The sequence below is a fragment of the Odontesthes bonariensis genome, chromosome 8 (genome assembly GCF_027942865.1).
Source record: "Odontesthes bonariensis isolate fOdoBon6 chromosome 8, fOdoBon6.hap1, whole genome shotgun sequence".
Classification (NCBI taxonomy): domain Eukaryota; kingdom Metazoa; phylum Chordata; class Actinopteri; order Atheriniformes; family Atherinopsidae; genus Odontesthes; species Odontesthes bonariensis.
This window is the reverse complement of record NC_134513.1, coordinates 24,887,182-24,997,624: the sequence shown is the minus strand read 5'-3', so window position 1 is coordinate 24,997,624 and position 110,443 is coordinate 24,887,182. Positions and strand designations below refer to the sequence as shown.

The 110,443-nt window shown below is 43.5% G+C and overlaps 1 protein-coding gene and 5 non-coding genes across 10 annotated transcripts; 1 reads left to right on the top strand and 5 right to left on the bottom strand.

Annotated features, from left to right (window-relative positions):
- The first annotated feature begins 27,725 nt into the window (after positions 1-27,725).
- On the top strand, positions 27,726-68,490 carry LOC142385509 (NACHT, LRR and PYD domains-containing protein 3-like). Of its 5 annotated transcripts, none has more exons than XM_075472116.1 (17): positions 27,726-27,877; positions 34,460-34,579; positions 36,560-36,679; positions 37,878-37,997; positions 39,799-39,918; positions 41,229-41,665; positions 42,389-44,174; positions 47,780-47,953; positions 55,955-56,125; positions 59,245-59,418; positions 59,681-59,857; positions 60,065-60,238; positions 63,341-63,514; positions 65,338-65,511; positions 67,321-67,494; positions 67,638-67,811; positions 67,964-68,490. In XM_075472116.1, the coding sequence occupies exons 2-17, from the start codon at positions 34,479-34,481 to the stop codon at positions 67,983-67,985; spliced, it is 4,272 nt and encodes a 1,423-aa protein (XP_075328231.1). In that variant the 5' UTR covers positions 27,726-27,877; positions 34,460-34,478; the 3' UTR covers positions 67,986-68,490. The 5 variants fall into 5 exon arrangements, with proteins under 5 accessions (XP_075328231.1, XP_075328234.1, XP_075328233.1 ...); XM_075472118.1 differs by having other exon boundaries at positions 27,728-27,877; positions 42,392-44,174; XM_075472117.1 differs by lacking the exon at positions 27,726-27,877 and adding an exon at positions 31,304-31,390.
- A 13,056-nt stretch (positions 68,491-81,546) lies between these two features.
- trnal-uag (transfer RNA leucine (anticodon UAG)) lies at positions 81,547-81,628 on the bottom strand. Its single transcript has one exon. It is a non-coding gene; the product is annotated as a tRNA-Leu (tRNA).
- Positions 81,629-81,896: 268 nt separating this feature from the next.
- On the bottom strand, positions 81,897-81,968 carry trnam-cau (transfer RNA methionine (anticodon CAU)). Its single transcript has one exon. It is a non-coding gene; the product is annotated as a tRNA-Met (tRNA).
- A 1,019-nt stretch (positions 81,969-82,987) lies between these two features.
- On the bottom strand, positions 82,988-83,069 carry trnal-uag (transfer RNA leucine (anticodon UAG)). The gene has a single exon. It is a non-coding gene; the product is annotated as a tRNA-Leu (tRNA).
- A 268-nt stretch (positions 83,070-83,337) lies between these two features.
- Positions 83,338-83,409, bottom strand: trnam-cau (transfer RNA methionine (anticodon CAU)). The gene has a single exon. It is a non-coding gene; the product is annotated as a tRNA-Met (tRNA).
- A 10,900-nt stretch (positions 83,410-94,309) lies between these two features.
- On the bottom strand, positions 94,310-94,398 carry trnay-gua (transfer RNA tyrosine (anticodon GUA)). The gene is given in 2 exon segments: positions 94,310-94,345; positions 94,362-94,398. It is a non-coding gene; the product is annotated as a tRNA-Tyr (tRNA).
- Between the last annotated feature and the right edge of the window lie 16,045 nt (positions 94,399-110,443).

Here is a 110,443-nt window from a genome sequence, read left to right as displayed (position 1 = left end):
GCCCCAAATGCCAGCATCCAATTGCGAGCAGCAGCTGATTACCCATTGAGCGCAGCTGGTTGCGGACAGCCATAAGGGTTGGGTCGGCGTCAGCCATAGGCAAAGGGCGCGTTGACTAACGTGGTCTGCCAGAACTAACGCGGTGCTCCATTTCTGTCAGAACCACTCTCGTCAAAACGAGACGAGAAACAGAGATGAATTTCAGAAGCTTATTCTGAATGCATACAATTGTGTTTGGCGGCATGGCTCTGTTCGGAGGAAGTTCCCGACTTTTCCATGAGCTCCATGGAAGCCAAGACAGGGAACAGCAGCATCCTCAGGTGGAGTGCCTTCCATTTGCTGTAAAGGCAACAAACCCCCCAACACACCATACCGGAACGCAGCCAGCCAATTGATTAGCGAATTGTTAGCTACCAATTTTTATTGGGGCAAGCATTGACCTCAACCACTTAGGTACACCATAAAAAATATGGTCAGTCTCCACAGCAGCGACAGCGCTTTGCGGCAGGGCAAAGCAGAGCAAGATCCAAGCAAAGCAGAGCAACATCCAAGCCAAGCAGAGCAACATCCAAGCAAAGCAAAGCAACATCCAAGCAAGCAGAGCCTTTAACACACTTCACCTGACCCACCTAGGAAGTTAAAATCACCGTGAGCTTGCATATTTAGCTATCCACACAATTAAACAAGCCATAAAGCATAACACAAATGACCTCTGTCATTGCTGTTCATGCCATCAATTCCGGGAGCGGTTTTAATGATTTGACTTCATCCCAAATTATTTTCGATCTTAATCAGCATCTTTCATGCAAGTTAAAGGGACCATCCGGGATTTTGGACACAGGACCTCATTTCCAAGTCAGCCGGGGTGTAAGAAATGTGTCCAGGTGATTTTTTTGCATTCCATGCAGTCCTTGTGAAATCCCATATCTCTGTTGCTAAGGTAGCGCAAGTGAACGGCTATGCTCTAGCCTGCCCCGAAAACACTCTATAACCTATTTATTTCACACTGAAAGAAACTCAATTATCATGGCACCGCAGACACTTTTAGAGTTATGTTTGCGAACTTCGAGAAGGACTTTGTGAAGTCGTCAGGACTGAAATGATCACTGCAGATCACCCGGGTACGTAGCGTCTCCATCGGCGTGTTGATGTCTAGTCCTGCAGCCAAGAGCCAGAGTTTGGTTCTTTCCACATCTTTTACCGGAAAATAGTGAAAACTTGCCGGTACCCATCTGTGGGCTTTATTGTTGCAGTTTATATATGCACATTGATGTACCATGTTGCTATGTCGCTGTTTTTTAATATACTATTCGATCCGAAAGCAAGTGGTACAACTAGCCTTGCTAAGCGACGTCTCTTGCGCCTCACCTGTTGTTGACAGTGTGGTTACATCACAACTGAAGACAGCGAGGTAAAATTCCGCTCACCCCGAGAAAATACTCCCTCAACATTCTAAAATCCAGGCAGTGCTAGGTCGGTTTTATTTCAAACCTCATTATATGAAGACAAACATTTACATTCGGAGCCTGGCATAATTACGGTTTTGTTTTGAATGTTGTTTAAACTGGATAAGACTGTTTTTGGGACAGGCTAGAGCATAGCCGTTCACTTGCGCTAGCTTAGCAACAGGGATATGGGATTTCACAAGGACTGCATGGAATGCAAAAAAATCACCTGGACACATTTCTTACACCCCGGCTGACTTGGAAATGAGGTCCTGTGTCCAAAATCCCGGATGGTCACTTTAAGCCCTACCAGTGGCTCTTGTTTTATTTAAACAGAGGCACAGCTGCACAATGTTTTTTTTTATTTTATTTTATTTTATTTTTTTATTAAAACTGAGCCACCTAAAAATGTATCCACTGTTTAAAAATTTATAATTTCCAGAGCTCATTTACCAGTTGAATAAATATTCAAAGGTAGTTCAGTCAGCCAAGTACACTTAGGCTCCATTACCAATAACAATACAAAACATGTATATCAATTGATTGCTATACAGAATCAAATTACATAAGCTGTATGCAACGATTGCTGTGCAGCAAATCTCCTAACAACTCATCCAAATCTAAATTTTTGCACGTTTAGACTCAATACTGAGAATTGCTAAACCTATGAGTCTGTTCTCTGACATAGTTGAACGCAGGTGATTTTGATGAGTTTAAGAGCTGAAACTCCTATGTTTGGTTCCAAACACAGTTCTGCTAGCCTTAGCCACCACTAGCATACTAGCCAACGCCAACTAGCAGACTTTTTAAGAACGGTTCATAGAACAACAATGATATGAAATGCCACACTTCAATTGGTTCAGTTCAAGATGTCAAAGGCTAGCCAGTAGCTAGCTAGTTCAACGTTTCCAGTTAGGTAGTGCCAGCTATCTAGTTACCGAACTGGCTTGAAAAGCTATCTTGTGGCTACCGTGACATGAGGTACCCCATAGGCACAAAGCACTCCACACCCCGACACGACAGGTGCGCCGCACCCATCAGACTGTAATGCATACATACCAATCAGCCGTTTGTAGCACCTGTTGCACCTTAGAAGCATCACCACGAGGATCCAACGAACCAATCAGGAGGATGGTTTGTAATCCAAATTTGCCAGCATAAGACCCGCGCCACACAGCTACAGTCACGCAAAGTCATGTGAAATTGGTGTATGATAGCCGCGTGTCTTACCGCGGCTGCCCTGCTACGTACAGGAGCCCGCCGCGGCCTACCTCGACTCTGTCCGCGCGAGCTGTGGGCAGCCCGCCCGGTGCCGCGTCCCGGCTCGGCCGGACTTGGGAAGGTCGAAATCCTCCGAGTCCCCCGGCAGGCGGGGATCCACGCTGGACGACAGGGCAAGCGGCAGCAGCAACACAATACTAGCATCGGCGCGTATGCTAATCGGAGCTACGTCTTGCAAGCAGAGAGCAAAAAAAAAAGCAGTGACAGCAAACCAAGTTTAAATGAAGTGCCCCAAATGCCAGCATCCAATTGCGAGCAGCAGCTGATTACCCATTGAGCGCAGCTGGTTGCGGACAGCCATAAGGGTTGGGTCAGCGTCAGCCATAGGCAAAGGGCGCGTTGACTACGTGGTCTGCCAGAACTAACGCGGTGCTCCATTTAATGAAAGGTGATTTCTGCCTAAATAGGACTTGATCTCATTCAAAAGCTTCATAATATAAACACTAGAGCTCACAGCACAACTTGGAATTCTTTTAAAGGACCATTACAACACAAAATGGGCATTTTCACCAGCCAAAAATTGATTCCTGCATTTAATTTGATACTGAAAAGGGTTTTCTTGCTCAAAATGACCTTGGTTCACTCACAAGAGTAATATTTACCAGATTACACCTTAACCAGTACTCAATACCTTCTGGAAATGGTGTAAAGGGCCACTCAACACATAAAAAGCAGTTTTTTACAAAAAAGTGATTCCAGCTCCTAACGTTGGACTGAAAGAGGTTTTCTTCCTCAAAATGACTTCATATACGAATTGCAAGGTTCCAAATGAACCATTAATGGCATGAAATCATCTACATTTTTGACAAAATCCTACCATATGACCATAGTAATACCATTGTACAAGAAATAAATCAATTCACAACTTTTGGTGCAAAATACATTTATTTTATACATTCATACGGACAGACAGACATAAACACCGAAACATGACATTTGTGAACAACACAGTAACAAGATATAACTGTATACATATCAGATACAGGGCCAATAGCTAGACATGCTACTGGCATGCTGCACAAACATATTTCTTTCGGCCTTTGTACTTGACACAGCTCTTGTGGAACCACCGCGGGCAGAGTTCACGTCCAATCTGAATTCGGCAACGGGAAATCAAAAAATGGTGATTAAATTGTAGGCAATTTATTTTTTATGTTTCCCTTACACATAGAATTTTATTTAGTCTTTTTCTTTTTATGAATATATGACAGACTTAAGAAGGACAAGTAAAACATAAATAGTTACCCAATGAGTGTCCCCATCCTGCTCCCCACACAGATGGCACAAGTTTGTCAAGTCATCTGCCAAGTTAACACCGGATGATAAATTGTCGAAGTCCAGAGGTAATCCACCCAAGACGCACTCTGCAAACTGTGAATAAGAATCAGAATCAGAATCAGAATCAGAATCAGAATCAGCTTTATTGGCCAGGTTTGACTAAACAAACAAGGAATTTGACTCCGGTAACTTCACTCACAAAGTACAACACTCAACAATAACATGAAATAATAAAAATTAAAATGCAGAACAGTAAGAGTTGAATTGATTATAAATATAAATAAATAGAAACTATGGGTGGGAATGCTATTCCTGGGTGTTCAACAGAGTGACTGCTTGGGGGAAGAAGCTGTCTTTGTGTCGTCTGGTTTTGGCAAGCAGTGCCCTGTATCGTCTGCCAGAGGGGAGGAGATTGAACAGTTTGTGACCAGGATGTGAGGGGTCTGCAGAGATTTTTACTGCCCTTTTCCTGGCCCTGGACCGGTACAGGTCCTGTATGGAAGGGAGGTCAGTTCCAATAATCCTCTCTGCAGCCCTAATTGTCCGTTGCAGTTTGGCCCTGTCACGTTTGGTGGCTGACCCAAACCAGACAGTGATGGAGGTGCAGATGACAGACTGGATGATCGCCGAGTAGAAAGTGGTCAGCTGCTCCTTAGGCAGATTAAACTTCCTCAGCTGTCTCAGGAAGTATAACCTTTGCTGGGCCTTTTTCTGGATGGTGACAATGTGGGGAGACCATTTTAGGTCCTGTGAGATGGTTGATCCCAGGAACCTAAAGGAATCCACATTGGACACTGTTTCGTTCTGAATGGTGAGTGGGTCGAGTTGGGGGGGGGGCTTCTCCTAAAGTCCATTTTCATCTCCACAGTCTTCTTGGGGTTAAGCTCCAGGTGGTTCTGACTGCACCACTGGACCAGCTGCTCCACCTCCTGTCTGTAGTCAGACTCATCCCCATCCTGGATCAGACCAATGACAGTGGTGTCATCCGCAAACTTCAGGAGTTTTACAGATGGGCTCTTTGAGGTGCAGTCATTTGTGTAGAGGGAGAAGAGCAGTGGGGAGAGGACACACCCCTGTGGGGCGCCTGTACTGATAGACCGGGTCTTTGATGAGGTACTCCCCAGTCTGACATGCTGCTGCCTGTCTGACAGGAAGCTGATGATCCACTGACAGGTAGAGGCAGGCACTGATAACTGAATGAGCTTCTGGTGTAGGAGTTCAGGCATGATGGTGTTGAACGCCGAGCTGAAGTCCACAAACAGGATCCTGGCGTACGTCCCTGGGGAGTCAAGATGTTGCAGGATGAATTGCAGTCCCATGTTGACGGCATCATCCGCCGACCTGTTTGCCCTGTAGGCAAACTGCAGAGGGTCCAGCATGGGTCCTGTTATGTCCTTCAGATGGCACAGCATCAGTCTTTCAAAGGATTTCATGACCACAGACATTAGGGCGACAGGCCTGTAGTCATTCAAACCTGAGATGGAAGATTTTTTGGGGACTGGGATGATGGTGGAGCTTTTGAAGCAAGAGGGCACTTCACATAGTTTCAGGGACCAGTTGAAGATCTGCGTGAAGATTGGTGCCAGCTGTTCAGCACAGACGCGCAGACAAGAGGGTGATACGCCATCAGGTCCTGGAGCCTTCTTGATCTTTTGTTTCTGAAAGAGACTGCGCACATCCTTCTCACAAATCGTCAATGCAGGTGGGGGGAGGGGGTTGGGTGTTGAGGGGAAACCCATTGTACGTGATGGGTGTGATAGTGGGTGCTTTTCAAACCTGCAGTAAAAGTTGTTCAGGTCATTAGCCAGTCTGGGATTATCATCAGGGTGGGGGGATGGTTTCTTGTAGTTGGTGACCTGTTGCAGACCTTTCCAAACTGATGCAGGATCATTTGAAGCTAAATTATTTTTTAGCTTCTCACTGTAGGATCTTTTGGCCACATTTATTTCCTTAGACAGTTTGTTCCTGGCCTGCTTATACAGATCCCGGTCCCCACTCCTGTAGGCCTCCTCTTTGGCTTGGCGTAGCTTCCTAAGATTAGGAGTGAACCAAGGTTTGCTGTTATTGTAAGTGCAGAAGGTCTTGGTTTGCTACCAGATGTACTCGCAAAAACTGTTTTTCAGTTTCTGCTTATAGGTTGGGATGAGGTGAAGCTGACAGTGGTCTGAGAGTCCTAGAGCTGCCCGTGAAACAGCGCGGTAGGCATCTTTTAAAACGGTGTAACAGTGGTCCAAAGTGTTTTTGTCCCTGGTGGGAATCTTGATATGCTGTCTGTATTTAGGGAGTTCCTTACTGAGATTGGCGCTGTTAAAATCCCCAACAATAATGGCGAGAGAGTCCGGATGGTTTTTCTCAATGTCTGTTATCCGATCAGCCAGTTGTTGTAACGCGTCTACTACGCAAGCTTGTGGCGGGATGTAAACACCGACCATAACAAACGACAAGAATTCTCGCGGAGAATAGAAGGGCTTGCAGTTTATGAAGAGAGTCTCTAAGTGTGGGCTGCATGTTTTTCCCAGCACTGTGATATCTGTGCACCAACCTTCGTTTAAATAGAAGCATATTCCTCCACCTTTCGTTTTCCCTGCTAATCCTGTATTCCGATCTGAACGGATGAGTTGAAATCCAGGCAGTTGGAGTGCGTTGTCTGGGATTCTATCGCTGAGCAATGTCTCGGTGAAACACAGGGCAGCAGATCTCCGTAAGTCTGAGTTGGTTTGGTTTAGAAGCAGCAGCTCATCCATCTTATTTGCTAGAGACCGCACGTTTGCGAGATGAATTGCTGGGAGCGAGGTGCGTAGTCCCCGCTTCCTTAATTTCACTAGCACGCCAGCTCTCTTCCCCCGCTTGCGTCTCCGACAGATTCGGTGGAGAAGTGCAGCTCCTCCAATCAGTATTTCGGAAAAAGTTGTTGGGTCGGAAAAAAAAGGAGAAAAAGTTCCAAAAGAGCTTGGCCTGATGCTTAGCAGTTCTTCCCTTGTAAAAGTTACTGATAAATTATCGCAGAAAACGTGATAAACACACAAAAACAGACAAAGTACAAGAGAGCGAAGTCCCGAGGCTGCCATTTGCGGCGCCATGGCAACTAGAACATAAAACATGTTCACATAAGAGGTGGAATAATATATTTATTATGAGAAATGGTAATCTTACAAGAAGTGTTTGAAATTTATTGAACCACCCAATGACAGTAAAAACAGTAGCATGAGTTTTGTTTAATTTTAATTGATAAAAGTAACCCAATGTATGTAAAAGTGTAATGCCAGAACATTCTTAAACATGCTTGTGTGTAACATAAAACATTTAAGGCAATGTTCAGAGTTAGTTTTTGACTATTTAATCAATAAGGGAGTCAACGTGATTGACACTATTGTCTATCAATTCACATTAAAATTTCAGATGTCTCATAAGAATCTAAATTACTGTCATTCTAATCCTTACACTAAGCTTAATCATGCAGTGATATGTACCTTCAATGCATAGGCTCCACAAGATGTGGCATCATGTTGCACTGGGTGAGGCATTGTTTCACAAGCCCATCGGGATACATTTAGCCCCCTGTTTCTCATGAATGATCTAAAAACACAAATACATGTAATCTATATATGCAATAAAAATCTGTCAGACCTTACTTTAAATAATTAAATAGTTAAAATGTCCACAATGTAACTGCAATTTTAACAAAGTTCCTTACTGGTTGCAATCGCATTTAATATTGGAACAAAGCACAACAATGGAGAATGAGGAAGTAAAAACTGGATTTCAAAGGAAAGGAGATAACTTGTAAGTAAAGAGAGTTTTGTAAAATCTGAATGAATTTTTATCACAGTACAGGGAAACGATATCAGTACAACCAACAATTATTAGCTTTATTTTTTTCTAATTTGCTTTAAAATTGTGATAGGAAAACAAAACATCAGGATATAATGAAGTAAGACTTTGAGAAAGGGACTTATCACAGCTGGAAGGGACGATTAAAAATGATGGGATAATTATATATAGCCTAGGAAAGGACTCTAATAACTTATGTAGCAGTAGGTGGATCACGTATATTTAAACCTGCTGACAGGCCTATCATTTTTTTCAAAATGTATCATCTTTTTCTTTGAGTTTCTCACCTCCACATCTAAGACTTTCCCCATAGTAAATATATTAACCTGTCTATTTAAGTTTTATGTTGTGAAAAAAATGTTATACTGTACTGACTTGTTCTGCTATATTGGCACATTTAACATCTTTTTATCTAAAAATTACTTAAATTTCACAGCGCTGTGCCCTAAGTCTGGCCAGTAATTATAGTAATTTTTTTTTTTATCAATGTCTACTTCACTCTAATACACAGATTTTACTTTGTTGTCCATGATTTTTAACCTATTGTACTTAAAGTGTCAAATAAGAATTCATACAAAATTACCTTGTAACATCCTTGCAGTGACTTACAGATGTTTTTCTTTCACCCAGTGGATCCAGAAAAACAGTTTTTTTCCTCTGCTGGCAAGATCACCTAAATATAGAGTTAAAAATGAATGAATATACTGTAAGTGTAGCATTACAGTTCTTCAGCAATACTATGCAAACTGCATCAGCATGTGTACACACACACACACCCACTATGTTTAAATGTACACAATACCATCAAGTTTAAAAATAAAATTACCACCAGCATCCAGTGATGACCCGCGTTGACAATGCCCACGATTAATTTGTACAGCTGTGGGACAATCTGTAAGATAACATAACAAATCAAACATGTCTAGTGATTATTGCATATTGTGCTGTATTAATTTGTACAATAACATGAGATAATATTGTTTAATACCTTAATTTTGGGTTTCTGTCCTTCCCAAATGCGGGTAATTTCGAATGAGTCCAATGCACATGCCCTGTCTGTGTTCTCATCATTATATTTATTGACAAGCAGGGTCAGATATGCATTGATAACCTTTAATTTAAAAAAAAAAAAAAAGGTTAAAAACATATTCAGCATGTCCAAAAAAATAATTACAATTTTGTGTGCCTAACTTAAAAGTATGGTCAATACAGAAACCATTTTAAAAGAAAAGAATATTAAAGGGATAGTTCGCCTCTTTTGAAATTAAGCTGTATGACATCCCATATTAGCAATATCATTTATGAACATTGACTTACCCCCCGCTGCGTCCTGTGAGCGGAGTTCCAGCTGAGCAGTGGCAATTATTAAGGGATATTAAGGGACATAAAAAACACACCAAGTCACAACATGATCAAATGTTCTGTAATGTTTATTCTGACAAACATTCACAATATGTCAAAAAATCTGGGATTTTGTCGACCACCTGTTCACAAAATATCCACATGTCGTTTATTTTGTGAAATATAATTTTGAAAGGCTCCAGGATCGCTTCCCTTTCATCCTCGTCCAGTTCTTCCTTCTACAACCTCCCATATTGCAGAGCAGCCTCTGCCTGTTCCTCTTCCCCCATGCCCAGAACGTCAGGCAGGTCCACTCTGGCAGACAACAGTTGTTTGTTGGCCTCAACCCACTCTGCTGCTTGTCTGCAATTTTGAAGTATGCCATCTTCAACCGAGTCCTATGGAAAAGACAGAAAGAAAGATGTCTGTACTATAGCTGCCACACCAACAGTATCTGACCAATAGATACTGTGCAAAAGCTTACGCCTTCCACTGGTGTGTCCACATCAGCAAGTCTGGCTCTCTTGGAGACCTCTGCCTGCTGCTCTTCTTCCTGAAAATATAGATAAGCAAAATGATAAGTTTTAATATTAAAAACACAAGCTATATAAAATTAAAAAAAATAAAAACAGTGAAGATCCCATCATTGTCCTCCTCTAATAGGTCGACCTAGAACCATTGGAGAGCTCAACAAATGTCAAATCCAATCATGAATTATCTAAACACTTTATTTAAAAATCGCAGACAGCAGGTCTGACCTCATCTTGTGAATGGCATTTTCTTTAAAGTGACCCCACAATTTCAGTACAAAAAAATATTGTTTCTGACCAGAAACAAAAGAAAAATTCAGACAGAACTCAACCAAAATAAAAAAAAATATGACCTCAGTAATGTCACCAATCTTCCTTTTTAGCCGAAACACTGGTGACACCTCACCTCGCAGAAGGGCTTTTGATCCATCTGTCCAGTGGGCAAACAGCTTTCATTCAAAAAATGATTAAACAATATAAATAAATAAAAACGTCTTGTCAACTTCAAGTCAAATAACAAAATCTTTGCAGTCTCACCTTCCAAGGTCAAAATTTTCCATGAGGACGATACACCACCACTGTCGTAACAGTGGCATGTCCACCTGGAAAATGATCAACAACAACAACAAAAAAACAAAAACAACCTTACACTATGTCATAATAAATGTTTTGTTGTTGTAATGTTGAGCTTACTTTGATTGCATGAATCAACTTACAACAGAAAAGTTGTATGGAGCATCCAATGTGGTGTAAAGGGCATACTAGGAATAAAGCATAATCATTTTAATTTAATGCTGAAATCTTTAATGCACACAGAATTACACAAATAATTGATATATAACAAATGTCTACTAGCCTGACTACGTCATACTCACGATTCTAGTCAGAATGTGAGTCTCAATAGAGATTGGGTATTGGGTATGGGGCGTGTTTCAACCGAACCAGGAGAAAAAATGCCTCTTCGCTCAATTGGATAGACCTACAACCAATCAGAGCAACGTAGTATGTGACGTAGATTAAGCAACACACACTTGTTGTAGGAAGGACGGCAAAAACATCTTTTCTATCGATAAAAGCCTTTATCGCGTTCCTCTGTTCGTCTTTCAAAATGAATGCAATGTGGAGATCCTGTAGAACAGACTCGATGCCAGAATCTACACACCCTAGCTCTCCAGCGGCAGCCGTGTTCAGCTCTTTAGTGACGTAGTCGATAATGTCCCTGTTGATCATCTGTCCATCATCGTATAAAGCCCGCCCTGGCAATCTGATTGGTCCGACCAATTCTTGGTCGGGCATAATGATTTCCCAACTGAGCAGAGCCAGACCGAACTTCCCGACCAAATCTTTTATGGGCGGGGCTAAGTTCGGCTGGCACCCAGGCTAGATGTCTACTACCATCAGCATGAAGATGCCACAGTCAATACCAAATGGTTGTCGTGGAAAACCCTAGATATCAGAAAGAAGTCAGTTATGTAATTATTATTTCACAGTATTAAAGTACTCAACTATTAATATAACTACATGCATTATACATACTTTATACTCTTACCTGAATTTGTAGTCCACTTTTCTCTGTCCAGTTGCCAGGATTTAGTGACTGGGATAGGTTTCTAAAAGACAGTTGCATTAAAGATAAATATTTATTCATTTAAAATTTCCATGCAGTCACACTCCACACATCATTTAGACAGGCTTGTTATGGTGCCAGTTTCTTGACTCAGTTGTATGAAACAGTGGCGGTTGGTCAATAGAGGGCGCTAGAGCGCCGCCCCTCCCGTGAATCAACCATAACAAATATGAAATTAATTATACATTTGTACATTGCGTTTTTACTCGTGCAGTGGTGTGATAGACTCTGCTGTAGGCTACATGCCACTGCCAGCAACCATTAAATGCTTTCGACTTTAAGATAGGCTTGCTATTGGATATAAAGCCCTCCTCCAGGTGGTCGCCGGTAACACTGGAGTCTATGAGAGCTAGCAAACTTTTTTACCGCGAACAAGCAGAGGCAGCTTTTCATTGGCGCATGAAAAATTTATTCTTGTTCGCAGTTCTGTGCGCCCAGACCAATGGCAGAGTTTTCCTTATTTTTAATCTTAACGTGATTGGACAATTCATCGAATCAATCACGTCCATCAAGCAAGCATCCGAGGAAGCGCCGGGCTCTCGGGGAAATAGACCACAGACAGTAGGATTGCTGCAGAGGTGAGTCTCTGTTGTAGAAATTAGTTGTTGTCCATTTTTCAGTGCAGTCAAGTCAAGTCAACTTTATTTATATAGCACATTTAAAAACATCAGAATTGATCCAGTCTTCTATATTAGTCCTCAAAACATTAGACACACCTACCTTTTAATGTGGTCTTTGTTTTTCCTGAATATTTGTACATTTTGCAATAGAATAGGAAATTCAGAACCATCATCCCTCCCTACTATTATGTTGTGGTTATGGTATAACATATGGTCTATTTTCATTAAAGTAGCCTACTTTCTGAATCTATTCTGCCCCAAAACTCTTCATTTTTGATCAACCCAATGTCTGTCTCTAACTGTATTGATAGTTTAACAATTATCTAGTTGACTGGTGTTTAGATGGTGTAACATGTGGTCTATTCTAATTACAGTAGCCTATATTTCTTTATCTATTCTGTCCCAAAACTCTTTATTTAAGGTCAACAATATCCAAAGTATCTCTCTAATTGTATTAATACTTGAACAATGGTCTAGTTTAGGTGGTTTTTAGAATTTGTGTGTTGTGTTCTGATTGTGAGGTGCTATTTGACCCATCACGCGCAAGTGCGCCCCCCCAACAAATTGAATCACCAGCCGCCACTGGTATCTGCTACAGCTTACATGTACATGTAAATGAACTGTTCAGTTTTCCAAGAATCTTTGAAATGTACCTACATGGCTGTAGTAATAAATTTGTATTTTTATATTTATAAAAAATGTTGTCAGTGTTATTTTTGGTGCATTATACAATAGGATGACTTTTCATGGTGTTTGAGATGACACTGAAGCCAAAATAATTATGATCGAAGACATTTTCTGCTTGAAATGTTGCTTGTCACAAAAAGCCGATTTTCTCAGCTTTTTGTCAGAAATCAGCATTTTTAGTGATGCCCACCCATGTTCTGGAGACAATTACTAAAGAATGGAAATAGGTAGAAAACAAACATTTTTTTCTGATGATAAAGGAAAGTCTGAAGTTTCTTTTGGTATGTTTGTTTTTGACATGGACGTAGAACTCAATTTTCTATGGATCTTGAAAAAACCCTCAAATGCTGAAAAAATCCTGGCACTGGGATGTTCTGAATTTGAAAATGGCTGGCACTCAATGAGTTAATAAAGACAACAACTGTTGCCTGGGCGTAGTCAACTCAAAAAACAAGTCTTCATCTGAACATGGCAATACAATTATAAGAACAACTATAGCCTATAAGAACAGCCTATACGTCCAATTTAACAACAGTGAGCCGCTTAACATGGCAAAAGTCCTCCGTTGTTTTAACACCACAAGAGGAACAGTCTATTTGGCATCATGCAGAAAAAGAATAGCATCCACCGTTTCAGGGGCAAGTCCAGTCCTCCTTTCTTCTATCACTCTTCCAGCTGCGCTAAAAGCGCGCTCGCTACTGCTACTGCTGGCCGGGACACTGAAGACAACGCGGGCCAGTTACGGCAATGTGGTCTCGTGTTGCTTCCACCAGCTCAGTAGATCCCTTCCATCAGCTTCCATGGTGGGGTTGAGGCTGAGGTAGACCTGGATTTCATCAGTATCCTGGTTCTCCTCTCTGACATTTTCCCATGCGTCCTCAAACTCTGCCAGTGCTCTCCTCTTTGGTGCGGGACCAGCAGCTGCCACTCGCACTGCGCCAGACCCTGCGTAAATCAGAACACAATTAGGCTGTTTATGAGGCCAAGGCCTATAGCTACATTAATAGGCTACAGGGAAAGTAGTTTGTTGGTTACGCCGGAGCGTAAAGTAAAAAGACAAATAGGCCAAATGTAATGGGCAATAATAGGCTAATAAAACAAAAATACCTGATTGTGTAGACTGCTCCTGCCGACGCGCATCCTCTCCCTCCCTGAAGCGGTTTATCTGGATTCTCACCTGTTGCTGGATGTCGGTCCTCTCAGCGAGAGAAAACATTCGTAGTTGGTTGAACTTTGGCCATAAAAAGATGGCAATTTAATGAAGTGATTTTTTTCATTAACCAGTCAAGGTGTCGTTGGCGGATGAAAGCCTGGGAAGGAGTATCAATCACGTCTGGTTGGCAGTGGCTTTTCAGCTTGTTGGCCCAGAGAACGACAAGGTGCAGTGTTGGGTATTTGTCCCCTTCGAGCTCCTTTTGCGCGTCGCTAAATGGGCGCAGAAATTCCACCAGGAAGGCTAGAACATCTGGGGAGACATCACGCAATCGTGCGCTCTCACCACGGCTCTGAAGAAGCTCCTGCAGCTCTGCATGGACTGACTGAATTGACTCCAGTGTGAGGAAGACTGTGCTATACCTGGTCTCTGCCATTTGTTTAACAGTTCTTGGCAGCTGACTGACCAGGCCTGACTGTTTTAGGTAGCGGACTAAAGCCTTGGCCGCCAACAGGGTCTCTGCTACTTCTGGGACTACTTCAGCCAGCTCATCTGTGTTTAAGGCATGTCGGAGGACTGTGTTATACAGGTGATCTTGACAAGCCAGGTGCCTGTATGGACGGAGAGCGGCCAACACGTTTGCGCCCTGGTCGGTTACCCAGACAACATTGTTCATAACTGATGCATCAAAGCCGAGGACTGTGACTAACTGCTGTTGAAGCTCTTTTCGGATATTATCTCCTGTTTTAGCATGGTTTGGGAAGCTTGTTGTGGTGAGTAGCTTGCTCCTGAGTTCAAATGTCGGTGTTACATAGTGACATGTGATAGCCATGTAGCTAATCTTACGGAAATCATCCGTCCACATATCTGTAGTCATGCCAATATTTATGAGTGACATCACCTCCTTTATCTCCTCAACTGTCCCTCCTCTCCTTTCACTCGCCATAATTTTGCACCTTCGGGAGATTGTAGTGGGGTCGGGGAGAACTTCACTCGTAATTTGCACGGGGGTTACGGGGGTCATGACCCCCTCAAAAATCAGATCCAGCTAATATAACCTCCCCAATATCATCAAATCAAATCATCAAAAAATATCATAAAATTCTGAATGAATAACTTTTGTTTGTTTTCTTTATTCATTCATTTCATTTCAAGATAGTATCATGTTTTAAATAATCTGTAATGTAACCCCCCCCCCCCAAACCGACTACTTGGTATTAACCAACCCAATTTCTCTACCGAAAGTTTGTTTATGCGCGGCCGCTGGACCTGGTGAGTGGTGCCAGAGGGTGCCAGAGGGTGCCAGGGATCCAGGGATCCAGGGATCACTGTGTGGAACCAATGTCACTGAACTGTATCTTAAGTTGCTGTTTGCTCCAAAACAGTCACACTTTTTTGGGGTTTGTTGTGCTAAGAGGTGGATTAACGAGAGTTAAATTGATGGAAAAGGGCTGTGACGGCTGCTCAGAAAGTTCACAAAGCTAGCGCGAAAATCTTGAATGTTGTCTTGCACATACCAAGACGTTCACCTCATGTGTTCCTTATATGTGATCCTGCAAGGCGAAACCAGTCGCTTTGGTAAAATTTACAAAACTAAGTTATTGTGCTCACATGAACGGCCATAAACTAAGTTTCCAACGATGTATATTGAGGCTATTGCTATCGCTAAGATAACTGCATCCAAAGTTGGCATGGTTCTCCTGTCAGGATAACGCTAGAAGAGAAGAAAATCACCTTTTTAAGCGGCGTTGACAACTGGAATGACTGCTAATGTGTTGAATCTTCACCGGGCTTAACAGTCAAAACATATGTTTTTCCGTGAAATTTGTTCAACCCGCCCAGTTTTCCAGTCGTTTCAGTAATATATTGTGGTCAACTGTATCAAATGCAGCACTGAGATCTAGTAGAACTAAGACTGACGTTTTTCCACCGTCTGTATTCAGACATGTTGTTAAACTTTGTCAGAGCAGTCTCAGTGCTGTGGTTCTGTCTAAAAGTTGACTGGAAGGTGTCATAGCAGTTGTTTTGTTTTAAAAAGTAATTAAGTGGTTGAAAAACCGCTTTTTCAATGATCTTCCTTAAAAATGGGAGATTTGAGATAGGCTTGTAGTTTTTCATTTGTGTCTTGTCAAGATTGTCCTTTTTCAGCAGGGGTTTGATTACAGCTGTTATTTTAGTGGCTCTGGAAACACACCCGACATTAAAGACAAGTACACCATCAGTAACAGGTCTGACTCCTTTAATAATATTATTATTAATTTATAGCAATCTTAATGTGATAGTAAGTGGGCAATATGTGAAATCAGTTCCGAATAAAGGTGTGCCACCCTGTATTGTGTGATGTATCGAGAGTTGCATTGTGCATAATACATTTGCTGTATGTAGGTGCCAATACAGTGATGAAATTGATTAATCTTTAAGTTCTTGTCATCTGCCAATGTTGGCTAGTGCTTAAACACTGAATTTAACTACTGTGTCGTTATGGCATAAATAGTGAAGTGAACAGCTGCATTTACGTTAAGTAGCCTATATCAGTAAAAGTATCACAATGTATTTCTAACACAGGAATGGCAAATTAGCAAGCAAGAAAATGTTTAAATAAATAAATAAATATGCTGCGAGTTTAACCCCCCCAATGGTAGACCCAAAGTTACGCCCTTGACTTCACTGGCTGAAATACGGCCATATGTTGCACCGACATTTATAAATTCCTGTGCTAAGTCTCTGAAACCTACTCCCGCAATTGTTTCAAATGGCCGAATGTCCATGCAACAGAAGTTCACACATTTTCTTGTGACCTCTGCTATGGTAAATTCGATGTCTGCTAACCACTTGTCTTTTAAATGACACCTTGATGTAGACCCAATAGCCCCTTTCACACTGCCGAATAACCCGCGTTTAATTCGCGAATTTAGCGTGTCCGCTGTTGTGTTCACACTGCCGACCCGGGCTGCCGCGTCAACTCGACTCGCCTTTCGACCCGCGTCGGACCCTAGTCTTTTTGCCGAGCCGAGTTTGGTGTGAACACAATCGACGCGGGTCGGACGTGGGCGTGACGTGAGGAGTTTAAAAGACAGAATGGACAGCTGATTCAGAACAACAGCGACAGGTGAGAACAAGTTTTACTCTGTTTTAGCCTACATCAAGTTCGAGACATTTTTTAATATGGCCAACTGGGGAGACAAGGAGGTCCGCGAGCTCCTCAGCCCCCGAGCAGAGGACGTTATTTACCGCCACATGTCGGGGACGGTGAAGGATGGACATCTGCTGGAAGGGCTGGCGAGAAAGATGGGAGAGCTCGGTTTCCCACGCAGCAAGACGCACCGTAAAGTAACATCTCCATGAACTGCATTGCAAAAACGAGTTTTCAAGGTGTCCCGCCATTGTTTGTTTGAAAAATTTGATGCAGACAGGTGTATTTAACCCTACCTCCGGCGCATGGCTTGTGACTACGTCATTGTACACGCCCAGCATTTTCTGTGTTTCGTGTGACGCTCTGCCACTAGGCCACGCCCCCTGAACTCGGCTTCAGGCGACACGGGTCACCCTGACACGCCAAGCGTTCACATTGCTCGACGCGGGTCGAAGGTGCAATTTGGACCCGCTAAGGTAGCGGGTCGCAGTGTGAAAGGGGCTAATGTCTGCAGACCATGGGTCTGTTGATTAACACAGAGACAATAATCATTTGAATGACCATTGTTACCTGATTCTGCATCTCCCCAAAGTGCGAGACCGTCCCCGGGGGGGGGTGGTAAGGTGACGGTTGAAGAATACATATCTGAAAATACAGAAACCCCTCCTCCTGTATAAATGCTTTTGATTGTCTCTGCCGGACGTCTTTCTTCACCATGAACGCTGACTGGTGCTGACTGACCCTTCTGCAGAAGAAAATAAACACGTGGCCGACCGGCAAAAACGACAGAGATCTCTATTTTTCATTTCTCATCAGAGGTATTAGGAAACAAGGGAAGATTTTTCCACGACAAGATTCAAAGTCCCTGTTACTGAGTGGCATCAGAGTGCAGTTACCCAAACGTTTGCTCCATGTGCTCCATCCATCCATCCAAACAGCTGCAGACTGACAAACAGAGTGAAAACAGAGATTATATACACACACCAATAAATACAGAGTAAAAGAACTGAAGCAAAACAACCAGCTGACTGTTTTAACTGCTGTTTATTTCTATAATGAATATTTTTTATTGAAAAAAACAAAATAACCAAAATCATGACTCAGCATATGGGAACAGGGAATATTTTTAAATAAAAAAAATATCACATTTCTGAAGAAAAATACATTATTATACCCATAAATATAGGATGAAATTTACCTCCATTAATAGAAATGTAGAGTATTATGGTAATATATTATGTTCCAGCACTTCCACTGGAGGAGTTTACTCATATTAAAATAAAACTAACAAACAGAAATCATTAGAAATGTATCTGATACTTTGGGAGTCTTTGCTTGTTTGTCTCTGACGATTAATTCTTTGGGAAGCTTTTATTTTCTGTCCTCACCGGAAGTGATATCTAATAGCGTCTCTGCTAACTTAACAACCTCTTTGCATCTGTCTCTATGCTTCCCTCTGGTGGCCATGAGCTGTAACTACACCCTCAGTCAGGATGAACATTGAAATGTGGGAAATCTTTCTAAAATGAGGTTTTATGATGGAAGAGAGCAGTCATATTAATACTTTAACAACACTGTCATATTTAGTTAATGCTGGAGTTTTACCACAGCTCACATTTCTCATCATTACTCAGTGAAGATGGAAAGTAGGAGCAGTTTCAAACCTGCACAGTAGCTGGTAAAAACCTTTAAGGATGAAACTTCTCCTAAAGATTGTTGTACTTTGTCAGTTTGAATTTTTTACTGACAGCATTGTTGTCCCGTTGTGTCTGAAATGGAGGGAAATCTGTTCCAAAGTCATTTTGTTCATATGATGAAGGCAGCCAGCTGCAGTCTGCAGATTCAGTCTTTATGCTGTGAGCAGGGCGTTTCTGCCCTCTAGTGGCCACAGATGGTATCTACAGAAAAGGTCAAGCTGGAGATGTTACAAATGACTGACTACAAAGAGACTTAACGCTATTCGGTAGAACCATGTTAACCAAGGTTGATTCATTACCCAGATTAATTTATCCAGCATACTATTATAAAAGAAATTAATAGAATAAACTTTAATTTCATATGGAAAAATAAGCATCACTACATAAAAAATGGAGATTTGATAAAGGATTATGAGGATGCTGGTTTAAAAGCAATTGATTTTGAAATTATGAATGGTATATTGAAGATCAAATGGCTTCGTTCTTTCTTAAGAAATGATGATGAGATATGGTTCTCGCTACCTTCTCTTGTTTTTAACAAAGTTGGAGGTATTGATTTTCTATTAATATCCATCCATCCATTATCTATACCGCTGAATCCGTCGATCGGGTCGCGGGCGGGCTGGAGCCTATCCCAGCAGTCAATGGGCGAGAGGCGGGGTACACCCTGGACAGGCCGCCAGTCCATCGCAGGGCCACATAGAGACAAACGAGACAAACAACCATGCACGCTCACACTCACTCCTAAGGACAATTTAGAGATGCCAATCAACCTAACATGCATGATTTTTTGGACAGTGGGAGGAAGCCGGAGTACCCGGAGAGAACCCACGCATACACGAGGAGAACATGCAAACTCCACACAGAAAGGCCCCAGCTGGGTGTTGAACCTGGAACCTTCTTGCTGTGAGGCGACGGTGCTAACCACCACACCACCGTGCAGCCCCTTCTATTAATATGTGATTTTGAAATTTCAAAACTGCCCATAAAACTATCCAAATTTCATCAACAGCTTTTGTTAAATTGGAAATTGATGTTCAGGCATAGTTTCAGCCCTCATGATGTACCATTGTGGAATAATCGGGTAATATTCAATTCAATTAATTTTTATTTATATAGCGCCAAATACAACAAATGTCATCTCAAGGCACTTAGATAGTAAGTCCAATTCAAGCCAATTGGAATTCAATTAATTAATATTGAATGGAAGGAAGTCTATGTTTATGGAAGACTGGATGACTAACCTGGAGACTAACCACCTGGAGCAGCAGCAGAGCTATGTCCGGATGCTCTTTGTGGATTACAGTTCTGCCTTTAACACCATAATCCCGGACAGACACACCACAAAACTGGAAACCCTTGGTCTCCCCCCTTTCACATGTGCCTGGATCAATAACTTTCTGTCTGACCGACCCCAGACTGTGCGACTGGGGCCCCACCTCTCATCCACCCGCAGGCTGAGCATCGGTTCCCCACAGGGCTGTGTGCTGAGCCCCCTCCTCTACTGCCTCTACACCCACGACTGCAGACCGGCCCACAAGGGCAACCTCATCGTTAAGTTTGCTGACGACACTACGGTGGTCGGTCTCATCTCCAGGGGTGATGAGGCTGCTTACAGGGAGGAGGTCCTGAAGCTGGCAGAGTGGTGCTCAGAGAACAACCTTTCTCTGAACACCAAGAAAACCAGAGAGGTCATCATCGACTTCAGGAGGCACAGCACGGATACAGCCCCCCTCCACATCAATGGCGAGCGCGTGCAACAGGTCCACACGTTCAAGTACCTCGGCGTCCTCATCTCTGACAACATTTCCTGGTCAGAGAACATCACAGCCATCATCAAGAGGGCTCGGCAGTGGCTACACTTCCTGAGAGTTCTCAGGAAGCACAACCTCAACTCCAACCTGCTGCTGACCTTCTACCGCTCGTCCATCGAGAGCCTGCTGACATACTGTATCACAGTATGGTTCGGCAGCTCCACCGCCGCTGACTGGGAGAGGCTGCAGAGAGTCGTCAAGGCAGCACAGAAGATCATCGGCTGCCCTCTCCCCCCCCTGACGGACATTTACACCTCCCGCTGCCTCAGCAGGGCCAAGGCAATCTCCAAAGACAGCTCCCACCCTGGCTCTGCCCTGTTTGACCTGTTGCCCTCAGGGCGGCGCTACAGGTGCACCAGGACGAGGACAAGCAGACTTAAAAACAGCTTTTTCCCCAAAGCCATAACCAGTCTAAACTCTGACACTCACTGATCATCCCTTGGACAATCCCAATTCTTGTGCAATATTCAAATTATGACCAGACTCTGTTGTGTGCAATATATCCACATTCACATACTTGAACCTACTAACACCTTATTTTATTTTATTTTATTTTATATGTTACCACTAACACCATATTTGATTCTATTTATTTTAGTACCGTAAAAAACTGTGCACCTTACATCCTCCCTTTTTTTTACATGACTTATATATTTTTATATTTTATATTTTTTATATTTGCACTCTTTGCACTGTTTTTGGTGGCTTTGAATTTCGTTATACCACGTATGATGACAATAAAGGCATTCTGATTCTGATTCTGATTCTAAACAAATCTGGTCTGTTAGACACATAATGGATGATAATGGAAACATACTTGAATTGAATGATTTTAATGCTAAATATAGCACGAGTTGCTCCAGTGAGACTTATAGGAATGTCATACAGAATATCCCACAAGTCCTTATCCAATCAATAAAGAACAATATCTTGACCATTCCAACTCCAAATTTACATAAAATAAAGTTAGATGATTTGGACCTAGTAAGTGAAAACTGTAACAATACATTTTTAAGACAGTATTCAGTAAACACCTTATATCCAGGTATAGCAAGAAGCTCATTCATTCTTAGAGATTATAACAAATCTGAAAAATCAACTATTCGGACAAAATACTTAAAATTCCCCCAAAATGTAAAGAAGTTCATTTCAAAAATATAAACAACATCTATCCCTCAAATGAATTTTTAAAAAGAAGATTTAAATTTGTTGTAGAAAACTGTTATAATTGCAAAACAAATCTGGAAACAACAGAACACCTATTTTATGAATGTGAGACTGTCCAAAATCTGTGGAAATCTCTCTGTGATTTATTATTGTCCAGTTCCATAAACACGGATTTCTGGTCTTTTCAAAACATCCAAGTAGGTGTAATCCTCAAAGATAAAATGACAGAGTTCTTGGTAAATAACCTCATCATCATCACTAAATATTATATTCACAAGTGTCGATATGCCAAATCCCCAGCTTCATGGCTTGCATTAAAAAATGATAAATTCTCCTTCCAAAAATGTCTGAAACATGTAAATAATCCCCATGCAGATAAATGATACACACTCATAGCAAATCGTAACCTGTCCTAACCCCCCTGTAACTGTTTAGAATGGACTGACCTTTTCTTTACTCCTTGTTTTTTTATTATTTATTATCCCCTTTTTTATCTTGTGCATTTAAGATCTTTCAATACTTATTTTTCTATAAGAGATAGCCCACACTACAATAATTTATTTTCTTTCAATTTTTACTATATGTGGAGGTGTGAACATGTGAAGTTAAAATAACACAAACTGTTTACTTTTGAGTATGTCATTGTTCTGTCTATGTGACATGTTTAAATAAATAAATACAATTTAAAAATTAAATAAAAAAACTTTGTCAGTTTGAATGTTTTACTGACAGCATTGTTGTCCCGTTGTGTCTGAAATGGAGGAAAATCTGTTCCAAAGTCATTTTGTTCATATGATGAAGGCAGCCAGCTGCAGTCTGCAGATTCAGTCTTTATGCTGTGAGCAGGGCGTTTCTGCCCTCTAGTGGCCACAGGTGGTATCTACAGAAAAGGTAAAGCTAGAGATGTTACAAATGACCGATACTTCCGGTGAGACCTCTCACAATAAAACGCTATTAACGCTGTGCTGCACCTCACAGACGTAATATAAAGCTGTTTGATCTGATAACAGCGGAAACTTGTTTTACTCAGGAGTGACTGAATGTAAATAAGTTGGTGGCCTCTTTGTGTGAAAGGCACAGGTTTTTTCTTCAAGTGTATACAAAGCTACAGTTAACGCTAGCTAGTTAGCAGCAGTTAGCTAGCATCTTTGTTAGCTCCGGTTATATTTAGTTTGAAGGTTAAGTAGAGAATGAGTGAATGTGGTGCTAAAACGTGGCTACTTCATGTGACAGTAAATTTAAACGGAGTAGACTTTATAGTTCTCGCTGTACCGTGGTACTGGTGATCTGACTTCCGGTTAAATCATGAAGCATTGATTGATGTAACTGTGCGGTTTAACCGCTAGAGGGCAGTAATAACGGCCGTTTAATTTCCCAGCGCTTCTTCGTGGCAGATATGAATGAATAAACACACACAATAAGGTCTGTGGAACACAAACATGATGCATGATGAACTTCTCCACTGTAACGTGTGTTTAGGTAGAATTAAGACACTTCTGAGGCTCCAACAACTTTCTGCTTTCAGCCTTTCTGCTGCACAGGATGCAGAAGCTGCAAACTCTCCTGAAAAACCTTGTTTTTAAAATGGAATTATTATTTTTCAGTGCTTTTGACAGTTCTGACTCTTTGAATATAAGGTGACTCAGACATATTGCATCATAATCAGACCTCTACGTGATGAAGGACACTGCTTGGCCACAGAGTTGGAAACATGGCTGCTGATGGAAACTGAAGTCTCAGCTTTTAACTCAACATGACACTTTTCTTTGGACACACTTCCCCTCCTGTGGGCTCATTCACTCCTTCAGGCATTAAGCTGCTGCGCTGCCAACATTTGGACACAATATAGATGCAGATGACTCTGAGAGCGTGTCCGATGGCTCAAATGAAAAGTTGATCTGTATGGATGGGGAATATTTTGCTCAGTTTAACTGAACGCTCACATGTAAAGTAGAAACACACAGTCTCATGTGAGGGAAAGTCAATAAGTGTCCCAGTTAGAATTCATTTGGACAAATAAAAATCATGGTATGAATGAATAAGCACTAAAGGCGTTGATCTGATACGTGATTGATAACAGCCGAGACTGATGGACAATCCCTGCACTTACACACATCTCAAGTAGTTTGTAAAAGGGGGAATAAAAGGAACTTTAATCCTTTTCAATTCTCATATTGTTATGTTTTCATGTTGTTGTAGTGGCTCAGGTTTCTAGCATCTAATAATTACGCTTTTAACTTTATTTCTCCCTGTCTCCAGCCTGTGAGCTTGTATTTGGGCCCTTCATTTCTCTTCCTTCACTCCTGAGTAAAACAAGTTTCCGCTGTCATCAGATCAAACAGCTTTATATTACATCTGTGAGGTGCAGCACCATACATTCCTCCAGAACCACTTCCGCTACACCGGCTTCAGGAGCCAGTAGGAACTTTGTCCGTCTCTGGCGTCACATATAATTACCAATGGGAGAGCAGCTAGTCTGGAACAAGCCCCGCCCCCTCAGTGGCTTCATCTGCCGGGGCGAAGCACAGAGATCGTTCACTCCGTTAAAGACACCGTTATTATGCCCACTAAATACAGTCTGAGGAACTGAGGAGGACTCTGAAATGTTTCAGCTCACAGGAAAGTTGTCCACGAGAACAAACACAAGAGGCTCCATGTTTTTAAGTGTTAGCTACAGCAGAAAGTTTTCAGCCGTTTGGAGGAGCAGACAGGAGTCCAGCAGCTGAGGAGTGAACCCCAAAAACTGATTCAACACGCCTAAAAAGACAACATATAGAAACTAGTGTCTGCGACATTTGGGATGTTTTCTCTGCTGTACTTGGCTTCAGCAGCCGTTTAAAGCAGCAACTGACGCCTTCGCTCTCACAGCCAGCAGACAAAAAAGCAGCCGGCGCAGAGGCGAGGGCCAAGGGACCGTCTACAAAGTGCAACACCTGCTACAGAAATATTCAATAACTCCGCTCTAACGAGTCTTAATGTCACTAAAATCACTGCAGACATCAACAGCCTCCTGTTGGTTCCACAAACACAGCTTGTGCTTAATTTGGTGCGTGTGTGTGTGAGTATGTTGTTCTGAACAATTTACCAACATCTGTATTACAGACTGCGGTGTCACCTCAGGAGACTCTGATATCCTGCTGGTTATCCTACAACAGGTGTGTGCAGCAGGAACAGGAAAAGGATGGATGAGATCTTTATGATATGATGGAGGTTGGAGCTTCAACAAAAAGATGAGAAAAGTTTATATATTTCCACATTTATTTTCTTCACGGAGTTTCTGCATCATGAAACTGACATCATGCAGTTTATCTTTACACCACAAGAGGGCAGAAAAGTCCCCTTCCGTCACAGTTCCAGCAGATATTAGTTACATTAGAGCTGAACTGAACATGGATCAGTAACATTTATTCAGTCCTGATCATCAGTGTTTGTCCAGTTATGGTAACAAAGACAAACTGGTCACATGTGGCACCATTAAAGATGATTGACAGCCCTTAAATGCTGTAAACTGCTTTCAGTCTCCTCTGTAACTGATGACTTCAACATGTTGAAGAGCTGTTTGATCCAACCCTGAACTCATTCATTCATTCATATATATCGTCTCACACTGATTCTCCACACTTTGATGAAAATGTGTCCCACAAAGAAAAGTGATCATTCATTTCTTTAGATCTAAAATAGAGGCAGCTGGGAACAGAGGGACAACAAGACGCGCCAAGATACAACTCATGCATGTTATGGAAACAAGAAAATGATAAGAATGCTCAGTGAGAGCAGCCAGACGACATTTTTTCACAGAGAAGAGATGAAGGATAAGAAGCTGCTTCACTGAAATCCTCCTGATGAAGATGAAGCTGGAACTAAAGTCTCTCTTTACTCATTAGAAAGATGCAGAAAGAAGAATGTTGAAGAAAAAGTTGTTAGAGGAGATGTTGATAGATCTTCTTCATTAAGGGACATCTTTTTCATCTTTGTTTCTGATCAAACCTTTACTCTGAATGTTTTATACTTTGGAGGGGTTGATAGATTTCTTCATGAGCTGGTTGAAAACAGCCGTTTCAAACAGGAATCTCAGCTTGTAAACTCAGACATGCAAAGATGGCCGATGCTCATCACATTCACAGCTCAGACGCTCCTGCTTTAATGTGTGAGAGCAGGAAAAGAAAGCCTGAAGTGTCAGATTACTGAAGATGTCAGAGTCCAGAAGAAGCTCTGTGACTGACATGAACGTTCGGAGTCAGGAACCATCAGCCATTCATCCAGAACCGCTTCCACCACACCGCCTCCTGGATTCAGGAGCCAGTAGAAATGTGTCCCCTGCTGACATCATAGATGGTAACCAATGGGAGAGCAGCTGAGAGTTTGGAATAAACCCCGCCCCTTCACTGTCTGCTTCTGCTCTTTCATGGCAGCTGCTCAGATACTTCCACTTTATTCATTTCACTTAGTTTGGAACCTTCCTGAATAAGAAAGACTGTTGGACCCTTAGCAAAAAGTAGTACTTGAAGTTCATTTTATTAAGCATGCTTGAGTATAAGTATAGCAAGTTTACTACGTACCATGTACTTGTAGTGTACTAGAAAGTATACTAATTTAATACTTCTTCAGACTAAATATGAACATTTTTCAGTTTATAAAAGTATACTTTAAGTATACATTATAAGGTCATTTTAAGTTTACAAAAGTACACTCATCTATATACTACTGATGTACTAGGTATATACTTCCAGTCCACATTTTAGTTTTTTTCAAGTATACTTTAACTCTACATTTCTAAAACTAAAAAAATAATAGTACTAAAAATAATACTTGTTGTATAACTTAAGTGTACTTGTAAGTTTGCTTAGCATATTAGTTGTAGCATACTGGTTATGTTTATGTATTTGTCAGACACTTTTATCCAAAGTGACTTACACTGGTAGGAGGGTACGGTGAGGGGGTCTCGCCTAAGGACCCCTACTGCAGGTAGTGCCTTTCATGCAGGGGATTTAAACCCAGGGCACCCACATTAGATGGGACAGTCACTATCCATTCAAATATTTATACCTGAAATATACTTCTTAAAGTTAACTCATACTGTCTGTATACTAGACTGTAATGTATTTACAAAATCACAAGACAGAATTTTGAGAACGAGTTTGATATATATATATATATATATATATATAACATTTTAAAATATACCATACAGTGTATTTACAGATACCTGCTGTTTAAATCATTAAAGATGTGCATTTAAAAAACAAAGAGCCTCAATGAAATAAAGTCTTTCTTCGCTGAGTCAATGACTTGACCTTTTTCTGTACTTGGATCAAGATAAACAGTAACAAAGTATTAGTACTTTGTGGCAGAAAGAAGTCAAAAGTATACTAAAGTACAAGTATAAGCTTTAATACTAAAGTCTTAGTATAAATGTTCTTAGTCTTAGACTTTTCTTTATACTTTTCAGTATAAGCCAAGTATACTTCACTATACTATTCTTAAGTATACAAAATATAGTATATAACAAGTAAACTTCAAGTATACTGCCTCAGTTTTGGTATAAAATAAGTATATTCATGGTACACTTGAATAAAGTAGTTTTTGCTAAGGGGGGCAGAGTGTGAGGTGGGTGGATGCAGCGTGACAGAAGGCAGAGGGAAGGGCGGCTTCAGACCAGAACCTACAGTGGTTCTGACAAAGTGAGGATGAGTATTATCCATAAGCACTGATCAGCTGACTTCCTTTACCTAAAGCCAAGCAGCTCCCTCATGACGGGTCACATGACATGTCAACAGGAATGAGAGGAAGCTGAGCTGTGAGCCTCTGCTGGCAGATGAGGTGGTGACAGAAATCTGACAACATTCCAGCTGACAGCAGCAGTTCACCTGCAACAATGTCAGGAAGCCTCAGTGTTCAGGTGGGAGTCGCACAGACTCACACACACACTGATGTGTTTGTTCAAAGCTTCCACCTGGTGAAGTGACCCACAGTTAAAGTTCTGACAGGACTGCTGCAGAACAGATGTTCACACATCTGTCAGAGTCTGTCTGTCTGTCTGTTTCTGTGTGTGACTTCTGCTGTTTTATCTTTCCTCCATCAGGAAACTCAGCGTTCCAGAGAACTGAACCTTCAGGTTTTACAGGTAAGCTGCAACAGAGGCATTTTATAGGAGGGCCGGGTGTGAGTCCGTCAGTGTTTCCAGCTCAGCTCGGATGAAGTCCTCCGTCTGTCAGCGCTCTGCAGCTCCAACCACCCAACGCCTCCATCTGTGAGGAAAAGCAGGAGTCTGCGGTGAGTCTCTTTCATGTTTCAGCTTCTTTAGTCTGTCAAAGTGTTGCTGCTTCAGCAGGAAACAGCTGATCAGACTGACTGCAGAAACCTTATTGATCCTGCAGGGAAACAGCTCTGTTACAACACTCAGTTAAGAAAGGAGGAAACAGGGGAGTGGAAATAGATCAGAATGTGAAGAAGGCAGAAAGTGTGAAAACATGATGAGACGTGTTTAGATGTTGGCTTGTGGGCTGGATATTTGTTTTTAAATGTGGGAATATGGAGCGTCCTGGCCTTCACAGGAGTGAACGTCAGACTTCAGCTCAGAGTCACTGACCCATCCCACCTGTTTACTGCCTCTGAGTCTGTTCAGGAGCAGCTGGAGACAAATGGAGGAAGTTTTTAGACCAACAGCTGACAGTATGCAGCCAGTTGTTCTGTCTGCATCGGTGTGCCAGCAGCAGCTGTTTGCACATGCTCAGATGTGTTGTTGTGGCTGCTCAGACAGGGTGTGTAGTGGAGGAGGAGGAGGGCACTGTTCATAACGCCCAGTTCATTAAACACCTGCTGGCTTTATCAATGATCTCTGTGGACTGCAGTTTCAATCAATTTAGAGAAAGAAATACTTTCAGAATAATGTCAGTAAGAGAAATAAAATAAACCTCTGAAAATAAATCCTGAAATAAATACATCACATAAATATAAAGAAAGGATGAAGTTAAAGAAATAAAAGATTTATCGATTTACATCTCTGAATGTACATCACTGATTGACTAATATCATCAATATTTCAAAGCTGTTTCTGTCTCCATGTTTTAATTCCTTATGAGGATTTGAAAGAAGAAATCCACTTAGGGGCGTAAGTAGGGGCGTAAGTAGGGGCGTGGACAGGGAGGAGTCGGGTGCTCCGACATGTGCGCTCAATTCCACTTGATTGGGATGTACAAACGAAATGTGCTTGGATTGATGCGTGCACACAGATTCATACATCCGACGTTGGAGGGCATTTGGGTTTGAGCGTATGCCATGTTTCAGTAGGAAATCCATGCAAGTCTTTGTACATGAGGCCCCAGCTCTCTGCTGCTTCCAACACACCCAACACAGAAAATCTGCTGTTGTTAGAGGAGCAGTCAGAGGTCTCTGCTGCTGCTGGGACTCCTCACTCAGAGGATGTCCAGCTTGTGTAGAATCATCCCCAGGCCTCTGCAGCTCAACACGGCAAGAGGAAGGTTACAGATTCAGAAAGCTATCCCACTCCCTCTGTGGGCAGCACTCAGAGGGAGTTTTGTTGTCGGCTCAGAGAGCTGGGCTGGACAGAAACAGTCTAAATACAGATAAGGTTTCTACACATACTTCTGCAGCTGTCACTGAGCACTGATGTTGAAGATGATCGTCCTGTGGTGACCAGTTGTGGGTCAGACTAAATACAGAGCACCTTGAACTAATACAGATCATCCCTTTCTTCAGTAAAGCATAAAGTATGTGCTTTTATAAAGTCCTCTAAAAGTGGTCAAAAGTCTTAAAACACAACTCATTCCTTTATGTTTTGCCAGGAAAAATGGGAAAAAAGATGGAGCAATTTATTTTAACACATGCAAGCATGAATGGAAATACAGGATAGAAGACAATCTATTTTTATAATTCCAACAAGACTGAATGTGGATGTTTGCTCTGAGCTCCTTTATTCTCCAACACAGCCTGAACCCTCTCAGACGAGCTTTCTGTCATTTCTTTAAGGAGTCTTCAGGAATAGTTCTCCAGGCTTCTTGAAGGACATCCCAAAGCTCTTCTTTGGATGTGGGCTGCCTTTTGTTCCGTTCTCTGCTAACATGATCCCACACTGCTTCAGTAATGTTGAGGTCCGGGCTCTGGGGAGGATTCATCCCTCCATCAGACCTGTTGCCACTGATTTTCAGCCCACTTCTTGTGTCATTTGGCATAGCTCAGCCTTTTCTCCCTGTTTCCCTTCCTTAAGAACGGCTTCTTGACAGCCACCCTTCCATGGAGCCCATTTCTGATGAGGCTTGGGCCAACAGCAGATGGATCAGCTGAAGGTCCAGGTGCATCTCTCAGGTCCTGTGTCAGGTCTTTGCTGGATTTTTTCCTCTTTCTTAATACCAACACTTTAGAGACGGATGACAGGTAAGAAGCAAACCTACCGGGAACAATTCAGAAGAGAACAGGAGGAAGCCCCATCGCGAGCTGATCTGAGGGTGATTAAATGCTCACAATAAGCAAATATTACAGAGTCACTACAATAACTAAACATCAGGGACACTCATACCTGCAGGAGCAGCGGAGCTCAGATAAGGCAAGGCAAGGCAATTTTATTTATAGAGCACAATTCATACACAGGGCAATTCAAAGTGCTTCACAGCTACATAAAATCACAAGAAGGCAATAAAATCATTAAAAAGAAATAAAATAATAAAATTAAAAAATTAAAAATTAAAAAAATAATAATTAAAAACCCATTAAAATAATCATTAATTAATTAAAAAGGGAAGAGTGCAGATAAAATACTTTCAGGTGTCATATGCACAGCTAAATAGAACTGTTTTCAGCCTGGATTTAAACATTGTCAAAGTTGAGGCATGTCTCACATCTTCTGGAAGACTGTTCCAGATTTTAGGGGCATAAAACTGAAACGCAGCCTCACCTTGTTTAGTCCTGACTCTGGGCACCCGCAGGAGACCCCTCCCTGAGGTTCTCAGAGCCCGAGTTGGTTCATATGGCTTTAACATGTCAGAGATGTACTTTGGCGCTTGACCATGAAGAGACTTGTACACAAGCAAAGCTGTTTAAAAGTCTATTCTCTGAGCGACAGGAAGCCAGTGCAGAGACCTGAGCACTGGACTAATATGGTCTTAAGATAACAGGGCATGCACTCAACACCGGAGGAGAGCTCAAAGCGTGACAGGTACACAAACTGCCATCGAGCAGTTTATAAACTGCAAGAAGACCCGATTGGTCAGTGATTGCAGCAATCAGGAAACTCAATAAAGTTCCTGCCACATACTGTTTGGCTTTTCAAAGATCTGCAGGTTTCTACTTGTCAGAAAGTCAGAGCCGTCTCTCTTTGACATGAATGTGATGATCATACAGGGTGTAGAGTCTGCTGTCAGAGCAGACTGTCAGAGAGGAAGTGGAGACACTTTGAATAAGGACTGGAGGAAGCTGCAGCAGCAGCTGTTGTTTCTCTCTGAGCTGGTGAGAAAGAAAAGTCTCTGCTGGACTTTTTTGTTGCTGCAGCTCAAACTCTGAGTGTGATGTTGCTGTGTGTGTGAGGACACTTAGATTAATGTGTGAGATATGAATGGGAGTGTCAGCGTTGGGTTGGGCCCTCAAAAGGTATTTGTGAGTATCACAAACACACTGATATGAACTCACCTGATTTCCTGTAAAGGAAAAGGGGCGGAGCCTCAGACCAGGTGAACCAGTTTTATCAGATTATGAAGCAACACAGACACATTCAGACGGTTCAGGCTCCATTGAGTCGACAGCCGCAGGATGAAACCTGAAGTCAGAGTCAGGGTGAGTGTTAACAACATTCTTCTTATTTCTGTCAGAGTCTCTGAGTGGGTTTCCTCTCTGTGGACTGCAGAGAAAGAAGAAGCAGAACTCAGCAGTGTGTGTCCGGTGTTAAAACAAAGCTGATCAGACTGCTCTGAGACAAAGAACTGATCCAACTCAGGTGTAAAATCATCAAGTTCAGATTGTTTCAACTTTCTGATTCACTGCTTAGTTCAGATTGTTTCAGCTTTCTGATTCACTGCTTAGTTCAGATTGTTTCAGCTTTCTGATTCACTCTTTAGTTCAGATTGTTTCAACTTTCTGATTCACTGCTTAGTTCAGATTGTTTCAGCTTTCTGATTCACTGCTTAGTTCAGATTGTTTCAGCTTTCTGATTCCCTGTTTAGTTCAGATTGTTTCAGCTTTCTGATTCACTCTTTAGTTCAGATTGTTTCAACTTTCTGATTCACTGCTTAGTTCAGATTGTTTCAGCTTTCTGGTTCACTGCTTAGTTCAGATTGTTTCAGCTTTCTGATTCACTCTTTAGTTCAGATTGTTTCAGCTTTCTGATTCACTCTTTAGTTCAGAATGTTTCAGCTTTCTGATTCACTGTTTAGTTCAGATTGTTTCAGCTTTCTGATTCACTCTTTAGTTCAGATTGTTTCAGCTTTCTGATTCACTGCTTAGTTCAGATTGTTTCAGCTTTCTGATTCACTGCTTAGTTCAGAATGTTTCAGCTTTCTGATTCACTGCTTAGTTCAGATTGTTTCAGCTTTCTGATTCACTGTTTAGTTCAGATTGTTTCAGCTTTCTGATTCACTGTTTAGTTCAGATTGTTTCAGCTTTCTGATTCACTGCTTAATTAAGATTGTTTCAGCTTTCTGATTCACTGTTTAGTTCAGATTGTTTCAGCTTTCTGATTCACTGTTTAGTTCAGATTGTTTCAGCTTTCTGATTCACTGTTTAGTTCAGATTGTTTCAGCTTTCTGATTCACTGCTTAGTTCAGATTGTTTCAGCTTTCTGATCCACTGTTTAGTTCAGATTGTTTCAGCTTTCTGATTCACTGCTTAGTTCAGATTGTTTCAGCTTTCTGATTCACTCTTTAATTCAGATTGTTTCAGCTTTCTGATTCACTGCTTAGTTCAGATTGTTTCAGCTTTCTGATTCACTGTTTAGTTCAGATTGTTTCAGCTTTCTAAATCACTGTTTAGTTCAGATTGTTTCAGCTTTCTGATTCACTGCTTAGTTCAGATTGTTTCAACTTTCTGATTCACTGTTTAGTTCAGATTGTTTCAGCTTTCTGATTCACTCTTTAGTTCAGATTTTTTCAGCTTTCTGATTCACTCTTTAGTTCAGATTGTTTCAGCTTTCAGATTCACTCTTTAATTCAGATTGTTTCAGCTTTCTGATTCACTGCTTAGTTCAGATTGTTTCAGCTTTCTGATTCACTGTTTAGTTCAGATTGTTTCAGCTTTCTGATTCACTGTTTAGTTCAGATTGTTTCGGCTTTCTGATTCGCTGCTTAGTTCAGATTGTTTCGGCTTTCTGATTCACTGTTTAGTTCAGATTATTTCAGCTTTCTGATTCACTCTTTAGTTCAGATTGTTTCAGCTTTCTGATTCACTGCTTAGTTCAGATTGTTTCAGCTTTCTTATTCACTGCTTAGTTCAGATTGTTTCAGCTTTCTGATTCACTGTTTAGTTCAGATTTTTTCAGCTTTCTGATTCACTCTTTAGTTCAGATTGTTTCAGCTTTCTGATTCCCTGTTTAGTTCAGATTGTTTCAGCTTTCAGATTCACTCTTTAATTCAGATTGTTTCAGCTTTCTGATTCACTGTTTAGTTCAGATTATTTCAGCTTTCTGATTCACTCTTTAGTTCAGATTGTTTCAGCTTTCTGATTCACTGCTTAGTTCAGATTGTTTCAGCTTTCTTATTCACTGCTTAGTTCAGATTGTTTCAGCTTTCTGATTCACTGTTTAGTTCAGATTGTTTCAGCTTTCTGATTCACTGTTTAGTTCAGATTGTTTCAGCTTTCTGATTCACTGCTTAGTTCAGATTGTTTCAACTTTCTGATTCACTGCTTAGTTCAGATTGTTTCAGCTTTCTGATTCCCTGTTTAGTTCAGATTGTTTCAGCTTTCTGATTCACTCTTTAATTCAGATTGTTTCAGCTTTCTGATTCACTGCTTAGTTCAGATTGTTTCAGCTTTCTGATTCACTGTTTAGTTCAGATTGTTTCAGCTTTCTGATTCACTGTTTAGTTTAGATTGTTTCAGCTTTCTGATTCACTGTTTAGTTCAGATTGTTTCAGCTTTCTGATTCACTGTTTAGTTCAGATTGTTTCAGCTTTCTGATTCACTGCTTAGTTCAGATTGTTTCGGCTTTCTGATTCACTGTTTAGTTCAGATTATTTCAGCTTTCTGATTCACTCTTTAGTTCAGATTGTTTCAGCTTTCTGATTCACTCTTTAGTTCAGATTGTTTCAGCTTTCTGATTCACTCTTTAGTTCAGATTGTTTCAGCTTTCTGATTCACTGCTTAGTTCAGATTGTTGGGTGTGAGGCAGCTGTTGGTATGACTGATGAAGAAGGCAACAACTTTCATCCTCCAGCAAAGATTTTCTTTCCTTTGGCGGCCATTTTCTCTGCTGAAGCTGCGTCACTGCTGGGGGACGCGTTGCTATGATCACCACTTTGAGAACATTTCTGTTCCTGAATCATTTCTACAGATTGTGAGACGTCTCATCAGAAGCTGGATCATTACTGAAGGAGTTTACTGACAGAATGAGTGTATGAACATGTAAATAACACACAGATAAACACAGTGAAGCTAATGTGTTTAATCAGGACTTCAGAGCAGCTTTGGCAGCAGTAACTCATCTGTAAATCCAAACTCCACAAAGCTGCATCAGCTGATCAGCTGGGTCAGCACAAACTGAGTCTGACGGCTCGGAGGAAAGAAATTATGTCTCCTTTCTCTAAAAGTTCCTTCTGACGTGGAACAGAAAGAAAAGCAGGAGGTTAAAGCTTGTTTCAGTTTGGCTGTGAGACTTAAACAGACGTGTTTGTCTTCATTCTTTTCTTCTCTCAGACTGACTGAAGTCCAGAAGATGGACAGAGCAGAGTCTGCAGCATGCAGCGGTCGCTCTATGAACAGGAACCCATCCAGACCTCCAGAACTCAGTGATGGACCTGGACCATCAGACACAAAGTAAGAGAACTGCTCCTGAAGGGGGGGTCAGCTTATTATCTGGATATATCACCATGGCAACATATACAGGCAACACAAACAGGGTGTGAATCATGTTGAACATATTCAGGGTATATTTTGGTTATTTAGATTAACTACCAATCAGATCAGTGTGAGCAGCGTCAGGATGCAGGTCATCAACTCCGTTATTCTGAGACATGCTTCATGGTTCAGACTCCTGATCAGGTGGCAACAGTCAACAAAACACACAGAGGTGGAGGTCAGAGGCTGTAACACTCACTGCTGCAGACTGCTGTTTTAATCTTGTCTGAGTTTGGTGACCCAGGCTAAAAGTGTGTTAAAATGTTTTTAAAAACGGATTCTTCTGAGCTACATACACAGCAACAATCTCCTGCAGGTACAGAACATGATGTTAAACAGGAAGTAACAAACCGTCATTTAAAAAGGAAATCCTTTCTCTCCTTTAAAATGTCTTGACCAAGATAGGCAGCAGCTCAGGGTTCTATGAAGCAGGATCAATATATCCAGTTTATCTGTCTAAGTAATCTGGTTAACTAACCCAAACCATGGATATCTGACCAATGTCACACCGCGGTGAGGTCAAGTGGGTTTTTGTCTCGTCTAATGTCATGTTTCGTCATTTCCTGTTTTATTTTGAAAGGTTAACTCTCCTCTCGTTTCAGGTCACTCGCCCTTCCTCTCGTGCTCCGTCTGATTGTTGTATGAATGATTCCACCTGTTCCCTGTCATCCCTGTGTGCATAAGAGTCTGCATCTCCCCCCGTCTTGTGCCAGTGTGTCGTATCTGTCCGATTGATGTGCATCACTCTCGCCTTTGTTCCAAGCCTGACCATAGCCATATTTTCAAGTATTGCCTTTTGGTATTATTACTCTTCAAGAGAGGTTTTTTTGTTTTTTGATAATGTTTGATAAATTAGTCCTGTTAAAGTAACAGTGTAAGTTTATTTTTTTTTCTTGTTTTTCCTCCCAGTTGGAGTGATTTCTGTTTTGTAAATTTTCATAGTGTAGCTCCTGTACGTGATTTGTTTTTTTCCTCCGTAGCAGGAGTGACTTTTAGTTAAAGATACAGTTTGATAGACCCTTTTGTTTGTTCCTCCGCATAGTGGAGTGATTTTGATTTCCTTGATAAATTTTCATAGATATACTTCTCTAATTTTGGAGAAGTGTATAACTATATATATATATATTGCAGTAGCACTTTCCACAATCAAAAATTAAGTGGTACTTATCTGGGGGGGCTCAGTAGGGTTTCGATGCGTGTCCACGAAAAACATCAATCACTGCATGCCGTCATCTTTATGCTTGTTTATTCCAAGGACTCAAGGTTTCATTTAACTCAAAACAAACATTTCATTTTCTCACGAGTCACGACTCACGATCGAAAAGATTGCTGCGTGAAGCTCCCCCGGATTCTCAAAGCTGAACTAAATCACCCCCTAACATATATCACCTGTGCCTCTACCTGGCTCGCCGTGGCCAAACCCACCTTCCTCCTACTCTGCCCACGAGCGCAGGAAACAAAACTTAGGCAGCAATGCAGTCTATACATATATATATATACATAATAATAATTCTATAGCCTGTTTCGTTTCTCTCTCTGGAGAGTCTTGATAACATCTGCTCCTACAATAAAAGCTTTGGATATAACATCTCCTGCTCCTGCGTCCTCCATTCCCTGGGTGTCACAACCAAGTGGTCCTACAATGCTAGTTATCCACTCTAAAAGTCAAAAATGTTTTCTGACTCTGTTTTACATGTGCTCCTTCAGGTAAAACAGGTGGCGTTGGCATCAGCTGACTGATCAGAATCTATGAATCTATCACACTGAAAAGCAGCAGCTGCTGCAGACAAAGCAGGAAGGGAAGAAGACAAAAAGGAAAAAGAATACCAGCAGCTGATAATGTAAAGATATAAATAAATACTTTTAGGGTGTAGAATATTTCCTGGTTTGTGTTTGCAGAGGTCAGCACCACAGACAGAGAGCAGAGTCTCCAGGGTCTGACTGTATGTTTATGAAGAGTGACCGGTCCAAAGGAGGAGCTCCAGACTTTAGAAATGAACCTGGACCCTCAGACAGAAAGTAAGAGAACAGAAACAGAGATTTCAGCATCTTCCATGATCTTCTTACTGGAAAAAAAGGACAAATTGATTCAGGGATAATATCATAAATATATGAATAAAGGATTAAATCAATGAAACAAATAGAAAATTAAATGTCAGGGTAAATAAACAGGTTTTAACAATAACACAGTTAAATGAAGGCAGAAATATCAATTTATTTCACAGTCGGTACATTAATAACAGAGTAAAAAGATCTGTACCTTTTATTTCGTAGCATTTATTGGTATATTCATGTTCTATGTTATCATATATATATATATATGTTATTTTGAAATGAGGCAGCTTCAGTTCTCCATATTAGAGATTATCAGGAGCAGAAACAGTGAAACAGCTGAGTGTATTACGGGAGTGGTAAATGTTACCTGAAGGGAAATGATGTCGCTGCAGCATCAATCATTAGCAAGGATCAGCTGTTCTTATAGATAACATAATAAAACATAAATAATCCGACAAACATGTAGAAAGTTGAAGTGGAGCAGAGATGAAGGTGTGGTAGAAACCTACAGAGGTCTCCATATGTGAGTTGGGGTGTTGCTTCTGTAGCTTAGCAACAACTTAGCTGATGATGTCACACACAGCGTCAGCAGCTAACTCAGGTGAACTCTCTCAGTAGACAACATGGACAGAAGCTCACAGCCAGCAGTTCAACATCTGGGGTGCAGAGACGCTGCTTCTCAGTGACATGTCCAGGATTACAGCATCTGTTGTTAACCAGCTCTGTGATCCTCCTCCTTTCCTGTTAGCGCTCTGTCTGCAGTCTCTGTCTGATATGAGTCACAACATGTTTATTTGAGCAGAGAACACCCTGACCTCAGCCTCAGCAGACAGTATGTGGTGTGGATATGATATGGATTAACTCTCACAGATGAAGAATATCTCCTGATATCTTTATTAGTTCCTGGTCACTGCAGAGAAACTCAGAGGGTCAGAACCCTCCAGAGGTTCCTGGTCTCTGTGGAAGGTTCCTGCAGAGGAAACGTGGCCTCTGATGTCAGTCAGATAGAAAAGCTGTAATGTGATCTAAGAGGACTGTTCCACAGAGGAAAGCTTCTGATTCTCTGCAGCGGTTTGTGTGTTCACAGCTTCTTAAATGGTTTTAATGAGATAATTTCTCAGAGATTGATGTGATATGAATAACAACATGTTTGTGTTTGCAGAGGTCAGCACCACAGACAGAGAGCAGAGTCTCCAGGATCTGACTGTCTGTCTATGAAGAGTGACCGGTCCATGGGTATTCAGCCAGACTTTAGAAATGAACCTGGACCCTCAGACAGAAAGTAAGAGAACAGAAACAGAGATTTCAGCATCTCCCATGATCTTCTTGTTGCATTTGGATTTTTTTAAACTCAGCTTTAATATTGAAAAGAGCACAAATATCCAGTTAAGAAGGTTAGCACGCTGACCTTCCAGCCGCCCCATCAACAAAGGACAGAAAGTCATGTAATCTGATGTGATCAGCAACAACTCAGACCAGCCTGTCAATAGGACAGCTGGTCTGAAGTCTTTGGGAAGTGAGGTTCCAGTCACTTCTAGCTGCTTCCAGACATCCAGTAAAGTAAGACAGCTACATTTGAGTTCATTTAAATCTTTGAGAACAGTAGAAACTGCAGCCCAGTGTGGGCCACAAGAAAGGAAACAATCAGCTCAAGTCAAACAGAGGATTCAAGTTTAACACTCCATGCTACTCTGAGCAATGTATGGAGAGTTCACTCAGAGGCACAGCTGACCGTGAGCTGCCCTCAAGATGCCATTCTGTCTTTAAATGAAATAAAATCCTGCTTAATTTACAGATTAGTTACATGAAACAAATGAACAGATGACTTAACTGCTAACCTGGACAGTATCTGTTTAATAAATGACCAGGCTTCTTTGCAGTAAGAAGATGGTGATCAACATATTCAGGATTACTAAAGTCTGGATCATAGAGTTCTACAGAAGCTAAAGAAATGTCTTCTAATATGTGTGTTTAATAGTGGTGGGCATAGATTAATTTTTTAAATCTAGATTAATCTCACTGAAATCTTGAAATTAATCTAGATTAATCTAGATTAAAATGGCTCATTCAGAATATGTGTGCTACCCAAGTAATGACTAAAAATCAGTCTTTGAGATCGGGTTTCTTAATACAGGGGGTGCATTAAACCAGGTGCTCATTTCCTGTTTCCAAAACCCATCACTGATTGCTTGAGAAAGCTGTTCTACTTTGATATTTGGTGAAGAAAAAAAAACATGCTCAATAAAATGTACTTGTGTTAAACGGTTTATTCAGTTAAACATGGAAATTAGTACGGTAAGCCTACAAGGTTTACATCAGTAGCTTTTTGTTAATCAGTCCAAGCGCTACTTTTCCTTCTTCTACCAGTCACTAACCCAGCTTATTCACATGCATGGCTCCAGCAGTTTCTCTAGCTTCGCCAACTTCTCATATTCAGCACTTGTTGGGAGGGCCAGAGGGTGCTGCTGTTGAGATAGCGTTGTGTGCAGTGCGTCTCTGTTGCGCCTCACGTGCTTGATCATCTCGAGGTTTGAAATGTCCCACCATTTTACGACACTTGAACTATCCCCGACCTTCATAAACTGCCTAGCACAGGCTTCTGCAAAGTGGCGTTCTTCAGTTTGCTTACCTATTTTGACCCAGTTCCCAACCCAATTTTGAGAATAGATTAACGTCGATATTTTTTATATCGCCCGATAAGACTCTCAAATTATCGCAGCACGTTAACGCCGATAACGGCCCACCACTAGTGTTTAATCAAAGTAAAACTCAGTGAGAACTTACTTTGTTCATTTAGCCACACTCTGTGGGACCAACTGAGCTTAAAACAAATCAGCCACACTTCACCATGACAGAACCCTCCAGAGGTTCCTGCTCTCTGTGGAAGGTTCCTGCAGAGGAAACGTGGCCTCTGATGTCAGTCAGATAGAAAAGCTGTAATGTGATCTAAGAGGACTGTTCCACAGAGGAAAGATTCTGATTCTCTGCAGCAGTTTGTGTGTTCACAGCTTCTTAAATGGTTTTAATGAGAGAATTTCTCAGAGATTGATGTGATATGAATAACAACATGTTTGTGTTTGCAGAGGTCAGCACCACAGACAGAGAGCAGAGTCTCCAGAATCTGACTGTCTGTCTATGAAGAGTGATCGGTCCATGGGTATTCAGCCAGACTTTAGAAATGAACCTGGACCCTCAGACAGAAAGTAAGAGAAGAGTCAATAACTGACTTATGATTCATCTTAAATAAGCTCCCAGTGAGATTATATTATCTTTCAATGAAGGTTTATTTAGTGTCTCTCTTTCTGTAGTTCATGATGGGAAATGAATAAGAAAACTCATTCCACATTTAATCATGTTGCAACAAGGAAACATCTGCATACAGAGGCTGTGATGCAGATGTTCAAAGATACTAAGTTCTAAACAAGCTTCTACAGGGTAAACAGACGTTCACATTTTGTTCATACGAGTCATGAGACATTCTCTTCTGCCCCTCTGGGGGCAGACAGTGGTGTCGATTGTGCCGAGGCTGTGGAATATCCTCTTCCCGGAGCAGACGGTGCCGCTGATGCCACCAAGGCTGTGGGACATTCCCCTCTGAGAGCACTGAGAGCAGGCAGGGGCGACCTCCGAGTGCAGCTGTTATTCTCATGCATAGGTACAAGAGTGGCAGCATGAGCAGTTACACAGAGGTAGAAATGATTATGTGAGCATAAAGGATAAAAAGTTCTTCTATCAGTTCTTCTTTGGTCCTCCTTCATGGAGTTCTGCTTGGTTCAACATGCAGCGTCCGTTACAGCCTGAAACCACCTGTCCTGGTTGGTCCAGGTGAGTCTGCAGCTGTTTCATGACTCTGAACTTGTTGATAAGTTTACAGACTTCATAAACATAGATTTCTTTGAAGATTTCCATATTTTAGGATTTTTCAAACTCTGCATTTAAGTCCAAACATGCTAAATGTCCTGATAAAGAGGTTAACCTGCTGCTGTCTCATGTTGCCATGGCAGCAGATGGGAGAACAGCACTCAGTGTGATGTCAAACCAAGATGGCTGCGCACAATCTGACGTGGCCCAAGTTTTTTACAGGAGGGTAGATGCTGCCTGCTCAGGCGCACTGTGGCCGTCACAGAACCTTTTCTTTTAGATTCTGATCATTTCAAGTTTAGTTGAAATTATTCTAAACTCTACTTCCAGTTCAGGAGCAACATGGACCCTGAACACGTGTTCGTCTGTGATGTCAGTACACTTATTGGCTCTTTGTGATTACTAAAGAGTTTATTTATTTCTTAATTCTAAAAATAGCAAATGTAGAAAAGGATTAGCATGAATTTAAAATCTAATGTAATGTTTTCTGTAGAGCAGCAGCAGTAATATTCACACAGTGAAGTCAGCACATAAACTGAATATTGATCCCAATGTAAAATGTTGCTGCAGGAAGGTTTGAGTTTATATTCAGAGTTCATGCCAAAGGGAGTTATTTTAAAATGATTTTAGTGATGAAGACATGTGTTGACAGAGGGCGGAAGAGGGGCGGTGTTTGTGAGGAGGAGCAGCTGTCCTGCTGTGCTCTGTGTCAGGACGTCCTGAAGGATCCGGTCTCTGCCAGCTGTGGACACTGGTTCTGCAGACAGTGCATCACCTCATACTGGGACCAGTCTGCTCCCTCAGGAGGCTCATACTGGGACAAGTCTGCTTCCTCAGGAGGCTCATACTGGGACCAGTCTGCTCCCTCAGGAGGCTCATACTGGGACCAGTCTGCTCCCTCAGGAGGCTCATACTGGGACCAGTCTGCTCCCTCAGGAGGCTCATACTGGGACCAGTCTGCTTCCTCAGGAGGCTCATACTGGGACCAGTCTGCTTCCTCAGGAGGCTCATACTGGGACCAGTCTGCTTCCTCGGGAGGCTCCTCCTGTCCCCAGTGTGGAAAAAGATCCAGAACCAGAGCTGCACCAGGTCAGATATTTCTGTTAACCCGTTACTACCTGATGCATCACGTGTGTTTTTACCTCATGAAATCAAGTTTGATTTTACACAAAGCTTTGGGTCTGATGGTTAACGTGCTGTTTTAATGCAGACACATTGTGGTGTCAAACAGAACAACAACAGTTGTTAGGACCTGACTCACATGGACACAACAGAAGAGACACACCATGAATTAAAGTCAGAGAATCATTTTAATAACTATCATCAGACTGAATTTATACGCCAAATCCAACCTTCATATCACGAGGTGTGGAAATCAGTTAAATCAGAGGTGGATCATATGAGTAGAATTAAACTAAACGAACACAATGACCAAGATGGCAGCACATTGTGTAGAAGAGCAGAGTGATTAGACTGAAATCAGGACTAAAGGAGCCAAAGTAACACAGAAGGAGCCACAGGTGTCCTAAATCACAGAAATCACCTCCCAGCAGGACAGACAGACACTCGTTAATACCACAACCAACCACAAGAGGACCCACGGGGTCATCACAAAGTTCATCAGGAACATCATTTAACATCCGCCTTGTTTTCCTGTTTACTGATCATTTTACTGAGAGGTGGAAGGAAAAGAAAAGTTTTCAGTGTGAAGCCAAAAACATGTTCAACTGGGGTCAGAAAGATAAAGAAGAACAAGTCCTGATGAATTGAATCTACTGTGTTTGTGTTTGGTCTCATTTGTTCTTTGTTCAGCAGATGTTGGTCTGCAGGAGGTTTTAGATGAACATAAGATCAGTCTGAGGAGGAGATGTGAACATGTGACTGAAGGAACTGATGGAACAGGAGGTGGAACCCTCCTCAATAGGATCTACACTGAGCTCTACATCACAGAGGGACAGAGTGAAGAGGTTCATACCCAGCATGAGGTGAGGCAGCTGGAGACGGCTTCCAGGACCCTCCATGACACTCCAATCAGGTGCCACGACATCTTCAAAGCCTTACCTGAGCAGCAGGGAGCCATCAGAGTGGTTCTGACCAACGGCGTCGCTGGTGTTGGAAAAACCTTCTCAGTGCTGAAGTTCACTCTGGACTGGGCCGAGGGCCTGGAGAACCAGGATGTCAGTGTGGTGATCCTGCTTTCCTTCAGGGAGCTGAACCTGATCAGAGAGGAGCAGCACAGTCTTCTCACGCTGCTCCATGTTTTCCATCCAACATTACAGAAGCTCCCAGCAGAGCAGCTGGCCAGCTGCACCATTCTGTTCATCTTTGACGGCCTGGATGAAAGCAGACTGTCTCTGGAGTTCAGCAACAGGGAGGTTGTGTCTGAGGTCACACAGAAGTCATCAGTCAGCGTGCTGCTGACAAACCTCATCAGGGGGAACCTGCTTCCCTCGGCTCGCGTCTGGATAACTTCCCGACCTGCAGCAGCCAATCGGATCCCTCCTACGTGTGTTGGCAGGGTAACAGAAGTACGAGGCTTCACCGATTCCCAGAAGGAGGAGTACTTCAGGAGGAGATTCAGAGATGAGGAGCGGTCCAGCAGAATCAGCTCCCACATCCAGGCATCCAGGAGCCTCCACATCATGTGTGGAATCCCAGTCTTCTGCTGGATCACTGCTACAGTTCTGGAGCACATGTTGACCACAAAGCAGAGAGCAGAGCTGCCCAAGACCACCACTGACATGTACTCCCACTTCCTGCTGGTTCAGACACAGAGGAAGAAGAACAAGTACCACCAGGGACATGAGACGAGTCCACAGGAGCTGACGGAGGCTGACAGGGACGTTCTTCTGAAGCTGGGGAGGCTGGCGTTTGAACATCTGGAGAAAGGAAACATCATGTTCTACCAAGAAGACCTGGAGCAGTGTGGCCTGGATGTCACAGAGGCATCGCTGTATTCAGGAGTTTGTACAGAGATCTTCAAAAGAGAGTGTGTGATCTTCCAGAAACCAGTTTACTGCTTTGTTCATCTGAGTGTTCAGGAGTTTCTGGCTGCAGTCTACATGATGCACTGTTACACCAACAGGAACACTGAGGTGCTGAAGAGCTTCCTGGGAGAAGACTACCGTTACTTATCTCTGGATTACTTCCTGAAGAAAGTGATGGAGAAATCCCTCAACAGTAAAAATGGCCACCTGGACCTGTTTGTCCGCTTCCTTCATGGCCTCTCTGTGGAGTCCAACCAGGGACTCTTAGCAGGCCTGCTGGGTCAGACACAGAACAGAACACAAATGATAAAAAGAGTCATCAACAACCTGAAGAAGATGAACAGTGATTACATTCCTCCTGACAGAAGCATCAACATCTTCCACTGTCTGATGGAGATGAACGACCTCTCAGTTCATCAGGAGATCCAAAAGTTCCTGAAGTCAGAGAACAGATCAGAGGACAGACTCTCTGAGATCCAGTGCTCAGCTCTGGCCTACATGCTGCAGATGTCAGAGGAGGTTCTGGAGGAGTTGGACCTGGAGGAGTACAACACAACAGCTGAGGGACGAAGGAGACTGATTCCAGCTGTGAGGAACTGCAGAAAGGCTCGGTGAGTTGATGTGTTCTTGGACTTCATGAGTCAGTGTAGATTTGTAGTTTAGTTCCCTAAAAGCCGTTTCTACACATGAACAGCGGAGATGTTCTGGAGAATCTGCAGACAGGTTCATCTGGACCTCTTCCAGAGTTTCTGGTCACATGTGCTTCACAGCAGGAGACTTCCTGTTGGAGATGTGAGGGAGGGGTGGTGGGAGATAACTGTGTAGAGTGCACAGGACACGCTGCAAATATTAGGCTGTGGAAACTGCTGTGTTTACTTTCCAGCACACTAAGAGGCAGAAGAGGCTCCTTGTTGTGTTAATATCCTTACTGCATGTATGTGAAGAGTTTTACAAAAGTGATGAGTGAACAGAAAGCAATTTTCAAACGCATTGCATTTAACACTGCAGTTTTACAGGTTCGGTTTATTTATTTATTTTGAAATCGATGCCCATATATGTCTATTAGCAATCTGGTCAAAATAAAGTTCTTTATTTGAAGCACAATTCTACAAACTTACTGGACTTAACTTTCTAACTACTTACTGAAAAAGAGTTGGTGCTTAAAGTGCTTCACCGACCTGAAATTTAAATTAAAACATCTCAAGATAAATTAAATAAAAAGAAAATGTAAATTAAAATTGCAAGTGTTTTAAGGGCTTCAAACTGAACATCTCATGGCTCAATGTCTTATGGACTATCCTCCATTGCAGTCACATGCCCCTCGGATGGCCAACTCCTGTACTTGGGTTAAATATATATATCAGTGTATTCACCGGTCTTCCTCTCCTCAAGATACGGCCGTACACAGTGACGCATTCCTGAACGATCAGGAATGCCATGTACTCACTGTTCGCAATTAGCACAGACTTCTTTTTTTTTTTTTTCAATGTATCTGCGATAGGGATGTTAACCAATGACTGTATGACCGATGGTTGACCGAATCAACGTCGTCTGGTTAGAATATTTCTGCCGTAGGTTTAACAAAAAAACCTCACTATATCTTTAGAAATGATATGTGAGCATGAGCCATCCCACGATGGAAGAACAACCGCAGCAGAGCTCACGTAGCGCCCTCCTCAGAGGTCCTCTCATTTTGACGTGAGAAGTTAAGTGTTGTGTGTAGGCTAATGCAAATGTATCCTGACGGCAATAGTGTGACAACCTTCACTGCCAGCTTGTTAGTGGCTGCGTGTGGACTAGGGCTGAACGATATATCGTTATCGTATCTATATCGAGATATGAACATTCAAGAAAGTAATTTAGAAAAAGCAACGATATAAACGATATATTTCCCCCGCGCTCGCCCTGCTTATACAGCTCCGGCAGTCACCATAAACATTACTTTTAAGATTGCGCTCGAACGCACCCCACCGCCAGCCAACCACAAAGCTTATTTCACGCTTGCTGTGGATCGACAGCTGAAGCCAGCCAATGACAAACATAGGAGGGTGGGAGTGAGGGAGAAGTAGACTGAGACGCACACAGCCACACACATTCACGGGGTTTTACTTGACGTCACTTCCGTATTTTCTAAGCGCGCAAACCTAAGTGGTGGGCAACTGGAGCTGGATCTCATTGAAAACCCTGTGTTTTGTCTGCCACTTTTTTGCCCAAAATGCCTCAGTTTTGTGCCGTTTTTGGATGTTGCAATCGGTCTAACTGAGAGAAGGGAAAGGGTTACTATCGAGTACCTAAGGTAATCGCCCATAGAGGTGAGAAATGGAAAAAACTCACAGAACAACGCCGCAAAAAGTGGATAGCTAACCTACGTTTACAGACTGGAGGAGCTGAATCTGCAAATGTTCGTGTCTGCGGTGACCACTTTGTCAAAGGTATGTGCGAAATCTAACTGTTTAGTAGTAGTGCAGTAAAGTATTATGTTGTTAAATGCCAATCAACAGTAATGTAATGCGGGCTACGTTTGGGCCAGTGTTAATTTCGTCAACCAGGACGATGACGAAAATATTTTGTTAACGCCCCTTTTTCCCGTGACGATGACGCACAAAATTGCTTCCAGAAAATAAAAATGACGAGAATAAAAAATGATTTTCGTTAACGAGACTAAGACAAGACGAAATTTGCAAGCCATGGACGAATGGACATTAAAAAATGTAATTGTTTATAATTAATTTGTCATTTGTAATTGTTAATAAATGTTTCTTGATGTAGAAAAGGCTCCAAAGTTGTGTTGGTCAGTTCAGAGCGGAGCGGCCCCCTGCTGGTCATGTAGCGTAACTGTTGGTGCTCGGTTAGAACAGGTGTGTGCCCTGATGAGTCGAGGGAAGATCGAGCTGTTGATTAATGTCCCGGCAAGTGGTGTGTGTGTAAATGAAACGTGAGTATGGCTGTATATATTGTTTATGTAATGTATTCAGGTTGCTGCAGTCGTAGCTTCTGTTGCTTTGATGTGTAACTCGCCATGTGTATGCTAGTTGTAGCAGTTAGCTCACCTGCCTCTGATTGAGTGTAGACTACGTCACGTCACGTGTTATGTCTGTTGTTAGTGCTCCGACTCATTACATGTGATGTTTACAGTGAGTGTTAGGTAATGTTACCATGTGATATTGTTTATGTGTTTAATAATAATAAGTCAGGTGAAGTGTGTTTAGGACTGTGATAGTGGGAATTAGAGGCAAATGGAGATGTAGTAATTTCAGTACTCCTTTATTAGAGAGAAAGAGCTTATTCTTTATTCATTTGGGTAAAATGACTAAAATTTGACTAAGACTAAAATTGATTTTCGACATTGTGACTAAGACTAAGACTAAATTAAAAAAAGCTGACGAAATTAACACTGGTTTGGGCTTTGTTTTGAAGGCTGCCCCAGCGCGTTGTTGACTGCTGAGTCAGTGGACTGGGCTCCGACGTCAGTATTTGGATATTTGGATCTCGGCATTTTATCAAAACAAACATTTTTGATTGTTATTTGAGTGCCAACATTCACAGCTCGGCATTCAACATCTTAAGTTCTGCTTTACTGCCCAGCCCTGCACTACACACTGCATTTTTCATTGGGATAATGCACCATAAACAACACAGAAAACAAACTTACCCTGGCGAACACCAAAAAACAATCATTCTGTAGACTTTTTACTCCGAGTTTGCTGATCCATCCGCTTTGGTAATAGTTGTATGCCTCCAAACCTTTGTGGGCCTTCATCTGTTGCTTGGTGTAGTAAGAAGTCTGAAGAACCAGGTAGCTCGTTATGTCCACAGCCTCTATATTCGGCAATTCGTTCCGGTCTTGCGAAAATTCAGACATTTTTATTAAGTATGGGTCACGCCCAATGTATTTCCCTACGGACGCCAAATACCTTTCCCTATATACCGGCTCCAAACCACTACAATATTCACTCATCTCCATATTCTCCATGTTGTTGCTATGCTGTAGTCAAGCGTCCAGCCCACCAACTTAAATTTGCGCACTCCCGTGATGACGTAACTGAAACCCAGCTATTGTGTCACGTCAAATGCAGGAAGATGAGATCAGATTAATCACAGATGTGAAGAACAATGTTCATCAGAGGACATTACATTCACATCACTGTGTTCAGTTAGAATATGAGTTCAGTTAGTTTTTACTGTGCAGATTTTATTATATTTTCTCTCATCACAGACTTGCTGGTTGTGAACTCTCAGAGACTCACTGTGAAGTTGTGGCCTCTGCTCTGAAGTCCAACCCCTCCCATCTGAAAGAACTGGACCTGAGTAACAACAAGCTGACGGATCCAGGAGTGGAACATCTGTCTGCTGGACTGGAAAGTCCAAACTGCAGACTGGAGACTCTGAGGTCAGTTCACTGCAGCTCTTTTAGTTTAAATGATTTACTGTTATGTTAAAATGATGAAAATATTCAGTGTTTCCACATTTCTAAATTAAGCTTCTCTTACATTTTTCACCTGCCAAAGCAGTTATTTTCTCAGTTTCTTAAAAAAAACAGTAACTTAGAAAGATGGTTCTGGTTATAAACCATTTCTCTTTAGTCATAAAAGAAGACAAAACCCTTTAGATCAGACTTAAAAATGGAGCAGCTGAAATGTTTCTTTCACTCGTCCTTCTGGGTTCATCTGAGAGATCTTTGATCAGTAAAGTTTGGAAAGCTGGATGAAGATTAAGCTGCAACACAAACTGACAGATCTGCTGCTTCTGCTGCTCATTTGAACATGACAAATGTGCAGAGTTCAGTCACTTTAACTACAATGACTCAGTCTCCTTTGGGTACTGAGCAACATCTTCACCTCTGAGCTTTTGTCCATTACAGTGCTGAAACATGGCAGTGCTAAAAGATCAGCAAATAACTGGTGACTTATGTCCCAGTGTCTTCTATCCACCTGATAACAACTGATCATTGGAATCCTTTTATCTGCTTTACTATTTCATGTTGTTGCCAAAGTCTGCAGATTACTTTGACTGTAGACATAAAGCAGGCCTTTGCTGTTTCTGCCCTGGTAAATATATCAATGGGTTCTAAAGATGCCTCAGTTAAATGCTCTGCTGCTGAAGCCGGTTTGTGAACCAGGTTTTATGTTCACCAAGAGGTTTTGAAGTGGCCCTCACCGTTACTTCTCTTGAAACTGGAGCAGGTTTGTGTCAGGTTTTGGGGTTGGGGGTGAAGGTGGGAAGGTAGGACACAGATGCGGATTTCCAAAGTAAAAGCTGATTTATTAATAACAACAAAAATAACAAGGTTCAAACTAAAAGTGCGGCTGAGCCAGTTTCAAAAACATAACTGGGAAAAAACAAACAAAAGATTTTCATGGCATGGAATAATTAAATACTTAGCTTAAGCCGGGCAGGTTGGGACAGACAGGTCATGAACACTAACAAAGAACCAACAAACAGACAGGGGAGACAAGAGACTAAATAGAGGGCTGGGAGTGATTGGAGACAATGGACAGGTGAGGGGAATGAACTAATTACCTGAGTGAGGGAAGTGAGGGGAAAAACAATGGCAAAACGAAAGTTACGTATGTAACTACGGTTCTATGAATCCTGGATGACCGCCAGAGGCGGTGCTTTCAAGCACTGGATGATACATCTTGCGCATGCGCAGGTCGAGTGTTAATACCAACAACGTCACTCGTGACCCCCTGCTGACCCCGGAGAGCCTATATACTTCCGGCAACATCAGCAGGTCAGTCCTTACAGAATCTTCTCGCGAGTATACGAGGATTCTGAGTGACAGAACGCTCTGGCGGTCATCCAGGATTCATAGAACCGTAGTTACATACGTAACTTTCGTTCTATTTCATCCTTACTGACCGCCAGAGGCGGTGCTTTGAAGCACTGGATGACTAATACCAAAAGAGTCACGAGGAATCCGGCACTTACTCACTTTATTGAGAGGAAGCAGCAGAGTCGGGCAGCAGGACCACAGCCAACGGGTTGGGAGTGGCAACATTCACCCGATAGAACCTGGAGAAGGTACTCGGTGACGCCCATGACGCTGCCTCACAGATGTCTTCCAGGGGAACGCCCCGTAGGGCTGCCCATGAGGTCGAGACAGCTCTGGTGGAGTGGCAGCTCACCCCAGCTGGCTGGGGGCGCCCTCTTCCCTCATATGCCTGGGTGATGGCGTCCACCACCATCACCCAGTGAGACAGTCGCTGTTTAGAGAGCGCACAGCCTCTCCGAGGGCCACCGTAGCAGAGGAAGAGCTGGTCTGACTGCCTGATACCGGCAGTCGCGGCCACGTAGGCTCTCAGAGCCCGCACAGGGCACAGTAGGCGTAACCTGTCCTCCCCCTCCGGGGGAACAAACTGTGCCAGGTGGATAGGTCTGTTAGATGAAGACAGCACCTTCGGGAGAAAAGCGGGGTTCGGCCATAGGGAAACCCCTGAGCCATCCGAGTTCCACCTCATGCAGGAGTCGCTCACCGACAGAGCATGCAGCTCCCCGACGCGCTTCGCTGACGCGATAGCGAGTAGAAAGGCGGTCTTAGCGGAGACCCACCTCAGCCCTGCCTGAGCAAGGGGTTCAAAGGGAGGTGCGCACAGGGCGCTGAGCACCAGGTGCAGATCCCATGGCGGGGTGCGCCGCACTCGTGGGGGGCGCAGCCGCCGCGCACCTTTCAGGAAAAGGGACACCAACCTGTGGCTTCCCACCATGTCGTTATCCACTCGAGCATGCCGAGAGGAAATGGCCGCCACATACACCCTCAGGGTAGCGGGGGACCGGCCGTCATCCAGGAGTGACTGGAGGAACTCCAGAATCCTAGGGACAGGACAGTGCACAGGGTCCTCACCCCTGTCCAAGCACCATGTAGTGAACAGCCGCCACCTCTGTTCATAAAGCGCCCGGGTAGAAGGCGCCCTCGTGTTTAGGATGGTATGGCATACCTCGCCAGAGCACTCAGTCAGCATCGGGTCGGGCCCTGCAGTGGCCAGACCCACAGCTGCAGGCGGGACGGGTCGGGATGCCAGATCCGACCCTGCCACTGAGACAGGAGATCCCTCCTGTCGGGGAGGCGCCATGGGGAACCGCTGCAGAGCCTGTGCAGCAGTGGAAACCACGTCCTCCCTGGCCAAAAGGGGGCTACCAACAGCAGCCTGTGGCCCTGCTGGAGGACCCTCTGTAGCGTAGGGACTATCAGAGGGCCTTTAGGCTGGCTAAGCGTGGTGCTGCCCACAGCAGGAGGTCCCGGGATGCCTGCAGTAGCAGTGCAGACCTGGTGCCACCTTGGTGGTTTATGTGGGAGACGGCCGAAACATTGTCCGACCGCACGAGTACATGTCGGCCCCTCAAGAAAGGGAGGAAATCCTGCAACGCTCTGTGTACAGCCCGCAGCTCTAGTGCGTTGATGTGCTGTGAGCGGTCCCGCGCCGGCCACAGCCCCTAAGCCGTCCGGTTCTGCCACACGGCGCCCCACCCCGAGAGGGAGGCGTCACGACGGGATGCAATGGAGCCCATGGGCATGCCCTGGAGGAGAAACGAACGCTTCCTCCACGGGGCCAGAGCAAGAAGGCAACGGTGGGACACCGCAAGCCTCCTGTGCCGGTGTCTCCTGGCGTCCAGGTGAAAGCTGTGCAACCACCTCTGGAGGGGACGCAGCGACAGCAATCCTAAGGGGACCACAGCAGCCGCAGCTGTCAGTTTCCCCAGGACGCGTAAGAACTCAGCGTAGTGGAACCGCCTGCCTTCCCGAAACGGGAGGAGGTGGCGGAAGATGTCGTTCACCCGCCGTGGCGACGGGCAGGCCATCATGGTGACCGCATCGAGGGTCACCCCAAGAAAAACTGTGCTCTGTGATGGGACCAGGCCACTCTTTGTAAAATTCACCCTGAGGCCCAAACGGGCCACATGGGAAAGAAGACACGTCGTATCGAGGGCCACCTGAGACTGGGACGGCGCACAGACGAGCCAGTCGTCCAGAAAGTGCCCCGTACAGTCATGCCCCGTGACTGTAGGTGCGAGAGGGCTGCCGTCACACATCTGGTGAACACCCGTGGGGAGAGGGAGAGACCAAACGGGAGCACCCTGAACTGGAAATGACGCCCCTGAAAGGCGAATCGCAGAAACTGCCGATGGTGTGGCGCCACAGGAACGTGAAAGTAGGCATCCTCCAGGTCTATGGAGGTAAACCACTCCCCTCTGGAGACCGTACGCAGAACCTCTGCAGTGGTCAACATATGGAACCTCAAGACCTTCAGGAACCTGTTGAGGTTCCTGAGGTCGAGGATAGGTCGGAATCCGCCATCTTTCTTTGCTACCAGAAAGTAAGTCGAGTAGAACCCCCCGGGGTGCAACGGGGTCTACCGGTTCGATGGCACCCTTGCCCAGGAGGACGAACAGCCCCTGGGCGAGGGCTCGGGCTTTCGCCGGGTCGCGGATGACAGTCATCCTGACTCGGCCATGGGTCGGGGGCCGACGTCGGAACTGAAGTTTGTACCCGTGGGTCAAGGTGGAAAGAACCCACGGGTCCCTGGTGGAAGCAGCCCAGTAGCTGAGCTGCTGCTGGGAAAAAAGGCCGACGGTCGGCCCCGTGGCCTCAGCGTCGGGCCCCCGACCTCTAGGGGCTCCAGGGGCACGACGGGCAGTATGTGAGACCTGAGGTTGCCCAGGGGGCAGTCGCTCAGGCGCCCGAAAGGACTGTGCCTGTCGCTGAGCAGGCTGTGGGCGTGAGTACTGGGGCCGAGGGAGGCCCCTGGCCCGTGAGTGGGTGCCGCGCTGCGAGGCAGCTGGACGGCCCCTAGGGTCGCCAGGCGGCGGCGCGCTTCTGTGAAGCTCAGACAGCTGCTGTCGGGTCTTCCCAGCTTGGACCGTGCGCTCGAGGGCTTCCAGAGCCGCGGAGCCAAACAGCTCCCCTGGTTCCACCGGAACACTGCGGAGGGTTCTTCTGCAGGCCTCCGAGAGAGGGGACTGCGCCAACCAAACCTGGCGGCGAGCCTGAACGAGAGTTGCCATTACACGTCCCAACTCCCTAGACATCAGTGCAAAGGCCTGTAGAGAGGCGTCAGTAACACTGTGGACAGAAGTGTCCAGTTCGGTCTCCTGCAGGGATGATGACAGGGCGAGCAGCAGGTGGGGTAGCAGGTGGGACATGGAATTACCCATGCGAGCCATGCGTGCTACCGCCTCATAGGCCTTCGACAGCAAGTCATCCGTTACCCGGCACTGGGGGCGAGGACACCTCGCCTCCCGTCTCAGAGCCTCATCGGGTGACACGATCAGGGCGGCTATAGTGGGCTCAACCGCTGGCATGCGGTCCAGGCCGAACTTGGATGCGTCCTGCATGGCTGCCAGGGTCCGAGCATCAGCTGTCGGACGGGCAGGGGCCCTAGGGTCCCTCCAGAACGTCTGTAATTCCCTCAGATACTCCTCTGATGGAGGTACAGTTAGTTCAGCGGGGGTTGAGGAGCGCCTGAAAAAGGCACTGGCCGAAGCTGGCTGAGCCTGCGGCACGTCCAGCTGCAGCCTGGCTAGAGCCGTATGGATGGCGGCTCCCACAGAGCCTTCCTCACTGCCACCCGCCAAGCTACGGGCTGAAGACAGGGAGCCCGCTGCAGAGGGACGGGAGGCTTCGTCTCCCAGGAGCACGTCCGAAGCGTAGTCCTGAAATATAGTAGCTGAAGCTGCTATGGAAAACGCATCCTCCTCCGGACCGAAGGAGGCCGCTGGAGGAACAAGGGCACCCGGCTGGGTTGCTCCAGCCCCAGGCTGGAGAGCCAGGAGGAGGGACTTCATGCTGTCAAGCTCCGCTGTCAGCTGATCCACTCTAGAGGTAAGCCCGGACCCCTTGGCCCTCTTCCCGGAGGTGGGGCCTGCAGTCTCAGCAGGCCGACGCCGTGGTCGGCTAGACCGAGACGGGGCCAGCCGCTGGTCAGGGGTCAACTGGGGAGACAAGGGAGGGCCCAACAGGCGCTCTACCTCGGCCAGCCTTGCAGCCCTGACAGCATGAGGCAGGATGCCACAATTCATGCAGGACTCGTCTGAGAGACCCTGCCTCAGATGTCCGAGGCCAAGGCACGGAGGACACAGATCATGGCCATCCTCAAGCTGTAGAGGAGCCATACAGGCCGAGCAGGAGTGGTTGTGATCCATGTCGGGACCACCTCTAGCTCCAATATATAAATATATATATATATATATAATAGTATATTTGCCGATAGTACGTATGTACTGATTCTTATTTATATATTTCTTCTTTCTTTTTTTTTTTTTTTTTTTTTTTTTTCAGAAGAAAATTCTTTACTTATAGCGGAATGCTGGGAGCGGGAGCCGCAAACGGTGCCTTCACCGACAATCAACTATAGGCCACCTGTTCTGGGAGCGGGGGGCGCACACGCCGCCATACACCAGGAGAGGGGCTATTGCTGTATTTATACACCGTCTATAGGTGGATGCCGGGAGCGGGAGCCGCAAACGGTGCCTTCGCCGACAACCACTATAGGCCGCCAGTGCTGGGAACAGGGGGCGCACACGCCGCCTTACACCAGGAGAGGGGCTAGTGCAAGTTTTATTAGCTATAGCTGGATGCCGGGAGCGGGAGCCGCACATGGTGCCTTCACCGACAACCACTATAGGCCACCTGTTCTGGGAGCGGGGGGCGCACACGCCGCCGTGCACCAGGAGAGGGGCAGAACAATAGCAGCAACAAAATCAAAGAACCGGCACAACCGAGTTGGCCGCTTAACATAAGTAGGTTACAGATGCCGGGAGAGGGCTAGCAATGTAGCTTCACCGACAATGCAACTATAAACAGACTGTTACTCACGTGCAGCGCACAGCACCGGGAGAAGGAGTGAGCATGCTACCTAGACCGGCGCTCGTAACAGCTGGCAGTAAACTTCATCAGCCGAGGGAAAAAAAGGTTACATACCTCTCGGCAGTTCGCCGCGGTCTCTGAAGGGCGAGCAGCTCGCAGCCTCGACGGGACGTCGCGAGACCACCAGCAGCGAACGATGAAGTAGAATTGGTTTTAGAATTCGTCTCATATGCAGACGCAGTACTTACCTTGCGCAGCGAGAAGATGAAAAAGGACTGACCTGCTGATGTTGCCGGAAGTATATAGGCTCTCCGGGGTCAGCAGGGGGTCACGAGTGACGTTGTTGGTATTAACACTCGACCTGCGCATGCGCAAGATGTATCATCCAGTGCTTGAAAGCACCGCCTCTGGCGGTCAGTAAGGATGAAATAGAACTAAAAACTCAAAACCAAGACATGAACTGAACACAAAAACGTAACTTAAAACATGATATTAAAAAACACAAGTCTATGGGCGTGACAGTTTGTTTGCACAGTAAATACAATAAACCAGATATTTTATCACCCCAACTCATCTGACACCAGCCCACCAATTATTTACAAGTACAAAAGCCTGATTGATAATGTGGAGCTTCTAAAAGCCTCCAGAACTGACATCTTTGACATGTTTGTTGTCCAGGCTGTAAAAGTTCCATGTTTGTAACCTATTCTGCCAAATTGTGTACGGACAGCTTCGTGGTTTTGATGATGGATTTTCTGCTTTTCCATAAAATCATGAGCTGCCATGCAAAGCACAAATGAAGCCTGGAGATCTGGACCATGAGTAACACTTTTTGAGGGTTGTACTACTGTAGACAACAAAGTATATGCTATATTCTACATGTTTTTTTTTATGAATTTTTATGTTGTAGAGTTGTGAAATTATTTTATCAATGGAGAAATTGAGCAGCCTTGCTTTGTTGTCTACAGTAGTAGATCAACCCTCATCTTACTTTGAAGCTCCCAGCTCCCTGAAGTGACGTCGACGCAGCTTTAGCAGCAGAAAAGCTATCAGGCTTGTGTTGATAATAATAAACTCCTGGACTATGTACAAACTTCCAAATGCATCGTTTTGTGAGTACAGACCATATTTGTACTACTGTAGAAGTTTGGTGTCATGGCATGTGATTTTAGTGTGGTAATTTTGGAGATACGGACCAGGATCCATTAACCCTTGTACGAAGCTATTCGGGATAACTCAGTAACTCAGCTGATGTTCAGCCAATATCGAAAAAACTGCGGCTGGGCTACTTGGCTGGATATCACGGTTCAAATGACCCTAGGGTGAATCTACTCCGGAGTATCGCTTTAAGAGTCAAAAAGGTCTCTAACAGCAGCTTTATGATTGGTGTTCATCTGCACTTCCTGCTGGGAAACATAAAAAAGGATCCTTATTCAGGACTAATAAGAAACCGTAAGAAAAAAAGTTTCTGTGGACCCAGAGCCCCTGTTGTCTTTAGAAGGCTGAAATAATGATGATGTAGAGGAAGAGGAACATGTCTGATTTTTATGTTTTATACTTTATACTTTCACTGTTTCATTCTTTCAGGTTGAATAACTGCAGGTTGTCAGAGACCAGCTGTGATTCTCTGGTCTCAGCTCTGAAGTCCAACCATCTGACAGAACTGGACCTGAGTAAGAACTTTGATCTTAAGGATTTAAGAGTGAAGCAGCTGTCCACAGGACTGGAGAGTCCAAGCTGTCAACTACAGACTCTGAGGTGAGTTTTCTAACTGGATCTGCTGTAGTGTTTCTGTGTGTCTCCAATTCTATCAGTAAAGCCTGAGATCTTTGAGAGAGTTGATCACAAAGTGATGATTCTGAAAGAACAGAGCTATCAAAGAAAGTGTTTGAGCTCATGTGGCTCATGAAGGGGCACCGAACATATGAATCACTTCAAAGGTTCCCTTGTCTGCTAACATGGATGTGCCAGTACTGCTTGGGAACATTTAACATAACATGCTGGAGTCTTTAAAACAAGCTCTTTGTGTTTGCTTTGGAGGTTCAGGCAGCAACAAGATTTATTTTTATTGAGATTTTATTCTTCTATAAAGGAAAAAAGAAAAGATAAAAATGGGTACAGATTAATCATACACATGGGGTAACTAACCCACACACTTAAACCAGATTATAGAAAGACCAAACAAACAAAAAAAGAAATAAAAGGGAATATCCATACATAAAACAACCCCTTCAACATAATCCCACTCATTCCCACCCTGGTCACTGCCCTACATCTGCACACCTGACATGAGGGAGTAGTACACATGAATAAAAGTGAATGCACATGAGGTATTATCTTCTACATTTTGAAATGCATCCAGGAAAGGACCCCATATGATTTGAAATTGAACAGCAGAATGTTGAAGTGAGTGTTTTATTTTTTCCAGTTTTGAACATGAAAAACTGGAGAAATATGATCTCTGCTGTTAGATCTCATCAGAACTCTGGCTGCAGCATTTTGGATCGGCTGAAGGCCCGGCTTGTATCGGGTCAAACTGTGTTTTGTATAGTTTGGGAACCTCAGGGTTGCATCTGTGTTTTTCATTGTTAGTTATGTTTGAGGGGCGAGACTCAGAAAGAAGGATTGCTGGTTGAGGCGGTGGATTATGGACCATGATTCCGATTAGAGAATCAAGGCACTTGGACAGAGAGATCTGATGTGTCTTCTTTAATGAATGTTGTTGAACTTTAACATCATTGTACAACATATGTATGTGTGCGGTCTGAAAATATACAGAGAAGCAATAAAATGTATCAGAAAATCTGCTCAGAATATCATTCAACGGTTAAATCAGAATAAACATTTATAAATAAACTGCCATATGATTTAAAGTTTACCAGTAATATCCCTCACTTATGTACAAACTGTTACTTAAGCATAACACAACAACAGAAATGCAATATAATTGGTGGAGGAAACTTTACAAATTTCAACATAAAGTTAGCAGATGCAAAGCATGCTGAACAGCATTGGAGCCTCACACATCAAAGTAACCACACAAAATACTCCCATGTAACACAAACTGGAATAAATTATCAACATATCCATGACTAAGAAGTAGAAAGCACTTACATGTCCTCAAGAACGCTCACAAGGGATAAGAAAACCAGAAAAAGTGCATGCAGCTTCACACAGTCTGCTCACTTGCTGGTCTGCTGTAGCCTGATAAACCAGCCTAAATGGATTGGATGTCTAATTTAGTCTGGCCCCGATCAATGGATACAACGGAACATTGTTGATGAGCACAACCCGTTGTCTTTCTAACCGTGTCTGTGCCTATAGGCCAACGCTCTGACCAATCAGCGCAACTGACTGTGACGTAGTAAGCGCGACAGAAAGCTTTGGTGGGAGGGGACTGTATGTAAACAAGTGAAGCAACTTCAGCATGGCTGACTTTTGTTGTCGCTTGTGCCAAAAAGACATGCGAGTTGCCGGTGTACTACAACACTTTACAAAACTGTTCCAAAGTGCAACTAAAGCTTTGTCGGTTTCGGAAAGGTTGCAGAAAATTGGAGTGAACGTCTCGAATACACAGAGGAAGCCCAATCGAGTCTGCCGAGCGTGTACAACGGTGTTAAACAGACTTGAAAGAGATCTTCCTATTTATTGGAGGTGGATTGCAAACGAGGTCGAAGAAGGTGCCTCCGCAGAATCAACAGGTGCTGAAAAGCGAGCTCGGGAGCCTACTCCCTCGAAAACGCCGAGAGACTTGAAGAAGCTCCGCCACAGTACCGAAAAGCCAGAGGGACCTGTCGCTGTTCTGCTCTGTCGTCACTCCCTCAAAACCCCGCCCCAGAACCCTCTGGCCCGCCCGCGTTGATTCAAAACACATCTCTGCGTTGTGATTGGTTTAGTTGCCATCTGCCAGATTCAGGGCAGTATTTTCAAAATGACAAGTGGATCGAGGCCAGACCCAACCGCAGGCAAAACATTTTGCCGTCCAGCAGTTGGCGCTGGTTTTCCAGGCTAGGTCTGCTGCTCTTACTGTGGCTGAACATGCCCTGACCTGTTCAGCTGCGTTACTGCCTTTCACCAGTAGATGGCGTTTCACCTGCTGGCTTTCTCAGTTATTTATTTTGTACATAGGACTAGCTTAGTCCACAATAGTGTTTATTGATGGAAGCACCATTGATTTAATCATTGTGCCAACTTTAATAAATTCTATTGTTCTATTTTAAAGGAGAAGTTGTTTTCTGCTCATTGTGTGTGTTTCACTGTGAGAATCGCTGACTTTTTAAAACCTCTCCTACATTTTAAAGTACACATGGAAGACATATTTGATTAGAATTGATCAACATGATATTGTTAGCCCAATTATTTTATTGGAAGCCCAAGAACAAGCTGGAGAAGTCTTAAGTTAAACAAAGTATTTATTGGAGGTCACAGGTCAAGTATCAGCGCTGGACTTGGAGAGACAGAGTTCTCGCATGAAATCCGTCCGACCAAGTCCCGATATCCGGAAACATTTCATATTTATGTTCACTTTTATCTCAGAGGTTGTACTTACACTTGACAACGTATCATTGAACATTTACTAGTGATTTGAGCAGGCCATCCACCATCTTCGTCATGTTCTTTGGATGTGATAAGCGATGTGTGAGTGTTGTTTCAGGCGTGCATCTACTGTACCAGACCTATCTGACCTAAGAGACGCTTTATCTGACCCAGTTATTTTATCCCGCTACATCATCTTAAAGTCTTGGACATAAATTGCATTTGTATGAGCAGAGTGTACACGTACAAACTAGGAACATAGATTATTTAGTGAACTACAGAATATGAATACATAAAGTCTAAGAATAAAGCCAATTTATAACAATATATTCTTCATTTAGATTGGAAGGCTGCGGGTTGTCAGAGATCAGCTGTGCTTCTCTGGTCTCAGCTCTGAAGTCCAACCCCTCCCATCTGACAGAACTGGACCTGAGCTGGAACATGCTGCAGGACTCAGGAGCGAAGGAGCTGTGCAGCTTTCTGCAGAGTCCACACTGTGGCCTGAAGACTCTGAGGTCAGACACCATGTTTTAGTTGTGTGTTCACATTAATATGATGTAAGCTGTGCTGACATTAAATGGTAGATATAAGACGTTTAAAGATCCATATAGATGCTGCCACACAGTACTACTCATACTCATCACGTGCAAATTAGGTGATTAAATTGAATACTGCCCACATAAACTGTAACGTTTGAGCTCTTTTTCACTTGTTCTGTTTGACTGTTTTAACCGGCATCCTGTTGGCTTCAGCTCACATGTTTTATTCTTTATTCAGATTGCAGTGCTGTGGGTTGTCAGACGTCAGCTGTGCTTCTCTGGTCTCAGCTCTGAAATCTAACCCCTCCCACCTGACAGAACTGGACCTGAGGTACAACTACAACCTGCAGGAATCAGCAGCGAAGCAACTGTCTGATCTTGTGGAGAGTCCAGACTACAAACTGAAGACTCTGAGGTCAGTTCACTGAATGGAACTGTTGGAGGTCTTCATGTTTCCAGACACAATTAATTCTCCTGCATCTTCATTTATAATTTCTAGTTCATCAAATGTAAGAAAACACATTGAATAATTATTTGATGCTGACACTAATATTTAAGGCCTGCAAAGATATAAAAGCACATTTGAATCCATTTTTTCGACATGTTTTTGTGTTTCATTCAGATTTGAGCACTGCAGTTTGTCAGAGATCAGCTGTGCTTCTCTGGCCTCAGCTTTGAAGTCCAACCCCTCCCATCTGACAGAACTGGACCTGAGCAGGAACACCATAAAGGATTCAGAAGTGAAACAGCTGTGTGGTTTTCTGGGAAGTCCACTTTGCAGACTGAAGACTCTGAGGTCAGACGCCACCTTTTAGTTGTGTTCCAAGATTAATGTGATGTGAAAGCTGTGTTGACACTAAACTTTACATATTAGACTGATGTTATACTGATCCACAGTGAGGACCATCACAGTAAGTCTGTTTTTTCAGTGCTTTTTCTCATAAGCATCTGAACATGCAGCAGAGGATCAGCATCATAATGAAATGTGTTGGATGAGAAGATGGAACAAAGTCTCAGCATCCTGCAGTCCTAAAGATGGAGAAAAACAAATCTCCAGGTTCATTATAACATCTATAAAGAGAAACTTCACTCTTATAATTTACAACTGAGGAATGCAAGAAAGTCCTACTTCTCTGACATCATCACCAAAAATTGGTGATGAAACAACTCCACCGCTGCATCAAGAGTGTACAGCAATGAGAGAAACGGCGGAGAAGTGAAGCCCAAGCAAAGTTTGATCGCTGATGTGTTCAGTAGCGTTACGCCATACGAGTCGACGTCCACCAGGCACAAAGACATTACAGATGCTGCAACATACCACATGGTGCCCGTGTACACCGTCACAAACTTTCAGAAAATGCTTCGGACGCTGGACAAACGTTACAAAATACCATCCCGAACATATTTTAATCAAGTGGCCATTCCAACAATCTACAACGAATGTAAAATGAATGTTGAATCCGAGCTCCGTGAAATTGAACGTTTTGCCACAACCACGGACCTGTGGTGGAGCCGGACGACTGAGCCTTACATCAGTTTAACGCTCCATTTTATAACAACAAACTTCCAACTCAAGATGTCCTTCTTTTGTATTATGTTTTCACTGAACCCACAGTCATATCGTATCGATATCGAGATATCTGGCATGAATATCGAGATATGAAATATGAAGGTATTTCACAGTTCATCTCAGATCTTAGGATCTCAGGCTCATGTAAAGTCTGCACAGTCAGAAGTCTGATCAATACTGCAAAGAGTGACTATATCCATGTTTAAATGTGCATAAACAGAAGTAAGGTCCAGAGAAGGGATGCACAACAGCAGGGTAACGTTGTAAAACTCTGCACGTTGAGGAATCTAATAGGTTGGTGATAGAAACTCTTCTGAAGTCATGTGGGCCGTGCTGCCAGGCTCCTGTGCTGCCAGGCTCCTGTGCTGCCAGGCTCCTGTGCTGCCAGGCTCCTGTGCTGCCAGGCTCCTGTGCTGCCAGACTCCTGTGCTGCCAGGCTCCTGTGCTGCCAGGCTCCTGTACTGCCAGGCTCCTGTGCTGCCAGGCTCCTGTGCTGCCAGGCTCCTGTACTGCCAGGCTCCTGTGCTGCCAGGCTCCTGTGCTGCCAGGCTCCTGTGCTGCCAGGCTCCTGTACTGCCAGGCTCCTGTGCTGCCAGGCTCCTGTGCTGCCAGGCTCCTGTACTGCCAGGCTCCTGTGCTGCCAGGCTCCTGTGCTGCCAGGCTCCTGTACTGCCAGGCTCCTGTGCTGCCAGGCTCCTGTGCTGCCAGGCTCCTGTACTGCCAGGCTCCTGTGCTGCCAGGCTCCTGTACTGCCAGGCTCCTGTACTGCCAGGCTCCTGTGCTGCCAGGCTCCTGTGCTGCCAGGCTCCTGTACTGCCAGGCTCCTGTGCTGCCAGGCTCCTGTGCTGCCAGGCTCCTGTACTGCCAGGCTCCTGTGCTGCCAGGCTCCTGTACTGCCAGGCTCCTGTACTGCCAGGCTCCTGTGCTGCCAGGCTCCTGTACTGCCAGGCTCCTGTGCTGCCAGGCTCCTGTGCTGCCAGGCTCCTGTGCTGCCAGGCTCCTGTACTGCCAGGCTCCTGTACTGCCAGGCTCCTGTGCTGCCAGGCTCCTGTACTGCCAGGCTCCTGTGCTGCCAGGCTCCTGTACTGCCAGGCTCCTGTGCTGCCAGGCTCCTGTGCTGCCAGGCTCCTGTACTGCCAGGCTCCTGTGCTGCCAGGCTCCTGTACTGCCAGGCTCCTGTACTGCCAGGCTCCTGTGCTGCCAGGCTCCTGTACTGCCAGGCTCCTGTACTGCCAGGCTCCTGTACTGCCAGGCTCCTGTGCTGCCAGGCTCCTGTACTGCCAGGCTCCTGTGCTGCCAGGCTCCTGTACTGCCAGGCTCCTGTACTGCCAGGCTCCTGTGCTGCCAGGCTCCTGTACTGCCAGGCTCCTGTGCTGCCAGGCTCCTGTGCTACCAGGCTCCTGTGCTGCCAGGCTCCTGTACTGCCAGGCTCCTGTGCTGCCAGGCTCCTGGCTCCTTGGTGATGCTGGGTGCCTTCCCAAAGCATCGCTTGTGGGGTTTGTCCTGCATGGCAGGAAGTTTCCCCTGTGCTGTGCTGCTTCCACCACTCTCTGCAGTGTTTTGCGGCTGTAGGCAGACAGTATCACACCATAACACAGCCCGTCAGCAGGTTTTCGGTTGTGCTCCTGTAGAAGCTGGTGATGATGTTGAGATTCATGCCAAACTTCCTCAGCTTCCTCAGGAGGTGGAGCCACTGGGAGCTTTCATGCACAACATATCCACAAGCAGAGTCCAGGATAGGTCCTCTGTGATCTGCCCTCTGCTGACCGTTTCAACCATGGCACCGCTGATGTAGAGCTTTCAGTGTCCCCTCTCTCACGGTCTCCTTCTGAAGTCCACCATCTCTTTTTTGTTTTGCTAACGCTAGGAGAGAGTTTGACCTGACACCAGGTGGTAAGTGCTTCTCCCTCCTCTCTGTAGGTTGTCTCGTCTTTCTCTGCGATGAGACCTAAAATGGTGGTGTCATTGGCAAACTTAGTGATGACAAAATCCCATTAATAATACATCAGCATCCTTTAATCTGCCAACATTCAATAAAACAGTCAATTTGATCTTTATTTCTATCAGTTTGTTCCCATTTGCTCCAAAGTTTCTCCTGACATGTTTGTTTTCTTTGAAACTTGAATCATTTGGCTGCACAACATGAGTTTGTATGGATGGAGCCACTGGTGGAGCTGGCAGAGTTTAAGAGCTGAAGTCACTCCGTCTTTATTGAAGCAGCAGCATGTTGTCATTAATATTAATGAGAGCTCTTTTTCACTTGTTCTGTTGGACTGTTTTAACCTGCATCCTGTTGGCTTCAGCTCACATGTTTTATTCTTTATTCAGATTGAGGGGCTGCAGGTTGTCAAAGATCAGCTGTGCTTCTGTGGTCTCTGCTCTGAAGTCCAACCCCTCCCATCTGACAGAACTGGACCTGAGCTGGAACACCATCAGTGACTCTGCAGCGAAGGAGCTGTGCAGCTTTCTGCAGAGTCCTCACTGTGGACTGAAGACTCTGAGGTCAGACACCATGTTTTAGTTGTTTGTTCAGATTAATATGATGTGAAAGTTGTGCTGGTCTTCATGGCAAAGTCTGTTTTCTTCTTCAGTGGTTTAGTTGATGAAATGATGATTCATTAAATAATGAGAAAACACAGTGAATCTGTCAGACAGAAACAAATCTAGAATCACTGGCTGATGCTTCTAGAGCTCCAGAGTTGGTGAATATTTCTGTCTGAAACAATAACAACAGTTTGGAGCAGCAAAACTCCAAAAGCCCGTTAATCAGCTGATACTAACAAACTCCCCTCCAACACTGTTGGAAATGAACAATCTTTGACTTGGTTAGAAAGCAGCTTTCATCACAGCAGCAGTTATCTTCAGTCAGATTCATTCATGATGACAAAATCCAGCCAAAAAGCTTCTCCCACTAATAATCTCACTGATAATTACTGAGCTGCCATGAAGGAGGGAGGCAGGAACTGCTTCATCACTGTAGATACATGCTGTTCTGTTCCCCTGCTGGCTTTATTGGAGCTGTTTTCATCTGTTTCATTCATTTATGAGGAGAACATTGAGTTTCTGTGAATAGCGTGTGTGAATGTAGGCTGAAAATCAGCAGATCAGGAACATGAAGTTTCATCAGTTTCTTTGAGAAACTAAAAAAAGGTTTTCAACATGAAAAAAAGTGCAGCAGGATTTTATTTCACTTTCAAAGTCAATTTCATTCAGTTTTTTATTTCCACTTTAGTATATCTGTTCATATTTCAGATGTTTTCACATGCAGAAACTTTCTGTCAAGTTCAAAACTTTTTTCAATTTTGAAAATCAGAAAAATCTGAAACTGAAGGAAAAAGAATTCAAACACGAAAAAACACATAAAATAAGATTTGAAATTAAAAATGCATCAAATAATCTACAATCAAATAGCATCAAAGTAAAATCATCTGTTTTAACTTTGAATGAAATTTCTTTTTAAAGAATAAGACTTGACTTTCAGTTTCAACTGATGGAAAAAGTAATATTTTGGCCCAGTTAAACTCCATGGAGAAACAGCTTTGGTAGCGAGCATCTGTACTGATCTGCTCATTAGTCCAGTGTTTGGATTTCCTGAGATGAGTCTCTCAGTGGAGCTGCTGCCGGCTGTGTTTCTGTCTGCTTCTAAATCATGTGACTCTGATGGAAGCTGTGATGTTTAAAGACTGAATGGAAACACTTAACTTAACACTCTGACTCCTCCTTGACTTCAGCTTTGTAGCTTCCTGCTGGAGATGGGGGAGGTCTCCCAACCATCAGCCTCAAACTCCACTGATTCTGATAGTTAGTCAAAGCGTCCATCAGCATCCATTAATCAGCCAAACTGATCAATCAGTCCACCTCTGGATGGTTCCAACACTTTTCTAAGGCTCTGTAATGTTTGCACTGACTGAGATATTCAAACACAACAAGTCACAGTAACAAGTTCTGCTGCTGTCGACTCTTTAAAGAAGTTTGATTCCATGATTCCATTAAACATCACTGCACCATGTTTTTGGGCCTTTAACCTTCAATAAAACAGTGAACCTGATCTCCATTTCTATCAGTTTGTTCCCATTTGCTCCAAAGTTCCTCCTGACATGTTTGTTTTCTTTGAAACTTGAATCATTTGGCTGCACAACATGAGTTTGTATGGATGGAGCCACTGGTGGAGCTGGCAGAGTTTAAGAGCTGAAGTCACTCTGTCTTTATTGGAGCAGCAGCATGTTGTCATTAATATTAATGAGAGCTCTTTTTCACTTGTTCTGTTGGACTGTTTTAACCTGCATCCTGTTGGCTTCAGCTCACATGTTTTATTCTTTATTCAGATTGGAGAACTGCAGGTTGTCAGAGATCAGCTGTGCTTCTCTGGTCTCTGCTCTGAAGTCCAACCCCTCCCATCTGACAGAACTGGACCTGAGTGAGAACACCATCAGTGACTCTGCAGAGAAGGAGCTGTGCAGCTTTCTGCAGAGTCCTCACTGTGGACTGAAGACTCTGAGGTCAGACACCATGTTTTAGTTGTTTGTTCAGATTAATATGATGTGAAAGTTGTGCTGGTCTTCATGGTAAAGTCTGTTTTCTTCTTCAGTGGTTTAGTTGATGAAATGATGATTCATTAAATAATGAGAAAACACAGTGAATCTGTCAGACAGAAACAAATCTAGAATCACTGGCTGATGCTTCTAGAGCTCCAGAGTTGGTGAATATTTCTGTCTGAAACAATAACAACAGTTTGGAGCAGCAAAACTCCAAAAGCCCGTTAATCAGCTGATACTAACAAACTCCCCTCCAACACTGTTGGAAATGAACAATCTTTGACTTGGTTAGAAAGCAGCTTTCATCACAGCAGCAGTTATCTTCAGTCAGATTCATTCATGATGACAAAATCCAGCCAAAAAGCTTCTCCCACTGATAACTGAAAGGAAATCACTTTCAGTTGAGCTTTATTTAATGAATTCTATCAATAATTCCCTCTGTTACACAATGTCAAGTCCAACTGAAAGTGATGCTGACATTTAGTGACTGTGAGGAAAACACAAAGAAGAGTTTATCAGAAGAAGAATAACATGATTGGACGATGGATGGAAGAAAAGCTGTGAGCTAACTTGTTGCTAGGTAACAGCAGAGGGAAGGAGGCTGTGAGTGTGTGTGAGCAGCTTTCCATCAGGTGAGAAATGTGTGAAAACATGGAGCAGAGTCAGTGTTTGATAGCTGTGCAGCCAAAGAGAAGCTGAACAGGTGAAGTGCTGCGACCCTGTGCAGGTGAGCCCAACACAGACACAAAGGATGATCACTGAGCTGCCATGAAGGAGGGAGGCAGGGACTGCTGCATCACTGCAGATACATGCTGTTCTGTTCCCCTGCTGGCTGTGTGGGAGCTGTTCCCAGCTGTTTTATTCAGTAAGAGCTCAGAGTTGCTGTGAGCAGCATGTGAGTGAATGCAGGCTGAGAAACAGCAGATAAGAAACATGAAGCTTCATCAGTTTCTCTGAGGAACAAAAAACAGATTCAAAGTGAAAAAGTGCAGCAGACGTTTATTTAAGTTTGAATGTAAAGTTCATTCTTCTTTCATAGTGTTTTATTTCCACTTTAGTCTCATTTCTTCATATTTGAGATGTTTTCTGTTTTCAGATTCACACTTTCTGTCAGATTCTGAACTTTTTTCCACCTTCTGATCCGTTTTTTCACTTTCAAACTTTTGCTGCTGACCAGCTTTGAGAGCCAGGACGTCAGCTGACAGGGGGGTTAAATCCTGACTGCCAGAATACCTGACTGATTCTGATAGTTAGTCAAAGCGTCCATCAGCATCCATCAATCAGCCAAACTGATCAATCAGTCCACCTCTGGATGGTTCCAACACTTTTCTAAGGCTCTGTAATGTTTGGACTGACTGAGATATTCAAACACAACAAGTCACAGTAACAAGTTCTGCTGCTGTCGACTCTTTAAAGAAGTTTGATTCCATGATTCCATTAAACATCACTGCACCATGTTTTTGTGCCTTTAACCTTCAATAAAACAGTGAACCTGATCTCTATTTCTATCAGTTTGTTCCCATTTGCTCCAAAGTTCCTCCTGACATGTTTGTTTTCTTTGAAACTTGAATCATTTGGCTGCACAACATGAGTTTGTATGGATGGAGCCACTGGTGGAGCTGGCAGAGTTTAAGAGCTGAAGTCACTCCGTCTTTATTGAAGCGGCAGCATGTTGTCATTAATATTAATGAGAGCTCTTTTTCACTTGTTCTGTTGGACTGTTTTAACCTGCATCCTGTTGGCTTCAGCTCACATGTTTTATTCTTTATTCAGATTGGAGCGCTGCAGGTTGTCAGAGATCAGCTGTGCTTCTGTGGTCTCTGCTCTGAAGTCCAACCCCTCCCATCTGACAGAACTGGACCTGAGCAGGAACACCATCAGTGACTCTGCAGAGAAGGAGCTGCGCAGCTTTCTGCAGAGTCCACACTGTGGACTGAAGACTCTGAGGTCAGACACCATGTTTTAGTTGTTTGTTCAGATTAATATGATGTGAAAGTTGTGCTGGTCTTCATGGTAAAGTCTGTTTTCTTCTTCAGTGGTTTAGTTGATGAAATGATGATTCATTAAATAATGTTTTATTCTTTATTCAGATTGGTGTGCTGCAGGTTGTCAGAGATCAGCTGTGCTTCTGTGGTCTCTGCTCTGAAGTCCAACCCCTCCCATCTGACAGAACTGGACCTGAGCTGGAACAGCCTGAAGGAATCAGATGTGAAGGAGCTGTCTGATCTTGTGAAGAGTCCACACAACAAACTGCAGACTCTGAGGTCAGTCGAGGGTTGGAGGTCCATGCAGCTCTCAGCTGTATTTTATGAGACTTTATTTATTATTTATTATATTTATTAAAGCTGATGGCAGCTGACAGCTGAGGATGCTCTGAAACACTCGTTTATCTCCTCTCTCTTTCTTCTCTCTACAGATGGAAGCCATCTCTTCAGTGATGGTGATGAACAGGACGATGTGAGCTGAGAGGATGAAGCAGCAGCAGCTTGTGTGCAGAGAGACTCTGACTGGATGATGATGTATATCATGCTGATGTGTTTATATTCTGTGTTTTTCTTCCTTTGGAATAATAAAGTTAAAGTTGTTAGAAATGATCAGTAATGAAATGATCCATAAACCCAGCTGCCATCCCTACCTGCAGTTCCACCTGAATTTAAAGAAAAGCCAGCGTGTAAAATCTGTCAGCTGTTTTATTCTCTTTGCTTCCAGCTCGACCTGGTTACATCTCACTTTGTTTGATTCTGATGGATTTGATAAACACCCATCAGTGGAAATGAGAAGCTGTCAGTGTGATTGCCTTCTTTTATGATTTTATTGCCTTCTTGTGATTTGATGTAGCTGTACAGCACTTTGAATTGCCTTGTGTACGAATTGTTGATTCAGTCAGAGACGAGCAGCTTTAGAGACAACTAAGCTGAATAAAATGTGGGGACCTGGAAGGAAGATCTTTCTCTCTTTTCACTTTGGATGTTTTCATCTGAAGGTTTTTGTACAGGCTGCAGGGATCATTTCTCCCTGTGGAGACCAGACTTCCAACACCTGCAGCAGTAGGTGGCTGAATGATGGAGTTTAACTTTCTGTATCTGCAACTCACAGCTGCTCTGTTTATTCACAGCTGAGAAATCATCTTCCTGGGGATGACCATAACCTTTATAAACATCACCACTATCTTTATTAATATCAAGAATCAGTCTGAATGTTTCTGGTTCTTTCTTCTGGTACCAGAATACATCACCATTAATGACCAACTCTCCTGGTCAGTGTTACAGTTATTTCTGATTTTCGCAACTTTGACTGCTTTTGCAAAACTCTACACACAACTACAAGAACTTCACACCAATCTAGCAAAGCATTGTAGATACATTGCAAAATCAAACTAAGGTTGAAAAACATTATACACCTTTGTAAAAATTGCATTTTTGTGGCAAATCATTCACACAACCTATCATTTTGATTAACACGCCCACACTGCAACTACACACAAATGGTAGAAATGATACACACATTTGGCTTATGCTTTTCTTTGCATAATGTAAATCATACTTTTATCATGAATACGTTTGATATAAACACACAGGGAATCACTTCAATCATGACTGTTTATTTACATTCACCAAAACAAACTAAAAATATTTTTTTTACATGTAAATAAAAACACAAGAAAACTCAATACAAGTGTACTGAAAACAAAAGGAAGTTACTGAACATCCGTACGCCTTGCTGGATCTGGCCACAAGATTTCATCAACGTCACATGCTATGTCTTCAAGTGCAAGACAGCGGGGAAAGTATCGCCTTGCATGGCGTATCCAGCCCTGACATGCTGCCTGGTCAATATCCCCACATGCCTCCTCCATTGCCTGTAGCAGGGCCATACGCTGCTGGGGATTACGCTCATAGACCCTCCATCGCCAGGCAGAGAAGAACTCCTCGATGGCATTGAGGAAAGGGGAGTAAGGTGGGAGGTTGAGGATAGTGAAATGTGGATGATCCTGACACCAGTTACGGACTGCAGCAGATCTGTGAAAGCTAACATTGTCCCATATTACGACATATCTTGTTTGGTGTGCTCGATGTGCATTTGTGAGGATGGCATTTAGCTGGTTGAGGAATGCAATGATGAGGTCTGTCTTGTACAGGCCCAGTGTGGCATGATGGTGAAGGACACCGTTCTGGCTGATCGCAGCACACATTGTTATGTTGCCCCCCCTCTGCCCTGGCACATTTGTAATGGCACGCTGTCCGATGACATTCCTGCCCCGTCTTCTTGTTTTAGTGAGGTTGATCCCTGCCTCATCCAAAAATATGAGCTCATGGCCCATGGCATCTGCCTCTAGCGCCATTACTCTCTGAAAAAAGAAAAAACAAACAAAATACATACACTTCAGTATGTAAAAGGACCATGTATACACTTCTGAATTCAACACCAATACTGTTGCTTACCTGCACATATTCACAACGCAGTTGCTTTACTCGTTCTGAATTCCTTTCAAAGGGCACTCTGTAGACCTGCTTCATGCAAATTTTGTTTCTGACAAGTAAGCGTGATATTGCTGAGATGCTCACAGTATTTACATTTGCAAAAGTTGTGTCATCTTCAATTACACGCTGCTGAATTTCACGCAGCCTTATGGTATTGTTCGCCGTCACCATATTCACAATGTGGATCTCCTGCTCAGGTGTGAACAGTCTTTCTCTGCCCCCAGCTCTCGGAATTCTAGCAATTCTGTAAAGTAGCAATGGCATCATTTGTACATTACTGTATTTTACATATTACAGAAGTATACATATTGTTGTAGCAGTCACAGTGCCGTGTGGATTAAGAGTTTTTCAAACTTTGACAAAACCAACATTCCTGTGGGGGATGTTTACGTATGTGGATATAAACCAGATCTTCATTTTCTTTCCACAAAGGAAAAAGAGACAGAAACTGCCTAATTTACAACTCTCTTAAGAGCTTTTGGGGAGTCGAACTCCAACAGACACTTGCCATTAAAATTGGTAAACTCGAATGAACAAAGAACTCACTCTTGGAAAAGTGGGACACTTACTATCTTATCTAGACCATAACTCGAAAGTTGACACTTTAACACCCCTCTTCACCAGCAAACCGACCAGATGGCTATACACATGAACTGAGAAGACTCACTTTTAGTCAAATCTTAAAACTATATTAAATGTGTTTGATAACCGTGTACAATTTCTTTCAGGTTTCCCGCTTGATCACAAGACACATATAGAGACAATTTGTACGATTCTGGCTTAAATATTGACAAAGAACTGATTTTGGTGGAAAATGCCCAACCTGCCTGATGGAACCACATTGCCCCCTAGTGGTCTGCAGTGTTGATTAGTTGAACATTTAAATCCCAGAGGACTCAGTAAAATGGACAATATATGCAACTAGTAACTTCTAACGATGTCCCTTCGGTATCTATTTGGTATTTGTTTAGTGTCCCCATTGTTAACACAGAAATTAGCATTGTGTAATTCACAATTCATATGTCACGATTTCATAGATATTCACCTGAATTTTGAAAGTCACAATTGTCTTTATCATGTGTGTTATTTTGATGTCTTTATATTACAAGTCTATGTTATATCTTTAATCTGCATATCTTAACAAGATGTGGTGTTTTCAGAATCACCGAGACAAATGTTCTGAGATGGGAGTAATGGAGAAACACACAGTTCTTTGTCTCATCCAGAAATCCCCCTAGCACAGATCACCTTACAGAGACATGCACACAGTTCAAGCATGTCATTGGCTGAAAAAGTAGTGTAAGCCCCGCCTCCGAGAGTCAAAACCCGGAACAGCGGAAAACACACGCTCTCTTGTGCTCTGGCTCTTGTTCCAGAAGGGTTCCAACCCAGAGTTTCAGAAGGAGATTTGAGCAGAAAACAGCTGCTCATAGACTTTTAGAGATGGTTTAAGCAGAAGAGAAGAGCTCGCCGGAGTTTGGGAGTTTTCCATAATCTCAGGAGAGAGCGGAAGGACGTGTGGATAACGATGCAGCGGACGACCGGAGGAGACCCTCCAGAACCCAGTGAGACCCCGGAGACGAGAAAGAAAGATCCGAACAAAGAAACAGATTGAAATACTCTGAAGATGCACGTTTTACGTGTTTGTGTTCGTCCCTCGCCATCCACGTCCTTCTACGTCGCACGTCCTAACCTCCGCTGTTTCACGCCATCATCACCTTTTCCTACCAAGAAAGCCAACTCCAAGCAACCTTTTATTAATCTTCTGTGAACTTAAGTTCACTTCATCAGAGAAAGCAGCAACGGACCAACTCTGACACAACGATGGATTTGATCATCCCACAGTAAAGCCCTCGACATCATCGTCCCCGTTTTCCTGTGAAGAGAAGCAACTGAGAAGCTAAAAAGGTTAGCCACCACAGCCAGGAAGGCCCAGAGAGCGGAAGAGAAGTCCCCTCGGACCCCGCGTGGCCGCTACCATGGTCCGAACCGACTGAACAGAACTTCAGCACAGTAAGACCGACCCGTTTTCACCTTAAAGTGGGTTTGATGGATGTCTCGAGGCTTTCACAGAATGATAAATTAACCCGAAATGTCAGTATTTAGCTTCAAATAGTCAGCCAACCCAAACTATTTGAATAACTCCAGTATCTCTCCATTCCCATATTTTATTTTATATTCACTAAGTGTTTTATATAATCACCCATATTCCATGCATCTCCTGTTTGTTTAAAGGTTCATGTCTAAGATCATATCATTGTAATAAACAGCTCATATATCTATATATATGTTATAATCACAGATTGTGTCGTATGCTTTCTTTACGTAATGTCTGTCCAACCAAACGAGAACTTCACGAAAGTAGCGAGATATGAGACTGATTATCAATTGAATATTAATTGAATATTAATTTAACACCAGGATCGTAAGATTCCGAACAGTTTTCCTACCTGACTGTGACTTAAAATTAAGTCAAAACCTAGGTAGGTGGTGCCCCCTGAATTCGAGGTAAGGTTTATTTGAGACTGTAAGAACATCTCATAAATCCTTATATTTAATAGGTATATAAATACCCGGTAACGCTACATATTTTTGGTGCGCCGTGCGAGGCGTTTTACGGTAGACTGACTTACGTGAAGGAAAGCATAAACATGATATTGGCTGGTTCATTATCTGTGTGTGAGCAATGCAAGCAGTGGCTGTGTCTGTCTTTATAAACTTAGAATGACTAAAAGCACTTTATCAGAGTAATCGTGGACGCATGATAACTCTCCAAATCCGTGGGTGCGCAATATTAATTGCACACCGCAGAAGAGCAGCCAGCAGCCCCGCTGTTTCCTCCCAGAATAAAGATTGCATGCACAGCGCAAGAACGCTGAATTTAAAGGCCTGGCCGTAGTTGCGAGTTTCCAACACGGTTGATTTGATTTTTTTTTTATGAGTATCACAAATTCAGCCGCGAGTCCAGGTGAATTTAGACAACTCAGAGCCTCCTCAAACACAGGAGTTTTGATCCGCTGTAATCTTGCAGCCGGACATAAAAAAAGCATCAAGGTGCTATATTGAAACCCCATGAAGTGGGGGAGCGAGTTTAAACGTTGTTTAACGGAGCGTTGTGACGCCTAAAATAAAGTAATACAGATTACTTATTGAAAGTTAAAGCTGCTGAGCTTAACTCAATGAGTCAGAGCCGTCGCTCCTGATAAAATAAATGAATAAAGTAAATAAATAAAATACACACGGTCACAAAACGTGATCGCATGAATGACTTAAACAGTCAATTGTTTTTGTATTATTAAATAAACGACCGGAACGCCGTGTCTGTTGAACCCAGTTGAAAGAAAAAACTGAGGGTGTGTTTATTTTTAAAATGCTTACAAGCCCTAACTAAAATAATATACGGCAGTAGTGGACAGACCAATTTTGCTGGAGAAAAATTGAGTTGGTGACTCTATTCGTTGTTATTATCAAAGTTGGTGACTTTTAGAAGCATTCTGAACTGAGGCCGCCGTGTCAAGCATTGTGAATGTTGCAAAGCTGTGTTTAAAAGTTTGTGAGCAAACTGCAACATCGCTTGTGCACTGTCTGTGAGAGACGTTAACCCTTTCATTCCCCAGGGGAAATGAGGCGAATTCAATGAATCCTTGAAGGACTATTGGTGGGCGGTGCTAGAAATCGTCACCAGTGACGTCAACTCCTCACTCCCTTCTCTCAAACCCGCCCACTTGAAGCTTTTTGACATGTGAGCGCTCAGGATCACATTAAATAGGATCACAAAGAAAGCTGATCATTTTGCTTGGTACTAACGAATACCAGCTTTATTTGAATATTCTTTAATGCATTTGAATTAATTGTTTGACATAAACAATACCAACTTTGTTATTTGGAAACATTAATTGAAGCTAATTTATCTCAAATGTGTGTCTTTCACCAAATCAGATTACCTTAACAGGAACTGATTATAAGACACTAAGGCTTAAAGAAAACAACAGCCAAGAGCTTGTATGTTCCCTTTTGTGTTAGCATTAATGTTTTCCCTCTTTTTACCATAACGGTTAATGATAAGCTTCTAAATTAAATGCATTTCTTCCAGTTTTGAGTAAAATAACACAGTCGTGTTTATTTTAACATCCTTCCTTATTTGTTTCTCAAGTAAACAAATTCAAAAGGAAGAAATTAATTTCAGGAGAACAATCCTTATTCCCAACTACCTTCACATTAACCCAACTATTTTCCCTTGTTCCAAACTCAAACTTATTTTCAAGAAAGAACCCTTTCTGAGACAAGTGAAAAACAAGATGATGGACTTAACAAAACAGTTGATACTGGGTTATGCCTTAAAGAAAAGATGCATTAAAACACCTGAAACAGAGCCAATCAGTTTAAAGCCATCGGCTGAGACAAAAGCTAAAAAGCCCAAAGAAGAATCTCTGACCAAAATGTTAAGTAGTCTAGCTGTGGTGTTCGTTAAACATGCACACCAAGTGATGGAACAAGCCGCTGACAAACTTAAAACTCGGTCACAGAAAAAGCCACAGTTTCAGGAGGAAACCAAATTCCTCCAACACCAACTTAAAGCCACTGAGAGGGCATCCTGCCAAGCTAATGCCCAAGTAACAGAGTTAACAACACGGGTTGAAAACTCAAACCAACAAATTATTCAACTCAATGAAAACAACAAAAAGCTTGAACAGCTACTTCAAAACTGCCAACAAGAGTTGATTTCAACCCAAGTCCAACTGAAGAAGGTGGACCAAGCACAAAAACAGTCCCAGCAATCTCTACACGTGGTTCTGCAGAAAGTGCAGGATTTAACAGCCAAAGTGCCAACTGATGACAAGCATCTTAATGTTGAAAAGGAACAAATGCAGCTGTTGACAGAACAGCTAAGCAAAGCTAAGGATGAGCAAAACGCCGCTCATCCACAGCAGGAACACCTATCAGATAAACCAGAAGGTGTTGAGATAGACCTACGTCAGTCTTTGGAGACTGGACATGAACAGGAAACACATGGTTTCCCCCAGGAAGACAGAGGGAACCCTTTTCCTGAAGTGAAAACAGCCTACAAGAGCTCAATTATTTCACCCCCGTCTTCAACGACAACAAATTCTTTCAGATCTGAAAAGATCGTTTATGATCCAGGTAAACCGGATCAATCATTTCCCACTCTAAAACCCCAAGTTCCACAAGCTCCTTCTGACGAAGAGCTTGACAAAATTGCTCGCCATGTGCCCAGATTCGAACCGACTCTTGGGACGCCACATGACACCCGAGCATATTTGGACGACATTGATTTCTTCCTGCGAAGGTTTCCAAACGCATCAGTTAACAACAAATTCTACTTGATTAAGGTTACATCTAGCCGCGAAGTCAGTAGATTCATTGAACGTCAACCCGATTACATCCGGAACGACTATACACTCCTCTGCCAAACACTCGAACGCGAGTTTTCAGACGAGCTGACCCCATCTGGCTTAACCGCTGCCATGATGGTTAAACAGGGACGGAATGAGCTGCCTCAGCAGTATTATTACCGCCTCCTCAAAGCTTATTTTGGTTTCAGCAACAAGGTCGGAATGGAGGAAGACATGAGTTTCAAAACTCTTTTCCTTCAAAACCTCCATCCAACTACCAGCTATCACTTAGGAGTTATAGCTAACCCTCACACTGCTACCATTCAGCAGCTACGTGAATGGGCCAGTCTAGGTTTCCAAAAACATAGACAAGCTAAACAGCCAGAACCCATCACCACACAGACCCAGAACCCTGGTTCTTGGTCCCCAGAGTTAGAAGTGGGACAAAGTGGCAGACCTCCAGCAGAGGTCCCCCACTGGCCACATTCTCAACGACCTAAGAAAGGCTCCAAACACAACTATTCCAAATCCTCATGGCCCAGCCATGAACCAACTCACTGCCACAGTGAAAACCACAGTGTTCATTCAAACCCGCAAAAAGACATGTCTTTTCAAAATCGACATGACCAGCAATCCGCTCGAAACCGCAACTGCAATTATAGACTTCGGTCTCGCTATAAACCATCACACACTGAATGGTCACAACCATCACCAGATCAGAAAACAACTGAGATGAGCAGAGTCATCGACAAGGACCACATCAAAGCTCAGCAATGGTCTAGTGAAATAAGTGCCATCAGTCAAGATGATATTGATAGCCTGAAAAGTCTGCTACTAAAAGAAAAGAAAAAGTTCAGAACCCAACCGTGCTAACAGAGACTCAGAAATGCTAGCCTGTTCCTGGAGGTAGGACCATACACTCCAACAAACATTCTAGTAACCCCGAATACCAAACCTTTAACCATAGCTAACTCTTAAAGGAAGCAAAGAAGCTTACCCTCAAAATATCACTTACCTAATCACGATAAAACTACTCCGTAGTATCATGATGCCTCAAGATTGAATCCAGGACACCTCAGTGTTCAAAACTTCAATCTTCAAGTCTATCATCATCTGGTGACACATTCAACTTACCTTATTTCACCCATGTGACATCTACAAATGGGGGAAACTGGTCTACAACTGAATTAAAAGCCAAATTAGCAGTGAAACACTGACAACAGCTTTCACCATGGATCCTCTAGTTAGAATATCACTCGTTGCTACTGTACAGTGAAGCCCTGTCCAGGACCGCCGCCGCGACAAATATGTTACACATTACTGTTCGTATAAAGTCCTGCGAATATTGCTCACACTCAGGTAGTAAACGTGCTCATTTCCTAACTATTAGGAAACACCACATTCCTAGATCATGACTCTAACAATGAGTAAAATTCTCCCCTAACATTGATCTTTTTCCAAAAGAAATCGGCATGCTTTTTACTAGGATTTTCCATTTGAAATTATATAGGCTTAGAAACCTTTACTTATGAACATTATCTTTAGCTATTAGACATTTACTACGTAGGTTAAGTAAGCTTAACAAAATTACGTTTATAGCCATTGTTGTGTCAGAATTGTATTAGGCTGTCTCGAGACACCCACCATAACCCTCTTGAGAGTCCTAGCAACCACCAGACTCGGACACACTGGACTTCTTCACCTGCGATTCGGATCAGCCACGAGTTCAGATCCGATTCGAATGGGGGAATGTAGCAGTCACAGTGCCGTGTGGATTAAGAGTTTTTCAAACTTTGACAAAACCAACATTCCTGTGGGGGATGTTTACATATGTGGATATAAACCAGATCTTCATTTTCTTTCCACAAAGGAAAAAGAGACAGAAACTGCCTAATTTACAACTCTCTTAAGAGCTTTTGGGGAGTCGAACTCCAACAGACACTTGCCATTAAAATTGGAAAACTCGAATGAACAAAGAACTCACTCTTGGAAAAGTGGGACACTTACTATCTTATCTAGACCATAACTCGAAAGTTGACACTTTAACACCCCTCTTCACCAGCAAACCGACCAGATGGCTATACACATGAACTGAGAAGACTCACTTTTAGTCAAATCTTAAAACTATATTAAATGTGTTTGATAACCGTGTACAATTTCTTTCAGGTTTCCCGCTTGATCACAAGACGCATATAGAGACAATTTGTACGATTCTGGCTTAAATATTGACAAAGAACTGATTTTGGTGGAAAATGCCCAACCTGCCTGATGGAACCACATTGCCCCCTAGTGGTCTGCAGTGTTGATTAGTTGAACATTTAAATCCCAGAGGACTCAGTAAAATGGACAATATATGCAACTAGTAACTTCTAACGATGTCCCTTCGGTATCTATTTGGTATTTGTTTAGTGTCCCCATTGTTAACACAGAAATTAGCATTGTGTAATTCACAATTCATATGTCACGATTTCATAGATATTCACCTGAATTTTGAAAGTCATAATTGTCTTTATCATGTGTGTTATTTTGATGTCTTTATATTACAAGTCTATGTTATATCTTTAATCTGCATATCTTAACAAGATGTGGTGTTTTCAGAATCACCGAGACAAATGTTCTGAGATGGGAGTAATGGAGAAACACACAGTTCTTTGTCTCATCCAGAAATCCCCCTAGCACAGATCACCTTACAGAGACATGCACACAGTTCAAGCATGTCATTGGCTGAAAAAGTAGTGTAAGCCCCGCCTCCGAGAGTCAAAACCCGGAACAGCGGAAAACACACGCTCTCTTGTGCTCTGGCTCTTGTTCCAGAAGAGTTCCCACCCAGAGTTTCAGAAGGAGATTTGAGCAGAAAACAGCTGCTCATAGACTTTTAGAGATGGTTTAAGCAGAAGAGAAGAGCTCGCCGGAGTTTGGGAGTTTTCCATAATCTCAGGAGAGAGCGGAAGGACGTGTGGATAACGATGCAGCGGACGACCGGAGGAGACCCTCCAGAACCCAGTGAGACCCCGGAGACGAGAAAGAAAGATCCGAACAAAGAAACAGATTGAAATACTCTGAAGATGCACGTTTTACGTGTTTGTGTTCGTCCCTCGCCATCCACGTCCTTCTACGTCGCACGTCCTAACCTCCGCTGTTTCACGCCATCATCACCTTTTCCTACCAAGAAAGCCAACTCCAAGCAACCTTTTATTAATCTTCTGTGAACTTAAGTTCACTTCATCAGAGAAAGCAGCAACGGACCAACTCTGACACAACGATGGATTTGATCATCCCACAGTAAAGCCCTCGACATCATCGTCCCCGTTTTCCTGTGAAGAGAAGCAACTGAGAAGCTAAAAAGGTTAGCCACCACAGCCAGGAAGGCCCAGAGAGCGGAAGAGAAGTCCCCTCGGACCCCGCGTGGCCGCTACCATGGTCCGAACCGACTGAACAGAACTTCAGCACAGTAAGACCGACCCGTTTTCACCTTAAAGTGGGTTTGATGGATGTCTCGAGGCTTTCACAGAATGATAAATTAACCCGAAATGTCAGTATTTAGCTTCAAATAGTCAGCCAACCCAAACTATTTGAATAACTCCAGTATCTCTCCATTCCCATATTTTATTTTATATTCACTAAGTGTTTTATATAATCACCCATATTCCAATCATCTCCTGTTTGTTTAAAGGTTCATGTCTAAGATCATATCATTGTAATAAACAGCTCATATATCTATATATATGTTATAATCACAGATTGTGTCGTATGCTTTCTTTACGTAATGTCTGTCCAACCAAACGAGAACTTCACGAAAGTAGCGAGATATGAGACTGAATATTAATTGAATATTAATTGAATATTAATTTAACACCAGGATCGTAAGATTTCGAACAGTTTTCCTACCTGACTGTGACTTAAAATTAAGTCAAAACCTAGGTTGGTGGTGCCCCTGAATTCGAGGTAAGGTTTATTTGAGACTGTAAGAACATCTCATAAATCCTTATATTTAATAGGTATATAAATACCCGGTAACGCTACATTGTCTAACATGTACAATGTATTTCTATGTACAGATTGCAAGTAGGCCTATACTGCAATGTTGAAATGAAGTATGAAATGTATAGAGTATGAAATGACTCTACATACCGGTTCTCAGTGCGAAATGTTCTGATTATGCTTGCTACAGTGTAGCGGCTCAGATTGGGTTGAACCCTTTCTCCAGCTTCCCTGTAGCTCATGCCATGGTTGATGACATGGTCAACCAATGTGGCCCTTATGTCATCTGTAATTATGTGTGTTTGTCTCCTTCCTCCCCTTCCTCGTCTTCTTGCTCCTTGCCCCCCTCGTCCTCTTCCTAAGACTTCATTTTCTTGTCTCGGTCCATGTTGTCCTCTCCCTCTTATTTCTTCACGTCCTCTGCCTCGTCCTCCTCTGATCCTCACTCTTCCGACAAGTCTTTCTCCTTCCATTGTTCTCCACACAGAAAGCTTTCCTGTGACTTATTTCTAGGCTGGTTGCAAGGTGAAGTGATTATCTAAAATTGTGTCCACCTGTCACATGTTGTCTAATAATTAGTAGTATAGTGTACAAAATATCCATTAATGTGTATAGTTTTTCTAGGAGTGTGTTCATCATTTGGAAATTGTGTGTAAAGCAGTGAGTTGTGTTTACAGTTATGCAAAAAGAGTGTTGTGCAATGGATTGCTTTGGTACATTTTGCAAACTGTGCTTTCTAACATTTCAAACTCAGTGCAAATCAGTTTTTGTGCTTACAGTTTTGCTACATTGGTGAAATGTTTGTGTATATGTGTGAAGAGTTCAGCTTAAAAAGCCAAAGTTACAAAAAATGTGCTTTAGCGAACAGAAAAAACTGTAAACCTGATTGGTGTGTCTACAATTAAGCAATCTTGTGTTTGCATACCTGATGGCTGTGTTTAACCAATTGGCACATAGGTGTGGTCATTTGACAGTCAGTGCTTTAGAATTGCAAGGAAGTGACATCTTGATATACTTCTGTGTTTAATGCGTACAAGTGTGTTTAGTGTTTTGCAAAACACTGTGTGTATTGTTTTGCAAAAAGTGTGAACTGACTGGGCCGAGTTTTGCTCGTTGAGTGTAAGCTTTTGATAATTGTGTAATACTTTTGATTTTAGTGTTTATTCAATCGTAAAAAACTGTAAAAAATTGCTGGTTGATGTTAAACCACTCTCTGACCTGGATGCTGCGATGGAAACTAACATTGTCCCAGAGGATGACATTTATGGGAAGATCAGCCGGCCCAGGATTCTGCTGGTCGTGGTGATCAGCTGGCCCCGCATTCGGGTGGTCATTGTCATGCAAAACATCTCTGAGCTCTCCTAGGAAGGTGAGGAGACGCTCAGTGTTGTAGGCACCAAGTTCAGCATGTCGGTGGAGAAGCCCTCTAGAACTCATGGCAGCGCAGAGAGTGATGTTTCCTCCACGTTGGCCGGGCACATCAACGATAGCTCTCCGTCCTATGATGTTACAGCCTCTCCTCATCCTTTTTGTGAGGTTGAAGCCAGCCTTATCCACAAATAGAAATTCATGGGGTCTGGCCATGAACTCCTCTTCTTCTGCCTTGATCATCCATTTTTGTTTGGAAACTGACTTATATAGGTGTGGTAACATAATTTGCAATTGGTGTTTTCAATTATGAGTCGTTGTGTTTACTGAATGACACCAGGTATGTTCATTGTGTTCAAGTTTTGCTGACTGTGGGTTGCATCACATGAGCTTCACAATGCATATTGGAGCAGAGATATATGCAAAATGTGTTTTAGCAAGGCAAAATGTGTTTAGAGTTTTGAGAAAAAGGGGATGGGTTTTGTGAACAGTGTCTACAGGTGAATTGTGTTTGTGGTTGTGGCAAATGGGGGGTAGTTTTACTAAATGTGTTTAGGCAACTGGTCATTTGGTTTAGAGTACTGGGTTTTGTGTTTTGGCAATAGAGAAAAACTGTAAGACTGAAAGTGGCACCTAAAAAGATTTGGTATTCATGTTTGAACCTTATCAGAGGATGAAAGTGGAAGTGGACTTGACATATAGGTTACCTCCCCAAAGGACGAGCACATGTGTATGATTTCCTGTGAGTTCCATTTTCTTCATGACAATGTTTTTTTTTTAACTGATTTGTACTTTTGATTGTGAAACTGCCACATTGGCAGTGGTGGGATTTGAACCCACGCCTCCACAGACACTGGAGCCTAAATCCAGCTCCTTAGACCACTCGGCCACACTACCAAAGATACCTTTGAGCCAACTACAATGGAGCGTCACCTTTAAAAGACGGACTGAACTGAAGGATTGTAATCAACAGTTGTCAGTAGACCCTGTAAGATGAAACTTTTCTAACTCAGAATAACAACTGATGAGTACCAGTTGTAGTCTTGCCACTGTGCAACACCCATAGATATTTCTTGTGCTCTTCATCTAACGCCATGAAATCTTTACAGAAGAGAGCATAGGAAGAGAAGAGTATAAACTGGTGGAACTCAACAAGATGATCGACTAGCAGAGGATGGTTTCGATCCATCGACCTCTGGGTTATGGGCCCAGCACGCTTCCGCTGCGCCACTCTGCTTTTGCATCACAGTCTGTAGACGTAAGACACGAAATTGTGTTGGATGATACATTTGAGGATTTAAAGCACCTCGGAACAAGCGCTGTGCAACTCAGCTTCCATGTGTCTTGGTTAAGGTTTTGGAAATCTAGGAACCTCCAAGTTACCATCACAACATTAGCAGTCACCGCAGTACTTTCAATGGCGTCTTCAGGCCGTTTTCAGTTCAATCCCTTTACACCACTATGTTAACAGGCCATCCTCATTAGTAGATATACAGAAGTTTAAAATCTGCTACTTCAAATGACTTTGGTCTCTATGGCTAGTAGCCCCAACATTACATCTCCACTGGGATGATTTTCTTAGGATTCATTGCATCAAGGCTTTAAACAGTGCAGAATTAATGGTTTGCCCTCTGAGTCATAGTGTACAAATGTTAGACCTACTGACTGACCACGCATAGCATCTCGCTGTCCTCAGCCATATCCATGACCTGCATTTACAAAACCCCAAAGAGTAACGGCCAAAAACAAACATGAGCCTTGGAAAAGATAGCTTGCCAGCCAGCTGCCAATGTCACAGTGGTAACATCCATTTTTTTTTAATGTGCTGTTTCACTGTTTATTCTGTGACCCTGAAGGGACTCTTTAGTTGTGTGTGACATTAACGTATAAGCTTTATTAAGGACTCTCTGTAGTTCCACATATAAAAATGATTTCTGACCAAGGTCCCCTTTATCTCTGGCAGTAGAAGAAACTGAAGTTCTTCAAAATGTCAGTAACAGGTTAGACTGGGTAAAATGAGCTTTCTTTCTGTCGTCACACATTAAGACTGAAAGGGGCACCTAAAAAGATTTGGGATTCATGTTTGAACCTTATCAGAGGATGAAAGTGGAAGTGGACTTGACATATGGGTTACGTCCCCAAAGGACCAGCACATGTGTATGATTTCCTGTGAGTTCCATTTTCTTCATGGCGATGTTTTTTTTAAACTGATTTGTACTTTTGATTGTGAAACTGCCACCAAGAAAGCAGCCACATTGGCAGTGGTGGGATTTGAACCCACGCCTCCACAGAGAGTGGAGCCTAAATCCAGCACCTTAGACCACTTGGCCACACTACCAAAGACATCTTTGAGCCAACGACAAGGGAGCATCACCTTTAAAAGTTGGACTGAACTGAAGGATTGTAATCAACAGTTGTCAGTAGACCCTGTAAGATGAAACTTTTCTAACTCAGAATAACAACTGATGAGTACCAGTTGTAGTCTTGCCACTGTGCAGCACCCATAGATATTTCTTGTGCTCTTCATCTAACGCCATGAAATCTTTACAGAAGAGAGCATAGGAAGAGAAGAGTATAAAGTGGTGGAACTCAACAAGATGATCGACTAGCAGAAGATGGTTTCGATCCATCGACCTCTGGGTTATGGGCCCAGCACGCTTCCGCTGCGCCACTCTGCTTTTGCATCTCAGTCTGTAGACGTAAGACAGGAAATTGTGTTGGGAGATACATTTGAGGATTTAAAGCACCTCGGAACAAGCGCTGTGCAACTCAGCTTCCATGTGTCTTGGTTAAGGTTTTGGAAATCTAGGAACCTCCAAGTTACCATCACAACATTAGCAGTCACCGCAGTACTTTCAATGGCGTCTTCAGGCCGTTTTCAGTTCAATCCCTTTACACCACTATATTAACAGGCCACCTTCATTAGTAGATATACAGAAGTTTAAAATCTGCTACTTCAAATGACTTTGGTCTCTATGGCTAGTAGCCCCAACATTACATCTCCACTGGGATGATTTTCTTAGGATTCATTGCATCAAGGCTTTTAACAGTGCAGAATTAATGGTTTGCCCTCTGAGTCATAGTGTACAAATGTTAGACCTACTGACTGACCACGCATAGCATCTCGCTGTCCTCAGCCATATCCATGACCTGCATTTACAAAACCCCAAAGAGTAACGGCCAAAAACAAACATGAGCCTTGGAAAAGATAGCTTGCCAATGTCACAGTGGTAACATCCATTTTTTTTGCATGTGCTGTTTCACTGTTTATTCTGTGACCCTGAAGGGACTCTTTAGTTGTGTGTGACATTAACGTATAAGCTTTATTAAGGACTCTCTGTAGCTCCACATACAGTGCACAGTGAAAATGAGTACACCCCTGTTGAAAAGTAACATTTTGAACAATATTTTAATACACACACAAGTTATTCCCAAAACGTGCATAGAGTAAGTTTAATACAACATCTGTTCAGCTTACAACAGAAAAGAAAGGTCAATAATATAACTTAAATGACATATTTGTCCATTTTTGTGAAATTATGCTGGTGCAAAAGTGAGTACACCCCTATGTTAAACTCCCTGAGAATGGGCCGTGTTGGCCCGAAATGTCATGAAATGAAAAGGCATTAAAAGGGAGGTCATCGTTGTGCGTTTCATCCTTGCCTTACATTGAAATTTTACATTTTGAGTCTGCACCAGGCTAAAAGAGACGTGTGTGAGATTTGACTGAAATCCTATGGAGAGTATCATGATCTGCTTCAGTAGTCACAGTACATGTTGACAAGCATGTTTCTTTTGGTGAAATTCAGCTTCCTACTGTTGATGGCATCCATACAGCCCCAAACCATGTCACTCCCACTACTATGCTTGACTTTAAGCATGGGGCACTTTTCTTTGTACAAATCACTTTTTACCACCACACAGGCTTGACACCATCTAAAGCAAATTTGTTCATCTTGGTGTCATCAGATCACAGGACATGGTTCCAGCAATCCATATCCTTAGTTTGTTTGTCTCTGATGAGACAATGATAAACAAATTTGCTTTAGATGGTGTCAAGCCTGTGTGGTGGTAAAAAGTGATTTGTACAAAGAAAAGTGCCCCATGCTTAAAGTCAAGCATAGTAGTGGGAGTGACATGGTTTGGGGCTGTATGGATGCCATCAACAGTAGGAAGCTGAATTTCACCAAAAGAAACATGCTTGTCAACATGTACTGTGACTACTGAAGCAGATCATGATACTCTCCATAGGATTTCAGTCAAATCTCACACACGTCTCTTTTAGCCTGGTGCAGTCTCAAAATGTAAAATTTCAATGTAAGGCAAGGATGAAACGCACAACGATGACCTCCCTTTTAATGCCTTTTCATTTCATGACATTTCGGGCCAACACGGCCCATTCTCAGGGAGTTTAACATAGGGGTGTACTCACTTTTGCACCAGCATAATTTCACAAAAATGGACAAATATGTCATTTAAGTTATATTATTGACCTTTCTTTTCTGTTGTAAGCTGAACAGATGTTGTATTAAACTTACTCTATGCACGTTTTGGGAATAACTTGTGTGTGTATTAAAATATTGTTCAAAATGTTACTTTTCAACAGGGGTGTACTCATTTTCACTGTGCACTGTATAAAAATTATTTCTGACCAAGGTCCCCTTTATCTCTGGCAGTAGAAGAAACTGAAGTTCTTCAAAATGTCAGTAACAGGTTAGACTGGGTAAAATGAGCTTTCTTTCTGTCGTCACACATTAAGACTGAAAGGGGCACCTAAAAAGATTTGGGATTCATGTTTGAACCTTATCAGAGGATGAAAGTGGAAGTGGACTTGACATATGGGTTACCTCCCCAAAGGACCAGCACATGTGTATGATTTCCTGTGAGTTCCATTTTCTTCATGGCGATGTTTTTTTTAAACTGATTTGTACTTTTGATTGTGAAACTGCCACCAAGAAAGCAGCCACATTGGCAGTGGTAGGATTTCAACCCACACCTCCACAGAGGTTGGAGCCTAAATCCAGCGCCTTAGACCACTCGGCCACACTACCAAAGATATCTTTGAGCCAACTACAAGGGAGCGTCACCTTTAAAAGACGGACTGAACTGAAAGGTGGCGTCAGCAAAATTTTTTTTAGTCATATTAGCTTGAACTGTCCTGGGATTCTGGAAGTAGAATATTAAATAGGCTGTTTAGGAAAAATCCCAAATTCTGTAGCTCCCTCTAAAGCCTGTAATCGTGCTTTCAAAAATCGAGCGCTCCCCGCTGTTTTTAACCAATCACGTTAGGAGGGAGGAATCGCTACCTGTCAATCACAGCTTGTGCACACGCTGCTATCGAGCCCGCCCCCCTCTCACGCGCAAGAAAGTTCTCCCGGTCAGATCTGAGCAGAACAGTCACCAACCATGTCTTCCATGCTGAGCGTGAGTCTGCCCCAGCTTGTGTGCACGCACACTGGTGTGAACATACGTGCACAACCTCGACCACAGAGGGGGAGGGGTTTGGGGGGCGGTTTGGAGCTTGGTTGAGGTTGGGGGAGGGACCTGAAAGTTGTATCAGTTCGACTTTAGACTCGGAATTTTGAAAACCAGCCGACGGCAGCTTTAAGGATTGTAATCAACAGTTGTCAGTAGACCCTGTAAGATCAAACTTTTCTAAATCAGAATAACAACTGATGAGTACCAGTTGTAGTCTTGTCACTGTGCAACACCCATAGATATTTCTTGTGCTTTACATCTAAAGCCATGACATCTTTACAGAAGAGAGCATAGCAAGAGAATAGTATAAACTGGTGGAACTCAACAAGATGATCGACTAACAGAGGATGGCTTCAATCCATCAACCTCTGGGTTTTCCGCGTGACAGGAGGAGATACTGTCCATTATACTAACAACGAATTTCTATGTGGCCGATACAGTCGTCAGATGAAAAGACAACTATCGCCAAGGAGTAAAATAAGATTTCCGTGTCCCATTTCAAGGTGCAGGAAAATTGCTATCACAGTCCCATCACTCAGAAGGAGAGTCTTCAATGAAGCTGCATGCCTCGTCAATGTTCCCCTTCAACACCAACACAACGCAGACCCACATATTCGCTGGAATGATGCCTGGGCCTGCTGACAGTATCGTCAAATATTTTTTTTAGTGGTCAGGATGGCCGAGTGGTCTAAGGCGCTGCATTAAGGATGCCGTCTCCCCCAGAGCTGTGGGTTCAAATCCCACTTCTGACATTGCAGACTTCTCCTAGAGAACTATTTTCACTGGCAAGGCAACTAAACTTTACTCCTTGCTTAGCAATACCATGTCGTATTGCTATTCTGGCACTGCATCATCTAGTTGAAAGATTATTGCGGCCGCTTTACCTCAGAAGAGTTCTTGCTTCCAAATGCTATGCCTACTATTTGTTTACCTCAAGAGCCCTCTTAAACAACAGCCAAGACACTTGTTGCATGAGAATCTTCTGACCACAGCTCAACTAGCTGTGTTGTCACAACCTTCTACAGTGCTTTGGGCAGGACAGAATCATTAGCAAAAAGCACATTGTTGATTATAAGGTCTTGGTTTGCACTTAACACCATAGTAAACGGGAAAGGGCTTTTGACCGAAGCAACCTGGCCTCATGTTAGGCTATTTGAAGGGGGCTATTGACATTTAGGCCGAAGATGGGTGAGAGTATCAAAGCGATCATCACTTGATGGCAGGCAGTTGATAAAAGACCGAGCCCTCACCTTCGGGGAATCGACCCCCGATCTTCTGTGTGACAGGCAGAGATACTGTCCATTATACCAACGAGGAATTTCTGTTTAGTGGATACAGTTGTCAGATGAAAAGACAACTATCGCCAATGAGTGAAATAAGATTTTCGTGTCCCGTTTCAAGGTGCAGGAACATTGCTATCACAGTCCCATCACTCAGAAGGAGAGTCTTCCATGAAGCTGCATGCCTCGTCAATGTTGCCCTTCAACACCAACACAACGCAGACCCACATATTCGCTGAAATCATGCCTGGGCCCGCCGACAGTATCGTCAAACATCCCATTTAACAGTCAGGATGGTCGAGCGGTCTAAGGCGCTGCGTTAAGGTCGTGGTCTCCCCTGGAGGCGTGGGTTCAAATCCCACTTCTGACATTGCAGACTTCTCCTAGAGAACTATTTTCATTGGCAACTCAACTTTACTCCTTGCTTAGCAATACCATGTCGTATTGCTATTCTGGCACTGCATCATCTGGTTTAAAGATTATTGCGGCCGCTTTACCTCAGAAGAGTTCTTGCTTCCAAATGCTATGCCTACTATTTGTTTACCTCAAGAGCCCTCTTAAACAACAGCCAAGACACTTGTTGCATGAGAATCTTCTGACCACAGCTCAACTAGCTGTGTTGTCACAACCTTCTACAGTGCTTTGGGCAGGACAGAATCATTAGCAAAAGGCACATTGTTGATTAAAAGGTCTTGGTTTGCACTTAACACCATAGTAAACGGGAAAGGGCTTTTGACCGAAGCAACCTGTATGGGATCAAATAAGGGTCAGAAAGATTTTGTACTTGTACAATGATGTTCACATGTGTAATAAAGTTTTGAAGTTGTAAAAATATTTTGTGGCCATGTAAAAACATTTTGTGCATGTGTAACAAAGTTTTGAAGTTGTAAAAACATTTTGTGCATGTGTAACAAAGTTTTGAAGTTGTAAAAATAGTTTGTGTATGTGTAACAAAGTTTTGAAGTTGTAAAAACATTGTGTGCATGTGTAACAAAGTTTTGAAGTTGTAAAAATAGTTTGTGTATGTGTAACAAAGTTTTGAAGTTGTAAAAACATTTTGTGCATGTGTGAATTTTGACCCTGTTTTGACGCCTGAGTGAATAGCCAATCAGCATGTTGCTTACTGACTTGCCAATCAACCCGGTGCCCACCCACGCGCCAACCAACCATCCAATCAAGGAGCAGCAATTTCTGCCGGCCGGGATCTGAGCGCCAACGACACTCAGTGGGCAAACGTTGGAAAATGTTTTTTCTTTCCCCCCATATTTTAGTGTTCTCTTTTTATCACTCAAATTCAGAAAATACTGTTCTAAGTTGTTTTTTTTGTGTAACAGGTTCTCTGATGTAAGGTTTATAGCTGCAAATGGTGCACTATTAAATGAAACGTGTTACTTTGAATAAATAAAACCAAGGTGAAAGACCTCATTTTTTCTCACATACTTTTGTTCACTCTCAAATTCAGAAAATACTGAATTGAAAAAGACAATGTGGGTGAGAGCCACAACAAGTCTCCCTTTATTCCATTATTTTATTCCATCTTTCTGTAAGATGTAGACACATACTATCCCAGGTTTTTTTTGGCGTTTGCATTATTTGGTTATAGATACATTAGCTTTTGTGGATAAAAAAAACAAAACACACAAGTATATTTTACAATAAGTTTATTGGTTTAATTAAGTTCATTATACAATTATTTATTTTTTCAGACAAGTTACTTTGAGTTTAATTTGTGGCCCAAGAACAAAAGGAGGAAGCACTCCATACTGTCTACTTTTATAACCTTGGTGACATCATCAGGAGAAACACTCTATGGTGATAGTGGTAATGTGAAGTTTGAATGAATTATTTATTGTTCGTATGATTTTTTTGGATTGTTAAAGCCAGATGTGCATTAGGATGTAAAGTGATTTGCTAGAATGTGCATTGAAGGGGAAGTAATGATAGTTTGTGTTACAGGTCCCAGGCTATGGGCACTGTACACAGATAAGATTCTCTGCAAAACAGTGTCTCAACCTTCCCTTATGGTTCCTGTCGTAGTTCATGAATGCTCTCTACATAGTTTACTACTGCAGTATATATGTCTGCCCCAAAACACGAGGAAGGTGCAGTTGGATTGAACAGTTCATCCAATCGTTCCAGTTCTTGCATACTCAAGGGACATGCCAGTTCAGGCACCTGCACTCCAGTTTGACCCATGTCTGTCATTGCCACGTCTGGAAGATGGGGCACCTAAAACAGTACAAAAATTGTTATAGCTGTTGTCCACAACATTGGTAAATAAAATATAAGTTTTCCCTTTATCTCAACATTGTCAGGAGGGCTGACAGGGTCCTGAATCGTCCCAATTTCCCACAGCTGGTTAGGACTGAGGTTCCCCTCTGTTCGGATTGAGTGGTTATTCCACCCATCTGTGAAGGTCTCCAGATCCTGCTGAATGCGGGGCAAAAAGACGTACTGGGCACAGAAAAGCTGCGTGCAATTGGCTGGGTCAAGCAGGCCATCCTCCTCAAGAGTGTGGAGCAGATCATAATAAACGCTTGACACGCCGTTCCACACATCGCACCACAAGTGCTCGATCCTGGCAGAAAAGATTAAAAATGTGCAGTCTATACCATAACACCTTTAGGATGCAGTTTATTAAATGATAAAAATAACATTTAGGTATTGGTTTCAGCAGGGACTTTTAAATCACAGTATTTTGATCCCAAATTGAAACTGCAATTCTGTAATTATTGTGCCATTTCAACATAAAGACTTTAATTCTACAATTATTGTAATTCATATAAGGCAAGGCAGTTTTATTTGTATAGCCGTTTTTTATGAATAGTTTGTCTCAAAGGGCTTCACACAATATCATGACAACATCCTCTGCCCTTAGACCCTCACATCGACTGAGGAAAAACTGCAAGGAGGCCACTGACAAGGAAAAACAAGAGAAACCTCAGGGTGAGAGACAGAGGAGGGATCCCTCACCCAGGACGGACAGATGTTATATAGATGTTGTTACATATACAAATATAATAATAGAAATAGACAGAACCTATAAGTACACACACTACATACATACATATTCATATTACCTTTGGTTATGCACACTTTTCCCAGAGATGAAGCTTCCCCTGTCACAGCCCCGAACTTCGTACATAAGTCTGGCAATGTCCACGTTTGACACCTTGGTCTCCTCTGACCCTGGACATGTAAAACCATAGAGAGACCGTAATAATACAGAACAATTTGCCAATAAATGTAAAATTTTACTCCTTGGTATGGGTACGCTTGCATTCAAAAAAGTCCCAAAAAAAATAAACATCAGAGTACAGTAGTCTTCTGAGGAGGAAGTCTACAACTCATTAAATAATAAGCACTTGCAGAGATGTTTCCAGGTTCAACAAAAGTTTTGAATTCATTTGCATAAACAGAAATATTCTCCGTGGTTGACTTCAAACAATGACGAAATAAAGACTTAATTTAGTGGTTGACAAAACTGTGTCACTTCTCAACACAAAAGGCAGACAAAGGAAAATCAGCTGTCCTCTCTATCCTATCATGGCGAGAGAATCCTGGAGGGGACACTAGTTGTAAAGGATTTTATTAATACATAAAGATGCTTATATTATAAGACTGAAACATCCTTGAATAGCAGATCACTGTAAAAACATACATACAGGTCCTTCTCAAAAAATTAGCATATTGTGATAAAGTTCATTATTTTCCATAATGTAATGATACAAATTGAACTTTCATATATTTTAGATTCATTGCACACCAACTGAAATATTTCAGGTCTTTTATTGTTTTAATACTGATGATTTTGGCATACAGCTCATGAAAACTCAAAATTCCTATCTAAAAAAATTAGCATATCATGAAAAGGTACTCTAAACGAGCTATTAACCTAATCATCTGAAACAACGAATTAACTCTAAACACCTGCAAAAGATTCCTAAGGCTTTTAAATACTTCAAGCCTGGTTCATTACTCAAAACCGCAATCATGGGATTGACTGCCACCCTGACTGCTGTCCAGAAGGCCATCATTGACACCCTCAAGCAAGAGGGTAAGACACAGAAAGAAATTTCTGAGCGAATAGACTGTTCCCAGAGTGCTGTATCAAGGCACCTCAGTGGGAAGTCTGTGGAAAGGAAAAGGTGTGGCAGAAAACGCTGCACAACCAGAAGAGGGGACCGGACCCTGAGGAGGGCCGATTCCAGACCTTGGGGGACCTGCGGAAGCAGTGGACTGAGTCTGGAGTAGAAACATCCAGAGCCACCGTGCACAGGCGTGTGCAGGAAATGGGCTACAGGTGCCGCATTCCCCAGGTCAAGCCACTTTTGAACCAGAAACAGCAGCAGAAGCGCCTGACCTGGGCTACAGAGAAGCAGCACTGGACTGTTGCTCAGTGGTCCAAAGTACTTTTTTCGGATGAAAGCAAATTGTCATTCAGAAATCAAGGTGCCAGAGTCTGGAGGAAGACTGGGGAGAAGGAAATGCCAAAATGCCTGAATTCGAGTGTCAAGTACCCACAGTCAGTGATGGTCTGGGGTGCCATGTCAGCTGCTGGTGTTGGTCCACTGTGTTTGATCAAGGGCAGGGTCAATGCATATTCTCTAGAAAAACTGCGTTCAAGTATTTAAAACATTACAACAATACATGCCCAGTAATATTGTTGTAATGTTTTAAATACTTGAGCGCAGTTTTTCTAGAGAAGATAATTGTTTTGTTTATGAGATTATCGTCCATCGACTCTTTTGGGCTTTCACTTGCCTACCAACAACAGGTAAGTGACATGCTGTTTATAAAGTTGTTTTGTAACGTCCCCATGGCAGTAATGTGAGAACCATGCATATGGTTTTGATGGTAAGGCTTGTGACTTTATTGTCGGATGGTTTATAAAGTGGTGTGACGTTTCTGCTGTGTGCAAGTTGTTGTTTTACGTGGAAGGGTTAGCTCTTGCCCCTTAGCCACCACGTATTAGCCTCGCATGACAGGGTGTGGGAACAGCGCAATCTCCACACAGGGAGCGCAGATTTGCACCTCTCTGTGTCCTACTATCAGTATTTGACAACCTCTAGCAAAGGAAACGCGCTTCAAATGCCCCGGAGTTCCCTTTAAGGTGTGGGGTCAGCGACATGTGTTGCAAGACGACACACTGTGAGGTATCTTTGGGGTGTAAGTGAGCTGGGATACCCAGGGAGTAGAAGGTTTAAAGCGCTCCTGTTCTATAGCAGTGGGAGAAGTGAGAGACTAAAATCAGCGTACCTAGCTAGCCAGGAGTTGAACCTAGAATCTTCTGATCTGTAGTCAGACGCGTTATACATTGCACCACTAGCCCTTAGCAAATCTGATAGAGAGTGGTACAGTCTTTCGTAAAACAGCATATTCCAAAAGCTTTGAAAGGATTGACGGAGTTGGCCAAAAGAAACTCTGTGCACAAAAGCTTGGCACATCCTTCGAGCCGGAATTGAACCAGCGACCTAAGGATAACTGATGTTGGGCACATACAGTCCTCCGCTCTACCAACTGAGCTATTGAAGGGAGTAAAGCCCACATCTTTTTCATGAATCCTGTATGAATGCATGTAACCAGGCTTAAGATGCGTATCATGGGACACCTGCAGTTCTCTGCTGTACCAAATGAGTTATGGAAGGGAGCCAGGGGCTTTGGCCTGTTTATCAGTTAAATAAACACAAAAAGTGATGAGAAACCATCAGTTTCAGATGCGTTTCAGATCAAATCAGCCTCAGTTTCTATCATGCATTTAGTCGTTACAAAAACATATCTGCCATCTATCTGGGAAAGTCTCCACATCGTCCAACACAGATGTTGATCCTCAATATACCCTCACATTGTCCAGCGCAAAAGTCCAGTCTTTTTGTTTTGGTTCTTTTTTTGTCAGGTCTATCCATCCATTCATTTGGCACACGATTTTCATCTTCTGTTGTTAGGATGTTTATACTTTGGGTGTGGCGGTGTGTGAAAACCCTCCCTTTAGAAGAGCTAAAAAACACAGAACATATGCGGCCTTGGCAACTCATTAAAAAGGCACTATTTCTCATTGGGGCCTGTTTGATACTTTGACCCCTTTTATGCTCTTTAAATGGGCAGACCTTCTGCATTTGTGCTGTTTGATTCTTTCAGACCTTTGATACAGGACAGAGGCCTGTAGACAAAATTATTTTTTTTAAAGTTTAAGACATGTAAGTTGGATCTTTTTTCAGCGATCCAAACAAGTTCGGACGCGGGGTTGCCGTGACCCGGATTCGAACCAGGGTTGCTGCAACCACAACGCAGAGTACTAACCACTATACGATCACGGTCGGTTTGTTGGTTTTTGTGTCGTGTGTGGCTTTGATGTGATCCGAAACACCTTCTTATCCCAAGGATAGCATATGTAGCTCTGCGGCATGTGGCTGGCAGGCATGTTTTTTTTGTGTTTTGAGTAAAATCATTGACAGCAGAGATAAAGAGGAAGACGAGCTTTCCTTACGGTGTGGGGTCAGCCACATGTGTTGCAAGACGACACACTGTGAGGTATCTTTGGGGCGTAAGTGAGCTGGGATACCCAGGCAGTAGAAGTTTTAAAGCGATCCTGTTCTATAGCAGTGGGAGAAGTGAGAGACTAAAACCAGCGTGCCGAGCTAGCCAGGAGTTGAACCTAGAATCTTCTGATCCGTATCAGACACATTATCCATTGCGCCACTAGCCCTTAGCAAGTTGGATAGAGAGTGGTACAGTCTTTCGCATAACAGCATATTCCAAAAGCTTTGAAAGGATTGACGGAGTTGGCCAAAAGAGCCTCTGTGCACAAAAGCTTGGCACATCCTTCGAGCAGGAATTGAACCAGCGACCTAAGGATAACTGTTGTTGGGCACCTACAGTCCTCCGCTCTACCAACTGAGCTATCGAAGGGAGCAAAGCCAACATCCTTTTCATGAATCCTGTATGAATGCATGTAACCAGGCTTAAGATGCGTATCATGGGACACCTGCAGTTCTCTGCTGTACCAAATGAGTTATGGAAGGGAGCCAGGGGCTTGGGCCTGTTTATCAGTTAAATAAACACAAAAAAGTGATGAGAAACCATCAGTTTCAGATGCGTTTCAGATCAAATCAGCCTCAGTTTCTATCATGCATTTAGTCCTTACAAAAACATATCTGGCATCTATCTGGGAAAGTCTCCACATCGTCCAACACAGATGTTGATCCTCAATATACCCTCACATTGTCCAGCGCAAAAGTCCAGCCTTTTTGTTTGGTTCTTTTTTTGTCAGGTCTATCCATCCATTCATTTGGCACACGATTTTCATCTTCTGTTGTTAGGATGTTTATACTTTGGGTGTGGCGGTGTGTGAAAACCCTCCCTTTAGAAGAGCTAAAAAACACAGAACATATGCGGCCTTGGCGACTCATTAAAAAGGCACTATTTCTCATTGGGGCCTGTTTGATACTTTGACCCTTTTATGCTCTTTAAATGGGCAGACCTTCTGCATTTGTGCTGTTTGATTCTTTCAGACCTTTGATACGGGACAGAGGCCTGTAGACAACTTTTTTTTTTTTAAGTTTAAGAAATGTAAGTGGGATCTTATTTCAGCGATGCAAATAATTTCAGTCGGGGGTTTGCCGTGACCCAGATTCGAACCGGGGTTGCTGCGACCACAACGCAGAGTACTAACCACTATACGATCACGGCCGGTTGTGGGTTTTTGTCGTGTGTGGCTTTGATGTGATCCGAAACACCTTCGTATCCCAAGGATAGCATATGTAGCTCTGCAGCATGTGGCTGGCAGGCATGTTTTTTTTTTTGTGTTTGTAGCAAAATCATTGACAGCAGAGATAAAGAGGAAGACGAGCTTTACTTACGGTGTGGGAGGAGAAGACATCTACCTGGCCATTAAGGAAATGCTATCAAAGCTAGGAATAGAGCCAAAACAAGTCATATCAATAACCACTGATGGAGCGAAAAGGGAGCTGTGCCAAGGTTTAAAGAAGACAACGCTGACCTGATCTCTTACCACTGCAATATTCATCAGGCTGTCCTTTGCTCCGCCCTGTCAGATGAGTATGCTGAGGTGATGAAGACAATGATGAAAATCAAAAACTTTCTCAGGGCATCTTCTTCTTGTCAGCATTGCATGCTCAGGGAATTTCTCAAAGAGGTTGATGCAAACTCTGATGATCTTTTGCTCCACAACAATGTGAGATGGCTCAATAAAGGCAGGGTGCTAGAGCGATTTTTGGTCAATTAAACGTGAAGTAACAGCTTTCTTGGAACAACTGGAAAGTCAGAAAGCAGCCAACTTTTTCTGTCTTTCTAAATGACGAGAAAAACATGGATATCATAGCTTTTTTGGCTGATATCATGTCACACCTGAATGGGCTTAATTTGCAGCTGCAGGGAAAGAACAATTCCTTTTGTGATCTGATGACAGCAGTCCACTCATTTCAACGAAAACTTCAGACTTGCGTGGATTTCCTACTGAAACATGGCGTACGCTCAAACCCAAATGACCTCCAACGTCGGATGTACGAATCTGTGCGCACGCATCAATCCAAGCACATTTCGTTTGTACATCCCGATCAACGTGGAATTGAGCGCACATGTCGGAGCACCCGACTCCTCCCTGTCCACGCCCCTACTTAAATACACAAATCATATTTAAATGAGCGGGAATCGCAGAGGGGAATCGCAGGTGCAGGACCTGCGATTCCCCTCTGTGTACGGTCAGAAAATAAAGAAAAAAGACTGAATAAGACGGGAAAAAAGAAGAACTTCACGGAAAGCGATATGTCGGTGCTAAGTGGAGGCCCGCAAAAATGTGTTCTTTGGCACGCTGTCCTCCGGCATAAGCAGCAAACTAAGAGGAGTGGGTGTGAGAGCCTGAGGCTGTCAATGCTGTCAATGCTGTGGGGTCTGAGAAGCCTCACAGGCAGAGCAGAGGTGAAGAAGAAGTGGTCCAACATTAAGGTGGATGTGAAGCGGAGACTGGCTGCCCACCGCTGCAGTGTGGCCAAAACAGGCAGGTGGGGGGGTGACCGACTGTTTGAACAGAGAGTCGGGGCAACAATGGGTGACACTGCTCTCTCTGGGGTGGTGGGAGCTCATGTGGGGGACTCTGATTACCCCCAAGCTAAATACCGATGTTTTTGTGTAACTCACAACAACGTGTTCATACAGTAACGTGCAGAAGTGCGCCGGGGAAAAGTCGAGGCTGATTAAGACATTTCACACTTTACGCACGGGGTTATTAATATATGCCCACAGAGACGATCAGGGGCTTGTTAGAAAGATCTTAAACTGAAGTTTAACCAGCAAAAAACAGCAAGAAACTAACTTTAACCAGCGACTAATATATATAATATAATAATGATGCTGTGAAGACGGGATAGAAATTGGGGGCGCACATGCTCAATGCGCATCACGGGGAATAATATTAGGACCATTACAAGAATGAAGTTACTCACCAAGAAGCCAGCCTTCACGCACAGTGCCAGCCTGTAGTCTGTTCCTAACGATGCTGTTACTCAGAATGTATGAATCGTGCGTTGGAATGAAAATGTTTACTGTTAACATACAAATTCATCATGTGATGGCGCTTTTATAGCAATGTGTGCGCAGTCGATAGCTCCGATTACAAAATCGGCTCTCGCTTCAAATTGAGCTTTAATGTTGGCCTGTTGGGAATTTGATATACGTGGCTGAGATGCGGATAATTCTGTCCCACACGGCTGGCATGGCTCGGCTGGCACAGTCCCAATCGGTTGGCGACCTGCCTCTGGAATGCTCCGGTTGGAACCCCAGTGTGCACATCACCTGTGAGCACAGGCAGCACATGCCTCCTCGCTGTGTTGCGCTCCAACGCCGGCCGCACCTTTGCGCACAGTTCCAGGAGGATTTCCCTCAAAACGGCTAATGAGTAATCAGTCGCCATCATATGCCAGCTAATCCTCTCTGTTGTAGTGAACACGCGCTCTCTTCGAATTGCACCATTTGCAAAGTCTTCTAATACTTTTAAAGCAGCCATTGTTTTTAATGGTATGCATTGCACCACTTTGCGCTGCTTTTATATCCACTAGTGTAATTGCAGACACATGGGTGTATTAATTGTTTATCAGACTTAAAGACATGGTTGGTAATCCTGTTCAGAAACACATTTTGTAATACTGGGTGAAATGGTCCGTCTATCCTGAGAGAAATCTATACAAGATGTATTTAGAAAAAGGGACGAAAATAATCAGACCTCTGTGGCAGCTGCAGGACTGACAAAAAGCTGACCAATCCAAGATCAGCGGGGTGCTGATCTCGGATTGGAGTGCCTACAAAAAACCAATCAGATGCCTCTGCTTTCTGCCTACGCCCCCCTCTGTCGGCTCCCTGCTCCGTGTGCGCACGCGGTTCTACCGGCTTTGGATGAAGCACTGACGGAATGGGGAGGGGGGGTGGAGCTTAGAGGAGGGGCCACTTTCGAATCTTGCTAGCTCTCTTGCTAGCTCTCTTGCTAGCTCTCTTGCTAGCTCTCTAGGATTACCTACCATATCTTTAATTGTTCATCTATCTCAAATGTGCACATCACTCTCTGAGGACTAATTGTTTTCACATTTATTTATTATAACAGTTTCCCAACATCACCTTAGGTGTCGCCAAAGAATCAACAGCTGCAGAAAAGTGCGTACGCCAGCCCTGAAGCTGCTGTGAGGCACCGCACATTTCCACGGTCTTTTCGTTCTTGATACATCTGATCGTTGACGTGAAAAGGTGCGTACGCCACTATTTTGTGAGTACGCACCCTTTGTACATGAGGCCCCAGGTGTTCAAAGATCTGCAAGGAGACGACACACACTTCCCAAAAGTGAAAGAACAGGTGCAGGGCCATAGAGATGTCTCTTCTTTTGTTGACTTTGTTGACAAGTTGATTGAAAACTTCAGCAAACGCTTTGATAGCTTCAGCGTTGGAGAGGAGCTCACCCTCTTCATACAGAATACATTTCTGATGTCAGAGCATTCTCAAATGATGTCGCACATCACTTCAAGTGGGCAAACTCTGGGCCTCTCCAGATGCAAATGATTGACCTCCAGACAGATGTGGCCCTGAAAGAGCAGTTTGAAAGAACTGAATCTACCACCTGCTGGCTCCAGATGGTTTCTGAGACAGCTTTCCCAGATCTGAAAAAAGTGGCCCTGTTTATCTTGACCATGTTCGGCTCCACATACAGTTGTGAGGCAGCGTTCTCTATAATGAACATAATTAAAACAAAATATCGTTCCACGCTCACCAATGAGAATCTGCACATGTGCATGAGAATGGCCCTGACCTCCTTCAAGCCCAGATTTAAAATGTTGGCAGGGCAAGCTAAAGCTTAATTCTCACACTGAGCAGGGGAAATTAAGTATAGGGGGAAGACAGATGTAAGAGAAATCTGTAAGAGAAATAGTTCAGGTGTTTTGAGAATGTTTTGTTCAAGAGAAATATTGAGATTGTTCAATCAAAAGGAAACTGAAGCTGCTATTTTTTCTTAAGCACTTTCTTTGTTTTTGAAAACATAATTTAGTTATTTTTTATTTAAACTGCAGCCTCAAAAGGTTATCATGTGTTTCAGTGCTAATAAACCTCTTTGAAATGATTCTAACCTGTATTATTATTTTTTTAAACACAATTTATTCCGATATCGTCATACTGCAAATAGACTGCTTGAGGAAATTTATTTGAACTGGACCTCCTCACAGTTTTATTGAATAGCCCTGCACTAGACCATCAGGGACAGTGCACACGGTACAGGTTGCAAGACTGTGGTAAACTCATTCCTGACTGGCAAATTAATTGGCATAGTGCATTGTACTGAAGTTGTGAACATTTTAGCCTTAGATGAAAGCAATTGTGCGCATCTGGAGAATGAATCCAAGCAAGCACAAGTTTCACGCTTTAGACTTCTCTCTTATTTCAGGGAGAAATAGAAAGATTCCTGAGTAAGAGTGAGTGTGTCATAGCCCTGCAAGAAAAACAGTTGATAGATGACTAAATAAGGGTCTGTCAGGGCATTGGTGGTATAGTGGAGAGAATAGCTGCTTGCCAAGCAGTGGCCAGCCATGTATAGGTGTAGAACTGTGACAGCCAATGAAATTCATGCATTTTTTTCAGTCCTGCATATAATTAATGTCATTATGTAGTTCATAACCCTGCAGGTTCGAATCCCGTCAGGAGCACTCTAAAATAAAGAAAATAATAGAGGAAGGTGTTGGAAAATCACAGTTTTATTGCAACTGCAACTTACATGGTTGTACCCACTGTCATAATGTTATGAGGGTAAAGAACCCTTTTGGTCTTCATTTATTGAGACAGTGCTTGATTTATTTTTTCCCTTTTACAAAACCACTTGGCTCGCAGGAGTATCAACATGAAGGAGACCACACACAGTTGTTCAAATGAACCAGTACATGTTTATTTAAAGAATAAGAGACAAATCAGTAATGTGACAGTGTACTGTGTATCACTACTGCAAAGATGTGGTGCAAGCAGCAACGCAGGGAGCACAGAGCTGGCCAGGTCACACCTCCTCCTGTAGGTTTAAAAATGAACACACAACAAACACAGGGAGCACAGAGCTGGCCAGGTCACACCTCCTCCTGTAGGTTTAGAAATGGACAGACAATAAACAACACAGGGAGCACAGAGCTGGACAGGTCACACATCCTCCTGTAGGTTTAAAAATGAACACACAACAAACACAGGGAGCACAGAGCTGGCCAGGTCACACCTCCTCCTGTAGGTTTAGAAATGGACAGACAATAAACAACACAGGGAGCACAGAGCTGGACAGGTCACACATCCACATGTAGGTTTAGAAATGGACAGACAATAAACAACACAGGGAGCACAGAGCTGGCCAGGTCACACTCCTACCTGTAGGTTTAGAAATGGACAGACAATAAACAACACAGGGAGCACAGCTGGACAGGTCACACTCCTACCTGTAGGTTTAGAAATGGACAGACAATAAACAACACAGGGAACACAGAGCTGGACAGGTCACACTCCTACCTGTAGGTTTAGAAATGGACAGACAATAAACAACACAGGGAACACAGAGCTGGACAGGTCACACTCCTACCTGTAGGTTTAGAAATGGACAGACAATAAACAACACAGGGAACACAGAGCTGGCCAGGTCACACTCCTACCTGTAGGTTTAGAAATGGACAGATAACTGTAGCGTTATCTGGGCGTTATTAATTAATATTTACCTCGAAAATGATCAGGGCACCACCTCTTTGTTTTAATTTGTTACGTTACAGTCCAAAGAGGAAGACTGTTTAAAATCTTGCGATCCTAGTATGTTATATTAATACTCAGTCTCATTCTGAGTCGTGCGTCCTGTTTGGAGTGGTAATCGGCTTAGTAACTGTCTGTGACGCTCTTAAATGGGTTAATACAAACATTTATTCAACATTGCACAGGTATATAGGTGTATAAACAATTGATAAAGAGACAGAAATTAGAATTATTGGTGACACTCAGAAGGGGATAATAGGGAAGAAAGGAGCAGGCCATTAACAGGGTTACCTATCAAAAATGTGACTAAATCTGGTTCGTAACACGGATATTGTGCCAACGGTCTTCTGCCCGCGGAGGTCTGCTCATTCGTCGCTTGCAGAGAAAGTTTTCATTTTATCCACGGCTTCAAAAGATCTCAAACCAGCACCTTACTTTGTCGTAGCAGCGTAAGGGATTCCGTGGTTCTTTCCTTCTGATGAAGTGGTGTCGAAGCGGTGTTCCCGTGGTAACCAGCGGGATGACGTAGAATCGACTTCTTCTTTATCCTTGGTCCTTGGATGAAGAGTGGCGGCTTGGCTGGGCTGTATGAGTTGGCACACACTCGCGTGTATTGGACCAGACTTTTATACAAAAGAAAAGGGGAAGTCTAAAAAAATTGGGAATTAATAGTTACGGAGCAAAATAGAGCGTAAGGGATAAGAGAGACTAACAAAAGCAGATAAAAAGAAGAGACCAGAGCAAAAGACAAGAGCTGAGATAAGAGGGCTGAGAGCAAGAGAAGAGAGCGATTTCATGCGCGCCTCTCTTTTAAGCTGGAGATCACATGTCAGCTTTCGTCCAATCAGAGTTCAGCTGGCTTTTGACCCAAGGGAAAAAGGGGGGTTGACCACGCTGAATTCATGAGACAAAAAGGGGGGATTTCTGCTCCTTTCTTATGCCGTATTTAACCCATATGACAGTGATTTTAGACAATATAATGTTCTTAACAGACAATAATGTTGCATACAAGCAGGCATAAACACACATATGAGCATTGACAGTTATCAGCATACAATACTTCATATTATCATGATAGAAATGGTATGACAACTTTTGGTTACTGTTAACCAGAATAATCTGCAGCTCTTTGGTCAAATACCTGTGGAATTAACACAATTGAATTATATGCATTGCACATAATGAGCACATTAAACATGACATAGTTGAAATTGTCTATTTCATTGGGTTGACATAGTGAAAAGTGTCCGTTATCCATGTCCTTTGGGGGGCGCTGTGGCTCCACGAGAGGGATTCTCTTTAAATCCAATATTCATAACTTGGTAAGTACTTAAGGTAAAAGAATGGCGAATGTTTCAAAATGATCTGTAGATTTGTCCAGTAATGATTTTCACACTTTCAGTCTACGGAAAGTGAGGTTTATAGTGGAATTTTCACTCTCTGAAAATAGGGAAGTGTGGCATTCCTTTGGTTGGTCCAGCAGGAGAGTTGAGCTTACATCTGCTTCCCTTATCAGGAGGTGTCCTACATAATTTATTATTCGTAGCTGGTCTGGGGGAGAGAAGACTCGGAAACAAAGGACCCCATTTGGTTGGTCTCACATCTGGCTCCGTTATCTTCTTTAGGTAATCCGTTGAAAGGGGTCATAAACAGTGAGATGTTTTCGATGTCAAGACATTTGAAAAAGGGGGAAGGTTAATGTAAACATCTCCGTTCTCTGTCTTTCCTGAGAGCACGCTACATATCCCCCACTTGATTTGGAGGTGTCCTGGGGAGATCTCGGAATCACGGAGGAGTAATCCCAGTGGTCTCAGGTCCAAGAGGCTGAGGTGTTCTCTGAGGTGGTTGTGTTGGCTTTTATATCCCTAGCTTGTAGTACTGTTTTACTGTAAGACTTATAGAATTAGAAAAACATATAGAAAGATATAACGAATTTAACTACGCTTTCTTAAGGGACTATAGTCGTAGCCTGAAACTAATGTCTAACCTATCTTCTAGCTAATTCTTTATAAAAGGGTAAATGGACTAAGTAACAAAGAAAAATCAAAAAGGGGCAGAGGTGACAGAAAAGTTGGCTTAGAGCTATACTTCATTCGCTAGTTCGTGGACTGCGGGGGAATATATGACTCGGGGTTCTTCCGATTCTGTCTCCTCATCAAAAGTCACTAGATCGGTGGTGTTTTTGTCCTGATCTGGCTTCTTACGTTTGTTACGTCTCGTGGTCCATTTGAGTAGGTTAATTTGGCCCTGGAGGGCGTTAGCGCGTCGAGAATATAGGTACGCGATTCCGAAGGTGAGGAGGTAGCCTAGGGCAACCATAGTCGCGGTTACTGTGTCGGGGCCTGACCATGAGTAGGATATAGTTGGTCGGGGAGGTTTGTTGCTGGAGGTTATTTCTTTCAGCACGTTCTCTATGGGACTGACGTCAATGGTTTTAAAACCTTCAAATTGGAGTTGAGTGACCGTGTCTGCCTCAAGCTCCAGGGATTGCTTTGAGTAGAAATCGGAGATTTCTATTTCCCCGTCGTATTGGTCAGGATTAAGGTGGTAAAGGGCCAGGTCTCCTATGTGAAGGATTGCGCCTTCAGGAACTGTGACCCACAATGTGCGGTTTGGTAGTTCCATTTTGGTAGACGTGTCGAGGGTAACTATGGGAAGATTAATGAGGAAGGCTATTTCGCGGCCTTCGGGATTTACGTGAATGGGGACTGCGCTGCCTAGTGTATAAGCTAGATGTGCTTGCAAGGGGTTAACAATTTCTCTAGTGGCCGTGGACAGAATGTCCTGTACTACGGCTAGCGACACTAGGTACGGAGGGATTTTCCCATAGCTAGAGTATCAACGGAGGAGCTAACATCTCTTATCAGATCAGACATGAGCATAGTTACCAGCTGTGTGTGAGCATAATCAACCTTTAAAACTCCCAGCAGTGTGTCTTCTGCTGCGACTGTCTTCATCAGGGTTTCACTATGGGAGTTCAAAACCAAGACCGTGCCTTCCACAGTTTTGGTCACCGTGCTGAGCTGTCCTCTCTGCAAGTCTAGTTGCTGTTGGATGCCTGGGATTTCACCCTGCAACTCACCCATATGACGCTTTATCGCGGCAATGTTTACGGCATTCACGGCTGACGCCCCCAAACTGAATAGGGAGCCGACGGCGGATGCGGCTGCCAGTAGTCCCCCAATGAAGCGTTTCTCCCTTCTGTTCGCCCCACTCAGTTCTGATTGAGTGATGGTGAACTTCTGGAGTTGTTGCAACATATGGGTGATGTCTACCTCCGCATGAGTGATGACTTCTCTCTTCCACCGAGCGCCGGCCCACGAAGTCAGTTTGGCGGAGCTAGGCACGTTCCTCGTGCACAGCACACTAGGACTGAACCGGACATACACCTTCTGGGTGTGTAGCCAGCAGTTGGTGATCAGGAGTCCGGGTTGTTCCATTAGAACAATTCCGGAGTCTGGTCCGGGTTCAACGATCTCAGTCCAAGTGGGAATAGTTGCCAGTCCCATCGTCGCAAGTATGAGCCAGAGTGTCATCATCCTGGTGAAAAACAGTGATGGATATTAGGGCTTATTTCAAATTGATACACTTTTGGTTGGACGGAGGTTAGAGTTGGCTAGTTCACCCCCACTTGCAGTTAGTGTGTTAGTAGCTTTTATTAGACAGGCAGTCGGATCGGGAAGACGGACTTTAGTTTGAACTATTCTGGTTTTGCCTATTTTGATTTTAGTTCCTTGCTAATAATATTGTTTAGGAGGGAGCTCTGTGTTCTTTTCTTTTATCGTTTTGTTAAGGCTTTTGCTCCCCCCCTTGTGGATCTCGGTTTTATGGGTTTGCTGAGACCTGATTGTCCTCAGCGGGTCCCCTAAAGCTTTTATGTGGTCTAATTTGGTTTCTGTGGACCCATTTGGACTTGGCTTCTTTCTGTCCTTGGCTGATTTTTATCTGATACACCACTGGTGACAGTTTTTCGGTGATCAGGTGGGGTCCTGTCCATCGAGGAAGGAACTTTTTGGCCAGCTTTCCAACCTTGTGACTCGTCTGTTCACCGGTTTTGGTGAAGTTGTAGTACCAGACCTTGTCCCCCACTTGGAGTTCCTCCTGTGAGGCTTTTTGGTCATAATAGCTCTTTCTTCCCTCGACCGATTTTTCCAGGTGTTTCTGAGCGAATGCAAAGGTTACCTGTAGGTGTCTGCTGAGGTCCTTCATGTACTGGTGAGTGGTGTATGCTGTTGCTACACTGGCTTCACCTGGTTGGTAGAGCAGATGCAGTGGCATTGTCATCTGTCTGCCTGTCATCATTTCAAACGGGGAGATTCCCGTTGCTTCGTGTGGTGTTGCTCTGATGGCCATTAAGACCAACGGCAATTTTACATCCCAATCTCGTTGATTGGATGCAACATACTTCTTAAGTATGTTCACCACAGTTCGGTTGGCTCGCTCTACTTGACCTGAGGCTCGCGGGTGATAACTGATGTGAAAGTTTGCTTTCACACCCAGAGCTTGCCACAACTGTTGCATGACTTCTGCCGTGAAGTGTGTTCCTCTGTCTGAGTTGACACGACTCGGAAGGCCGAATCTTGAGAACACATGGTTCATGAGCAGGTAGGCGGTAGTTTCAGCTGTATCGTTTGCAGCTGGTAGGCATTCTACCCATTTGGTGAATGCACATGTAACCGTGAGGAAATATTTGTTGCCTCTGGTTGATTTGGTGAGAGGTCCCACCCAGTCAATTTGGAGGTCTGACCATGGGAATGAGATGCCTCTCCTCTGCAACGGAGCCCGGTGTATCGGGTTTGTCGGCTGAAACTGACAACACACAAGGCATCCTTTGATGTAGTCGGCTACATCTTTTCTCATTTTTGGCCAGTATGCCACTTGTTTTAACGCGCTGTATGTTGCTTTGACACCTTTGTGTCCAGCCGCGGGAAGGTCGTGTGCGTGCACGAGCATCACCCCCCTTTGGTTTCGAGGGACCACGAACGCAGGTGAAGAGAGTACGTCGGAAACATGAACTAAGACACCTTTGACCAACCGCAGGGCTGATCGAGTGGCAAAGAGTTTCTTTAAATCAGGGATATCATTGAGGTCGGACTCAGAGGGTGTGTTTGAGTCGTCAGACACGAACGACACCATTTTGATGGCAGGGTCAAGAGATTGAAGGGTGACCAGATCAGTGTCGGTGAACGCTGGTTCCACCGACACTGATCCATCGTTAGATGTCTGGGCGGGAGGGTTCGTTTTGGAACGCGTCACCACACAGACCTGTGGTTCGGAGGAGGCCGTGGTGGCTTCGAGTAACCACGAGGGATCCAGTGACCAGGGGATGCCATGCATCGCTCCCTGTTTTGCCAAGGAATCAGTTAGATCGTTCAGTTCTTTGTCTTGCCCCGGTACACGTGAGTGGCCTCTGACCTTTTTCCAGTAGATCTGCATGTCGTTGGAGTCAATGGCATGGTTACATGCCAGGAACAATTCTTTATTTTTCACAGGTTTTCTGCTGGAAGTCAGGAAACCATTGCGTTTCCACGTGGCAAGGTGGCAAGAGAAACTGAGACGAGCGTAGTTGGAATCAGTACAAATCAATAGTTCTTTCACACCTTTTTCTGCAGCGAGTTGTACTGTGATCAGGACACCTGCCACTTCTGCGTATTGGGACGACTGTGAACCAAGCTGGAAGCTTTGAGGTTCATAGGGTTTGTTTTGGAGCCAAACGACGCCTGCACCTGCTCGTGTAACCGTGTCGTGATGGAAAGAGCAACCATCTACATACGCAGTAGTCATGTTTTTACACACGTTTTCATCGTAGTAGTGATGGTGGGGGTTGGTTACAGGTGAGGGTTTGTCTGTAATTGCGCAGAGTGGAGGTGTATCTGCAGTGCAGTTCTGACATGCAGCAAGATCGGTGCCGAGAGGGCTTTTTTTGTTTTGCGCGTAGCGAACTTCTAAGTCGAAACTTTGCAGAGCCATTAGCCATGAAGCCACACGGGCATTTGTTACAACTCCATCCCTTATACGTTGGCTGTTAAGGAACGTGGTAGGTTGGTGTTGTGTTTCTACAATGACCTTTTGGCCTCCAAGGTAGTTGGAGAAATGTTTAACTGCCCAAACTGTGGCAAGCAGAGCTTTTTCACAGTCAGAATATTTCAGCTCGGGTATAGCTAGCGTTTTACTGGCGTACACCACTACTCTCTTATCCTGGTCGTATTTCTGATACAGACCAGCGCTTAAACAGTGAGTTGAGAAGCCCACTTCGAGGTGGAATGGTTTGTCGCAGTTAGGGTAGTTTAAACATGGTGCTGTGCACAGTTTTTCTTTTAAGGTGGACATGGCCTTTTGTTGTGGCTCAGCCCAGATAAAAGGTGTGTCCTTTTTAAGTAGTTCAGTTAGAGGTTTTGCTATGTCGGCATAGCTCTCGATGAACTGTCGAGAGTAGTTGCAGACTCCTAAGAAGCTGCGGAGCTCAGAGACGTTTGAGGGAACTTTGATGTTACTGATGCCCTGGATGCGGTTAACTTGTGGCTCGACACCACTGGGTCCTACTAGGAGACCGACGTAGTCTACTTTGGTTTTGCACCACTGACATTTTGAGAGTGATATTTTTGCACCCGCAGTGGTGAGTTGACCCAGGACATGGTCGATTTCCTGAATGTGTGCATCCAGGTTGGGGCTACGGAGAAGGATGTCATCGACGTAGATGAGGTTACCTCGTTCGCCGGCATCGGGACATGCTTTGTTTAGAAATAAGTTAAATTCCGCAGGTGAGTTGGCGTAGCCAAAAGGACACCTGGTGAATGTATATTGACGGCTAGCGAACGTGAATGCCAACTTGTGTTGGTCCTCAGCGTGTACTGGAATGGTCCAGAAACCCGACGCCACGTCTAGAGTGGAGAAGTATTTGGCATTTTTAACGCGAGGAAGTTCTTGTTCAAGCTGAGTCATTGGCCACCTCGAGAGAGGGACCTGTTGGTTGAGTTTTCGATAGTCGATCGTGAGTCTCCATTTTCCATTGGGTTTCACGACCGGCCAGAGAGGTGCCGAGTAAGTGCTGTTACAAGGCCGAATGATCCCGTTTTTCAACAGGTCATCAATTATTTCCTGTATAGGCTCCTGTGATGCTAGAGGAATCTTATACTGACGCACAAAAGTTGGCGGTGCGTCTGGTGGAGTAGGAATGCGCATTGAGTGGATTGTGGTTAACCCACAATCCGAAGAATCAAGTGAGAAAAAGTCCTGATATTTGAGAAGGGTTTGGCGTAGCTTGTCGCGTTCCTCGTCATTAACGAGAGCGTTAGCTTGCGTTACCACTTCTTCGATTCGATCAGCAACATTAGGGGATGGCCCTGTTGTTACTTTTTCCTGTGCGTCGGGAGAGTCTGGGGTTGATGTAACCGCCAAGACGTCAACCGTGTGAAGTGTCATTTGTTCATCATGACTAAGATCAATGCGACTGACTGAGTTCTGGTCGAGAGTCACGACCGAAAAGAGTGCGATCGCCCTTGAAGGCTTTGTGTAGACAACGTGGGTTGTCTGATGTTTTGGGAAGAGTGGAGTTGGGATTTGTCCCAGTATTGGGATGCCCAGCTCAAAGTCATGGAAGTCAGTACTGATAAGCCAGCCCAGTGGCGTGCCTTTTGGGATCAGTATGGCTTCCTCGCCGATGTTGTTGATCAGCAAGAATGTGGTCCTAGAATTTAGGCCCAAAAGAGGAGTTGCTTCCAGGGACAGTCCAAGTTCGAAGAACAATGGCGAAGGTTGAAACAGAGCTTGTGAGTGGTTAAGGCTCTGGCCTGGTTGCATGCATATCTGGAGAGGGACATTCGCCGTGCGTGCTGGTATTGTGGCATGTTGGAAGTTAGCTACTTGACATACCTCTGGAATTGTCTGTCCTGACTTCAGGTTGTCTGCGTCAGGCAGATAAGAAGAATCACGCACGGGTGTTAGTGACCACAGAATGTTATTTACTGTGTCAATTTGGACTCCTAGTCTCACCAGTATATCGCCTCCTACGTACACTGAGTGTGGAAGGTCGGGAATAACCAGAAAAGTGTGAACCAGCATTCTGTTATTCCACTTTAATGTGAGAGCACAAACACCCATGGCAGTGAGTGTTGTGGTTGGTGTAGGATCTAATGGGAAACGGAAGGTCTTTTTCACCATCCGGAGATTGGCGTTTTCTCGTGCCAGTGACTCATATAGATCTTTACTGATTGCGGATTTATCAGCCCATAAAGCTATAATCACATCATCTATCTGCGACTTTTGCAGTTCAAGACCTCCGAGCACCTGTGGACAGTACTCGTCCTGCGTGGCTGACGGTTGTAATGCACACAGGAAAGTGTCTCGTTGTGTCGCGAGCTGCGTCACCAGGTTGTCAGGGTCGGCCTGAGCGGCTGGACTGCTGTGGACAACCTCATCGTGTGTTACGGTTTCGGACGGCTCGAGTTATGCTTTTCACTTTCAAGGACATAGCAGCTAAAATCTTCATTGTACGGAAAAGTAATCGTCAGAGGTTCTCGCACCTGTGCCCACACTTTCAATCGTTTGAAATCGAGCAAAGGCTCAAAACGGTTCAGAAGATCTTTTCCGACAAGCAAAGGAATGGACTCAAGCGATGACACATACACGGGATGAATCAGAGTCATTGGTCCGATTGACAGTTGTATCAGAGATACCGCTGACAGAGTGGTGTTATTAGAGGCGTACGGCCGCACCTCCAGAGAGCAAGGTTGGAGTTTTAACTCTTTATTGCCGTGGTTTGCTGCCTTACGAAGTCTGTTAAAGAGAGATAGAGACATTAAAGTTATATCCGCGGCGGTGTCGAGGAGAGCTTCATGTCTCAGCACATCTTCCAAGGTTAGTGAGATGTAAAACTTGCGTGCGACTCCCTTTTCAGAGAGGTTGCACAGAAATTGGTGTACAGGTGGTTCAACTTGTATCAGAGAGGCATCCTGGTCAGAGGAGATCTCTTTTTGATCCAGCTGTACAACCAAGACTGCGCTAGGTGGGAGAGGATCTTTCGCCTCTTCTTCTGTGCTGTTCACTGGAGTTTGTGACTCTGTTTGAGCCTGTTGTGGGTCCAGCTCAGATTCTGGAGTTGGCTCGGCTGCTCGTTCTGGCTGTGAAAGGGAATCAGCTGGCAGGGCCAGGTTCTGTGTCACAGTGGTTATGGACAGAAGATCAGACTTTTTGTTAATTTTCTTTTCTTTCATTTCTTGCAACAAACGTTTAATATTGTCTATTTCATCCTGGCTGAGACCAAAGTCTTCTTTTTCCTTTTCAGATCTCATGCCTGGAGAGTCTTTGTTGCTCCTTTTGTGTGAATCATTTGATTCCTGTTGAGATAATTTGGACCATTCCGTGCGTGGATGTCTGTCCCGAGGCCTATTTTTATAGTCACCCTGATTCTCCCGAGCTGGGTATTTGGGGAACCGGTTTGGGAAGAACTTTCCTCTGTGAGGGTTAAAAGGAGGTTCGTTTTGTTCTGCACGTGAGTAAGATCGCTCTTTACTGGGCCAGTGAGGTTTCGAGTAGCCGTCTCTCGGATGAGACGGCTGAGTCTGTGATGTCTTGTGACTTTCACTAGACCGCTGTGGTCGGGTGTCGTGACCAGGTGCCTTACCCCTTTGGGCTCCTTCGAGCTCCATAGGTGGGTGTTCGGCGTTCAGCGTCAGAACAGTGTTATGCTCT

What these genes read in the sequence shown, in the direction of transcription:
- LOC142385509 (XM_075472116.1), top strand. Translation starts at nt 34,479, where the DNA reads ATGGACAGAGCAGAGTCTGCAGCATGCAGCGGTCGCTCTATGAACAGG. An exon ending in CCTGGACCCTCAGACAGAAA is followed by an intron (nt 39,919 to 41,228) that starts GTAAGAGAAGAG and finishes ATGTGTTGACAG; the next exon opens with AGGGCGGAAGAGGGGCGGTG. An exon ending in AGGAACTGCAGAAAGGCTCG is followed by an intron (nt 44,175 to 47,779) that starts GTGAGTTGATGT and finishes CTCTCATCACAG; the next exon opens with ACTTGCTGGTTGTGAACTCT.